Source organism: Coptis chinensis, chromosome 3 (assembly GCF_015680905.1).
Source record: "Coptis chinensis isolate HL-2020 chromosome 3, ASM1568090v1, whole genome shotgun sequence".
In the NCBI taxonomy this organism is placed as follows: domain Eukaryota; kingdom Viridiplantae; phylum Streptophyta; class Magnoliopsida; order Ranunculales; family Ranunculaceae; genus Coptis; species Coptis chinensis.
In genome coordinates, this window is record NC_141458.1 from 35769974 (window position 1) to 35913068 (window position 143095).

The 143095-nt window shown below is 35.7% G+C and overlaps 3 protein-coding genes, 2 long non-coding RNA genes and 1 pseudogene across 6 annotated transcripts; 5 read left to right on the forward strand and 1 right to left on the reverse strand.

Annotated features, from left to right (window-relative positions):
• The first annotated feature begins 18916 nt into the window (after window positions 1–18916).
• LOC147509379 (DExH-box ATP-dependent RNA helicase DExH10-like) lies at window positions 18917–79665 on the forward strand (annotated as a pseudogene). The gene is made up of 17 exons (XR_015218481.1): window positions 18917–18982; window positions 67744–68603; window positions 72896–73210; window positions 73763–73867; window positions 73960–74028; window positions 74288–74454; window positions 74551–74622; window positions 74725–74841; window positions 75143–75364; window positions 75509–75666; window positions 76340–76433; window positions 76872–76978; window positions 78379–78532; window positions 78639–78787; window positions 78875–78966; window positions 79105–79195; window positions 79424–79665. The product of XR_015218481.1 is annotated as a DExH-box ATP-dependent RNA helicase DExH10-like (transcript).
• LOC147509380 (uncharacterized) lies at window positions 63274–65828 on the forward strand. Its single transcript, XR_015216546.1, has 3 exons — window positions 63274–63380; window positions 64419–64795; window positions 65583–65828. It is a non-coding gene; the product is annotated as an uncharacterized LOC147509380 (long non-coding RNA).
• A 5412-nt stretch (window positions 79666–85077) lies between the features above and the next one.
• Window positions 85078–100260, forward strand: LOC147509381 (DExH-box ATP-dependent RNA helicase DExH10-like). The gene is made up of 17 exons (XM_086601699.1): window positions 85078–85305; window positions 85399–86408; window positions 91869–92183; window positions 92744–92848; window positions 92944–93012; window positions 93555–93722; window positions 93819–93890; window positions 93993–94109; window positions 94416–94637; window positions 94782–94940; window positions 96024–96113; window positions 96548–96643; window positions 98922–99075; window positions 99182–99330; window positions 99417–99512; window positions 99645–99737; window positions 99967–100260. The coding sequence occupies exons 2-17, from the start codon at window positions 85416–85418 to the stop codon at window positions 100075–100077; spliced, it is 3009 nt and encodes a 1002-aa protein (XP_086457825.1). The 5' UTR covers window positions 85078–85305; window positions 85399–85415; the 3' UTR covers window positions 100078–100260.
• A 4940-nt stretch (window positions 100261–105200) lies between these two features.
• On the reverse strand, window positions 105201–106772 carry LOC147509382 (putative ribosome biogenesis protein C8F11.04). Its single transcript, XM_086601700.1, has one exon. The coding sequence runs from the start codon at window positions 106723–106725 to the stop codon at window positions 105445–105447; it is 1281 nt and encodes a 426-aa protein (XP_086457826.1). The 5' UTR covers window positions 106726–106772; the 3' UTR covers window positions 105201–105444.
• A 173-nt stretch (window positions 106773–106945) lies between these two features.
• LOC147509383 (uncharacterized) lies at window positions 106946–108945 on the forward strand. Its single transcript, XR_015216547.1, has 2 exons — window positions 106946–107098; window positions 108603–108945. It is a non-coding gene; the product is annotated as an uncharacterized LOC147509383 (long non-coding RNA).
• A 12928-nt stretch (window positions 108946–121873) lies between these two features.
• On the forward strand, window positions 121874–123935 carry LOC147509384 (uncharacterized). The gene is made up of 3 exons (XM_086597793.1): window positions 121874–122278; window positions 123012–123377; window positions 123585–123935. The coding sequence occupies exons 1-3, from the start codon at window positions 121874–121876 to the stop codon at window positions 123933–123935; spliced, it is 1122 nt and encodes a 373-aa protein (XP_086453919.1).
• Window positions 123936–143095: the final 19160 nt, after the last annotated feature.

A 143095-nucleotide genomic window follows, 5' to 3' on the forward strand; every position in this document is an offset into this window, starting at 1 on the left:
CGATGCATTACAAAAGTTGTTGTTGGGTTGGGGGACTGCCTTTCACGTGACTTTGAGTCTTGCCTTTGCTATGTCCGAAGTTCTAGAGGTGCCTGTTAACTTGAGAAAGGATGCCTCTTTAGAGCTCCCCGCCTTGTTAACACCGGGACGTAAGACCAAATTTCCAAAGTTGGTGATCCTTTAGAGGAGAGAAATGTGATGAAACAATATCCGCGGGGAAGGAGGGAGGAATTGTGGCCGAGGATGAGAATGCAGGGGACTACACCTCTTACACAAGTTGCAGTTCACAAGTAGCCAGGGAGGTGGGATGAGCCTTTCCGAGAGATGCTTATTCAATAGCTTATTGGGATGAGCCCTCCGCTGGAAGATGCTAGAGATACATGGGGTAATGGGGAGCCCTAGGGGGCGCATTAACCCGCTGGAGGGATGAGCCCTCCGCCGGATCGAGACGCTAGAGATACATGGGGCAATGAGAGAGTGACCTCGAGGACCCTGGGATGAACCCATTAGAGATGTTAGAGATACATGGGGCAATGAGAGAGAGCCCAACCGGCGACATCCCGGTCGTTGGGGAATGGGATGAGCCTCCATGGTCGGAGATGCTAGAGATACATGGGGTAATGGGAAGCCCTTTATGGATGGGATGAACTCAGCTAGAGATACATGGGGCAATGAGAGAGCCCTATAACCGGTCCTGGGATTCTAAGATGTTAGAGATACATGGGGCAATGACTAGCCCCAACCGCCTATTTGGGATGGGATGAGCCCTCCGCTTCGAGATTAGAGATACATGGGGTAATGGGAGAGCCCTAACCCACAACCGGTCGAGACCGGAGTGGGATGAGCCCTCCGCCGGATCGAGACGCTAGAGATACATGGGGCAAGGAGAAAACATTAACCGGTCGAGACTACTGGAGTGGGATGAGCCCCTCCTCCGTATTAGAGATGTTAGAGATACATGGGGCAATGAGAGAGCCTTAACCGGCTAAAACCCGGTCGAGCTCAAGGAGTGGGATGAGCCCCTTCACGGACGAAAGGCAAAAGCAGGTCAAAGAAGTAGCCTTAGAACTGGTTGAAATGGTCGGAGTTACAAGAGATAAGACATGAGATCGGAATCAAACATCCTCATTTCGCAAAGGCAATGGGGTGATGAGTCTTCCGCGAGCGGAGTTCAAACTGCAATTGGAAGGGGACGAGTCCCTTTTGGCGGACGGGATATTGAGGTCCATGAGTAAAAAGGGATGAGCCCTTTCGGATACAATATTGAAGTTTTTGAAAGGGTCTCGTGCACATAGTAGTAAGTTATGTGGAGGAGAGTTTATGGCGGGACAAACATTGGGTTTGAATTTTGTTTGGATCGGGTGGAGACACTTGTGTGGCATGAGAATGGAGTTTGAAGAGTGAGAGTGAAGGGATTGGATACGCTTAATGAGTTCTATGAATGAGAACCGATAAAAGTGAGACAAGACATACGGTCTAGTAGCCGAAGAACTGGATATGAGATGTCCCGAGGAGAAGAAAATCCGCAGGACAATGTGGATATCTAGAGGTCGAGAAAGAGACAAGGAATGAGGACTTCGGGTCGTCGTCATCGCCGCCATCGAACCCGGAGAAGGGGCAATCAGAGTAGCCATATTCAGGGATGTATCACATAAATAAGTATCCAAAGATACGGCCCGGAATTGTATTGGGCCCGCACCAAACTATGCCCTAGGAGTAACCCTAAAAGAGGGAAGGAGGAAAGAGAAAAGGAGAGGAAAAAGGAAATTATATGAGAGGTGAACTTTGATCCTCGAATTTAACGTGAGGGCAACCTAATTGGTGCAGCCGATCTAAAAGAGAGCGAGAGTACGAGTAAATGAGGAGGTCGCGGTATTGTGGTGCAACAGATTGTATTGTAAAATTTTGAATTTCTGGATGCTCAATATCTAGTCTTCATTCTAAAAAAATGCTCATGAATTCTCATATAGAACAATGTTATATATCATTTCCATTTTCATTTAATCCTCTGATCAATGGAATTAAATCATTTCTCAAATCAGATGTTACATTTATAATTGTTAATGTATATGAAAAGAATCATGTGTAAATGTGTAATACATGCATGCTCTAGTTGACTATCAATGGATATGATTCATGAAGTCATGGCATTGTCTACACTTCTTGTTTATATAATTTCAAAACAAACATTTAGTTTCAATAAAAAAAAAAAAAACATCAACAACAAACAAACATTTAGTCCAGTGGTTACTGGTTAAGTGGCCACTATGCCTTTGCCCAATTACATTTATTACGTCGATACGGTCTACAAATGCTTGAAGTCGGAATTATTTGAAGCAGTCAAGCTACATTCAATTCCCCACGTAATAGAGCAAATGATCACCCCTCTTCGGTTCGCTTTAAGAGTTCAGATACACTCCTAACTCGTTACTGTAAATGTTAAGGCGAGCTTGAGGCCTTGAGGGTCGAGAAATGTACTCTATCATTTTGTTGATACGGGTGGTTTTGGTGTTGCGCACTTGTAATGGTCTAATGTTCAAGGTATAGAGAATGGAAATTTTATAATTATATTAAACAGTTCTGAGGTACCAATTGTGAAATCAACTTTGCCATGCTTAAACTTCAAAAAGGGTTTAATTGGAAAGTAAACTCAGGATGTCCTTAGATTCTCATTTAACAAGTTAACTTGCTGCATTTGTAGTTTTCTCCAAGCAAAAAATGGTTCGAAATAAAACTCTGACCTACTTAAAATGTAAAATCCGCCAGAGAAATCGATGAAATTGGTACTCAGGGAGCTTCTGATTCCATTTACAAGGCTTAAAGTCTTAAAGAGTTGAGGGCATAAGGGGTTCCCAACCTCAGTGCAAGTGACCTTCTTTATCCTCCCTAGTTATAGTTTTTGTTGGGAAATAACGATACCAATCGATCCCCACTACACAGATAACTTGTAATATGAACTCAACTACAATTCCAAACTTATTCTAAATATTTACTACAACCAACCTAATATGCCCAACTCTCTAAACAACAAATAATAATGCAAAGAAGTAAAAGCATACTACAACACAAAGATATACCATGGTTTGGCCAATGGTGTCTACTTCTACAAAAGCTAATCCTTTTATAAAATGGAAAGGAAAATTACAATCACTCCATTCAGTCTCTCACCTTACTAGATCAATCCTATCTATTTACAGGCTTTTTGTCTCTGCAAAGGTTATCTCTCTCAATCTTGATTTCTCTTAAAATTGGGTTTCTTTCTCTCTCTCTTGTGTTGCTTAGTTCGTCCTTTAGGTTATGCTGCAAACTCGCGGTTCTCAGAAATAGAAATTACGACGAAAAAACTAGACTTGGAAGGCGGAGCCCTCGATAGATGGTCATTTCAAAAAAAAAAAAAAAATTTCAGAAAAAAAAAAAAAAGAGACTTGTCTCGAAAAAAGCTGAGAAAAAAAATTATATTATTTTTCTCCAAGGCTCCTTGGGTAAGACTAGTTTCGAGCGTTCGCTTGCTCAAACTTCTTTTTCGCAAACATCACCGGATTCTCTCCTTCTTCCTCATGTGAGGGATAACTCCAACAATCTCCCCTCCCGAACAGTGATGGGGGATACCTCCATGCAATTTCCAAATCAACAAGAGGAGTGTACTACTATTCTGGCAGTAGCACAACAAACATCAAACATCAAACTTACCTTTCGATAAGACTTTGGTTATCATATCCAACCCGTTCTTGTCGGTATGGATCTTCTCAATGCACAAATGCTTGTCTTCGAGTACTTCTCTAATCCAATGATAACGCACATGTATATGTTTAAATCTAGAATGAAAATTCGGATTCTTGCTCAAATGGATGACGCTCTGACTGTCACATAGAACTACAAACTATTTCTGCTTTAGCCCTAGTTCATCGAAGAATCTCTTCATCCATAACATCTCTTTGCAACACTCAGTGGCTGCAATATACTCGGCTTCTGTAGTGGAGAGAACAACACACTTTTGCAACTTAGATTGCCAAGAATCTGCTCCCCCTACAAAAGTAACTAGATAATCGGAGGTGGACTTCATCGAGTCAACATCACCTGCCATGTCTGCATTAGTGTAGCCTTCAAGTAAGGGCTTACTCCCACCGAAACACAAACACGATTTGGAAGTGCCTTTGAGATATCTCAATATCCACTTAACACCTTCCCAATGCTCCTTACCCGGATTTGACAGAAATCGGATTACAACACCAACGGCAAAAGCAATATCCGGTCTTATACACACCATTGTATACATCAAATGCAGATGCATAAAAAGAATCTTTTTTCCATCGACTCTGATTTCATGTTCACCCTTTGGACACATCTCTTTGGTCATGCGGAACTGGTCCCCATCTAGAAATTTCTGAACAAACACACAATGATCAGAAGCAGAGTTCTTGTATCATTGCTTCACCATAAAGGAATCAAACTTTATGTACCATTGTCTCGGTGCTACTTCAACCCATACAAGCTCTTGATCAGTTTGCATACTAGGTGCTCCTTGCCTTTGACCTCAAACCCCTATGGTTGGTCTATGTAGACATCTTCTTCAAGATTTCCATGAAGAAAAGCTGTCTTAACATCTAGCTGCTCAACCTCTAGGTTCATACTTGTGGTCAGACCCAATACCACCCTGATAGAAGTCATCTTAACTACAGGAGAGAAAATTTCATCAAAGTCAATACCTTTCCTTTGACCGAATCCCTGCATAACAAGGCGAGCTTAGTGCCTTGGGTGTGGATTATTCTCATCATGCTTGACTTTGTAGATCCACTTATTCTTGAGAATTTTTCTTCCTTTCAGTTTCTCAACTAACTCATAAGTGTGATTCTTATGCAAAGAATTCATCTCATCATGCATGGCCTTCAACCACTCTCTTTGTTTGTACCTTCAAGAGCCTCTTGATAGTACATATGTTCTCCACCATCAGATAGTAAAACATACGTATGTGGTGGATACCTGGTTGAAGTTTTTCTCTCTGTGTCTGACCTCCTTACCCCATCTGCTTGTGGCTCAAGAGGATGCACTTCTGCTTGCTCAGGTGGTGGTTCATGCACTTCATCTGCATCTTATATATCAATAGGTTATATCCCATCATGAGCAATAAGATCATCATGAGCTTCAAACCCATGGTTCTCTGCATTCTCAATGCCTTCTGCACGTTCCATAGTAGGAACTTGGTGAAAACTTGTAGCTTCTCACCCTCCTCAAAATCTGCTATGGTTTGGTCTTCCAAGAACACAACATCTCGACTTCGGATTACCTTCTTGTTAATCGGATCATAGAGTTTGTAGCCAAACTTCTAATCCCCATAACCCAGAAAAATGCACTGCTTGGCTTTATCATTAAGCTTGGATCTTTCATCCTTGGGAATATGAACAAATGCCCTACACCCAAATACCCTCAAGTATCTATAATCAACATCTCTGCCTGACCATACTTTCTCTGGAAAATCACTATTCATAGGCTTTGACGGTGATGGGTTAATGACATGCACGGCTGTACGTATTGCTTCTACCCAGTAACTTCTATGTAACTTAGAGTGAGACATCATGCATCTCATATGTAGGGGGATTTCCCATCACTGAACAGATGACACGTGTATGGGAAATAACCTAAGACTATAGATGTCCAGAATGAGGCGAGGACTATCGGATCAGTTCTGTGAGTAAGTAATCTCGTGCGTACCACGAGTGTTTAGTGGACATGTGCCAGGCACATGGCTAACCGCCTTCCAACATAACAGTTACCCAGTTGTTAGGAACTGAAATAGACAATTCCTGAACAAAAGGGAACTGAAGATGGCGATCTTTGATGATAAGGAAGGAATCGTGAAGACATATCTTAAGAGTTTCCTTTTAGATATAATCTTCCCATACACGATGGGCCATTATGATCAGCAAAAAAACTTACCACTCAAAAGATATGGTCTAGATTCAGACTTCCATAAGAAGAGGAATCCTATTAGGAAGGTAGAGTCCAAAAATGGAAGGGAACTCACAGGCGGTGAAGATAGCCCTAACCTTAGGACCCTCAAAGCTCTTCCTATATAAACCAGAGGGATATCACTCTTAGGAACTTCGCAAGATAGGGTTTGATTCTTCATAATAAACAAGGAGATACGTAGGCAGCCATCAGACGGTTCAACCCTGAACTCACAATCATCTCATCCCATCTCCATTCATTCAAAGGTTCCAAGATCACAAGGCACAGAGGAAGATTAGGGAAAACTCGAAAAATCCACTACATCTAGTGGTGGCATCTGTGGGGACGAAAATAGGTAAATATTCGTTTCAGTCGATTGATTTAACCTAAAAACTCTTACTATTATGATGGCAGGAGCAAAGAAAACAAAGGGTGACGCTACCACACACAACATCAATGTGAGAGAAGAAGAGCATGAGACACTTGAAGGAGGGGACAACGCTGGTTACCACGACGCGAACAACCCCCTCTAGAGACCCATGACTAACACCGATGCACAAGCAATTCTTGGTGCATGCCCCAAGAATAACACTCAAGAAGAGCGTCAAGATGGTGAGAATGTTGTCATCACCAACCCAGAGTCTGTTTAGGCAAGCCAGGCAGTACAGGCTTTAGAACAGCAAAGGAGAAATCTTGAACGAGAAGTACAACTGCTGAGACATTTGTATCAATCTGACACAGGGAAGGAGCCGCTCATCGATCTTGATGATGACGACCTTCAGTCGTGCAAAGAACCCAAGGCGTGGGGTCCAGCTCGATGCGAGACATTTGAGTCGGAATACAGCAACTCAGATGAGGACTCGGATACAATATCCGAACCAGAGTCAGCCGACCAGGATCGCGATGTTGACCCTCGACACAGAAAAAGAGCTCAGACCAATAAGTATTCTACCAAAGAAGCTGCATGGGAAACTGAGAAGAACGAATGACCTGATCCGTCAGATGTATCAGATGATAGGCAAGGGGAGAAAAATGCAAGACTCCCTTGTTCAATCCGCCATAATGGGGGCAGATAGATCTCCTTTCGCATCACGAGTGATGAGGAAACCATATCCCCGTGGTTACAGGGAAGACATGGTCAAAACTTCAACATGCTTCAGTGTGATCGATGCCAGGTTGTCCTACACCGCCATTCTAGGATGCCATTGGATTCACAAGATCCAAGCTATTCCATCAACCCTACACCAGGTCCTGCGATTTCCCGGTCCCAGAGGCATCATGGAGCTCAGAAGCAACCAACTGGAAGCTCACCGATACAATCAGGTCAGCACAACGACCTCACCCAAGCCTCAGGTCGTTGAAGCCAAAGACGTCCCAAAGAGGCAAGATCCTCAAACATCCAACCCTCTAGCAACTACATCAGACAAGCTCAAAAGAAAACAAGCTCAAATAGAACCAGGAGAAAAAGTCAATTTGGGCACAATTGATGACCTAAAATTTGTCTATGTAGGGGTGATTTAGACCCCAAGCTCAAGGAGAAACTTGTCAAATTTCTATCTCTCAATAAAGATGTTTTTGCTTGGTCGTATATCGATATGCTAGGAATCGACCCCAGGTCGCTACAAGTTAAATGTAAATCCAACTGTCAAGCCTATCAAACAACGACCTAGGAAATTAGCACTCAAGTTTCAAAAGGCCATCAACGAAGAGATAGAAAAGCTCAAAAATGTTGGATTCATCAGAGAAGTTGAGTACCCGACCTGGCTAGCCAACATAGTAGCCATTCCAAAGAAGAATGGTCAGGTACGACTTTGCATAGACTTCACCAACGTCAACAAGCACTGCCCAAAGGACAACTTCCCCCTACTAAGGATCGACATACTGGTAGATCAAACTTGCGGCCACGAGCTTTTGTCATTTATGGACACATACAGTGGGTACAACCAAATACCGCTTGTAGAAGAAGATCAGGAAAAGACGTCCTTCATAACCGAGCAAGGTACATTCTGCTACAACGTCCTACCATTCGGCTTTGAAGAACATAGGTGCAACCTACCAAAGACTGGTCACCAAAATGTTCAAAGACTTGCTAGGAGACACTATGGAAGTCTACATAGACAACATGGTGGTCAAAACCGAAAAGGCGGGTCGATCACATTTCCCACCTACAAGAAGCCTTTGAACGACTTTGCCAAAACAAGATGAAGCTCAACCCTAGCCAAATGTGTATTCGGAGTAGCATTAGGAAAATTCTTAGGTTACCTCGTTTCACAAAGATGCATTGAAGCAAACCTAGAATAGATACGATCTCTCCTTGAAATGCTAGAACCAACTACAAAGCAACAAATCCACAAGTTATCTGGCATGGTTTCAGCCCTCAACAGGTTCATCTCAAGAGCATCTGACAAGTGCATACCATTCCTGCAATACAATTCCGAGCCCCAAGATACAAAGTAATCAACAAACGATTATTCCGCAAATCTGTAGGAGGGACCCACCTAAGGTGCATAACTCCAAGCGAAGGCCAACTCATTTTTTATGAAATCCATAAAGGTGAATGCGGCAACCATGCAGGCGCACGATCTCTGGCACTTAAAACAATAGCCCAAGGATATTATTGGCTAGGCACGCATATAAAGGCAAAAAGGTACATTCTTAAATGCCTCCAATGTCAAACATTTGGTCACAACCACCTAAGTCCAGCTATGGAATTGATCAACATAGCCAGCCCATGGCCTTTCCACATGTGGGGGCTAGACATCATGGGACCGTTCATCCCACAAAAGAAAATAGGTCTCAAATACGTTCTAGCAGCCACATATTAGTTCACCAAATGGGTTGAAGCAATTCCACTAGTCCAAGTCAAGGAAGTCAATGTCATCAACTTCATATGGACCAATATCATCACAAGATTTGGTCTACCTCCACACCTTTGTCATGGACAACGGAACCTAATTTGCGGGAACACAAGTCAAAGATTTTCTACAAAAATGGCGCATCACTCAAGCATTTTCTACAACTAGATATGCACAAAGTAATGGCCAAGCAGAGACCACCAACAAGGCAATCAAAGAAAACCTCCAAAAGAAGTTGGAAAGCAAGAAAAACCAATGGCCAGAGCAGCTCTAGAATATTCTATGGGCATACAGAACAACAGCCAGAGTTAGCACCAATGAATCTCCATTCACACTTTGCTTCGGAGCAGAAGCAGTAATATTATCACAACTCACACTCACAACCACACGTTCTGACATCGTCGAGTCAGGAGACAATGACACTATCTTGGCAAAAAGAAGTTGATCTCCTAGAGGAACATAGAGAAACAGCTGCGATATCCCTAGCTCGGTACCACCAAACAATCCAACGATTTTACAACAAGATGGTCGTCCCAAGATCTTTTCAAGCTGGGGACCTCAAAAATACACTAGCTCCAGCCAAACTCGACCCAACATGGGAAGGCCCCTATATTGTTGACAAAGTCGTTGAAAATAGCGCATACTGGATCAAAACTCAGCTCGGTGATATGCTTCCCTGACCTTGGAATACAACTCTCCTTAAGCGATTTTATCAATAAGTTTTTCTTTTTCGCTCTCCAAATACATTAGTCGATATAAATAAAGTTTCATCAACATTTCAAGTACTGATGTCATTTTTGCATTACATGAGTACAATGCATCTCATTGCGTGCAACCCGACCTACGTCATCACAATGTCAAGTCGTACATGAAAGGCGGAGTCTACAATGACTCAACTACAACCACACAATGGTTAAATTTCAATTAATTCAAACAAGGTCCCCCAAAAGGACCCTAAATCAACTTAACACCAACTCCAGGGTTAAGTATGATTCAACTGTAATTGCCACTCAAAGGCCAATTATCAGACAAATACAATCTAGGGGACCCCTAAAGGGACCCCACGTCAACTTACGACCTCACAAAAAGCTTAAGTTAGACTCAAATATAATGGCTACTCAAAGGTTAATTATATCAATCAAAAGTTCCCCCAAAAGGAACGAATCAGGGCGTACACCTAGGGACAAGACGAAGCCTAGGTACCAACTACGCAAATATATCAGGTCGTACGCAAACACTTTATGACCTGTAACAATCAGACAACCTAGCAAAGTCAAGCAGTTCATCAGTACGACTACGATGCAACACAGGTCACCAAACAACAAATCAAAAACAACAAAGCAATCATAGGCATGCTTCAAGCAAATTCCAACAAGTAATTTAAGTATTGCTACTTACATACAAATTTCGGTCAGATACATGAGGCCCCCAAGTTATCCCAGGAAAATGACCTCAGTATCCCCATCATAAGAATATAAAGTATATCAGTACCAGTATCAACTTTGACAGAAAGAGAATATTGTTCAAACACTTTACCTACATCACAAACAACAATCAAACCAGAAGAAGCTCAAACAACACATGATACTTGATCAACATTCAAAGGATCCAACTCACATCCCTCTTCACCTACCGGGCCACTAACTGGATCAACAACAACTTCATGAACATCCATAGAAACAACAACGAGAGGCACAACTGGAGGGGCAGCTGGAACAACACCTAGGTCGGTCGGCAGGTCAGATCGTCCACTAGCATCTACACCAGTACCTGCAGCAGACACTGTTGCAGCCCCACTTTTAGTTGACATCTTGAGACGCTCACTTATCTAGTACCTTCACGTAGTCATCTACCATAACGTAAACGTCGACACTCTCCACCATGTCCATCAAGTCGTTATACTCAGTTTCAGCTCGTTCAACAACGAACCGCAACTTCTTGCACTCGGCAACCCATTGCTAAACCTCTAGCTTTGCAGAGTCAAGAGAGGGTTGTAAAAGAGCCACTTTCCCACCCAACTCTTGCACTTAAGCCCTCAGCCCTGCAACCTCAGCCCTCTCCAATTGCTACTCGGCCACCATCCTGCTGCAAGTTTGCCTGCTGGCATCCAGCTCCTTCTTGTAATGATTAGAAATAGCAGCCATCTCCTTCATCTTCCTGTACATTGCCAGAACCTAACAAACAAGAGAACAAATATAGATATCAGATTGGATCAAAATCGGCAAAGCCTAAAAGAAGCAAGCTCAGAACGGAAGAACACTCACATAGCACAAAGACCGATCCATCTCCAGCAAGTTAACTTCCAGACTCTTATTATCCAGCTTGCGCCTATCCCCATCAAGCATAATACTCTCTAGCAACGCCCCACCAACCAACTTGGACTTAAAGCTACAATCACCATTCTCCACAAACTTTTTCAGCCAACTAACAGGGTCTTCATACATAACCAGCCTGTCTAGAACAATACTTTCACACTTCTTACTTGGGTCCGTACTTCCTGATCCCTTGCACTGTTCAGCAATAGGCTCAACCTCATCAACTTTCTTCTTTCCACAGGCCTCAACCACCCCATCATCAGCAGCCAATTCAATCAGGTTCATTTTCTTTAGATGAACCCGACCTGAAGATGTACGACCCTCACCAATACTAGGTCGTTCCTCAAACTCAGTTTGGGCCCTCTTATCCCCCTCTGACTCAACCACTTCGGAATGCCTTCTCAGATTAGGCTTCCGGAACGAAGTAGGAGCATCACCTTCCCTACCAGCACTTCCAGCACCCGCATCTCCAGAAGAGAAGCAAGTGGATACAGAACGATCTGCATCACCAGAGGAGAAGTAGTTGGATGCAGAGCGTGCCACATCCCCCAGCTCAGAACGTTGGAACGCCAAACGATTTGCGTCACCTAACTCAGAACGTTGTGATGACAAACAATTTGCGTCATCCAACTTAGAGCGTCTGGATTGCATCACCCCTCCAGCCATCCTCACTGCCCCAAACGGTGTTCACCAGATCCTCCCGCCCGACCTAACCGCCCCAGAACGGCTATCACCAGCACCTCCAGCCCTTTTTCCTCCAGAAACAAGAACTTTCTTTTGGCTCTCCCTCTCCATGGAAGATTCCGAGCTAGAATCAGAGATAACAACCGCAGCTTTGCGAGCCCTCGCCTTTTGCTCCAGCCTCTTACGGTTGATCTTATCTCCTCCGCGCCTCTTAAAATAATGCGCAACCTCCCCAACAACGCTTGTTTCTCCTCCAAGCTCAAACAAGCAAACCTTTCAATAACACTGATAAAAGTGATTTTACGTATTCTAACTATCTATGCGTAAACACAAATAATCAATTTACGTAAATACGTGTTTATATCAATATTCTTACTCTCAATAATGAAGTAATATAAGAGAGTCAGGATTCGTTCCACTCTTAAACCTTCAAGACTTAATTAGAATTCAACTACTCGACACAAAGAACAATGTGAGAGTAATGTGTGATGTGAAATTTCTAATATCATTATATTATCATTTCCCAAGCAAATCAAACAAGACATGGTATAAAAGGTTGAACTTTGCTTGTTCAAATTTAAAAGGAAACTACTCATGTAAGAATTGATTTAAACTAATAGTGACAAATACTAAATCAATGAATTGCAATAGATGTTTAATGGAAAATGAAGCTAGATTATAAAAAACAACTAACTTTATTAATCTAATGAAAAGTAACAATGATTCAATAATCTATATTAAAACAAGGTATGAAAACTAATTAATTAATGGGATAAAACTCAAAGCTAGATCTAGATCTATCTTTTTCTAACCCTAAACTCCATTAACATTAGCTTCCTAACCTAACTATCTACCATTAACAAAGATCTAAGCTTTGGTTTTTATATGTTCAGATCCAAAAATCGTGCATGGGCTTGGATCCATATTTCGGGCCAGAGAATCAGGCCCAAAACCCAATACTTTCAGTCCAAAAAGGCTTCTTCAGCTGCAGTTGACTTCAACAGACTTTTTGTCCACTTTTGCTCCTCTGATTGGGCCAAGGCTTGGATCATTGGAAAGCTCTTTCCGAGCCGGTCGTTTTGACGTAAGGTAGGCCCAATTCCGAGGTCTGAGTCCAAAGATATGGTCTTCGGAAGTTCTGTTGACTTTGTGCCTTTTACGCCCGCGTGGACTTTGACTTTTCATCTTTTGACCGGGCTTTCTGAGAGGCTTTGTCTTCTTGAATCTTGGCCTTTAATCACAGAACTCCTTAGCAACCGACCTTTGCTCCTTTATCTCGCTAAAGTGGCACATTTTGCACATAATGAACTTTGAAGCCCTGAAATGCATAAAACAAATGAATCGATATTAACTCTTACTTATTATTCACATAATTGGTCTAAAAGTACGATTGTTAAGGGGTTAAAACTACAGTTTTGGGCTCTTATCAAACACCGGCCTTAGTTTAGTTGTAAATTAGGGTTCTCTCTCACTATCTCTCCCATTAGCTAGAATAATTTAGTTTCTCTTTAGTTTTAACCTAGTTTATGTTTTATTAGCCTGGCCACCATTAAAACAATTCAAGTCAATTTTCAATACAAGTATTCATTTAAATCATGTCTTCTTCTTATTATTATTTATTCCATAATAGTCTAATAAACCATAGCTAAACCTCCATTAGAGGGGTTTCATTGAAGCTTTGATGAAGACTTGATGTGTTAGTATAGAATAGTTGTTTTAAAGAGTTTCAATTTTAGAAGGTAGTTAATTCACCATGAGAATAGGTTTCAACTTCCTCTCATGCTAATTGTTAGTTGATTAGAGATGTCATGAATAATTAGGGATAAAAATACGTAACATTTATGTTAAACCTTGTGTGAAAACATAAAGATTAGGATTTGCAACAAACTTCACACTAGCATGTTAGGGATCAATCAAGATGGATTTCAAATCTCTCTATTCTTCTCCATATTTTATTCAAGTCATATTTAATTGTTTAGTTAAATTATTATAAGTTAAATTCATATATTCAGTTTCAGTAGTATAAATTCACACCCATAAATATTGTTATCACTATTGTTTCTTTGTGTTTGATTAGTTGAATTCGTTTAAGTATAGAGATTAAGAGTGGAACGATTCCGTACTCTATATATTACATGAATATATATGTGAGAGTATAAAATAAATAATTGATAACGTAAGAATAGGTTAGAGAAATTCTAATTGCGTTTTTACGGATTATCACAGCACACTAAAGACTCTCATGAATGCAAGATTAACTTTCACATAAGCCTTTTTCCATTAATTTTTTTTTTCTTCTAATCAAAATAGCAGCACGACTACAATTCTTATATATTGATATGCCAACAACGCCTTGCAAATTCATATTGATTAACACTATGATCATTTACAATTACAGTCTTTTCTTAGTTCTGCAAGATATAAATTAAAATATACCTGAGAATTCTTCTTTTTAAATTCATCGATAGCCTTCCCAAGATCGGCTGCAGCTTTGACGGAATCACAAAACTTCTTCAACAAAGTAAAGGGCGTCGACAACTGTTTTCAAAACTTTAATACAATCAATTTCAAGAAATTAAAAAAAAAAAAAAAAAAAAAAAAAAAAAAAAAAAAAATCTCAACTTACACATTTTGAAAATTCGATAAAAGCTTGGAGAGCATCATTATTGTCTTTGTCACAAGGGCGGCTCAAAGCAATCGGGGGCCCTAAGCAAAGTTCCAATAAAATTGTTATATCTTATAGATCGATATGATTTGTTTATATTATTTCATATAAATGCAAACGCTTAGGTTATGTAACAAAAAATTTAGAAGATAACAATTATTGTAAAAATTGATCCTAACATTTTCTTTTTTCTTTCTTGAATAGTCTCTCCACAAACTTTTTTTTTAATTGAATTATATTGATAAAAAGAACATAAATACAAAGTAAAGTTGAAACAATACATGAGGAAGAGTGGAAGAATAAAAAAATGTCGTCCTACATCTATAACATCGTAGCAGATCATGGCCAAACAAGAGAGAGAGAGAGAGAGAGAGAGAGAGAGAGAGAGAGAGAATTTTACACCAAATTAAATAATATAGAAAAACCAAATAAGGCAAAAAAATGATAGAGATAAGATTGAAGTGTTGGCTTCAATTTGATAAATTGTCATATGGTGATGCAGAAGTTTAATTAGTTATGGAGACGTGCCTGTTTATTTATTGAAGAAGGCGAAAATGTGAGAGAGAAGGGGTTTAATGCGATTTTCTAATTTCCAATTTTCCAATGTAAAACCGTTTATCTAATGGATTAAAATAAATGAAAAATAAATAGTGAGCTTTTTTTTTCACAATAAAACAATAATAGACTTAGGATTGTAGGTGGGCTAGGATATATTGGGCCCCTTGGACTGCAGGCCCTGAACGGCTGCTTATTTTGCTATAGGGTAGAACCGCCCTGCTTCGTCATTTGGGGGAGCAGTTATGGGTGAAGGAGGAGAGTCGGCGTGAATTGAATTTGAATGGAGTTGAAAATGTAGATGGGAGTGAATGAGGGATTTGGGTTGGTTTGTATTTAATGGGGTTGATTTGGATTTTGGGAGAGAAAGAGAGAAGCATGGTTGCCCTGTTCTTCGCGCGCTCTACTTTTGTATTTCTTCTCGTGGTGACTTTGGATTGGATCGGATAAAAGGCTTTTGGAAAATTTTCCAATCTAATTTTTTTCGGATGGCCCAATTGTTTTTCTGAATTCGGAAAGTTTGGAAAATCGGAAATTGGCAAAATTCAAAAATAAATCTGAAATTTGAAATACATAATTGGATTCTTTTTTAGGATAACCATTTTTTATCCAGTTAATACATTCATTTAGCAATCATTTTGAAATATATTAATTCAGTAAACAACTTAGACCTTTTAACACGATCATTCAACAAATTGATGAACTCATAAGTTGAAACAACATAACGACACCAGCCCAACACTACAACTACCTTAGTTTTGAACTCGACTTACAGTTGAGAACTCGATTAACAACTTTGAACTCGGCTCACATCCAACGTCCTGAACCAATTAATCAGTGGCTCCCAACTTGGACACTATATTTAGAGACCGCGAAATTCAATCAAAACGCGAAACGAACACGATAAGTTTCTCTGATTCCCTTGTTTTTTATTCTATTTTATTACAAACCAATTTAGGTCTTGAGAGCGACTTTCATTCTTGCTAAAAGTCTTCATATTTGATATGTTTTATTGCATGGAACAAATTCTAAAAAATGGGATATACTCTTGAATAATATATACTATCTGACTCAGCTTTTCCAATGAGGTCATGAGTAATCTTTTTGTCTTTTTGACATAACACAATCTATTTTTGACATCACTCAATTTTCAAGCCGAGTTTAACGTTCTAACGGTTATGTGGCCCAAAATTCTATTTTGTAGGTCTCTCTCTCTCTCTCCTTTGTAGTATACTAGTAATTAAAACTTTCAAGATGATACTCAAAGCCTACGCTCTATGAACATAGTCAACTGCTAAGTGCTAGTGACATCAACTTGCCTAATATCTACTAAGACATCATCGAATTGCCCTTTAATACTGGTAATTTTTCTTGCAGCTTGATCTGTTATAGTTTAACAACCTGGACACTCAAGTAGAGCTACATAAATGCAACGACATCGACCACCTTTAATGGCTGAACACTCACTTGGCAATCTAGTGACGAATCCAGAATTCATACTCGAGATTCAAGTCTCTACCAACTTCGATCTACTTGGTCAACCTCAACGTACAACGTACAAGCACTTCAGTTTGTTAAAGACATTCACTTGCTCTCTCTCTCTCTCTCTTTTGTTTAGCATGTCCATGGGCAACTATATTTTAGGGAGTACACTTACCATTTAATCAGTATTGTTTGCTCAGGGCATCTAACAGGTCATACTACGCATATCTATTTTTCTTGTTTATATTTTTTACCAGTGATGTCTTTAACGTTTTGGTATACACAATGTTCGATAACTGAGGGTTTGGCTTTAATCTATATTTTCCGAAAATCAATTTCACAATCCATATCATCAACGCATAACTATAAAATCCAAGTAGGTCCACGACCCAACTCTTAGTATACATGCCGCCCTTCCAACGGCCTCAATAAGCATTCCACCACCAACGATATTTGATAACTGAAATGTAGATTTTTATCAAACCCTCACAAAATCAAGACATAGTGAATATGGATACGTCAATGATGTCTCGGCTAAAACATTTATATTTTTTGTTTACATTCTCCTCATAAATATCTACTAACACTACTATATATATACTTTTGACATCCATGTCAATTAGGAGTGGGCAATGGGCCGGGTTGGGCTAGCCCGGCCCTAAACATTTAAAGCCCTTCAGATATTAAGGTCGGGTTAACCCGACCCTAAAGTTAGCATAGGGTCGGGTCGGGCCGGGTCACAAGTCTAAATCTCAATCCCTGACCCTACCATAAGCCCTCTTTAAAGGCTTTAGGGTCGGGCCTATATATTTTATTCTTTTTACTACATCAATTTTAAAACTCATTTATATTACAAAATTGTACAATGATCTACAAACTCAAAGTCCCACCAATCTAGTAATAATCTTGGATAAGTCCAACAATTTAAAATGCACATCCACAATCTAATGAACTGAAGTACATCGAGAGTTCGGAATTTGTTCTTCCTTGTACTCAAACCTCACTAAAATTATATTTAACATTGAAATACATAGACAAATAATTATATTATCATTTTAAAGGAAGAAGTAATAAATATAAAGAATAAACATAATAGCTTTGGTTAAGGGTCGGGAAGTTGTTAAACTGTTTCCAATATTATAAATTGTTTTCATAATAGGTTCAAACAAATATAATATTACTTTTCTTCTAATTTAAAAGTGATTCAAGCTTTGAATGTGGAAATAAAAATATTGGCTTTTGAACAAGTGATGGAGAAAGGCTTGAGATTACAAATGCCATTTTTCTGACAAAGGTTGTTTTTTGGTTTCTATGTTATGTATTTCACTTTAATGGTGTGGAAGGAAACTTTTAGTTCTAGACTTGGCTTGGATGTGAATAAAAATATAATTTATAAGAAGTAAGTGGGAAAAGAAATTGAGAATAATAAGTTCTAGACTTTGACTTGATGATCAAAGGAATAAAGTCTTATTTTTTATTAGGCTAGTACTCATTGTTCTTCATGGCTATTAAGTTGATAAGTTTTTGTTATATAAGATAAGTTATTGGAAGTACCCTTGGGTGTAAGTGTTAAATTACAAAAGACAATGTTATTTTAATTGAAAATATTTAACAAAGAGTTTGACAATTATGGTATGTGTATTTATAGTGAAAGTGTGAAACAGGGCCGGCTAGGGCTTAATTAGGGCCGGGCTAATGAGGGCTGAATTAGGACTGGACCTATGTTTTAGAACCTTAGCCCTAGCCCTGCCCTAGAAGACATTAGGATCGGGCCGGCCCTGCCCTAAACTATGTGAGGGCTTTATAGGGATTAGGATCGGGTTGGTCAGGACCGGGTTAGGGTCGTTAGGGCCAAATTCCCACCCCTAATGTCAATCCAACAGACTTTTGATCAATGAGCACTAACAACCGGCACCTACGGTCTCCAATAACCGAGGGCTACCTTCTCTATTTCCTCAACAGTTCCACACAACAACTGAGGCCTTGGCTGTTTCATCAAATTACAAACAACCATCTCCTCCAATGACGTCTCACCTAGACTTTTCCAGATTTCTCGTCAGCCCGTCATCTACAAAGACGCCCTAACACGAGAGAGGGCTATATAACGGACCTCTTACTCCAAGTCGATCATAACCAACCTGACTCGGCCAGTTGTCACTCAGGCAGGCATCACTATACTCAGGCACTCGTCACTTAGCAACATCTCGTGACATCATTATCTGTCAGTCTCATCATTGCTACCATTAGCATCAGGTCACAGACGGCGCCACTGTAGGACTCTTACCATCATTACACTCTTGCCATCATTACATCTTGACCTTATTCTTTTTATGGTCATCCCAAACAACCTATCCATACCATATGTTCACTTCTAATCTATAAAAACCACCCTCAATAACTACGTGTGGCTTGACTCCAGTTTGGTAAATTAATCCTAACATGAGCTACTAACTCTCAATTCACTACGGCACTGTTTGGCAGTGTGGACAAGGAGTCACTATCCATGAATAGGTGACGTGGTATACATGTTTTAGTTATCTAGTGTTTGGTTGGAAACAAACTTGAATACCATATATAATCTGGTGGATTGTGCGAACACAAAAGCGGGTATACGAGAATCAAAGGGGATAGGAGAGATACGGCTAATCTTGTTTCCCTAACTAGGAGAGAGAAACTAAAATAAAAAGAAACCGAAAAGATTTTTTGAAACCTTGCTCTAGTCATCTTCTCCAAGACTACCAACCGCTCATCTTTTACAACTCTATCCTCTCTCGTAAACTCTTTTTATTTCGTACCTATACTCTTTCTATTTCTCCATCTTTTCCTCTCTTTCTCTACATTTTGGGTTTCAAAGAAAAATGGTTTTTGCTTACACTAAATCATACATATTTAATTAGAAGTCCTGTTTTATCCGTTATCCATTTCTACAAGTTCAAGATATCAAGTTCAAACCGTGTGCTTGTTTGTTTCGGCCCCGGTTTAATGAATATTGGAATATTTCAAAATTGTGTGCATTATCAAAATCAAATTCGTTACTTTCGTGAGTTTATGTGCGGATCCCGTGAACATATCAACGGACATGCTTTTACTTCAATTTTGCTTGTTATTCAATGAAAGATAAAAAGGGTTCATGCTTAGGTTGAGTTTCTCGGGTAACTCAAATTGTGATAGAAATTGAGTTGTAGTTATCTCATTGTCGATCCACAGCAGATCTCACAACCCCTCGATCCGATTGGTCATATTTCGTTTCCTTGTTATAATCATCGAAGTTGTAGTTGTCGAAAATAAATTTACATGATAACTAGGCATATCTATCCTTGTAGTATTATGAGAAGACATAGCTAAAGAGAGAGTGGCCACTTTTCGCGGTACATTTTAAGGGCAAAACGAGCTAAAGCCATGTTTTTCAGTCTCTCTATCCATTCTCAGCAGAGTAGTTCAGAATTTACTTAAAAGGTTCATAAAGTTATGAGTGAAAATGTGAATTTAAAGAGAGATAGGTTGATTCGGTAGATTTTAGAGTCTTCTAAAACTTCTAGCAGTTAAAAAGAAACATACAACTATACAAGTGTGCTTTATCCTTTTCTTCTTGTCAGATGAGTCTTTGTTGTCCACAAGACAAGTGGGGCAAGCATAATGCCACATCTATAAATCTATTATACTTTAGGTTATGTGTGTTTTTTGTGGTTGGTGAACCAGCCAAGGAAATTAACAGAGAGAATGAGTCAGTAAACGTGGCATGTATGGAGGATCATGCCTGCTGATAAGTATACTATTTTACAAGATCCAATGGTCAACAATACACTATTTTCCTTCTTGATCTATTTATGAATTAGTTCCTTGACTAGGATTTTTTTTTGACTAACTTGCTTACTACTTTAGTTAGTTATTGATTATACTATAACTTATTGGTGGTTCGCTCATTTATCGGCGCATTGCACATTTTGTACTCAAATTGATTTTAGTTTATAGAGTTATGAATATGATAAATATTTCTTTCATTTAGAACAAATGGAAAATGAGATGAAGAATGTTCAAGTCCCTTCAATTTTGGATGTGATGATTATTGTTTTATGTAACTAGATGCAATTTTTTATTTATTTCCAATGTATTCCAATTGAGATTTATTAAGTGTCAGAGTATCATAACTTACAAATGTATGGATACAGGGAAAGTCATGTCAGATTCGGACGAAGAGGATATCATAATAGCAACCGGGGGGCTCTCGCCACATTCGATCTCAAGATTATCTATACCATATAAGTAAAACTTCTTTGTCATGATTCAGCACTTAGTGGTGCAGCATATGTGGAGGAAGTGCTTAATGGTCACGATAAGCGTTGCCAAGAGAACTTTCGCATGGAAAAACATGTCTTCTTGCGGTTATGTGATATTCTATATCTGAAAAGGTCTACTTACCGATTAATCGATGGGGTAAGGCTTGAGGAACAACTAGCAATGTTTATGCTTCTGATTGGTCATAACGAAAGGAATCGAATCATTCAAGAACGTTTTCAACATTCTGGAGAAACAGTTAGTCGCCACTTCAACAATGTTTTGGATGCAATTGTGGCATTATCTGGAGATTTTTTCCAACCTGCTGGGTCCAGTACGCCTCCTAAAATTCTTGAAGATGATAGATTTTATCCATATTTTAAGGTATTATTTATGTACGATTGTTTTATTATTTAAATTGGTCGAGTCTGAATACGGTCTAACAATAGCTCAAAAAAATTTCACTAGGATTGTGTTGGAGCCATTGATGGAACACATATCCCCGCATTGGTTGGTTCAAAGGAGAGAGGTCCTTTTATAAATAGGAAAGGCATTGTTACACAAAATGTTTTGGTGGCATGTTCATTTGACTTGCAGTTTCAGTATGTACTTGCTGGTTGGGAAGGTTCCGCCACAGATTCACGTATTTTGACTTCGGCATTAACAAGAGCAGACAAATTATATGTACCAGAAGGTATATTACACTTATATTTGTTTATCATTGAATCTGGATTTTCTTTCAAAGCTAACAAATAGTTTTTTTGCTTTCCTAATTAATGTAGGTAAATATTATGTTGTGGATGCCGGGTATGCCAATACACCAAGTTTTATTGCTCCATTTCGTGGCACTCGCTATCACTTGAAAGAATATGGTGTCTTGGAACCTACAAATAGCAAAGAATTGTTCAATCTGCGACATTCATCGTTGAGGAATGCTGTCGAGCGTATCATTGGTATCTTAAAGAAGCGTTTTCCTATTTTGACCCTTGCTCCTCCATATCCATTTGAAACACAAGTGAAGATAGTCATAGCATGTTGCATTCTACACAATCACATACGAAGAGAGAAAACGTATGATTTAATTTTTAACTTGGAAGATTTTGAAGGGCAACAAGAATCTGAAGTAGTGCATAACAATGGGGGTGTGGAAAATATTAGTAGAGAAAGAATCAGAAAATGGCAAAGATAGTTTAGAAAATCAATTGCTGATGCAATGTGGAGTGACTATGAAAGTTCAAAATGATGTAGTACTTACGGAGTTTTCTTTTACTTTATTTGTTTAATATATATGAAGAATGTAATAGCGATACTTATTTTGAATGACTTATATCGCCAAGTGCTTTTGTTTGTTTAGATTTATATTTATTTGGACTTTTCTTATCATATGCATTTCATTTCATATTTATTTGAAGTATATACGTAAAATGAAGAAAGAATAACTTACTGCTAATATGTTGTTCATGATAAACAAATTACAGTGTCTACCAAACACAGGACAAGTTAAAATCATGACAGAATAATTGAGGACCAAACAGCTTCCAGATTAATCATCTTTATGTAATACATCTGCAGAATTGGAACACCTAATTAGTGTTAGGCAATACAAAATCTTATGCGGCCAAATAGTGCCTACTATAGTACTATCTCCCAATATAGAGACTAACTAGCTTTTGAACCCGTCCTACGAACGGGTGCCTTTATATTAAATTATTCTACAAAAATATTAACAATTATATATATATACATAATTAGCTATGCATAGTTATGAGGTCGATATGAAAATTATATTAATCATTCATTCAAATTTCTTGCACCACTCTCTATAAAAAAGAAGCACCAAACTTTGATAAAACTCATCAACTTCTTTTTGTTGTTAGGTTTAATAATAGAAATTTGATTGAAGTTTTGTGAAAATGTCAAATGTGGCGAAAATAATATTGAAGCTACTTGAATAGCAAGACATTCCCAATTATAATAAAAAAAATTATGATAAACACTACTTAAAATACAAAACTATATTTGTCGAGATATTTATTCCCCCTACATATAATACAAACATGTTTTAGGGTTATTAGTTCAATGCATTTGCATCAAGCTTCTGATTTTCCATTAATTATTCTTTAAGGTTAGTTCAATGTAGTACGTCCCATCCAGTTTTCAATTTCTCATTAATTATTATTTGAGGTTAGTTCAATACAATAATTGCATCAAGTTTTCGATTTCTAGTTAATTATTATTTGAGGTTAGTTCAGTGCAATTGCATCCACTTTATGATTTCCCATTTGTTATTCATTAAGGTTAATTCAGTACAGTTGCATCTAGTTTTCGATGTTTCGTTAATTAGTCTTTGAGATTAGTTCACTGCATTTGCATCTAGGTTTCAATCTCCTCTTAATTTCTCTTTGAGGTTAGTTCAATATATCTGCATCCAGCTTCTGATTTCCCATTAATTATTTTTCTAGGTTAGTTCGATAGTTTACAATTTCTAGTTATTTATACTTTGAGGTCAGTGTGATACAGTTATATCCGGCTTTCAATTTCCAGTTAACTATTCTTTGAGGTTATTTCAATGCATTTGCATACAATTTTTAATTTCCCATTAGTTAATCTCTTATTTTAGTTTAATGCAGCTGCATCCAATTTCTTATTTTCAGTTAACTATTCTTTGAGGTTAGTTCAATGCAATTGCATCCAATTTTCGTTTTTATGTTAATTGTTCTTTGAGGTTAGTTCAATATTTTTGCATCAAGTTTTTGATCTTCCGTTATTTATTTTTTGAGGTTAGTTCACTGTAATTACACCAAATTTATAATTTCCTGTTAATTATTCATTTAGGTTAGTTCAGTGCAGTTTCATCCATTTTTCAATATTTTGTTAGTTAGTCTTTGAGATCAGTTCATTGCATTTGTATCCAATTTTCGATTTTCCGCTAATAACTCTTTAAGGTTAGTTCAATACATCTACATCTAGTTTCTGATTATTTATATTTTAAGGTTAGTTCGCTGCAATTACATCCGGTTTCTTATTTCCTGTTAAATATTCTTTGAGGTTATTTCAATGCATTTGCATTTAGTTAATGATTTCTCACAAATTATTCTATAAGGTTAGTTCAATACAGTTGCATTTGGTTTTTGATTTTTTGTTAATTATTTTTTGAGTTTAGTTCAATGTATTTATATCCAGTTTTCAGTTTCTCATTAGTTATTATTTGAGGTTTGTTTGATGTATTTGCATACTATTTCCAATTTCCCGTTAAATATTTTTTAAGGATTTGCATCCAATTTCTAATTTCCTGTTAGTTATTCTCTGACGTTAGTTTAATGCAATTGTATCCAGTTTCCGATTTCTGGTTAATTACTTTTTGAGTTTAGTTTATTTCATTTACATAAAGTTTTTAATTTTTCGTTAATTACTCTTTGAGCTCAGTTATGTATTTGAATTCAGTTTCCAATTTTCTTTTAATTATCTAATGTGGTGTGTAATACCAAATTCTACTGATCCATCTGTAGTGTCCTTGCAAACATGACATAAAAAATAAATTATGTTTGATTTATTATGTGGGATCATCGAAGATTATCCAGTTTCCGATTTCTCGTCAATTATTATTTAAATTATATGCATTACTCACTATGTAGAATCTTCAAAGATTATCTACGAATGGGTGTTGTTATATTAATTATTCTTAAAAATATTTGCAAATATGCATAACTATTATATATTAATATTATATTGATCACTCATCCAAATTTCTTATAATGTGAAAACCTCACTCTCTATTAAAAATTAAAAAAAACCCGCCTTTAATAAAACCCTTCAATTCAAAATAATAGAAGTTTGATTGAAGTTTTGTGAGATTGACTAATAAGGCGAAGTTCATATATATTGAAGCTACTTGAATAGTAAGGAGTTCTCAATCATACAGAAAGAAATAAGATAAACACTATTTTAAATGCAAAATTGTACTTATGGAGACATTCCCACAACATATAACTCAACTATGTTTTGAGGTTAGTTCAATGCATTTGCATATAATTTCTGATTTTCTGTTATTTATATTTTGAGGTTAGTTCAATGCAGTTGCATTCGATTTCCGATTTCTCGTTAATTATTTTTTGCGGTTAGTTCAATACATTTGCATCCAATTTCCAATTTCTTGTTAATTATTTCTTTGAGGTCAGTCCAATGCATTTGCATCCAGTTTCTAATTTTCTGTTAATTATTATGTGAGATTAGTTTAATGCATTTGCATCAATTTCCGATTTCCGATTTCCGATTTCTCGTTTATTATTTGATAAAGTTGCATTTGCATCTAGTTTTCGATTTCTCGTTCACTATTGTTTGAAGTTAGTTCAATGAATCTGCATCCAGTTTTCGATTTCCCGTTAATTATTTCTTGAGATTAGTTCAATGTATTTGCATCCAGTTTATTTTTTGAGATTAGTTCAGTGCAGTTGCATCTGGTTTCTGATTTCCCATTAATTAAGATTAGTTCCATGCATTTGTATCATGTTTCCAATTTACAATTAATTTTTCTTTGAGGTTAGTTCAATGGAGTTGCATCCAATTTTTGATTTCCCATTAATTAAATCTTTGAGGGTTAGTTTAATGTATTTTGCATCCAATTTTCGATTTCCCGACAATTATTTTTTTATGTTAGTTCGATGTATTTGCATCTAAATTTTGATTTCCTGTTAATTATTCTTTGAGGTTAGTTTAATAAAGTTGTATCCACATTCTGATTTTCTATTAATTACTTTTTAATATTAGTTTAATGCTTGCATTTGCATCCAGTTTCCGATTTCCCGTTAAATATTATTTGAGGTTAGTTCGATGCATTTACATCCAGTTTTTGGTTCCCCATTAATTGTTCTTTGACGTTAGTTTCATTTAGTATTATATATATTTTTAAATATTTGTCATTATTGTTTTGCCGTTATTTTTTTTTATTTTCTATTATATATTTTGTGATGTTATTTTTTGTATAATTTAATTTTCCACATGTAATTTGTTTTGGTTTGGTATATAATTTATTTAAGTCCAATGTCAACTTTAACTGAATCTCGTTATTCTACCAAATATATAATATTATAGAGTTGAAAAATTATATTATGGAGTTGAAAAATTATAAATTCATAAATTTAATTAGAATATGTCATAATTATTGTGGCCAGAATTGTGATTTTTGGAATCCTTAACTATGAATAAATGTCTAAATCCCACAGTGGATGGCGCATCAAATCGAAAGGGTTTTAGGAAAATCGTTTTCGGTAGAAACTATTGTTTTTAGCAATTTAGTTTTTTGTCTCATATTTTTTTTCCCGTAATTAGCTATATTGTTTAGGAAAAGTTGGAGACTTTGTGAAATTCTAGATAAGATCGTTTTTTCGTATTTAGCTATAGTGTTTAGAAAAAATTAGAGACTCTGTGAAACTCTAAATGGGATTGTTTCCTTATTTATATCATTTTTTTTATATAATTAGTAATATAGTTTAGAAAAAACTGAAGTCTCTCGAAAGTGCTCCAAAAAATAGATTAGTGAGGATATAGCTATAATATATATATATATATATATATATATATATATATATATATATATATATATATATATATATATATATATATATATATATATATATTATATATGTCGTAATTATTGTGGTCGGAATTATGATTTTTGGAATCCTTAACTATGAATAAATATCTAAATCACACAGTGGATGACACATCAAATCGAAAGGGTTTTAAGAAAATCATATTTAGTGGAAACTATTGTTTTTAGCAATTTAGTTTTTTGTCTCATATTTTTTTTTCGTAATTAGCTATATTGTTTAGGAAAAGTTGGAGACTCTGTGAAACTCTAGATGAGATTATTTTTTCGTAATTAGTTATAGTGTTTAGGAAAAGTTAGAGACTCTCTGAAACTTTAGATGAGATTGTTTTCTTATTTATATCATACTTTTTTATAAGTAGTAATAGAGTTTAGAAAAAACTGGAGTCCCTACGAGTGTTCCAAAAAATATATTGGTGAGGATATAACTATAATATATATCTAAGAAATTGGAATATGTCGTAATTATTGTGGTCGTAATTGTGATTTTTTGAATTCTTAACTGAATAAATGTCTAAATCACACAGTAGATGTGGATGACGCATCAAATCGAAAGGGTTTTAGGAAAATCGTTTTCGGTGAAAATTATTGTTTTTAGCAATTTAATTTTTTGTCTCCTATTTTTTTTCGTAATTAGCTATATTGTTTAGAAAAAGTTGGAGAGCGAGTCTATGAAACTCAAGATGGAATTGTTTCCTTATTTATATCATACTTTTTTATATTTAGTAATAGAGAGTCTCTATATAAGGATATAACTATAATATATATCTAAGGATAAAGATAAATATTTGTTTCCTATTTTATCTCCTACTTTTTATACGTGGACACTCCATAAACGCTTCCTCAATTGAAGAGGGTAGAGCTATAATATATGATAAGCACCCAAAACTGTATTATAAAAACCTGTAGAGACATAACATTTCGGTCAATTTTGTGCTTAATAATCATGAAATAATCGCATCTTCGTGTTTTTTGCAGGTTGGAGCAACTAATGTAAAATTATGATAAAGCCGATTTTAAGCACGGAATAGGGAGTATAATGATGTCTTCCGATCAAGCCCATGTGAAGCCCAACAAATCGGGACTAAAGCCCAAAGACTCAAATAGTACGTAATCCAAATAAGCGGGATTACGCCAAGACGTAAGCATCAAACTTCGAAGCTCATATCTCTTGAACCGGGACTCGAATGCGACGAGTGAGCTGCTCCGACGATCAGTCTTGATTAAACTCTGAATATAAGGGAAGTTGTAAAAATGTCAAAAGACCGGACTGCCATGGACATCGTGTGGGGCCCACTAGGGCCCATAAGATTTGATGAGTCATCATGCAAGTCAAGACAAAAGTGCAAATAATTGGTGCAAATTTGACACCTTGCATGAAGTTAATGAGTTGGTTGGATTTAGGTGATGATTATCTAAAAAAATGAAAGGTGTCAAATGGGGGTTAGTTGTGGATAAGTGAAAAATAAATGAGAGGAGAGTGTTTCACGTGGGAGAAGAGAAAAAGGCTTTCTTATGTAAAGGGGGGCTGATTTTGGGAGTTGGCAAGCTTTTACTTCTTTGACTTTTACTTTTCATTTACTTCTATGTCTTTAATTTTGGTTTTGGAGTTCTTAGTTTTTAGAGAAAAGCTTGTAACTTGTTAATGGGGAACTCTCTCTAGTTTTAATAAACTTTTTCTTCTTTTAGGTAAACAGGTGGTAGTTTTCTTGTTTCATTCTCTTTCTTTTTTTCATTTCACTTATCTTCTTGTAGTTTAATTCAATCCTAGGATCATGAGCTAAAACTCTCCCAAGGGGAGGGTTAATGATGCTCATGTGAGGATCATGCTACAAATTTAGGATTCAAAAATCACTACTTAAAAGACTTAGGTTCTATTTTTCATCCTGTCCCAAAATGACAGAGATTGACAATTATCTGATCAATTGTTGTAAAGTAGAACTAGGAGTTGGAATGATATTTCAGAGATGAAATATCATTTCAATTCTACATTCTAGCATGATATGTTTAGAGATAGGTATATTATGTTAGGGATTTGAGATGGTAGTGACCTGTTTCTGAAATAAACTTGTAGCTAGGCCTTGCATGAGTAGGATTAATCCTTCTATCTTTCTCTCTTTCATTTAACTATAAACAAATTTACAAAATTTAGATAACTTGTGTAAAAAAAATCTATCTATCAAATCCTTCTCACTTAGTTCTCCAAGGTGTAGATTTAGGTTTGTGATCATTTAAATTCTTGTCTTAGAAGTTGGAACTAAATCCCTACTCGAACTAGATTGACATTCTAAAAGAAAAACAAGTGAGTAAGGAAATATTGAGTTTTAGCACGTAGTAAGTCAACTTCTAAAAACACCGAAAAGTGCTAAGATCAAATGGCGCCATTTGCCATTCCTAAAACTCCAAGGACTGTGGTTGCAAACTGGAATTGCTCCAAGGGGAAACCCCCACGCCATCCTTTCATATATTTCTTTTTCTTACGTTTTCTTCTTTTTTTTTAAATTTCCGTGATTTTTGCTTTCATCGATAAACATTCGGTTTTGGTTGAACCGACAGTTCCAAATGCTAGGACACGGAAACTAGGCTACAACAATCACTAAGCTTTTCATCGTGAAACATTTGTCCGTTGTGCACGTTTCTTTTATTTGGTGGACTTCGGGAAGCTTTGCGGGTTCCAAATTTTAAATATTTTTGCATGCTTCACATGTATGTAGTTATTATGTTGTAGTTAATGGACTATATTTTTGCGATTAGGTTAGTAATATGCATGAATCATGTGACTACCTTTGTAAAATATATATATGCGTTAATCGGTCATGATTTACATATTAATGTATATATACATAAAAATAGAACTGTTCGCATGATGGTTATATATATATATATATCTAAGTCACATGTTTAGCATATATATTCTCGAGTGAGTGATTATTTGCATGTTAGAATCTATAACTTAGGAGTTATACATAGTAATTAGGATGTGTTTTGGTATTTTGGCCATAACTTTTGGTTCTCTGAATCACGCGCGGTGAGCTCAATTCGAAAGATCTCGACGGGCCAAGATTGTCTCCACCGAAGTTTGCTTTCGGTGGAGGTCATTTTCGAGGTCAAAATCAACTGTTTTCCCTCCAAAAAATCATCATTTTAGAAAATGGTGTTGTTTAATAAGTCGATTTTGTCATGAAAGAGGAGAACATTCCAACGAGGGTTAAAATCTGAGTTGGGTAAGTTGTTTCTAAACCACCCTAAGGGTGAAGCTGCTCTCTATATGACATTTGCAATCTCAATGAGTATTGATTTAAATCGAATTATTATGCAATACAAAAGTCGATTTTAGTCTAGGTAGAATACGCTGTTTTAGTTTACGTTTTCACATTTTAGTATATATATGCGCATTTATAATATTTTCACATGCTACCATATCTAAATAACATTATGAGTAATTCAAATTTGCCTCAGAATCGTAGATATAAGACTACCTTAATATCGATTTACAAATTAGCGCATATATAATTATCGATGTATATTTGCCTCAGACGTATGGAAATAGTTATCGATGATACAACCTTGCCTATTATTATAGCTATAATGTATGAGTAGAGTATCTTCCCATGCTACTCGCATCTAGTATAGTATGAGTAGATCGTATTTGTATGTTTGTATTTTCACCCTTGCATAAATCGTAAAAAAAAAAAAAAAAAAAAAAAAAAAAAAAAAAAAAAAAATAAATAAAAAAAAATAAAAAAAAAAAAAAAAAATAACTTGCATAAAAAAAAAAAAAAAAAAATAAAAAAAAAAAAAAAAAAAAAAAAAAAAAAAAAAAACGACCTTGCATAAATTTTAATTCCATAACTCTTAATCATATTCCAACGGTGTCTAGGAAACTTGACAGATTGAGGTTACTTAATTAGAACCGCGGTTAGCACGGAAAGCCTCCCCTCATATCTCTCTTGTGACCTGGCTGTTGGTTTATGTACACGTATTCCTAGTTTCACTGCTACGTTAGCAGCAAATTAGGCCTACGTTGTTCAACTTTAATGATTGAACATAATTATAAAATTCAAGTAATAATAAATTCCTTCACAATTAGATCTAAGTTTATGCTTGCATGAGATTAAGGTCCGGTTCTATTAAAGAATTTGAACATACTTATCGTAGGAGAAAATACGATAAGCCAAGCGTAAGTTATCACCTCCACAAAGTTCTTCATCTATTAATCAACAAGATTCCTTGTCACATTTTCCGCCATTCATTATGGTCGACGAAAATCCAAAGAACCGGAGAAGCCCCCTTTCGACTTCTATACGCCTCTTTACAGAAGGACCTTCTTCCGTGATCAAACTTGAAGACATTGTCGGTGATTTTCGAATTCGCCAAACGTTTTTAGTTTGTTACCTATGTATCATGGTTTGGATCATGAAAACCGCGTATAATCATCTTCGTGAGGCTACAACAAGTAGCCACAACATTTCACCATCCACCGCCTCTAAGGAACAACTCTTGCTTCGGTTTGTTTCCATTCACTTTAGCGGATAAAGCGTCAATTTGGCTAGCGGGACAACAACCACAATCCATAGACACATGGAATAAACTTGTTCAAGCTTTCATGCTTCAATTTTACACTCGTAAGAAAACTACCGAAATGCTTCGTAAAAATTCAATTCTTTTCGTCAAAATCCTCATGAATCCTTTTACGGAAGCATGGAGTAAACATCGATCTTCTTTTAGAATGTCCTCATCACCAACTAGACAAAGCCGCCCTTGTTCGTTCATTCTTTAATGGACTTTTCGATCATCAAAAGAAACTCTTGATATAATGAACGGCGGTTGCTTCATGGACAAAGGAGCTACCAAGATATACTTTTCTTGACAAACAAGCTTAAAAAAAGGTACACATGGGGTAACACTCGATTCTTCTAGGTCATCTAAGGATAATGTTACAAAAGCTACGCCTATTTTGAGGTAAAACCCGATCCCGAGTTGAAAAAACTGATAGAAACCCTCACTAAAAAAGTAGATGCTCTTGTAGTTCAAGTAAACGATCAACTTCCACAACAGGCCATGAACGTTAACACTTCCCCATGTGCTCTATGTCTTAGTACAGACCATCTTGATGCTTATTGTCCCTTGTTACATGCTACCCCTACCCAGACACCGGAGGAGGCATGTGCATTCAACATTCCTAATGCACCATGGAGACAACATCCTAATTTCGGCCTTTAATAACCGAATAACCAACAAATGGCTCCTCCAGGTTTCGCAAACCCACCTGTTCGACCAATCAACAATTTTATTCCATACCGCCAAGGAAATAATCAGCAATACCAACAAAGTCAAAATCAATTTCAAAGTAATTCAAATGCTAACTATCAAAACAACCGCAGCCTTGTTCCAGCTAATCCAAATTCTGGCTATAATCAACAACTTCTCAAAGAATAATCGTGGAACTAGTAACTGTTGCACAACCAATGCCTCCTCAAGCATCGATAGGACAAGTGAGATGTTCTTCGCTTACATGAACCAACAATCACAAATACTAACGTCTATCCAACAATCAATTCAACAATTAGCGCAAGACAAGAGCCAGAAAGGCGTGTTTCCTGGCCAAGCAGTTCCGAACCCTAAGCCAGCAAACACTGCCTTTGAACTCACCAATATACCTTGTACAAGTACTCCAACCCAAGGTGAGGTGAATGCAATCACTACTCTTCGATCTGGAAAAACCGTTGATAATCAAATCCGTATGCCAGATGATAAAACAAACGATACTCGAGGTTCCAAGGAATCTGTTTCAGATAATGAACCTAAAATGGAAACACCAAGTTCAACAACATCACAATCTAAAACTTTGGGAAACGAACAAGTGGACCCTTATGCCAAATTCCGCCCTAAGGCACCATTTCCTGCCCGTTTGGCAAAGAATAAACCGGATGAAAACTTTGATGAAATTAGGGAAACCTTTAAAAATTTGACAATAAACTTACCTTTTCTCGATGCCCTAAAGCAATTACCAAAACATGCAAAATTTTTGAAAGACATGTGCACCACAAAAAGAAGAACAAATGTGCCTCAACAGGCTTTCCTTACTGAACAGTTTCCTTCCATCACTGAATACAATGGTATAGTAAAATACAAGGACCCCGGTAGACCAACAGTTCCATGCACATTAGGTGATAAATATACGGCTACGGCATTACTAGACCTAGGAGCTAGTGTGAACTTACTTCCTTATTACTTATTCAAACAACTAGGGTCTACATGAGCTTAAACCTACCACGATGACTTTACAATTAGCCGATCGATCCATTAAGCATCCTAAAAGGCATTGTGGAAAATGTCCTTGTAAAAGTCCAAGATTTTTTTTTATCCCGTAGATTTTGTCATTTTGGATACGAAGTTGCCCGTGACTCCATTCCTATCATATTAGGGCGCCCATTCCTCGCAGAATCGCTAATGCGCCATAAACCGTAGGGATGGGTCCATGACCATGTCCTTCGAAATCTTTCGTCGAGGTTAATGTGTTTAAGTTGATGAAACAAATTCCGAGAGAATGATATTGATGGTGAGATTAACATGATTGACACCCTCGCACAAGAATATTTCACAAACTCTTTTCCGAAGATGAAGTACACCAATTCCATTCTTTTGGCGTTTGAATTTGATGTTGATGATTATTCAAAGGAGGTACATGAGTTTTTAGAATCAATACCACAAATTGACTCTACTACCATCCTATCGTTTACTTGGACCTAACATAAATCTGTTTTCTCCGTGGAAGACGACTTTCCTCAAGAATCTTTAATACCCACTCCTCCCACCCCTCGACTTAAAGCCTATTCCTTCCGGACTTAAAATACGCATAATTAGATCCAGATGGTAGTCACCCAATTATCATATCATCACAATTGATCACGATCGATCGGGAATCACGGTTAATTAAGGTCATTCAAGAACACCGCTCGCTATTGGATGGTCTCGATGACATTAAAGGCATTGACCCCTCTTGTGTGCACTCATCGTGATACATCTTGAAGACAATGCCAAGACATCACGTGAACCGCAACGCCGCCTAAATCCAACCATGAAGGATGTAGTACGGGAAGAAATTTTAAGGTTACTTTGATGTAGGTATTATTTACCCCATCTCGATAGTGTTTGGGTAAGTCCAGTCCATGTTGTTCCCAAGAAGTCCGGAATTACAGTTGCCAGCGAAATGATAAAGATGAATGCATATCCGCCGCGATTCCGGTTGAAGTGGCGAATATGCATTGACTATCGAAAAACTTAATGCATCCACCGTGAAAGATCATTTTCCACTCCCATTCATTGATCGATGCTTGAACGGTTAGCTGGTCATGCATTTTATCGTTTTTTTGATGGCTTTTCGTGATATTTTCAAATCGCCATAGATCCCTGCCGACCAAGAAAAACAACGCTCACCGCCCTTTGGTACTTTTGCATATAAACGAATGCCATTTGGCCTTTGCAATGCACCCGTACATTCCAACGCCAGATGCTTCATATCTTGAAATGATATGGTTGAACGCTTTATGGAAGTCTTCATGGACGATTTCTCATTATATGGTAATTCTTTTGATAACCGTTTATCAAATCTTGAAAAGGTTTTAGTACGCGTTGTGAAGAGAAAAATCTCGCTCTTAATTGGGAAAAATGCCATTTTATGGTTACAAAAGGAATAGTACTAGGTCACATTGTTTCAAGGACGGAATCAAGTCGATAAAGCAAAGATTGAAAAAATTGCTTCCTTGCCTATACCAACTTCAGTTCGGGAAATACGTGCATTTTAGGACACGCAGGTTCTATAGGAGATTTATTCAAGATTTTCAAAGGTTGCCCGACCTTTAACAAATCTCCTACTTAAAGATGCCGATTTGATTTCACTTTCGATTGCAAACAAGCTTTTGAGACTTTAAAGTACCGACTACAGCTCGGATAATTCAACCACCGATTGGTCTAAACCTTTTGAATTAATGTGTGACGCGAAAGTGACTACGCTTATTGAGCCGCCTTTAGGGCAACGCCGAGAGAACAAGCCAATTGTCATTTACTATGCTAGTAAAACTCTTAATGACGCCAACGAACTATACCACCACCGAAAAAGAATTTCTAGCAAAGATGGTATATGCCCCGGATAAGTTTCGCCCTTACCTAGTTGGTTCTTCTACAATAGTCTACTAGCGACCATGCGTACACAAGCATCTATTAGCAAAGAAAGATGCCAACAGAGGTTGATCCGATGGATCCTCCTTTGCAAGAGTTTACTCTAGAGATTCGAGATAAAAAGGTTGCGCAGAACGTGGTAGCGCACCATTTATCACGCACTCGTTAATGATGTCAATAATGAACCCGAACCAATGCGCATTCATTTCGGATGAACATTTGTATTCCATTTTTCATCTCCTTGGTATATCGATATAGTAAACTACCTAGTTACCGAGGAGGTCCCTTCATCTTGGACTCGAACGGACCGAAAAGAAGTTCTTATCCATCGCGGAAATTTTATTTTTGGGATGATCCCTACCTCTTTAAATATTGTTCGATTAACCGATACGCCGTTGCATTCCCGACTGGGAACATAATGACGTGTTATCCTTTTGCCATGAACAATCTTGTGGTGGTCATTTCAGTGGTAAGAAAACTGCAGCCAAGGTCCTACAATGTGGATTTTATTGGCCAACGCTGTTTAAAGATGCACATGAGCATTGCAAAGCATGCAACATTTGTCCAGAGCTAGGACGCATTACTCAACGCAATATGATGCCCTTAAATCCAATTTTAATTGTAGAAATTTTTGATGTATGGGGGATCGACTTTATGGGTCCTTTTCCAAATAGTCATGGTTTCCTATACATACTAGTAGCTGTTGACTATGTGTCAAAATGGATTGAAGCGTTGGCATGTCGCGGTGAATGATCATAAAACGGTCGTATTTTTCATAAAGGAACATATTTTCTCTCGATTTGGCGTTCCCAAAGCTATAATTAGTGATGGGGGAAAACACTTCTGTAATAAAATTTTTGAATCATTAGTAAAAAAATATGGAGTTACTCACAAAGTGGCAACTCCGTATCATCCTCAAACCAGTGGCCAAGTAGAAGTCTCTAATAGAGAGATTAAATCAATTTTAGAAAAGACAGTTAATCCATCAAGAAAAGACTGGTCTCTTCGATTATCTGATGCCTTGTGGGCATATAGAACAGCTTTTAAGACACCTATAGGCATGTCCCCTTACCGCCTCGTTTTTGGTAAACCTTGTCATCTTCCAGTTGAACTCGAAAGCATCGCGGCTCTATGGGCTATCAAAAGCCTAAAATTATAATACCGATGCGGCAAAGTAGAAGTTTAAAATTGCAGTTAAATGAGCTTGAAGAGATTCGGAGTGATGCATATGATCTCTCGAAATCTTATAAAGCCAACATGAAAAGAGTGCATGATAAGCACATATTAAGAAAAGAATTCAAAATTGGTCAAAAAGTTTTGTTGTACAACTCGAGATTACACATTTTTCCAGGAAAACTAAAAACTCGATGGTCTGGTCCTTTCACCGTCTCTGCTGTCAACCCTTATGGGGCTATCTCTTTGAAAAATGAAAACGATGACAGCGAATTTCAAGTAAATGGCCAACGCCTTAAACATTATCATGAGTTGCGTTCTCCAGATGTCGAAAAGACTCTTCTCAAAGATCCAGTCTATAAAGACTAAAGATTCATTGGGCATTTCTTTTCCGTGTGTTTAAAACAAGGAAAGTACACCATTAGGGTAGCCGGGCCCTCTTCTATTTTTTTTCTAAAACTCATAGAGTGTGTGGTTGCAAGCCGGAACCTTAGTCCACAAAACTCTATTTTAACCGAGTATAAATGTCTTCTCGTTCATCGAAAGCAAACGTACTTTATGGTAAACAATGGGTACCAAAAATTTCCCCACCTTCCTTCTTTTCCCTTTTCTATTCTCTTCCTCGCGAACTCCAGCTCATCATTTGGTGTAAATCATCCATCCATCTCGAATAGGTAATGGTCGCAAAGATTTACTTTTTGCTCAAAGTTTAATGCGGCGAAGGATGGGGTGGTGTATGAATTGTCAAACACCTTTCTCGTTCGTGTCTTGATTTACTATCCGATATGAGCCGGTATAAGGTATATTATTGTCCGACACCAGCTCAGCCAGGATAAACTTCGCCGTCGTCTCCGCTGTTCCCATTGTGGTGGGATTCGCCTTGAGGATCGGACGTTAAAAGACTCACATTCGCCTTCGACGTTAAAAGACTCACATTCGCCTTGAGGATCGACGTTAAAAGACTCACATTCGCCTTGAGGATCCGGACGTTAAAAGACTCCACATGTATATATCGTGTATTTTATTTTCACCCTTGCATTGTGCACAAAGAGAGTCGCGGATGAACAAAGATCGGATAGTCCCATCGCTCGCGACAGCAATGGATTTCACCGTGCCAACCCCCGCTCAGTTTTCTATGTGACTGTTTCGGGCGGTTTGAGGCTATACCATATGTACTAAGGGTAATATTATTATTAGACCATTGCACATTGGTCGGATGGTACCGGCCCCCGAACCCTAGGCCCCAAAACATAAAGGTTAAGCCACGATTTGGATTGGGTTAAGCCCCTGCGAGCCGACATGAAAGCTTTGCCCCGATTTTATTGTAATGATTTTCTTCTTGTAGTCCGGTGTTGTTGTCACGCGTTCTTTTGTATAATGACACATATATCTTCCCTTGTACATTGCCACGTTCATCTCCACTTGTACATTTTAATATAAAAAAAAAAAAAAAAAAAAAAAAAAAAAAAAAAAACATTCTTCATATTCCAGTGGATGGCATTTTTAATGCCGATCATTTTAGCATTCGATTCGTTTAATTTGGAATTGAAATGAATTGAAATGAATCGAAATTCCGTGTTTGAAATTTTGGGACATAAGGGAAATTTCCGGAATTCATTTGGGCTTGGACCAAAAATTAGAACCGACCCAAATCACGTGTCTGGTCACAAAACCCAAATATTATCTCCATCATAATTATTACAAGGCACATAACGGTCAGATATCCACATAACGGTCAGATATCCACAAACGGTCAGATATCCAAAACGGTCAGATTTTTGCCTATAAATTCCGACACTCCTCATCACCCTTCCCTCACCTCATTCTCTCACTATCCAAAGCTTAATCTTCACATATTATCTTTTCATTCAAAACAATGGATCCGATCGAGCGATTGAAAAGGAGCAACGTGAATGGGTCTGTCACAAAGATTCGCGGATAAAAGATTTGTCATTATTCTACGTCGATCATGCATAACTTCATCCGAATATCTAGATCTATGTAACCTCAATATCTCTTCCCTTTGTCGCTTTGTATATTACTATGGTGTGTTAAATAATTCTCAACCATTTATACGGGTTACGATTAAATGGAGGAGCATCTTTTTAATAAATTGTGTATATTAGTTGTATTTTTACCTTATCATAAACATAAAATAGTTATCAAAACCATAACAAATAAGAAAAATCAATAACGTAATAAAATAAATCAAACTCAACTTATTGTTTTCAGAGAAGATCGCAAGACGCTACACGGTATGCCTAACACTTCTCACGCGACGCAGCTCAATTATTCTATCCATCTTCTATTATTGAGGTATGATCATAAATTTTGAAATTACGTGTAGGTCTAACTGCCTCGCGGAAACTTTCCTTTTTCTCTATCATTTTAAGACCTCATTAATTGTTTTGGACACCGACATGAAAAAGACATACTATGGATACCATAGTTGCGTACATAATTAGGGATACCAACATCACATGTTTCACTTGTAAGTTGAGATCTAGATGCACTTGGCATCCTAATTGCACAGGTTCCTATATTTGCTATAAATCTCTTTCCTTTCAGCCATTCTCATTTCACAATTTTTACACTATCCTTCCATCAATTATCTTTCCAAATGGATCAACCAAGAAAGATAGTACCCGAGAAGAACTACCTGAAAATTTTTGATGATGGCCGATTTTCTCCTTTTTATGACACAGAAATTGTACGTCGAGGATGGATGCCTCTTCTATATAATGCAGAAGCAGCCTATTCCAGAGATTTGGTCTTGATGTTCTACCAATTTAGCGGAACTGAAAATGGAAAATTCTGTTTCCATGCCTATGGACAACGTTTTGAATTAACTAAGGAAGTTATCTCCGACATACTTCAAATTCCAATGAATGACTCGGGGTTCGATCTTTCAGAATCCCCTTTTAATTCCGTCAAAAAGTTACTACGGGCCACCGTATCTCATGGCATAAGTCGGAAATAAAAATCACGTTGTTCTTCAACGCCTTTGAAACAAAATCAACGAAGCCGCGGCTCCACCGGTTGGGACACAATGTGGTGGGTACGCCACACCAATCTGAAGTCACCAAGCCTCAATTACACCTACTTTGGATTATGCAAAATCAAAGAGATGATTTTTGTATAATCCAACACCTCCGAACGCAATCACCGTAAGAACAAAAGGTTAGCACCTCTCGCCTACTTTAGTCACGAAAATTATGATGCGTTGGGGGTTATCCGGCAGATTTCTCCGAAATACCTCTTCAAAGAGCATTTGTTACTATACTTCACAAAGACGCGGTCGGTGGTTCTTGGACGGATACTCGCGGAGATGAAATAGATGGCCAAAACTCAAACTCTGCACATTTCTTTGATGAAAGTGCCATGCAGAACATTTTTAATCCCATGGAAGGTATTCAATTTCTTCATCAAGGAATGAGGGAACTCCACGCACGTCAGGAAATCATCATCAAAAGTCTTATGGATTTCCAAGAACGTCAAGCGATGCATGATGCTGATCAAGAGGCACTATTGGAAACTCACTCTACCATTAGAAAATCACACTCTTTTAATAGAGAATCAAACTACGATCTCTGGCAACCAGGGGAACCTTCAAATCCAGCTTAGCCAACAAATTAATGACCTGAACAGTGTTGTCCACAATATGCATTCCTATCACCATCCTTATCATCATTCTCAACCATAAAAAAAAAGGGGGTTGCGTTATGTTTTTACAAAACTCAACTTTCCCAAAAAAAAGAATTATTATTATTAAGTATTTCATCGTGTGATCCTTTAATTACAATTTTTGTTATCTTTGTATCTTCTTTTGTAAGGAATGCCTACTAGGAATGTCATATTTCAAGTTGTGATAATAACAATTTTAACGTGTTCTTTTAAACTTGATTACAGGAGGTTTTATCTTCTTGCATACTCATTCCTCCATCCAGTCAAAATTCTCTTGGACATATTTCTTCTCATATCTTTCCCCATCACTCCATTCCATCAAACATGGCATCTTCATCAAACGTAGCATCTTCATCAAACAGGACACCTCCGAAACTCATCCCTGAGCAATCATTTCAGGCCATGATGGATTCCAATACTTATGGATTTTATTTCCGTGATTGCATTACTAACATCGGGTGGTCTTCCCTTGTTATTTGCCCTGACCAAACTTATTCTCCAAGTTTGGCGGCCTACTTTTATGCTAATATGGAAGATACACCAGCATTCAACGCTGCTCATGGCTTTTTCTTAGACGGATTCACAATCAAAGTTGGTGGCACAAACCATGTCTTTTCAGAGGCAACACTTGCCCTGACCTTAGATCTTCCATATCACGAGCCGGCAACAACATGGCCATACATTTATCACAACTCTACTCGTTCCTTTTCATGGCCTGCTTTTCGCGCAGCATATGGTGACGGTCTGGAAATTAAAGATGAAGGAACTAAACTTGGCAGATGGCCAGACATCACCATTCCCTTAGCCAGCATGACCATGAACATGGGAAATGCGATGTTGTTTGTCCTTCTTAACATCATGGGAGATTGGCATTTTTCTCGCCAATGATGCCGCATGTGTAGTATTCAACGCGCTTTGCTCGAGGTCATACATTCTTTGATATCTTAAACTGTGTTATCTCCAATTTGAAACGAGCTCAGACTTTTCGGATCGAGATATACTTTTACCCCAGAATCGCTTTGTTAATTATGAAGACACATTTCCCACAGTTTTCAGCTACTTTTCATGATAGGTCAAAGTAGATTCTATGTGCCCAAAAAACAAGATAATTCGCTCATTAAGGTTTAGGCAATGGAAACGCCCCGCACGATATCACTTGAGACATGTTCGTTGTTATCCAAGCGATGATAAGATGATGAAACATTTGAACGAACCGTGAACAAGAATGGGCCACCATTTGGGAATACGTTATCTTTTGGGCCGATACTAAGGAAATGCATTTCAATCGAAGAAGAGGCGGACCTTCACCACATCCCGGATGGTAAACTTGAATAGGAATTGTACATATATCTAGCGTATATAATTGTATATAGTGTGCTCTTGTTTTTCTTTGTTTTTTCAGATAATATATTATGTTACCACAACTTTCGTTCCGGCAATCCAGCTCTAATTTTGTTTCACGGTTATCGGGTAATTCCTTTCTTTATCTATTTCTATTTCGAAGACTAATCATCACTGTTTGGGAGTGATATATATATATATAATGTTAAGCAACTTGTAGTACGTATATAGTTTCTATTTTCTTGTTAGTAAATGTAATTAGTGACAAGGTCTTGTTTCTTTTCAATGATGAAAATTATCTAGAAGTCTCACATTAGCATTGAATGATGATTCGCTTTTAAGAAACTTAAGCTAATACGTGCGACGCTAATAGTTTTACATCTTTTCATGAGTATTCATGTAATCGAGTATCATTGATTGTACATGACGGTAAGTTTCGGAACCCACGGTTAGTCTACTTAAACTATCAATCCTGTGAGAATCTAACCAAAAGCCTCGATATGAGTGATTTGTGAGTAATGACATGAGGAGTAGTTTTTCGAATAGAGAAAATCACACATCGACTTACTTGATCACCATCGAACCTAGCGAGAATTTAGGCATTCTTTGGATCGACATAGCTATAAATTATTACTGTTACAAATTTTACCGCTAGTCACCCAATTGAACCTTTCATCAAACCTTTCACTTTCACCAAAAATTCCTTACCCATATATTAACCCCAAATAAAAGAACCTACCTAAGAGATGAGTATGAGAAATAGGGATCTAAATGTAGAAAAATAAAAAGAAGACTTGTTCCAAATAAAAGTTAGTTACCTGCTTCAAAAATAAAAATAAAAATAAATAAATAAACAGAATCATGTTTCTTAAGCCTTAAAAAAAAAAAAAAAAAAAAAAAAAAAGAGCAAGGTAGGAAAACTCGTGTAGGAGCAGAAAAGAAAACAAGGATTTCTCGAGTGTAAATATCTTGAAGACCTTATTCTCTCATACTTATCATTTTTGATCTTCCACTTCCATTTCTTTCTACACTATCACCTAAGCCCCATAATACCTAATAAAGACCCCTAGCTCAATTAGGAGTAGGATGGTGTGATAATAAGTAGTAGATGTGATTGATCGACCTCGGCTCCCGGACCGTCATCGAAGTATGCGAGGAAAAGTGTGCCCTGCGCATTAATCGGAGTTAACAAAACCCGAGTGGGAAAATTATGAGTTTAATTTGTGTTTCTACACATACATGTGAGAACCCATTTAGGTACACTCTCCAAAGGATCCGTAAATAGCCCCGTTTGTGCAATTCAATGTAAATTCACTGTATGCATGCTCATATGTAGATGTTTTACTTATTGTATGTATATTAACTTGAGTTTTCAAAGAATTAATCCTCGTTCCCCGCTAAAGAGATGTATAGATATCCGAGATTAATTTAGGAAACAAGCTTTTGTTCTTGAAGTCGCCAGTATAAATGAAGTTTGTGAGTATCTTCTCCGAAAACTCTCACGAGGTTATAACTCGTCCACTAGGGAATTCCTAGTGGTTTAAGGCCTTGTTGCATATGGTCAATGCAACCGCGACTCGCTAAATCCGGGACTTAGCTTAGAATGCACAGATTTTGGCAACTTATCTGTTTTAATGTCTCTTCTTTGCTCGAGGACAAGCAAAATGCTGTTTGGGAGTGGTGTGATAAGCACCCAAAACTGTATTATAAAACCGTAGAGACATAACATTTCGGTCAATTTTGTGCTTAATAATCATGAAATAATCGCATCTTCGTTTTTTGCGGGTTTGAGCAACTAATGTAAAAATTATGATAAAGCCAAGATTTAAGCGGAATAGGGAGTATCGCATGTCTTCCGATCAAGCCCATGTGAAGCCCAACAAATCGGGACTAAAGCCCAAAGACTCAAATAGTACGTAATCCGGTCCGAAACGGGATTACGCAAGCACGTGAAGCATCAAACTTCGAAGCTCATATCTCTTGAACCGGGACTAATGCGACGAGTGAGCTGCTCGGACGACGATCAGTCTGACGAACTCTACGAATAGGCGGGAAGTTGTAAAATGTCAAAAGACCGGACTGCCATCGACATCAGACGCGTGGGCCCACTAGGCGGGCCCATAAGATTTGATGAGTCATCATGCAAGTCAAGACAAAAGTGCAAATAATTGGTGCAAATTTGACACCTTGCATGAAGTTAATGAGTTGGTTGGATTTAGGTGATGATTATAAAAAAAATGAAAGGTGTCAAATGGGGGTTAGTTGTGGATAAGTGAAAAATAAATGAGAGGAGAGTGTTTCACGTGGGAGAAGAGAAAAAGGCTTTCTTATGTAAAGGGGGGCTGATTTTGGGAGTTGGCAAGCTTTTACTTCTTTGACTTTTACTTTTCATTTACTTCTATGTCTTTAATTTTGGTTTTGGAGTTCTTAGTTTTAGAGAAAAGCTTGTAACTTGTTAATGGGGAACTCTCTCTAGTTTTAATAAACTTTTCTTCTTTTTAGGTAAACAGTGGTAGTTTTTCTTGTTTCATTCTCTTTCTTTTTTTCATTTCACTTATCTTCTTGTAGTTTAATTCAATCCTAGGATCATGAGCTAAAACTCTCCCAAGGGGAGGGTTAATGATGCTCATGTGAGGATCATGCTACAAATTTAGGATTCAAAAATCACTACTTAAAAGACTTAGGTTCTATTTTTCATCCGGGTCCCAAAATGACAGAGATTGACAATTATCTGATCAATTGTTGTAAAGTAGAACTAGGAGTTGGAATGATATTTCAGAGATGAAATATCATTTCAATTCTACATTCTAGCATGATATGTTTAGAGATAGGTATATTATGTTAGGGATTTGAGATGGTAGTGACCTGTTTCTGAAATAAACTTGTAGCTAGGCCTTGCATGAGTAGGATTAATCCTTCCCTATCTTTCTCTCTCTTTCATTTAACTATAAACAAATTTACAAAATTTAGATAACTTGTGTAAAAAAAATCTATCTATCAAATCCTTCTCACTTAGTTCTCCAAGGTGTAGATTTCAGTTGTGATCATTTAAATTCTTGTCTTAGAAGTTGGAACGAAATCCCTACTCGAACTAGATTGACATTCTAAAAGAAAAACAGTGAGTAAGGAAATATTGAGTTTTAGCACGTAGTAAGTCAACTTCTAAAAACACTGAAAAGTGCTAAGATCAATATATACTAGATTTTGGACCCGGGCATACGCTCGGGATCTATTAAATATTTGTGTGCTTAAAAGGCTTTACAAAATGTCACATACAAATTTTCGAATCAGAATATATTTTTATTGAAAATAAACCAAAATACGTTAATGAGCAGCGATTATGGTGCATAAGTACTTGGGAACTAAGGGATCAAATTGAGATAACATCTTCACTTTGTGGTTTAGGATATTAATCCATAATTTTCAAATATAATTATCTCAAACTTGATCTAGCTTGTATAATAGTTTTCTTAGATTTATGGTAATTTAATGGCAAATTTTCGAATCAGAATAGATTTTTATTAAAAATAAACGAAATACATTAATGAGCAGCGATTATAGTGCATAAGTACTTGGGAACTAAGGGATTGAATTGAGATAGCTTTTTCACTTTGTGGCTTAAGATATTAATCCGTAATTTTCAAATAGAATTATCTTAAACTCGATCTAACTTGTATAATAGTTTTCTTAGATTTATGGTGAGTTAGCGGCAAATTTTCGAATCAGGATATATTTTTATTGAAAATAAGCCGAAATACGTAAATGAGCATCGATTATGGTGTATAAGTATTTGGAAACTAAGGGATCAAATTGAGATAGCCTATTCACTTTGTGGTTTAGGATATTAATCCGTAATTTTCAGATGAAATTATCTTAAACTCGATTTAGCTTGTATAATAGTTTTATTAGATTTATGGTGATTTAGCGGTAAATCATCACCGCTCGGCTTACGTACTAATGTGTACAAATCTCTAAAACAAATTGATTGTTTCCATATCCTCAAAGAATACACTACTCCCACTTGAAAAGATTTATCACATGAACGTGTGTCCTTTAACGGTGTCGTTATATTAAATTATTCTAAAAATTATATTAATTACTCATTTAAATTTCTTGCACCACTTTCTATAAAAATGAAGCATCAAACCTTGATAAAATTCATCGACTTTTTTTTATTGCTAGGTTTAACAATAGAAGTTTTGTGAGAATATCCATTGTGGCGAAGATAATATTGAAGCTACTTGAATAGCAAGACATTCCCAATCACAATAAAAGAATTAAGATAAACACTACTTCAAATGCAAAACTATATTTGTCGAGACATTTATTTCCCCTACATATAATATAAATATGTTTTAGGGTTATTAGTTTAATGCATTTGCATCAAGTTTTTTATTTTCCATTAATTATTCTTTGATGTTAGTTTAATGTAATACGTTGCATCCAGTTTTCAATTTCTCATTAATTATTCTTTGAGGTTAATTCAATGTAGTTGCATCAAGTTTCTGATTTCCCGTTAATTATTATTTGAGGTTAGTTTAGTGCAATTGCATCCACTTTATGATTTTTCGTTAGTTATTCATTAAAGTTAATTCAGTACAGTTGCATCCAGTTTTCAATATTTCGTTAATTAGTATTTAAGATTAGTTCATTGCATTTGCATCCTGGTTCCAATCTCCCGTTAATTACTCTTTAAGGTTAGTTCAATACATCTGCATCCAGTTTACGATTTCCTGTCAATTATTTTTCTAGGTTAGTTCGATAGTTTACAATTTCTATACAGTTTGCATACATGTAAGAGTCTGTTTTTATAAACTCACATTCATTTTGGGTTCCTAATTACTCGTATTTATGTTTTGAGGTCAGTGCGATGCAGTTACATCCAACTTCCAATTTCCAGTGAACTATTTTTTGAGGTTATTTCAATGCATTTGCATCCAATTTCTGATTTCCCATTAGTTAATCTCTTGTTTTAGTTTAATGCAGTTGCATTCAGTTTTTGGTTTTCCGTTAATTATTTTTTGAGGTTAGTTCAATGCAATTTTATCCAATTTTTTATTTTATGTTAATTGTTCTTTGAGGTTAGTTCAATGTATTTACATCAAGTTTTTGATTTCCCGTTAATTATTTTTTGAGGTTAGTTCAATGCAGTTACATCAAATTTATAATTTCTCGTTAATTATTCATTTAGGTTACTTCAATGCAGTTTCATCCATTTTTCAATGTTTCAATAATTAGTTTTTGAGATTAATTAGTTCATTGCATTTGGGTTTCCCATTAATAACCGATTTCCCATTAATAACTCTTTAAGGTTAGTTTAATACATCTGTATCTAGTTTCTGATTATTTATGCTTTGAGGTTAGTTTGATGCCATTATATTTGGTTTCTGATTTCCCGCTAATTATTCTTTGAGATTATTTCAATGCATTTGCATTTAGTTTCCGATTTCCCACCAATTATTCTATGAGGTTTGTTCAATGCAATTGCATTCGGTTTTTGATGTTATGTTAATTATTTTTTGAGTTTAGTTCAATGCATTTGCATCCAGCTTTCGATTTCTCATTAATTATTATATGAGGTTTGTTTGATGTATTTGCATACCGTTTCCGATTTTCCGTTAGTTATCTGACGTTAGTTTAATACAATTGCATCAAGTTTCCGATTTTTAGTTAATTACTTTTTGAGTTTAGTTTATTGCATTTGCATAAAGTTTTCGATTTTCCGTTTATTACTCTTTGAGCTCAGTTATGTATTTGAATCTAGATTCCAATTTCATTTTAATTATTCAATGTGGTGTGTAATACCAACTTCTACTGATCTATCTGTAGTGCACAAACATGATATAAAAAGTAAATTATGCTTGATTTACTATGTGAGATCATCGAAGATTATCCAGTTCCCGATTTCCCATTAATTATTATTTAAACTATGCATGACTCACTATGTGGAATCTTCAAAGATTATCTACGAACGGGTGTTGTTATATTAATTATTCTGAAAAAATATATGCAAATATGCATAACTATTATATATTAATATTATATTGATCACTAAACCAAATTTCTCATAACGTGAAAACCTCATTCTCCATTAAAAAAAAAGAACACACTTTTGATAAATCTTTCAACTTCATTTTATTGTTTATAATTAATAAAATAAGTTTGATTGAAGTTTTCTGAGATTGCCTAATAAGGTGAAATTTATATATATTGAAGCTACTTGAATAGCAAAGAGTTCTCAATCATACGGAAAGAGATAAGATAAACACCATTTTAAATGCAAAACTATACTTATTGAAACATTCCCACAACATATAATCCAACTATGTTTTGAGGTTAGTTCAATGCATTTGCATCCAGTTTATTTTTTGAGATTAATTCAGTGCAGTTGCATCCGGTTTTTGATTTCCTATTAATTATTTTTTAAGATTAGTCCCACGCATTTGTATCATATTTCCAATTTATAATTAATTTTTCTTTGAGGTTAGTTCAATGCAGTTGCATCCAGTTTATGATTTTTCCGTTAATTTAATCTTTGAGGGTTACCTCAATGTATTTGCATCTAGTTTCCGATTTCGACAATTATTTTTTTTATGTTAGTTTGATATATTTGCATCCAAGTTTTGATTTTCCTTTAATTATTATTTGAGGTTAGTTTAATGCAGTCGTATCTATATTCCAATTTTCTATTAATTACTTTTTAAGATTAGTTTAATGCTTGCATTTGCATCCAATTTTCAATTTCTCGTTAAATATTATTTGAGGTTAGTTCGATGCATTTACATCCAGTTTTCGGTTCCCCATTAATTGTTTTTTGACGTTAGTTTCATTCAGTATTATATATTTTTTAAAATATTTATATTTGTCATTATTGCTTTGTCGTTTTTTTTTTTTTTTTTTCATTTTCTATTATATATTTTGTGATGTTATTTTGTGTATAATTGTTTTTAACTATGTTTTGAGGCTATGTTAAGGATATATTTGAAATAAGTTGTTGTTTTATCATAGACACTAAAATTGTATGATTTGTAATAGGGAATTAGTTTATACAAATCACATATTTTTTAGCAATTTTTTTATTTGATTAAATATATAAGAATTGGAGCACTAAAAATGTTTGATTCGTAATAGGAAATTAACTTTTACAAATCACCTATTTTTTAGCAATTTTTTTTTTATTTTATCAATTATATAAAAATTAGAAATACACTCAAACTCTCCAAATATAAGAATTAGAAATATACTCAAACTCTCAAAACTCCAAAGAGGTTCTATGTATGTGGGATTGTACACTATTAAAAAAGATTATCTTTCATATTATAGTGTCATATAGGAGAGAGCAAAAAACTAACTCTCATATTAGACATACGTCCGGGATCTATTAAATATTTTGTGTGCTAAAAAGGCTTTACAAAATGTCTCACACAAATTTTCGAATCAAAATATATTTTTATTAAAAATAAACCGAAATACGTTAATCACCAACGATTATGGTGCATAAGTACTTGAAAACTAATTAAGGGATGGATCAAATTGAGATAGCCTCTTCACTTTGTGGTTTAGGATATTAATCCGTAATTTTTAAATAGAATTATCTTAAACTCGATCTAGCTTGTATAATAGTTTTATTATATTAATGGTGATTTAGCGGCAAATTTTCGAATCAGAATATATTTTTATTAAAAATAAACTGAAATACGTTAATGAACAACGATTATGGTGCATAAGTACTTGGAAACTAAGGGATCAAATTGAGATAGCCTATTCACTTTATGGTTTATGATATTAATCCATAATTTTCAAATAGAATTATATTAAACTTGATCTAACTTGTATAATAGTTTTCTTAGATTTATGGTGATTTAGGAGCAAATTTTTGAATCAAAATATATTTTTATTGAAAATAAACCGAAATACGTTAATAAGCAACGATTATGATGCATAAGTACTTGGAAACTAAGGGATCAAATTGAGATAGCCTATTCACTTTGTGGTTTATAATATTAATCTGTAATTTTTAAATTGAATTATTTTAAATTCGATCTAGCTTGTACAATAGTTTTATTAGATTTATGGTGATTTAGCGGTAAATCATCATCGTTCGGCTTACGTACTAATGTATACAAATCACTAAAACAGATTTATTGTTTCCATATCCTCAAAGAATACACTATTTCCACTTGGAAAGATTTATCATATGAACGTGTCCTACGAACGGGTGTCGTAATTACTCGTAATTACTCATATGATAAGGCTAAAAAAGTAGATATTTATGTTTTTAGGTCAGTGCGATGCAGTTACATCCGACTTTCTGATTTCTAGTTAACCATTTTTTGATGTTATTTCAATGCATTTGCATCAAATTTCTGATTTCCCGTTAGTTAATCTCTGATTTGAGTTTAATGCAGTTGCATCCAGTTTTTGGTTTTCCGTTAATTATTTTTTTAGGTTAATTCAATGCAGTTGCATATAATTTTTGATTTTATGTTAATTGTTCTTTGAGGTTAGTTCAATGCATTTGCATCAAGTTTCTGATTTCCCGTTAATTATTTTTTGAGGTTAGTTCAATGCAGTTACATCAAATTTATAATTTCCCGTTAATTATTCATTTAGGTTAGTTCAATGCAGTTTCATCCATTTTTTAATTATTTCGTTAATTAGTCTTTGAGATTAGTTTATTGCATTTGGATCTAGTTTCCGATTTTCCGTTAATAACTCTTTAAGGTTAGTTCAATACATATGCATCTAGTTTCTGAATATTTATGCTTTGAAGTTATTTCGATATAATTATATCCGGTTTCTGATTTCCCGTTAACTATCCTTTGAGGTTATTTCAATGCATTTGCATTTAGTTTCCAATTTCCCACTAATTATTCTATGAGGTTAGTTCAATGCAGTTGCATTCGGTTTTTGATTTTATGTTAATTATTTTTTGAGTTAAGTTCAATGCATTTGCATCTAGTTTCCGGTTTCCGATTAATTATTATTTGAGGTTTGTTTGATGTATTTGCATACCGTTTTCGATTTTCCGTTAAATATTTTTCAAGGATTTGCATTCAATTTCTAATTTTCCATTAGTTACTCTCTGTCGTTAGTTTAATGCAATTTGCATAAAGTTTATGATTTTCCGTTAATTACTCCTTGAGCTTAGTTATGTATTTGAATCCAGTTTCCGATTTCTTTATAATTATCCAATGTGGTGTGTAATACTAACTTCTACTGATCCATTTGTAATGTCCTTGCAAACATGATATAAAAAGTAAATTATGTTTAATTTACTATGTGGGATCATCGAAGATTATTCAGTTTTCGATTTCTCGTTAATTATTCTTTAAATTATGCATGACTCACTATGTGGAATCTTCAAAGATTATCTACGAACGGGTATTGTTATATTAATTATTCTAAAAAATATTTTCAAATATGCATAATTATTATATATTAATATTATATTGATCACTCAACCAAATTTCTTATAACGTGAAAACCTCACTCTCCATTAAAAAAAAATAACTCACTTTTAATAAAATCCTTCAACTTCATTTTTTTTGTTTAATAATAGAAGTTTGATTGAAGTTTTGTAAGATTGCCTAATAAGGCGAAGTTCATATATATTGAAGTTACTTGAATAGCAAGGAGTTCCTAATCATATGGAAAGAGATAAGATAAACATCATTTTAAATGCAAAACTATACTTATCGAGACATTCCCACAACATATAACCAACCTATGTTTTGAGGTTAGTTTAATGCATTTGCATCTAGTTTCTAATTTTTTGTTATTTATATTTGGAGGTTAGTTCAATGCAGTTGCATCCAATTTCCAATTCCCGTTATTTTTTTTTGAGACCAGTTCAATGGAATTGCATCCAATTTCTGATTTATCGTTAATTATTCTTTTCGGTTAGTTCAATACATTTGCATCCAATTCCCAAGTTCCTATTAATTGTTCTTTGAGGTCAGTTCAATGCATTTGCATCCAGTTTCTGATTTCCCGTTAATTATTTTGTGAGATTAGTTTAATGTATTTGCATCCAGTTTTCGATTTCTCGTGTTTATTATTTGATAAAGTTACATTTGCATCTAGTTTCTGATTTCCCGTTAATTATTGTTTGAGGTTAGTTCAATGAGTTTGCATCCAGTTTCCGATTTCCCGTTAATTATTTCTTGAGGTTTTGCATCCAGTATATTTTTTGAGATTAGTTCAATACAGTTGCATCCGATTTTCGATTTCCCGTTAATTATTTTTTATGATTAGTTCAACGCATTTGCATTATGTTCCCAATTTATCATTAATTTTTTTTTAGGTTAGTTCGATGCAGTTGCATCTATTTTCCGATTTCCCGTTAATTTAATCTTTGAGAGTTAGCTCAATGCATTTGCATCCAGTTTCCGATTTTCCGACAATTATTTTTTTATGTTAGTTTGATGTATTTGTATCCAAGTTTTGATTTTCCGTTAATTATTCTTTGAGGTTAGTTTAATGCAGTTGTATCCATATTCCGATTTTCTATTAATTACTTTTTAAGATTAGTTTAATACTTGCATTTGCATCCAGTTTTCAATTTTCTGTTAAATATTATTTGAGGTTAGTTCGATGCATTTGCATCCAGTTTTCCGTTCCCCATTAATTATTTTTTGACGTTAGTTTCATTAAGTATTATATATATTTTAAAATATTTGTCATTATTGCTTTGTCATTATTTTTTTTTATTTTCTATTATATATTTTGTATAATTGTTTTTAACTATGTTTTGAGGCCATGGTAAGGATATATTCGAAATAAGTTAGTGTTTTATCATAGATATTAAAATTGTATGATTTGTAATAGGGAATTAGTTTCTACAAATCACCTATTTTTTAACAATTTTTTTTTATTTGATCAAATATAAATTAGTTTCTACAAATCACCTATTTTTTAGCAATTTTTTTTTATTTGATCAAATATAAATTATTTTCTACAAATCACATATTTTGTAGCAATTTTTTTTATTTGATCAAATATATAAGAATTCGAACACTAAAAGTGTTTGATTCGTAGTAATAGGAAATTACCTTCTACAAATCACCTATTTTTTTAGTATTTTTTTTATTTGATCAAATATATAATAATTGAAAATACACTCAAACTCTCTAAATATAAGAATTAGAAATACACTCAAACTCTCCAAAGAGATTTCATGTACGTCAGATTGTAGGCTATTATAAAATATTATCTTTCATATTAGAGTCCCACATATGATAAAAAAAAAGGCTAACTCTCATATTAGAGTGCCACATAGGAGAGAGAAAATCCTCCTTTAAAAGTCTCTACTTTAGTATATAGACTAGATTTTGAACCCGGTCATACGCCCGGGATCTATTAAATATTTTGTGTGCTGAAAAGGTTTTACAAAATGCCTCACACAAATTTTCGAATCAGAATATATTTTTATTGAAAATAAACCAAATCGTTAATGCGTGATTATGGTGCAAAAGTCTTTGGGAAACTAAGGGATCAACTTTATATAGCCTCTTCACTTTGTGGTTTAGGATATTAATCTATAATTTTCAAATAGAATTATCTTAAACTCGATCTAGTTTGTATAATAGTTTTCTTAGATTTATAGTGATTTAGCTGCAAATTTTCGAATCAGAATATATTTTTATTGAAAATAAACCGAAATACATTAATGAGTAGCAATTATGGTGCATAAGTACTTGGAAACTAAGGAATCAAATTGAGATAGTCTATTCACTTTGTGGTTTAGGATATTAATCTATAATTTTCAAATAGAATTATCTTAAACTCGATCTAGCTTATATAATAGTTTTCTTATATTTATGGTGATTTACTGGCAAATTTTCGAATCGAATATATTTTTATTGAAAATAAACCAAAATCGTTAATGAGCAGCGATGATTATGGTGTATAAGTACTTGAAAACTAAGGGGTCAAATTGAGATAGCTTCTTCACTTTTGTGGTTTAGGATATTAATCCGTAATTTTCAAATGGAATTATCTTAAACTTCGATCTAGTTTGTTTAATAGTTTTATTAGATTTATGGTAATTTAGCGATGTAAATCATCACCGCTCGGCTTACGTACTAATGTGTACAAATCACTAAAATAGATTGATTGTTTCCATATTCTCAAAGAATACACTACTCCCACTTGAAAATATTTATCACATGAGCGTGTCCTACTGAGCGGATTGTCGTTATATTAAATTATTCTAAAAATATTAGTAACTATGCATAGCTATGAGATATGAAAATTATATTAATTACTAATTTAAATTTCTTACACCACTCTCTATAAAAAGGAAGCATCAAACCTTGATAAAACTCATCGATTTCTTTTTATTGTTAGGCTTAACAATAAAAGTTTGATTGAAGTTTTATGAGAATGCCCAATGATAATATTAAGATAATATTAAAGCTACTTGAATAGCAAGACATTCCCAATCACAATAAATGAATTATGACTAACATTACTTAAAATACAAAACTATATTTGTCGAGACATTTATTCCCTCTACATATAATAAAAATATATTTTAGGGTTATTAATTCAATGCATTTACATCAAGTTTCTGATTTTCCCTTAATTATTTTTTGAGGTTAGTTTAATGTAGTATGTTACATCCGGTTTCAATTTCTCATTAATTATTCTTTGAGGTTAATTCAATGCAGTTGCATCAAGTTTCGATTTTCTATTAATTATTATTTGAGGTTAGTTGATTGCAATTGCATCTACTTTATGATTTCCGTTAGTTATTCATTAAGGTTAATTGATCTGTTGCATCCGACCAATTTTCAATGTTTAGTTAATTAGTATTTGAGATTAGTTCATTTGTATTTATATCTAGGTTCCAATCTCGTTAATTACTCTTTGAGGTTAGTTCAATACATCGCATCCAATTTCTAATTTCCGTTAATTGTTTTTCTAGGTTAGTTCGATAGTTTACAATTTCTATCGGTTTGCATACATGTAAGAGTCTGTTTTTATAAACTCATTTTAGTTTTAGGTTCCTAATTACTCGTAAATACTCATGTGAGAAGGCTAAAAAGCGGACATTTATGCTTTGAGATCGGTAAGCGATCTTTGATTATATCCGACTTCCAATTTCCAGTTAACTATTTTTGAGGTTATTTCAATACATTTGCATCCAATTTATGATTTCCGTTAGTTAATCTCGATTTTAGTTTAATCTGATTTGCATCCAGTTTTTGTTTTTAGAGTTAATTATTCTTTGAGGTTAGTTCAATGTAGTTGCATCTAATTTCTGATTTTATGTTAATTGTTCTTTGAGGTTAGTTCAATACATTTGCATCAAGTTTTCGATTTCCCATTAATTATTTTTTTAGGTTAGTTCAATACAGTTACATCAAATTTATAATTTTCCGTTAATTATTCATTTAGGTTAGTTCAATGCAGTTTCATCTATTTTTTAATGTTTCGTTAATTAGTCTTTGAGATTAGTTCATTGCATTTGGATCCAGTTTTCGATTTTCCGTGAATAACTCTTTAAGGTTAGTTCAATACATATGTATCTAGTTTTTTGATTATTTATGCTTTGAGGTTAGTTCGATGCAATTATATCCGGTTTCTGATTTTCCATTAATTATTCTTTGAGATTATTTCAATGCATTTGCATTTAGTTTCCGATTTCTCACCAATTATTCTATAAGGTTAGTTTAATGCAGTTGCATTCGGTTTTTTATTTTCTTTTAATTATTTTTTGAGTTTAGTTCAATGCATTTGCATCTAGTTTTCGGTTTCCCATTAATTATTATCTGAGGTTAGTTTGATGTATTTGCATACCGTTTCTGATTTCCCGTTAGATATTTTTCAAAGATTTGCATCCAATTTCTAATTTCCCGTTAGTTATTATCTGGCGTTAGTTTAATGCAATCGCATCCAGTTTCCAATTTTTAGTTAATTACTTTTTGTGTTTAGTTTATTGCATTTGCATAAAGTTTCCGATTTCTCGTTAATTACTCTTTGAGCTCAGTTATGTATTTGAATCCAGTTTCCGATTTTCTTTTAATTATCCAATGTGGCGTGTAATACTAACTTCTAATGATCCATCTGTAGTGTCCTTGCAAATATGACATAAAAAGTAAATTATGTTTGATTTACTATGTGGGATCATCGAAGATTATTCAGTTCCCGATTTCCCATTAATTATTCTTTAAATTATGCATGACTCACTATGTGAAATCTTCAAAGCTTATCTACGAATGGGTGATGTTATATTAATTATTCTGAAAAATATTTGCAAATATGCAGAACTATTATATACTAATATTATATTAATCACTCAACCAAATTTCTTATAACGTGAAAACCTCACTTTCTATTAAAAAAAAAGAACTCACCTTTGATAAAACCCTTCAATTTCATTTTGTTATTTAATAAAAGAAGTTTGATTGAAGTTTTGTGAGATTGCCTAATAAGGTGAAGTTCATATATATTGAAGCTACTTGAATAGCAAGGAGTTTCCAATTACACGGAAAGAGATAAGATAAACACCATTTTAAATGCAAAACTATACTTATCGAGGCATTCCCATAACATATAACCCAACTATATTTTGAGATTAGTTCAATGCATTTGCATCCAGTTTATGATTTTCCGTTATATTTTGAGGTTAGTTCAATACAGTTGCATCAGATTTCCAATTCCCGTTATTTATTTTTTGAGATCAATTCAATGCAGTTGCATTCAATTTCTAATTTCTCGTTAATTATTCTTTTCGGTTAGTTCAATACATTTGCATCCAATTTCCAATTTTCTGTTAATTGTTCTTTGAGGTCAATTCAATGCATTTGCATCCAGTTTCTTATTTCCCGTTAATTATTCTGTGAGATTAGTTTAATGCATTTGCATCCAGTTTTTGATTTCTCGTTTATTATTTGATAAAGTTGTATTTTCATCTAGTTTCGATTTCCGTTAATTATTGTTTGAGGCTAATTCAATGAATTTGCATCAGGTTTCGATTTCCGTTAATTATTTCTTGAGGTTAGTCCAATACATTTGCATCTAGTTTATTTTTTGAAATTAGTTCAGTGCAGTTGCATCCGGTTTCCGATTTCCCATTAATTATTTTTTAAGATTAGTTCCACGCATTTGCATCATATTTCTAATTTATAATTAATTTTTATTTGAGGTTAGTTCAATGCAGTTGCATCCAGTTTCCGATTTTCCGTTAATTTAATCTTTGAGGGTTAGTTCAATGTATTTGCATCCAGTTTCTGATTTTCCGACAATTATTTTTTTTATGTTAGTTTGATGTATTTGCATCCAAGTTTTGATTTTCCGTTAATTATTCATTGAGGTTAGTTTAATGTAGTTGTATCTATATTCCAATTTTCTATTAATTACTTTTTAAGATTAATTTAATGCTTGCATTTGCATTCAATTTTCGATTTTCCATTAAATATTATTTGAAGTTAGTTCGATGCATTTCCATCGGTTTTTGATTCCCCATTAATTGTTTTTGGCGTTAGTTTCATTCAAGTATTTTATATTTTTTAAAATATTTGTCATTGTTGTTTTGCCGTTATTATTATTTTTTTCATTTTATATTATATATTTTGTGATGTTAGTTTTTTGTATAATTGTTTTTAACTATGTTTTGAGGCGTGTTAAGGATATATTGAAATAAATTGATTGCTTTATCATAGGTACTTGAAATTATGCGATTTGTAATAGGGAATTAGTTTATACAAATCACCTATTTTTTAGCAATTTTTTTTATTTAATCAAATATAGAAGAATTGAAACACTAAAAGTGTTTGATTCGTAATAGGAAATTACCTTACAAATCACCTATTTTTTAGCAATTTTTTTTTATTTGATCAAATATATAAGAATTGGAAATACACTCAAACTCTTCAAAGATGTTCCATGTACATGGGATTGTAAGCTATTAGAAAAGACTATCTTTCATATTTATCTATATATATATATAAAAGCTCGCGCACATTCTCTCTCCTCACCATATCGCTCCATTTTGCACTTCTATCAATATGATTGGTTCCTAAAAAAAAGGATGGCTAAATAATTAGAAACACCTCCCTAGATTTGTTAATTTCTCCATTGTTTATTTTCAAATTATAATAACCTCCCCAAAATCTAATTTTCTTAAAAAGAGATAAAAAAATGTGAAAGAAAAAGAAACCCCAACTTATCGCCTACGTAGAATTGAAAGGGTTTTTTTTTAATGAATGGAAAATCATCGGGAGAACTCAAAGAATTCACCACAAACAAAAACTATTAAGGGTATATAATTTTCGGTATATAATAAAAGTCCAGGTCTCTCTAGGTTCCAACCGTGAAGAACAGTCAAAACATGACTGCATGAACTGCTAAGAAATGCACACTGTGTTGCATCATTATCATCATCTCAACAATGACCAAACAGGGAAGAGGGTGAATTTTGACTTTAGTAGAAAAATCTGAGAGATTACAAACCACTAGGTATTATTCCAAATGAGAAACAAGGAAATCAAAAATTAAACTGAACCATGGCAATGCAAGGTTATTCCAAGTTCCAAATGAGATCTACATATATATAATAACATTTGACCATAGTTGTAGTAAAGTTACCGCATATTTCCACCAAATTTGTCGTAGGTTCACAGGAGTGAATAGAAGATAATACAAGATTTGAATTGTGCATGGCAAATCCAAGTCCGACCCCAAAAAGAAAACGGTAATTTTGCTTTTGAACTTTATTTTGTTCACTGAAAGCCACTAAAGATCGCCTATTATTGTTTCCAATACCGTGAACTCCGCCTCTCATTTAGCTATTTTTAAGTCGTGAGGAACTCCAACTTCAGTCACTGCCACAAGAAATTTGGAAATAGAACTTAAATTAAAGCACATCATCAACTGAGCATAAGAGCATATAGAAACAAGGATATAGGTAAAATCAAGCTGAAAAGTATTTGGTTTGACACTACTGAATGGGAAATAAGTCGAAATTTGAACTTCACATGACACTGTGTTTGTTGCCAAACATAAAGTTCTACTCATATGTTGCTTCCACAGTTCTACTGGCATTAACTCAGTTACCTTTAGTTTAGGGATGACAAGATTCCTAAAGTACAATTTAGACCACATTGTGATTTAACAGTCACATGAAATGGCGAACCAAATACCTTTGTACAATTATGAAATCCACAGACATTGTCCTAATGAAGTTTGCAAAACAATTCAAATATGCATAAAAACAACTGAACTTAAGAATTGTAGTTACAAGAGGATCAAAAGTTATAAGCCGAATAGTATTTATAAGCACTCAGGGGCTTACATCGGGAAAGGGAAGAGACTCATAATTAAACATGTCAAAAGTAAACTATCATTTGCCAGTCATTTTAAAGATTCATACACATCCTCAGAACACTCTCAGATGGAACAAGATATAAGGGTTATCATATGGATTGAGGTCTCTGGAAGGGACTCTAAAGAGATACCAAATCAAAATGAATCAAGACTAGAAAATTCTTCCCATGACCAGTGGTCCACTGGCAAGACCTTGGTAATTGTTTAGCTGCGGTAAGTCTTCAACACTTTGAAGAGCAGACACTGCTACGAGAAGCTTGCAACCTAGACCCGGCCTGAAATACAACTTAAAGCAGATTATGACTTTGCAATAAAAACATTTATTATATCGTTAACTCCATGTACAACCGTCAGAATTTATTTGATACTAGGGTTTGCCCGTTAATCTCTCTTTCTCAAAATCGATTTTACTTCGTTGTTAGCTTTGTTCTCACCAGTTAAATAAAGTTTGCCGCGTTGGCAATTGATTGACAATATTGCAGCTTTGGAGTTCTTTTGGGGTTTGGGGTATTCTTATTTGCTGCAAATTCTGATCGATTATTTGCTTGAATTTCAGGTAGTAGCAGTCTTACACGTTTATTCTACAATACTAAGTTCATATAGCCTTTAATTAATGATTGATTGTCTGTACACTCTGGAATCAGTAAAATGTACAATATTATACTAATTTTGAAACCAAGGAATATGCAAAGCTATCCTCTAGCATTGCTTGCTGATTCTACTAATTTTTCGTGGGTTTATATATTATTATGCACCTTGAAATAGTTTTTTAAATTGAACCACGTACCTGGATGCAAAACAAGTTTGTTTGCATTAGAAATTAATTTTCTCTATAGGTTATTTAATGATAGTGGACCTTTATTAAATTTACATAGGGTGATGTCAATGATATATGGCGTAACAACTTCAAATGTTGATTTCAAGAGGAGCTTAAATGATTTTGAACCGGAATTTTTAGGAGGTGCTACTTCTTTTCCTGTACATGATTATACATGTTTCCTTAGTTCAGGCCAAATTAATACCCCGACCGAGTTTTTTATATAATGAGATTACTGTATTTCTATTCCATGAACAATAGTAAGCTTCCTTTTACGACTTAATCATTTGATCAGTGCAGACCTCTTTGTTTACTACCTAAAAGTTAGTGGGTTCTGACATTATTTCTTATAATTTGGTTCTTCTGCGTGGACTTGGAATTGGTTAGTTTAAGAACCTGATAAAGTCTAGGAGAACCTCTCCAGCTTGGGACAATTGAATTTGAAGCTTGCTAAGGATTTAACTATGTGTTGCTCTCTGCACCATTGTACTTTGATCATCGATATGCTTTATACACCGATTTGCATTGAGCTTTATGTGTCATATTAAATTGTCAATTTGGCATCATAAGCTTCATCGAATTATTTATCTGTATCCCAGGGCTTAATATAAAGACTCTTTGTGTCTCTGTGTGGCAAAGGACTTTTAGGAGCTCAAGCTTTTAGTTTCTCTTTTACTCAAAAGTCAAAACCCAAATAAATTCCCTTCTCTAATTACCCAAATTACCCGATCATATCAGGTATGACTCCTCTACTTTCTTTAATCTCTTCTTCTTCAGTTCATTTTTACGTGGATAGTCTTTCTCAGTTTCAAGTTGATTACCTTGAACACTACCCTATGTAGCTCCTCATGTTCCAAAAAAACAACATATAATTTTTTATTGGAACTTTTGTGTGTGTTTCATTTTGTTTTTCCTTTGTGGCTATGGGATACAGTTTTCCTAATGATATTTTTCGTGTGAAAACATGCAGGCTTTAGTCCCACCTATTACTCTACATCCATACACTATGGCAATGGTCAAATGTGTTTTGGTAAGCTTTTATGGTTTTTGCACTAATAAATTCTGGCTAATTAATTTTTCTCTGAACAACTAGATGCAATGAAATCGGTATTCTATAAAAATTTGAGAGGTTTTCAGTTTAATTTTCAAGTGTTGATTAAGCTAATTGGAAATGTAGCTTTGTAGAATTGTGGGTATATTGATTTAAAATATATCGTTCATGTTATGGAATACTTGCAGGTTACTTATTGCTTACTATTCATTGGTTTAATAGTATGTTACTGTCATTAACTAATGTGTATCTCTGTTGCATATGTTAAAAAGACAACACGTGTGAAGAAAAGTGAGTGAATGTTATGGTGTGTTGTGTGATCCAAATTACCAAGGAAGGTATGGAAAGTGAGCTGGAAACCACTGCAACAGCCGTGTAGCAGAACCACAGTGAGATCTACTCAACAGATGGTTAAATGAATTGGGTGTAGGGAGTCTTGAACATTGTTGATACTCAAGTTTTTCGTAATTATAAATTAGAGCACCATCTACGAGATTTTCCTTGGTATCTCCATTGCCATATGATTCTCCAGCATGATAAGGTATGATTATATTGATTTAAGAATGATACTTCTATCCTTAAGTGAAGCTGATTTATTAGCATCTTAAAATGGTAGACTACAACTCCCATATCTAATGTTACATGGTATTTGCTTGAGATCATAAAATGTGCTAGCTATACAAATATCAATGGAGAGATTTGGTTTAATATATTATATTGATGGTTTTAAATGAAGATAAATGGCCAGAGAATTGGAATTTTTAATTTGAGGAATAATTATATTGCTTTTTTAAAATCTGAAATATAGATTATATTGATATAACAAAAGGGACATACTTCTCTGTTAATTTACGGTGATATGTATAAGATAAAACTTATATATACGTTAAGTCATACTGAAAGAGTCCTAGAGCATTTTAGTAGACAATAGATATTCCTTTAAATTTACGATATCGATGCCTAAGTTTTTTTGATATTTTCAGGAGATACCTAGAACACAAAGAGATTCAAGGTTCCTCCTCAGATTGTGCTTTTCATTTCATTTGGAAATGTATGGAACCCCTAAACAATATGTAGTCTTCTATATTCAAATGAGTTTCCATGAAATTTTTTAGACGACTTCTCATTTCCTAGGCAAATACAACTATTCCAATCGTTGTCACGTGGATGACACCCCTACTAAATTGGAACTTAGATTCTTTCATGTCAGGTGGGATTCGAGGTTCCTCCTTAGATTGTGTTTTTAATTTCATTTAAAAATGTATGCCACCCCTGTCTGACATTATGTAATATTTTATTTTCAAATGAATTTCCTTGAAAATTTTTAGGCGGATTCTAATTTCCTGACAAATACAACTAATCCAACATTAAAATTATTGTTTCAAGTCACGTGCCCGTGCCACCCAATTATTTTGAATTTAGCCTTATCGTTCTGTTAAAACATATTCTCCTCAGTTTCACAAGTAAATTTATTCTTTAATTTTGAGGCTTATATATCCTCCAATTCTTGGATATATTGTTTGTTGTTGTGGTTGACATTGGTGTTTGACCGAATATATGTATAAATTTTTTCTACTCTCTTGAAATCTGTTTGTGTTCCCTAAAATATTGCAATATTTATGCTTTTGTAAAAGGATGACAAAGTGAAGGATTATCTTTTAGCTACTACAATGCTATCAGGGATTTTGACTAATCATCAATTAAACGTATCTATTATATTTTGCAATTTCTATCGTGGAAGATGCTTGCTTAGTGATGGTGTCGTTCTTCTTTTAGAAGTTGATTATTAATTTATTTGGTTTTAAAATTGTTCATTCATCAAATGGCTAAATAGCTATTATATTTTCATCCAAATAAATTAGCTGGAAGGCTCTCTCATTTGCTTGATGATAGCAGTGTGCTTTCTTTTAGTGGTTTTCATGATTTATATGGTAGATAATTGTCTTTTTTATGGTGAACAAGTTGTTTGTTCTTCTAGGTCATCCTCTACTGAAAATATTATCAACAATAGGGTAGTAGACGTGATTTTTATTTTATTTTTCTATGTAGGCTAGACAAAAGGACAATAATTCAGGCACGTAGACTTCTCTTTCAATTAACGCTATAAATACCGAAAGACTTCTCCCTAATTGTCTCTCCCCGAATCTCTGAATATTTGTAATCTCATTCGAGTCATCTCTTTCTGATGGAGTTATATCTAAAATCAATCTCAGCTCCTCTTTCAATGTTATTAATATGGTAAAAATTTTATGTTCATTTTTTTTCTTCTTATTTAAGGCTTCATATTCTACAAGTTAAAGTTTGGAATCTCCATTCAAATGAAGGCGTAGATGTGTAGTTTGATTTTGATTTTGATTTTTCTTTTTCACTTCTCATGATATTATTTTGTGTGTATTGATTAGGACAAAAAATTGGGATCCTTTTTCTAATATATCAAAATTGTTTTGATGTCAATATACCATGTGTTGCCTTTGTTTGGTTGTAGTGTCTTAGTTTCTTCAAGTCATATCCGGCAGTCAAGAATAACATACTATATGGGAAGTCCACACATGAATTTCATATAAGATTTCCCAAGAAATCTACACGCAGATTCATTCTTCTTTTCTTCATGAGATAACGAGAAATTAAAGTTATACCACTCCATAAACCCATAGTGTCACTAGAAATACTTTCTAAAAATTGGGATCCTTTTTCTTATATATCAACATCGTTTTGATGTCAATTTACTCTGCATTTTTCTGCTTTGATTAGTGCTCATGGTGGCAATGCATGTTTTCTATTGTGTATGATTTTAGTGCTGCAATGCATATTTTTGTTTATATGCTTTTGCATATTTTTATTTATCTGCTTACATGTGCTTTATTATAATGGCAATCAAATGTTTGTCATATATATATGACAATCATGCTGCCTTTTCTAATGCTCGGTTGGTTTGATGAGAGGCACTTTGACAATCTATGAATTCAGTTGTTTGTCCATCTAGAAATACTTGCTGAATTTTACCCACAACACAATTATTAACTGTAATTGTCTCCCTGTTCTTTGTATATCCAATTTTTTGTTTTAAAACTCACACATTTTTGGTGAACTGCATACGTTTTGCATAACTATTTGGAATTGGTGTGCATATGATCCCTTAAAAATTTAGAAGCTCATAATATTCTTTCTATTTTAGTTATGATAATTGCGGCGAGTTCTTGAGGATAGGCAGTATAAACTAACATATTATCTATAAGTTGTCCTATTATTTCTTGATACTTAGAAATTATGGTTTGTGCTTGAATTTCTGCAGTGGACATATTGTACACCATTTTGAATAATAGAAATGGGAATTAGTGGAGGAAGAAGGGACATCTATGAACATGTAGTCTCTTAGATTGTGAAGACCTTAGGGCTCTGCTCAGCTTATTACAGGTATATGAACATGTTGTTAGGATCATCTATGACCTCTTAAAGTTTTGCAAATGGCTCTCTTAGACAGTAAAATACATATAAGTTCATAAAATACATATAAGTTCACTGGGAAAGGGTGATGTTCAATCATCTATGTCTCTAGCATGCATCATTTCCAACACTAGATAACATTAATTCATGCATAAAATCTCATTTTTACTTTATTTTGGCCTACAAATTTTCTTAATATTTGTTTTTGGTACTACCGGCCATGTCATGCCCATTGTTTTTTCTTTATGAAATATTAGTAATTTGGTTTTGATAACATGTCTTTAAGTCTGCCTATATATTTCGTATATTTCTCAGGAAATATCTTCACAACTCAAAAACACTTTGTGCATTGCCATCTTTACATTCCTATTAGGACCATATATAACTTTTGCATTAGGTCGAGATTAATCAAAGGTTGTGTACTCCATAACATGGATTATTTTGGTAATCAATGCTTGCATTGTTTTGAACATTCCGACTAGATGTCTATCAGGAACGGTGCCCAAAGGATGTTAAGATATTTCCCTAGGTAATGTATAAGATGTAGATATTTTTTTTAGTTCTTTTGTATGCTATATGTATAGGCTAGGATTGAATTGGTTTCCATACTACATCAAATTATTTAATAAGTTTGGACAAAAAAAAAAACGAAACAATAAAGTGTAGCAGCTATATAAGAATAGTATAAGGCATAGGTTGTAATTAGGAGAAGTCATGAAAAATTAATACGAAGTTGATTCACGAACAACATCGATCACTTGAGTCCTCACTGATTCGATGTTTGTAAGTTCTTAGACCCTTATCTATAACAAGTTAAGGTAGGTAGGGTCTGTGCCATCTATGCATATAAAAAGGTTTGTTCCTTAATGATATATCTCTTCTGTTTGGTTTATTGCTACACAGTACAACATGATGTCAGTTGAGTTATGTGCAATTTTTTTTGAAATCACTAATGACTGCTAAACAAAAAAAGAAAAGGAATGTAAGAGATATTTTTTGGCTTTTCAGGTTATTTGGAAGAGAATATAAGTATTTCTCGATTGCATACGGCTTATGATTAATTGGTACTGATTACTCTGTATGCCCATTCTTGATGCATAAAATGATGTTAGCAGTAGGATCATTAATGCGTTTTCTTCTCTGTCCGGCCTTCTGTATTAAATACTTAGATGTGGAATTTTGTGGTTGCAGAATGAAAGTAATGGTACCATACACATGTGGAAATTGATGAGTGATCGATATCTCAGTTTTAACTTATATGTAGGTAGAAATATCACCATTAACATATGTTTTCTCATTCATTTATACATACTCTTGGTTGTAGACTAATCTTGGGTTCTTAAGATCTCACACTCCAGAGACTACCGGAGGAGCAAAAAAAGGAGGTAAAGTATCAAACTCAGTTGTATGTGTACCAGTTGTAATTATCAGTAATTGTTTTTGGTTCAACTATATAATTTCATTTCTAATCCCACCTATCTGAACCAAATTATGATTGATCAACTGGCCCTCATTTGTACACAAGAACCAAGTATGCAACAAAGGTTGGATCAATAAAGAGGTCGATTCAGTGTACTTCGTAAACAATTTCAAAAGCCAGGAAAAGTTCTCACTGAGTGGCTATGATTCCAGCTATTAGGATATGCTCCATAATTTCCACTAAGATTCTATACAATTCTCCCCCAAGTTTTTTTTGCTTATCAAATCCACCGTCTTTGTAATTGTTTCAAGAAATCAATCTTCTCTCTCACAATTTTGAAGGTAATGCAATGTGCTCTAATCTCCTATCTTTCCTTTCATCCAAGTCTGCCACTGAATTGAAGAGAATTTTTTGAAAAGCTAATGAAAAGCTTCCTATCCCATTTCTTGATTCAAGAGATCGTAGAATGCATCGGGTGATATTGGCGGGGATACCATAGGGGTAAAAACACTTATACATGGAGGCTTTGTGGGGTTTGACTGCCTCTGTTGGCCTTCTCAGACTACTGGTGTTCTATATTGACATAGGGTGCAATGTAGAGATAACAACATCATCATCATCTACAAAGTACTTTTTTCCCCTTACTTTTCTTTTGTCTGAGGGAGTGGAGCTTCAGAGGAAGCTATGTTATTTGAACTATGTATTGGTTTATAGATGAAGAACTTATTCATAGTATTTCTTTTTTGATGCAGGAGGTTTAAAGGGTATACATAGAGGCAGTGCAATCGTGTAGGCTTGAAACAATAATGGCAAGCACACCTAAATGATTGAGAATATATACTCACGTTGATTGTAGAGATAATAAAGCAACTGATGGTACATATGAGTGATGCACTATTAGGGCAGCGCTAATGAGAATTGTAATTGTAATTGTTAACTCAAATATTTTAGTAGCATAGTATGTATGGAATCCATTAAGTTTTACCGAATACAGATGTATTGTTATTCATGGCCTATAGTGGCAAGGATGTGAATTTGATATTATTTTTTTATGACAATTTTTGTAGAAACATTGCAGAAGGATCAATAGAAGTGGCTATTACATACCTCAAAGCACACAATGGCCTTAATACATACGGAAAATGTCTTAATATCTTGACAAATATAGTTATGCATTTGAAATGGTGTTAGCCACTTTTCGTCTAATCAAAATGCATTCCTACGTAGTTTTTGGACATGTATTTTGGTAGAGGGTTGCAACAATTCATCATTTTGCTTGATTACAAGTTGGTGATTTTTTTCCGAATGTTATCGGTTGACACTTCGGCAATTTTGAAGTTTTAGAATGCCACTTACAAGCGTTTGAGCTTATTCTATCCAATTAATAACTTGCTTAACAAACAATTTAAATGGCAACTACGATTATAGCATTTATCAATTGATGATTATAAAGCTATTGATAGCACAAACTCATCTTACAGAACAATGTACTTTGACATCAAAATTTCACCATGATCACTTTACAATTATAGCATATCTTAGTTTAGTACCTGTTTCACACAGTCCCTACTAGAAGTTGGATTTATGGTAAGTTGGAAGAAATTTATGTACGAGCAAATGGTCGTTTATAGCATTATCGTAGTCAAGTAAAATACAATTTTTTTGAGGTTGTAGGTTGCACTCTTCAAGTTGTTTATGGTATGTTCTTTAGGCACAATTATCATGTCACACTATGATGAAAGAGATGTTTCAGCACCTCGAGTTGGACCCAGGGGGTGGCCTTGCTTGGGAATGATAATGGGGATAGCCTTAATGAGATGGAAACCCCCAAAACTTCTCCATGGGAAAAACCCTCGAAAAATCCTTTGTTCACGTCCATTCTATATAACCATCTTTTGATGATATTGAATATCTCTGTCTTTATTCTTCTCATATGCTAGCTTTGAACACTTGAGACATACACAATAGTTATCTTTTTTATTTTTTTTAAATAAGGAAAAAATGAATGCTTTGATTATCTGACCTAGATTAAAACCGGTTGCGGCTTCTCATTTGTGAAAATATCATTTTAATGTCGGGTTCAAGTATAAGCGGAAGCAAAAAAGAGGTATAATTAATTGCTTTCTTTATCCGGCTTTCTTTATATATCTTTGTTTAATCGATTTTGATGCATAAGCTCTACTAGCTACATGTAATATTTCAACAACATTTTGTTTTGTGCTTAATTTTATTTGACGATATGAGTATTCTGAGGTTAAATACTAAAAAATGAGTATTCTAAGGTTGGTTCTCTTTTGTAATTTTTTGGAATAAGGAAAAAACAAACTTAGATTGAACCTTTAGATTAAAACCAATTGTGGCTTCTCATGCATATATTAAAATCTCATTTTAATATGTCGTTTACAAGTATAAGTAGAAGCAGAGAGGTATAATTAATTGCTTTCTTTAGAGAGAGGTATACTTAATTGCTTTTTTTAGTGGGTCTAAATGTTGCAGTTATTGGGGGTTAGAAGCAAGTGTTATAAGGAAATGCCAGTGGAGCTCTTTCGTGTCAGTCTTCTCCACACTGATGACTAACAACGCAAGTTTTTATTTTTTTTTAATAGATTTTGCTCAGCACTCTATGTTTGTAACTTTGTTTAATAGCCATAACAAATTATTGGCACTAGAAACTTTGATTAATTAATTTATTTAATTTACTGTATGAGTTTCAATATAGTTTGGAAGTAAAAAATTTTATACATAATAATAAAATGAAAAAATTATATAAAAACAGTTCCGTTAAGTTGAGCGGTCTAAAAAAATAGTAAAGTAAATATGGGTGAGAGAAAAAACTAACTCTCATATTAGAGTGCCACATAGGAGAGAGAAAATCCTCCATGAGAGGTCTCTGCTTTAGTATATAGATAGTAGATACTTAGACATTTTCATTCACACGAAGAGCACCATTAACAACCAACAAAACTTTCCCCTTTTCATTAACAGCCAAGTATTAACTTGGTGTAAATTAGACATTTCTACTAACATAAATAATTATCTCAGATAAGCGTTAACTCGTTAATTATTTGAGATAACTAGCTCGAGTTTTAAAATGCGGTGACCAGCCCTAGCTGAGAAGAAGATAAGCGATCGATTTGAACAACTCTTTGAATTCCAATCAATGAACTGAGTTAGTTTTGGAGTTTGGAGTTTGGGTTTTTATTGAGTCAATAATCGAGTTAGAGTTAGAGAAGCTATATATGCTTGTCAAGGAAATGGTGGGAAGATGTGTATGTTGTTTTAGATTCGGTGAATGTGACAAGGTGGATGATTATGAATTAAGAAGGGGGACATGATCCTTATTGGGCACCCCTGAATAAAATTGTCATGCTGCTCCTTTTATTCCTTCCTTAAAACCACTCAATCAAAGAAATACGTCAGTTTTGAGAAGCAGCAGAATACAAACCCAAAACTAACTTGGATGAGCTACTTCATTTTCTAAATGAGGGAAGTCTTGGAAACAACGAGTTGATTACTCCAAGTGTTCTCAAGGCAGTAACATAAGTTGTCGTCCAATGTTCTAACTTCATTACCTACGATGCTGCATGGGAGGATTGTATCTTGTTGTGGATGAGAATGAGCTGTTCAGGGAGGACAATTTTGTGAAGCTACAAGATACTTTTATAAAGAAAAAGCTGGAAAATGATCGTAGGAATGGAAATGGCAGATCAAGTGGAAGGATTGCGAAATCTGGTACTGCTCAGGGGGGATCTTACATATATAAGATTGTGAAGGTATACACTTGCTTCCCATTTTCAACTTTCAATTGCAAACTGTATTTCATTTTGCCTCAATTTTCATATAATCTGCATATATTTTGTCTCTGAGACCGGTTTAAAATGTATAAATATTGTCTACATATTTTGTGAACATATAGGTTTTACGTTAACACGAATTAATAATATGTTCTTTAATAGTTCGCTTGACAACTGGGCCATGTTGTCAGACATATGGAGTTATAATGTACAACTTCGTTATTTATTTACAGATACTTGATGGTATATATCTGAATAAATTTTGGTTGCAAGTCATTTTTGTAGTAATTTATTTGTATTTGAATGGACACACCGTGTCTTAAAAATAATATCCAACGTGTACGTGTCAGATACATATCAACGTGTACGTGTCGGATACAAACACACATATCCGTGTCAATGTAACTAAGATCTATTTGTATTTGAATGGAAATTGTGAGTCCGTGATGTATTAGACTGAAATACCTTCTTAATACTATTATCAGTTTTTTTGGGGAATATGGAGGAAATTGAAGCTATTGTATTTACCTGTTTGACTTTTTCTAACAACTTACCCTCTCGTCTACTAGTTAAAAGAAATGGAAAAGAAAAAAAAAGGTTAATTGTTATGTAAACATAATGGGACTTAACCACATATTACCTGTGGCCCTTGCGTTTTGACTCGATCCTGTCTTATCTTATACTTTGATGGTGTTTGCCAGCCAAACTCCAACCGGCTTCTACGTAAAACAGAAGTGAAAGAGCAAAAATTCATTTTGACAACATGGTTTCTTGAAAGTTAAGTCTTAAGAAGTTAGTTTGGAAAACACAAATCATTAAAAGTAAGAAAGATGAAGGTTCCTGTGATTAGATATATACAACCTCAATCACTCTCGTTGCGCTGAAGGTTCTTCATCCAAGACACCTAAGTCATCAATATCATATAGATTCAACCAAATTTAGTCAACCATATTAATGGCTAAGAGGCGTAAAACTTTCATATCGTTGTGTATAATTTGTAATTGGAACAAATTAGGCCCCATTTTCTTTTATAAAATCACAGAATAACCACCATGTTAACACATCACCCCTGTTCTAAAATTGTTTACCTTCATTGTATATCTAAGTTACATTGATACGGACATGTGCGTCCGTATCCGACATGGATGCAAAGTGTCTGATACGGAGAAATATCAAAAACTGAGGTATAGCACATACAATATGTGTCCATGTCGTGTCCGACACACGTGGATACGTATCCGACACGGATTATTTTTAAGGTATGCCGTGTCCATATAACATAGTTTTATATGGACGACATTACATGGTAAAGAAGTGAAGCCGAATCATCACACAAAACAGTGGAAAAAAGAAAATGAGAAAATCAAAGGGAATAAAGAAAAAAAAAACAATATAAGACCTAGATAATTTTTTTTTTCTTGGCAGATAGAATCTGAGGTATTCCTTATATAAAGAAGGTTAGGAGAAGAAGTGGAAAAGAAGAGGTCTTTTTTTGAAAAAAAAATATTTAGAGAGTTAAGGCAGACCCACACCGGTTACATTGAAGGACCCTAGCCCGAAGGCTTACATTCCCCGAAGGGAACCTAGCCCGAACTCTCGCCGATGCGCCATTTTGAGTAGACCCAACCTTGGAGATTATGGATTCTTGGAGATTATGGTTGGTGAAAGAGATTACAATTGGGAAAGGTTATTAAACATCAAAAAAAAAATCTATCTAGTGGGAATAAACTCTGCACTCTCTTACCCAGTTCTTGCTTCTTTGTGTGGGCTCTTCTCTGGGGAAGAACATTAACAACGGACAATCTGAGAAAGAGATCCCAAATTATGGTGAACCGCTGTGTGATGTGTGCTCAAGAAGAAGAGAGTATCCAGCATCTTTTTTTGGATTGCAGCATGGCTAAGAAAGTGTGGGAATACTTTCCCTCCACTCTCCACATTCTGCTCAATACTTCTCTTGGGTTGAGAAGTATGTTCGTTAAGAAGCCATCGGTGGGTTTATCCCCTACGGGGATGTTGCTAAGTAAAACCATTGCTCATGGTATTACGTGGACCATTTGGCTGGAAAGAAATCAAAGGATTTTTACCCAATAAATTTTGTGATTTAAATAGTATTATTTGTAATTGCAAATATATCATTTGGGGTTGGGTATCTCATCTTCCTAGTGTTAGGAATTTGAGTTTTGAATCCATTGTAATTGATTGGGAAGCTATAGTGCAACTTTGATGTAACTATTATAAGGGTAGTATGAACCTCTCATACTGATATTCTAATACAATATTGTTTTATCGACCAAAAAAAACAGGAAAAAAAGTTGAGATGTATCGGATAATTTTAGCCCGAAGTCGATTTTCCAGAAGCAAAAAGCAAATATTTTTGTCTTCTGTTTTTCTTTTTATTTTGTAGCAATAAAGACATTTAATCTTTTCATACTTTTCTACTTGATGGCCTAATCTAGTAAAAAGGCTACTTTTTCATGTTTTGCCAAACACCCTCTTTATGTAACTCAGTACCTTGGTTACATTTTTGTTGCATGAATGTGAAACTTTCATGACATAGCGTAGTTCCTCGAGTCAAGGCTCATAATAAACATAAGGCTTAGATTACAAGGAGACGACGTCTTCAAAATCGTGTTACACAGGCTTGTGACATTAATATAAAAAAAAAAACACTTGGATGTGGGGGCGCATTCATCCCTGTATTCGCTTCTTGTGATAGATGCGAGGTGGAAAACTAAAAGCTTGAAATTTCCTTAGATTGGGTCAGTAGGATAGCAGGAACTTCAAATGTCTTAGTTGACCTCCTGTAACCCGTAACTTACAAAGAAGGTAAGAGTTGGGGATTGAACAAATGGTTCCAGGTTCGGTAGGATTTGTTTCTCGAGTGCAGGCATCTTCACTTTTGCACTTCGGGAGAATAACTATAGGAACCCATAAGTTGGAGTAAAGGTCATTGCAGGATCTGAATGTTATTTTGTAGTATACTACACTAGAAAGAGGTGAGGTGAGATTGTAATATGTATGGTGGATAGGTGCTTAAGCAAGTGTTTGCATTGAAGCACTTAGGAGTAACAAAGCTGATTTATGTCAAGGATCCTTTCCGAGCAACTAAGCTGGAAAATAATTTGGTAATCTTTCTATCACTAAAAAGAGTGTTTCGTTTTATGTAAACTCATGTTACATATGGAGCTTAATAGTATTATTGACAATTTAGATGTTTCAAACTGAAGATTTACTTTCATAATGTTTGAATGTTGTATAATTTAAAGAATATAACTTTTTATTGAACATGAGAACTGTGTTCCATATAAGAAAGGAGGCAGCATTTACTTGACCTAAGACATCCCAACTAGGTTGACACCTTTCCACAGAGGTAGGGGATGGCTGACTGGCTGTGACTGCGGCGCTACATGCTTATTTAAATGGGGAGCACGCGAAAGTTTTTATTATTTTCTGCCGTCTCCAAATAGGGAGGGAGAATCTCTAGTAACATATCTAGTATTCTACTTGTAAGTGCACTACTCTAGTTCCATAAAATTCCTGAAACATCTATCCGAGTATCCGCACATTCATCATATAAAGAGAATCAAAATTACACAAAGGCCTTGCCTGCCGTACAGATCTTGTCTGTCCATTTTTAGCCTTACAAAAAAAGTGTTAAACTAACCCACTGGATGTAGTAAATTTGCCATACAGCCACCCTAGCTATGCAAGGAAATCACATGGATAGGAACCAATTAGTCCCTGCGAAAGGGACGAGAAAGCTGCACCATGTTAAGAGTAACTGTACCATGTTCGAATCACAATAGGGCATATAAGGAACATGTATAGAATATTGCATAATAAGCGATATCATATGCCCCTCTTTCCCAGTTACACAGGACTTTACCTGTTTATGCAGTATCTCAGTAACAGAAACCAAGAGAAAAACTGAACCTTACAAGAAATGGGGACATTTTCTTCAATTTTAAGGGTATGGTCTGTAGAATATCAAGTTGGAGTTGACAATTTACATTTGTTTTCTGTTGGAGTATGTTGAATTACTTACTGGTTATCTCCTCCATTAAGGTTTTTCCAGTCATGGTTCTCATGTGTGGCAGTTTCTCTTGGGTGCTTGTTGCCTGCCTTTTTCTTTCCCGTTCTTTGGAGACAAAATATACATTCTACGTAATCTTTACCTGTCAACTAGGCCAATATTTCAAAAAAAAAATTATGTCATTGGCTAGTCCAGTTTCTTCTCACAAATATATGGTACATATATGTTGTAATTACAGATGATTATGGAGTGCAAATTTCAACCAGTTATCAGTTTCAGCTTCAGAAGAAGAAAATGTGAGCAACACGCAATGTCTATGTCCAAGCTAGAATTTAATACCGACGAAGAAAAGGAAGTTGTAGAACAGGTTTTCCGAAATGCAATTCTTTGCTTAAATGAAGAGGATAGAAACTTACCTGCTATTGAGTTAATGGTGCCACTTCTACAACTAGGTATAGCAGTTCACCATTCTGGCCTCCTACCAACAATTAAAGAATTAGTGGAGTTTTTTTTCCAGGAGGGCCCCATAAAGGCCCTGTTTGCTACAGAAACGGTAAGATTGCCACATTTTGTTTTTGGGTTTCATTTGTATCTCTGTTTCTTTTCCCGCTAAAGATATAATGGAACATGCTATGCATACTTAACATCTGCGGCTCTATCCTTTGTCTACATGTAGTACCTAAACGTTACATTAGTGTTTTCAATTGGGATTGGTTCAGCATATATCTCTGAATCGGACTCAAGTGTCCAGACTCCTTTCATGACTCCTAGACCCATGCCCAACCAAAGTGTAATTGATCATAAAGATCCATCAATAACAGTTTTACACATTCAATGTGCATTAGATAGAATTGTCTGGTTTTCCAAACCCGAGTTGAATCTCATTTGGGATAAAATCCTAAATTTGAGTCAGATCTACCTTAATGATCCAAATCAACTAACTATAGGTTTAGTATGGTTGTTTGCTGGATCTATCCGAACCCACAAAGCATCCTTAGTGCACATTGTTTCAGTTATGGAAATGCCCTGTTTGCACGTTTAAGGCACATTATTTTAGTTATTTAACTTCACCTGTAACATTTTTCATCGTTCTCACATTTGACAGTTTGCAATGGGTTTGAATATGCCTGCAAAAACTGTTGTTTTTACTTCTGTTAAGAAATGGGATGGCGATAGTCATCATTATATAGGATCCGGTGAATATATCCAGGTACGTGAAAGATTTTACGAATTTATTATGGTACCTGTCCTTTCTAGGTTTCCAGATTTTGACAACTGCTACCATTTTTTTGCTATGAATAGACGAGCGGAAGAGTTGGGCGTCGTGGCAAAGATGAGCAGTGTATTTGCATCATAATGATCAACGAGCAAGTCTATTTTTTGGCTAGCCATCTCACTTGGTGCTGTTTCCTTCAATCAGCATCTCACTTTGTGCTTTTCTGTTTGTTCAAGCTTAGTTTTAAAATTCAAGGTTGTATCAGTTATCTCTTCAGTGAGCTGAGTTCTGGGTGGTGTGTCATCACATTTCAGATCTAAATGCCAAAAATCCATGATAGAATGAACAGTTCTCTTTGTAGCCTTAAGATCCTCTTTAAAAGTTTCCAATTGTGGTTTTTTCTTTCTTATTCAGATGGAGATGAATACACTTAAGGATATGGTTTTGGGTAACCTGCACCTTTAGTCAGTACCTTCAGACTGAGCTACTACTCAATTTTGAACTTGATGAGTCGTGCCAAAGGCCAATTTACTGCTGAGCATGTTATCAAGAATTTATTTCACCAATTCCAGTGTGAGAAGGTATATTTCGGATTACCTTATTGATATTACCAGTTCAGAAGTATTTGCTGCTAGTAGTAAGAATTATAATTACGATTACATGTTTTGGATATGTAGGCTTTACCTGATATTGGGGAAAAGGTTGCTAAGCTAGAGCAGGAAGCTTCTGTGCTTGATGCGTCAGGGGAGGTGATCCACCTCTTTACTTGTTTTCATGATTGCATGTATTTGAGCTTATAATTTACATATATATCCGTCTTTTCATTTACATATTTATTTTAGGATTTATAGGCGGAAGTTGCTGAATACCATAAGATAAGACTTGATATAGCCCAACTTGAGAAGAAGATGCTGTCAGAGATAACCGAACCCGAAAGAATTATCTTTTTTCTTGTTCCTGGTAGGTTGGTAAGTCACAAATGGAATGATGTGTCCACCTTCATCATTTAGTCAGTCCTCAGTTAGTCTTCAGTATAGTTTGTTTTACTCTTAATTGATAAAACTGGTTCTTTAATCATCTCTGATTGCCACGACGTTGCTTGCTATCAAGAACTAATGCTTGTAACTATATTCATGAGTAGATTGTAGAATGTCCGTCTTACATGACTTTAGATCTCAAGATTTTTGGACTGTCAATTTCCAAGTTGATACTTGATGTCAATGTTATATTGTAATGTGATGACTGTCAGAAAATAATTGTCTGTGGTAGGTTAAGATACGTGACGGCGGAACTGATTGGGGATGGGGAGTGGTAGTGAATGTCATGAAAAAGTCCCCCACAGCACTGGGCAATTTGCCATCGGCCTTGTCTTCACGCGGTAGTGGCTATATAGTGGATACTCTGCTTCATTGCTCTCCTGGCTCAACTGAGAATGGTTCGCGCACAAAACCTTGTCCACCACGTCTTGGTGAAAAGGGTGAAATGCACGTGGTGAGTTGACGCTCATGTGAAGCAACAATTTTATCAAGGGTCAGTTCATTAATCCTATGGATAGGATATCGAAAGTGAATGCTTAGCTTGAATCTTTGAATTACGTCTACTGATTGTACATTCTTATCATTTTTTTCACTGTAGGTTCCTGTTCAGTTGCCTTTAATTTGTGCTCTCAGCAATTGTAGAGTATCTGTTCCTTCCGACCTCAGACCAGTGGAAGCATGGCAAAGCATACTGCTGGCGGTACAGTAACTGGTCTCAGGATTTCCTAACGGTTTCCAAAGCTTAATCCAGTAAAGGTATTCGTCTGTTACATTTCGATATTATATCATTCGAGAGATGACATATGAAATGCTTTTCTGTAAGGTTTTGACATATAAAAATGCTTTTCTGGAAACTTTTTTTCGCAAAACTTGTTAATGCTATCTGGTTACCTCAAATTCGCAGAATTGTGGGTTCTTCTAATACATCAAACCAGTGTTTAGAAAGTGCCTTTGGCAGAAAAATGCTTTGAGGCTATAGCCTCATTGCCTCAGTGGCAGAGTAACTGAATAGCCTTAGAACCTAGTTTTTTTGGTTTTTTTTTGCTGTTTCTGTTCCGAAGCTACCGCAATTGTTCAAAGGACAACCAACCTTATTCAAATGGAAAATGGTTACTTTTCAGAAATAAAAACAAAAACTAAGATGTTTTTGGCATTGAGGTTGTGATTGAGGCTTACACTTTAATAAGCCTCTGAGGAGCACTTTAAGCCTCTAAAAGGCCTAGCACCTCGATGCTCTTTTGTGTAAACATTGCATCAAACAAAAGAATCATGTATGATCTTAAATACAGAATCACACATAATTCTCAAATAGTTAAATGTCAGATGCTTAGACGTTGAATATATTGGAGGAATTTTGGTGTTATTTTGAGAATTTCATATTGTATTTAGTCTTATCTGATCTCTTGATGCTTTTGTTCCTGTTCGATAGGATATGGGCATTGAGGATCCAGAGCTTGTTGAGCTGGTTAATCAAATTGAGGAACTTGAGAAGGAATTGTTTGCTCATCCACTACATACGGTTTGTATTTTCAGTCACATATAAACATGTATGTACCCTGTTGCCGCACATAAGCATTACAATCTCAAAGTCTTTTGGTGATCACTACGAATTCAATATAATGTTTAACAAAGTTTGCAAAGCAAGACAGTTACATATTTACATCACTTGTAACCGATTGTGGCAAGGTGCTACAAGGCCCCACTAAAGGACACTCATTCTCAAAATCTTAGCAGCTCTCTTATTTGCACCAAGCAGTGTTCACTGTTCACCAGTATATACACACTAATATATATGTTTCTACGATGCACAAGTGTGTGACATGTTTGTATATATATTTAGGTTACTGCATCAGATGGGTGTATGTATCTTTCTTAGTAGATTACTCCGCATGGTCCCATTGAAAGCATTTTCTTTTACGTTGTGCTAGCTAACAAGATTATTTTTATCGTACAATCTGCAGTCCTCTCAAGACACGGAAGTAGTACGGAACAGATCAAATGTTTCCAAAGAAAAGCAGAGGTGAATCGTGAAATTCAACTGCTCAAATCAAAGATGCGTGATTCTCAGGTAGTTATTTTGTTTGAAAAATTCCAGTTTACAATACTGATTATTCCTTTAATGTTTATGCTTTGTTTGTCTTGTACTGATGATCTTCTACTTCTTTAGTTTTATTCACAGTATTTAAGATAAGATCTCTACCTAAACAGTACAAAGTAGAACTGAAACATGCGCACCGTTATTTGATTTCTGTTTGTTCATCAACATGTTCCCTCTATTTTCTGAATATTCCTATGTATCAGCTCATGAAGTCCTTGTAAGTTTGTCATTTTTTGCCCTGTACTGATTCAATTTGTATATTATGATTCATGGCATTTAAGATAATAACTGTATTTAATAATTGGAAGTAGAACTAAAACATGCGCATTGGTATGGGTTTTTTTTTGGGTAAATCAGTATCTTATTCATTAGGAGAAAAAAAGGTGAGGTAGAGAGAGACACATGAATACAAGAAGAGGGAGCAGAAAATACAAAGAAAGAAAAGAAAAAGGCACTTTGTATCTTAGTTTCTTTGTTCAACTTAATCCTGTTAAAATATCATGTAGCAGTAACTTTCAGTGAACGAGACATCCTCCTACCATAATACAGTACTTACAATACCAGCTATTGCTAGCTGCCTCGAAGGATTCCTTGTAGTGAATCCCTTTGCACTGGGGGAATCTTTTAGGCCGAAGGAGAAGGGTGTCAGTGTCATGATGACGTTATAGCCAGTAGCCACAGATCTATATTGCGTAATTGAGGGCTAATATTTTGTAGAGATATACATCACATAGTGGAGAACACCCTCACAAAAAAATCAGCTCAATTGAATGTGTTTAACCTTGTCAAAAAAATTTATGAAATTAAAAAAATCTAGGTCGTTGGATAACTCATAACATTCTAAACGATTTTTGACGAGGTTGTACATCTTCAAATGAACTCATTTTTTGTGAGAAAGATCTCTATTGTGTGGAGAACACCTCCACCTAAAATCAGCTTCTAATTCATTGTATTTGGTGGTGGAGTAACTTTGGGGTCACTATAAGATAGATGGAGTTCATATAACCATCCCCCTTTTTTAGTATAATATTAGTTCAGCTGCTTTGTTTGTCAGTTAATAACTGATAAAGATAGAGGTCTCTCTTTGTCACATGTGATTCTTTGTTTTAGATATAAATTTAGCATCATGTGAAATGTATGAAGGAAAAAACTGTCAGTCATGTATGAAAAAACTTCTGCTTTAGCTTGTCAAGCATTACTGTCACAGTATCACCTGAGGATTTGTTCATTGATTTTATATATCCTTTACCCATGTGATTTCTGCTTTGTTCTTGTGATTTCACTCTTCTGATGAGATCTTTTACTCTTCCAATAATAATTAAAGTTTTTCTTCTATCTACAAAAAAAGAGTTGTTGTATTCATTGTGCAGCTTCAAAAATTCCGCGATGAACTAAAAAATCGTTCAAGGGTTTTGAAGAAGCTTGGCCATATTGATGCTGATGGTATTGTCCAGTTAAAGGGTCGTGCCGCATGCTTGATAGACACAGGAGACGAACTTCTTGTTATGGAACTGATGTTCAACGGTGAGCTTATGAGTTATGACTCAACAGTTTCTTTTGTTGCTATTTCCTTCTTTCTTCAGGATTAAGTATTCATCTGCTTTGCTAATTTGGGCAAGTGTTTCTTTAGGTATGTTTAACGATCTTGATCCTGACCAAGTTGTAGCTCTAGCAAGTTGCTTCATTCCTGGAGATAGATCAAATGAGCAAATACATTTACGAGCTTAAATTGCAAAACCTCTCCAACAACTTCAAGACTGTGCGAGGAGAATAGCAGAGGTGTGTGGATTTGTAGAACTCCTCATGACTCTTGTTTTGGTAAATTCTCTTAAATCGGACATATCTGATTGGTTCAATATGTTTCAGATACAATGAGAGTGCAAATTAGAGGTGAATGTGGACAAATATGTGGAATCTACCGTTAGACCTTATTTGATGGATGCGATTGTTGGTCAAAGGTTTGTTGTTTGCTTCATATTTGCTAGTCACTGTCTTTCGGAATGTGTCCTTATTTGTTTTTTGACTATGCTAAATTGCTAGCCCATTTCTACTGCTATTGAGAGTTTTCTCAACCATTTCTCTTTAATTTCCCACAGTGCAACTTTTGCAGAGATATTAGAAATGACTGACATATTTGAAGGTAGTTTCATACGACTTGCTAGGAGGTTTGATGAGTTTTTAAATCAGGTAATTTAGTTATTTTTAGATTTTGATCTACTTGTGTAGTATTCGTCTCTTCTCCTTTCAGTTGGCACGTCTCATACTGAGCAATTAATCTCCTGAAACAAAACCATTTGGATCTTTCTTAATAAGACCTGTCCTTCCATATACTGGATGCATTTAGCCGTCCCTTTAATCTTTTTGTCTTTCATCGGTTTTGCTTATTTATTAGACCTTATTATTGGTCTTTCTCAGTTGCGCTCTGCTGCTCATGCTGTGGGGGAGCTTGTTTTGGAGAGCAAGTTTGCTGCAGGTAGCGAAAGCTTGCGGCGTGGTATTATGTTTGCTAACTCCCTGTACACATGACTTTGCGTTGTCTGTGTTTTAACTGTAATGTCTGTTGAAAGCTGTTACGCAACAGTGATGTATATGCTTGAAGCAATGTGGTTTTGCTTGATTAACTGTCGTCTGATAAAATGCTAGATTAGTTCTCGTTTGCCAGTCTGCTTTATATATTTCTTTCGCTTCTTATTTTCTTTCGGTTATCCTATTCCTGAATTTGCAATGAAGCCAAAATGATGTACTGCTTTATATTTATGAAAAAAATGGTCCCCATGTCTGGTGAAATACAACTTTTTGGAGTGAAATGCAGAAAATACTTAGCGGCCCCAGTTTTGAGTGATATACAAAACACCTTAGCTTCCCCAAGTATTAGTGGCATTACTTGGTCCTCAAGCAGTCCAGCCCAACCAGGAGAAAATCTTGGCTTCGTAAGCGGCAAGAAAAGTAGGAGACCAACATACTAAATTTTCTAGCCCACACAGTACACACAACTGCTCCACATTTACGCCTAGTTATAATGTTGCACAACCATTGGAAACCACAATCCTGTTGAAACTCTCTAGCAACTAAATAACTTCACTGCTGGTACATATGGAGACCTTTGTGAGGGTTGTAGTGTTTCTCCAACTTTTTGTTAGAATGCCTTCTCCCACTTGGGCTTCAATGCAGGGTTCCATTGTCACAACAAGTGGAGAACTTCGGCGAACAAAGTACTCCCAGAAGTCCAGAAATAAGGTCACAAGTGTGGAGAAGTAATGTAGAAGAACATACGACAATATTTGAGGATTTCATAGCCAAATCTCTTTTTAATTTCTCAAACATTGGCAACAATGACTTCCTCAACCGATACTTACTTCCCAATGAAAATCCACTGAACAAACCGATTCCACCGAATTTTGATAATTTCCTCGTTAAAGAATATTGCATTTATCTGAACTTTATGCATATCATTACTTACAAAAGAAATACTCTTTTCCTTAATGAATTCAGGTCCTCTTTTGTTGACTGCAGAAGTTATACGATTATGGTGCAAGGAAGTTTCTAGTGACAGGATTAGCACGTCTAGATTGTGTTCCAATTGTTATAGGATTCTATAGTAATACCAATCAATGGTTTGACAAGTACAACGAAATTTCAGTGCAGTTCAGTGTTAATAAGATCAAGTAGAACAACAATTTTCACCTTGAGATTCTGCATGGCAAAGTTTTTGGTTGTTGGAGACGAGCATCCCATGAGTACCGTACCATATACACACTGCATGACTGCAGTGACGAAACAAAACGCAGCAACCTTGAACATAAATTGATAAACACCAGACGAAGCACCAACAGCAGGAGCAGCAGCAATAGCACAAGGTTTTTAACTTTTTTTAATGCCTTCAAAACCACTTCCACAACAACTCCTTCAACATATATCTTTATCTCCTAAAACTACTATATGTGACACTCCTCCTCGATGCTGCTCAATTAAGTTTGAATGTTGTTTTATACAAATAAGTTTAATATATCCTTGCGTAAAATCTTTCCGGAAAACAAGTGTTTGCGTTGGGATGATTGAGGATGAGGAGGAAGAGAATAACGTTGATGGTTTTACAAGTGAGCAAGAAGAAGAAGCATTTGCCATGATTTGACTTTAGTCCAACTAGCCACGTAAGCAATGTAGTCAGAGACGGACTTTATATAGTACGAAGTTGTCGACCCCGTACCCGCGGTAGTTCTGTTACCTTCACACACCCAGTGTGGTGACGTCAGTACGTGTGTGTGTGTGGGTTGCAAGTTTTCAACTATATGTTAAACGAATTCAGGATTCAAGTACGCGTTCTGGGATAGTTTCCAACCTACGTATGTGGCAAATGAAATCTTGGCCAGGCAAGCATACGAAAGTGTTGGTACTTGGTAGTAGTCCTTCATCGCTAGGGTACTCCGAGTGAGAACTAGTAAATAAGCACTCTTGTGCACATTCACTGGTTTTTCATGCTGAGTTCTACCCCCACATGAATCGAATTCTTCAACTCTAGCTACATAGTTTGACTGACAACCGACATCTCATGCAGGGCCGGCCTTATATTTCAATGGGCCAATACAAAGTCTGTAAAATTGGGCAATTGTTTGGGTTTCTAATGCTATAGTTACTAGTGGACTTTTTAGAGTTTCAGGGGACTTTTTCGTTTGGTTTATATTGTGTGGTGGGGGAATTCTTTGGGTTTCTAATACTGTAGTTACTATAGTGGACTTTTTAGAGCTTCAGGGGACCTTTTTGTCCACGTGTTGGCAGCCAGACAACCATGCTAACACTAAATGGTATGCCAAGCAGTCCTGAAAAATTATTCAACAGTCACAGAAGCACACATCCAATTTCATGCCCCTCAAATATATTTTTTTTTATTGTTATATTTTTTTTGTTGATAAGATCACAAATATCTTTTCGTCCTTTATTCATTTTTGTCGCAGTCCTGAAAAATTATTCAACAGTCACAGAAGCACACATCCAATTTCATGCCCCTCAAATATATTTTTTTTTTATTGTTATATTTTTTTTGTTGATAAGATCACAAATATCTTTTCGTCCTTTATTCATTTTTGTCTCATTTTTCCTACTTCGATCATTTCTTGATTCTTTGGGTATAAGCCATCAACACATAGGCCCACACATCAAAATACACCAACATTAATACCACAAAAGCTACATCCCAAGCTAATGAAAATAGTAATACAACAATATAATTATTTCAAAAGTATATGTCATTTGTTCTCATATAATTTGCCACAAACTAAACTATGTGTGTGTAATTCTGTATCAAAATGAAAATGTTTTTAATATGTGATTTTGACCCAAGTTGTGACAATATGCACAAAAGAAATAATAAAATAACTAACTATATGCACAAAAGAAAAAAAAACAAAAAACTAGGTATCTTCCTCTTCCTCATAAGGAAGTCTGGAAACACAAATTCCTAAAACCTAGACATAACACCCACACTAGTGCTGTACCACAACCGACCAAAAGTAAATCATGCACATCAACAACAATTCATTAATAACTATAATTATATATTAGCATATTATAACTACGAGCAAAAACAAGGTTAATTAAGCGCTACCTGGTAGAACCATGTGCAAAGATACCCACTAATAAAGCTATCCACCACCTCAAATTGTAGGGTGACTGACAAATCTTAACTGCTCAAATAGATCACAATTGTGCGTTATATTACATGTTACTTAAATTAACGGGTAGTTTTTGGTTCACAAATGAATTTCCCCACAGTAACTATAAAAATTGATGGAGTTTTTCTTTTTTGATTGATATGTTGTCCTTACGATACCTACATAAAAAACAATTCTTGGGAAATTTGTTAGGATGTTCTAATGTTACACAAACAATTTTAGGTTATTTGTAGATTGTATTGCATTCATTGTATCAATCAATTTATCCGTGAGGGGACTTTACAGATTGAACAATAAGGGGGTGTTTGGATCCTATTTATTTATTGCCAAAAAGTGTTTATTAGTGAAAAAACATTTTTTGAAAAAATAAATGTGTTTGGTTTCTATTTAAAAAAAAAAATAGTTTTTCATCCAAAAAACACTTTTTGATCCCAAAAAGTTGTTTTATGATAATTAGGTAAAACTTGTTTTTCAAGTTAAAAAACTATTTTTCTTTGAAGGAAACACTTTGGGTGCTAAAGGCAAATGAACTCCCCGGATGTTTTAGACTTTAGTGATTTATGCTACGATATGCCAAAATATATCGAGAAACATAGTGCGAAATTTGTTTTCATAAAATAGCTTTTAAGAAAAATCACAACCAAACATGTTTATTGAAAAACTGTTTTTAGAATGAATACTTTTTCATAAAAATGTTTTTTAAGAAAAAATGATTTTTTGAAAAAATGAGAACCAAACACCCACTAACCATATTTTTATTTATTTTTTAAAAGAAGAAGAAAGAGCTAGCTTGAGATCTTTAAAAGAATGAAATTACATAAATAAAGATAAAAGATACCCTAACCACGAGTAGATTAGGTGGGTACATGCCTCATGATATCTTTGAATTGCTAAGCCAAAAAACAAAAAACATTAACCACGATTGGACTAAAAAAGGAGTTTTTTTTTCCTCAATGATAAGCACTAAATGGAAAATAAGAGAGAGTTTAAGATTTTTTAAGAATTGAAATTTTTAAAAGGACAAGTTTGCGAAAAATCATTTACCCAACTTGAGTTGCACTCTTACTTCCCAAGTGAAAGAACATAAACAAAACAGTAGTTTATATTGAAAAATATTGCAAAAAACTAAATGCCAAAGTATAGGCAATATAATCATATATATTATTATATTAAAGTCGTTTATAATAAATATATATATATATTTTTTTCTCAGTGGAGAATCTCTCAATATTATTATAAAAATTATTGTGATTGTTCTTGGTAGAATAATGGGGTTTCCAATTTATTTATATCTAATATTATCATCAATCAATGTATGAGGACTAACATCTATGAGTTTGTTGTTCAAAATCCTTTCAAATATTTTATGAGGGCAGAGGTGAGGTGTTTATATATGGAGATAATATGTGTCCGGCCATATATATATTTTTTCTCTAATGTATCACATTAGTTGGCACTAGGGGTGTAAACCGTGTAATACAGGGCGGCCCGGGTCAACTGCAGGTCAAATAGTGATGGGTCGGGGCGGGCACGGGTATAGGGGATACAAATCCAGTGGTCCCCGACGGGGCAGAGTGGGTTGAAGTGTCATGTTTTAGTACTATCACCCGGCCTGTTGGGTCAACTTACGGGGCGGATTTTTGGGCGGGTCATCTGGGTCGGTGGAAATTATCATTTTAACCCAATTTCACCCAAAAATTAAACTTTTTAATTATGCAAGTAATATATTTCCAATTCACAACATAGAGAAAAAAATATAATCAATAATAAAAAATAAAAAATAAAATATATAAAAAAAGAACTTGAACCCAAAACCATATCTATAAATTTGAAACATTTTTCTTGTGATTTACCATTTGTAAATTGATTATTTTTCATAGCATGATAAAATAAAGATGAGAGCGAGGATCTATGATACAAAACAATAAAATATAAACTAAAATAATTCAAAATTAATACAAGGATGAATGATTCATCTTCTTCAAAATTTGAAAGTTGAATTTGAATTTTTGATATTTGCCCAATGTCAAACTTAAATATTTGAAATTGATGTTGAACTCATAAGTTTGTGTTCATATCTCCTAAATTCCTACAAAAGTTAAAAGAAAATATAAATAAAATACAAAAATATTAGAGTAAGAGTCTTGAAATTGTACGGGTCAATTGGGTTGGGTCAACAGCTTTTGACACAGTACGGGTCGGGTTTGAGCATATAACCTACACCCATAGCCCGACCACGTAAAAACAGTGGTGGGGCAGCGCGGGTCTATTTTCGGGTCTGTGCGGGTTTAGGTGGCAGATAAAGACCGGGTACCCTACCAGATGATGGGTCAACGGTTTTTTTTTTACACTCCTAGTTGGCACCGTTGGATATGAATGAGCACGAGATTCCTAACCACACCTTGGTCCTATAAAGCTTATCATGGTTGGAGTGATTGAACTCCTACTTAAGTCTACTGCTTGCGACACTAGCATCGTATCTTTGAGATTCATTTTGGGCTTGGGTCCATCCGGCCCAATCCAGAAAACTTGATAACTCTTATTATTACCAGCACTCAAAACATTAGGGTTTATCAATCCCACCTCCTTCAAACTTGTGTTGGCAGGTCTCCTTCATTAAACTTTAAGGTACGTCAAAACATTTCATTATTACTTACTCACGTGTTTTTTTTTCTCTCTTAAATTCCGTTATTTACACACACTTATATTTTTTGAGATTAGGCAAAATAAAAATAAAAATGGACGAGTCTGAAAAGACAACACTTGGAAAGAGAAAAGAATTAGAGACAACAGCAACACCTGAAAACCCAAATGAAGAAGAATCCCCAACACCCGAGTCAGCATCGAAAAAGCCCAACTTAACTAGAACATGTGTTCATGAAGTAGCTGTGCCTAATGGTTATTCACCTACTAAAGATGAGTCTATTTATGGTACTCTATCGAGCCCGTTGTTTAATGGTACAATGGCGAAGACGTATGCGTTTAAGTTAGACCCGTTTCAGGAAGTATCCATTGCATGTTTGGAAAGAAATGAGTCGGTTTTGGTGTCGGCTCATACTTCAGCTGGGAAAACTGCGGTTGCAGAGTATGCGATTGCGATGGGTTTTAGAGATAAGCAAAGGGTTTTGTATACTTCGCCGTTGAAAGCTTTGAGTAATCAGAAGTATAGAGAGTTGAGTCAGGAGTTTTCGGATGTTGGGCTGATGACGGGTGATGTTACTATTTCGCCTAATGCGAATGTTTTGGTTATGACTACGGAGATTCTTAGAGGAATGCTTTATAGAGGTTCTGAAGTTTTGAAAGAAGTTGCGTGGGTTATTTTTGACGAAATTCATTATATGAAGGATAGGGAAAGAGGGGTTGTTTGGGAAGAGAGTATTATATTTCTGCCACCGGCGATTAAGATGGTGTTTTTGTCGGCTACAATGTCGAATGCTACTGAATTTGCTGAGTGGATTTGCAATTTGCATAAACAGCCTTGTCATGTAGTCTACACAGATTTCCGTCCAACCCCTTTGCAGCATTATGTGTTTCCTGTGGGTGGAGCAGGATTGTATCTTGTCGTGGATGAGAACGAGCTGTTCAGGGAGGACAACTTTGTGAAGCTACAAGATACTTTTATAAAGAAAAAACTGGAAAATGATCGTAGGAATGGAAATGGCAGATCAAGTGGAAGGATTGCAAAATCTGGTACTGCTCAAGGGGGATCTGACATATATAAGATTGTGAAGGTATACACTTGTTGTCCATTTTCTACTTTCATTTGCAAAGTGTATTTCAGTTTGCCTCAATATGCAAACAGTTTCATATAGTTTTTCTTTGAGACTGACCAAAAATATAAATATAGTCTTTATTGTTTGTGAAATAATAGGTATCTTTACTTTAGGCATCTTGTGAACACAAATTAATAATCTGTTCTTTGATGTTTCACTTGACAACTGGGGCCGGATGTCAGACATATGGAGTGAAAATGTAGAACTTTGTTATTTGTTTACTGATACTTACTAGTATACATCTTAATAATTTTTTGTTGCAAAGTCATTTTTGTAGTAATATATTGGTATTTGAATGGAAACTGTGAGTTCGTGATGTATGCATGCTGAAATCCGTTTGAATACCTGTTTATAACAATCTACCCTCTTGTCTACTAGTTAACAGAAATAGAAAAGCTATGGTATTTTATGTGGGGTATTTGGTTGGAACGGAATAGACGTATTTTTTGAGGGCAAAACTATGGCGATCCAGAAAGTCGTACTAGATATCAAAGGGCTCCTTTGTTATTGGAGTAAAATTTTTGTGGACCTAAGAAACATTCATTTTGAACAATTTGTAGCTAGATGGGAAGATATTATGTATAGAGAGTCTTGAGTAGTGTGGTTGGTTTATTTTTGGGTTGTTTTTGTATTTCCGTTGTAATGGTAGGTTAACTCGACCTACGTTTTCTTTGATTAATACAATTTAACTTTTACCGAGCAAAAAAAAAAGGAAATAGAAAAGAAAAAAAAATGGTCATTTTAACATAATGGGACTTCACCACGTATTACCTGTGGCCCCAGCGTTCTGACTTGATCCTGTCTTATATTATTCTTTGAGGGTGTTTGGAAACCAGAAGCCAACTGGCTTCTAGTTAAGACAGAAGTGAAAGAGAAAAAATGTCAGTTTGGCAACATGGTTACTTAAAAGTTGAAAACTTAAGAATTTAGTTTGGCAAACAGAAAACATTAAAAGTAAAAAAGATGAAGGTTCCTGTGATAAGATGTATACAGCCTCATTCACTCTCGTTGCTTTGAAGGTTCTTCATTCAAGAGACCTAAATCACCAACAGTGTATAGATCCAACCAAATATATTCAACAAGAGACCTAAAGCTTACATATTGTCATGTATAATTTGTGATAGGAACATATTCAGAATGATGATCATGTTAAATCAGAGAAGACCCTGTTCTAAGATTGTTTACTTTAAATTTATTGACAACATTAGATGGTAAAGAAGTGAAGCCGAATCATCACACAAAATTTGGGAAGAAGAAAAATGAGAAAATTAAAGAGGATAAAGAAAAAACCAATCTAAGCCTAGAGAGAATTTGAGGTGTTCTTTAAATATAGAAGGTTAGGAGAAGAAGTGTAGAAGACGGTGTCTTTGCTTTATAGGATTATTGGAGATTATGGTTAGTGAAAGAGATTACAATTGCGAAGAAGTTAATAAACAAAAAAATTCTTTGTCTAGTGGGAATAAACTCTGCACTCTATTATCCAGTGGGAGAACAGTTTATATGTATCCGATAATTTTAGCCCAAAGTCGATTTTCCAGAAGCAAATAACAAATATTTTTGTCTCCATTTTTTTATTATTATTATTTATTTATTACTATTTTCATTTTGTAGCAAAAAAGTCATCTTATATATTCATACTACTGTATTTATTGACTTAATGTAGTAACAAGGTACTATTTTCTGGTATTGCCAAACACCTTCCTTATATAAGTCAGTACCTTGGTTAAGTTTTTGTTGCATGAATGTGATATTTTCATGACATAGCGTAGTTCCTCGAGTGAAGACTCATAATAAACATCTTTTGAGCCTTAGATTACAAGGATATGACGTCTTCAAGTTCCTGTTACATAGGCTTGTGACATAACACAAAACACTTGGATGAGGGGGTGCATCTGTGTTGCATGGGTACAGGTATGAGTATCCAATTTGGACACCGGGATGGACACGGCATGGTCTAAAAAGCAGATATGTGGACACGGCTAATATTTATTTTAATTTTTTTTTTTTTTTTTAGAAAAAACTATTTGGCAATAAGGTTATTGAAAAGATAAGTAAAATTCTGTGGTTACAGGATCTCAATTCTAATATTTTATGTTTGTGTGGGTCATATCATATAAAAGATACATTATCCTACACCTCTTACTGTAGAAGTGTAGGTGTCGTATCTGGGTCATGTGTCCGCGTCAGGCACGCCGACATGTGAGTGTCGGACACGAGACACAACATAAAATATGAAGTACCCATGCAACAGAGGGGTGCATTCATCCCTGTATTCACTTCTTGTAAATGATTGGGGGGGGATGTGGGGACTAAGAAATTCAATGAAAGGTGGCGGAAGAAATTAAATCGTCAGATGTTTGGTTGGGGGGGGGGGGAAGAGCTGGATGGGCTCGAAATACTGAGAAAGTTGGAGTGTGGGAAAGATGATGACGTGGCAAGCAAAGGATTGACGGGGGTGCCCCTCTGGTAGGCCCAAGGGAAGTGCAAATGCCCTTGCCCCATGTTGAGTGAGTATGATTATGGAATCGGAAAGGGGAATGATGATGGAATTTTGTAGGGCACACGTGGAAGCCATGAGGTGTGACAAACTGACAATAAACATGGGCTGGTTGTAATGCAATAAGAGATGGTAGTGCGATCGGACAGGTGGTAGATCTGAAGGAACATAAATAAATGACATAAACATGGGCTGGAATGATTGTGGGGCTGTAGAAGGTGAAGGTAAGGATGTGGAAACTCAGACTCGATGGGGTCCAGGAACAGATCTGAGGTTAGTAAGAAAAGGGTGGTGGATGGGCCAAAGGCTATTTTTTTAATAGATCAATCCCAAAGAAAAAACAAAAGGAAAGAAGGATTGAAGAGCCCAAGAAAAGGAGTCCAAAGAGCAAGGAATGGCCAAGCCTTTAATTAGATAGAGTAAAGCACAAGAGGAGAGGTTAGGGGCTGGACAATGGCTCAGTCATTGATCAATTAGGCGAAAGGGGAAGGGAATAAAAAAGAAAAGAGAAGCCACTGAAAGTCTATAAAGAAGAAGGACAAAGATAGAGGAGCAAGAACAAAGAGCCTTGACAGCAGCAGTGGAGGAGGCTAAAAGGGATCAAGCTGGAGGTAGTGGTCAACAAGAAGATTTGGGGAAAGTCGAGAGATGGAAATCCGGTGCTCAAGAGGTGGGAAGAGTGAGTAAAGGTGAAGTAGTGGGGGTGCAATAGCAGCAGTGTAAAGACTGAGCTTTAAAGAAAGCAGGAGGAGATGATCCAGTTTGAGGGATGATGAGGTCTCAAGGTCAACCAAAGCAAGCAGAAAATAGTGAAGCTTCTTGAGGAGAAGGAGAAGAGTAGGAAGGAGGAAGATATGGTCGAAGATGCCTATTTATAGTCAGAGGACAGCACCTACTTCGATGACCTGGATGATGAAGACAGTGAGGAATACAAACCATGTGTGATTCAGCTGTTCGGAGGAGGGCTTCGGGGTAGAGGATGGGGCTGAAGAAGGATGATAAGAGGATGATGGAAAGGGTGGTAGTTGTAATATTGTTGTATATAGGGGAGGTTTATTTTCTTTAGGATAGGTTTTGTGTTGTTTTTCGTTTCCTTCTTTTGGGTTTTTTAGGGTGGTAGGGCCTGGGCCAACTCAAGCTGCTTATGACTTGTCTTGGTTATTGATGTAACTACATACTGGTAATATCAATATAATGACCTTTTACTGGTAAAAAAAAGATGCAGGGCGGAAAACGAAAAGCTTGATGTTTCCCTAGATTGGATGAGTAGGATAGCAGGAACTTCAAATGTCTTAGTTGGCCTCCCATAACCCCGTCACCTACAAAGAAAGTAAGAGTTAGGGATTGAACAAATGATTCCAGGTCCAGTTGGATTTGTTTCTCGAGTGCAGGCATCTTAACTTTAGCACTTCAGGAGAATAACTAGAGGAACCCATAAGTTGGAGTAAAGGTCATTGCAGGATCATGTTGTTTTGTTATAGGCTATATTAGAAAGAGTTGAGGTGAGATTGTAAGCATGTGTGATGGATAGTTGCTTAAGCAAGTGTTTGCTCCAAAGCGCTTAGCTTAGCCGCTTAGGGACAACTAAACTGATATTTCTCAAGGATGCTTTGGAGGAATTAAGCTGAAAATTAGTTGGGTAATGTACTTATCACTAAAAAAAATCATTCTTTTTATATAAATTCATGTTACATATATACCCTAATAGTATTATTCATGATTTAGATGTTCCAAACTAAAGAGTTGTTTTTCCAATGTGTAACTTTTGTATAGTTTAACGAATATAAATATTTACTGAATGTGAAAAAAAATTCTGTATGAGAGGGGAGACAGCATTTACAAGGCCTAGGACATCACAACTAGGTTGGCACCTTTACAAAGAGGTAGGGGATGGCTGTGACTGTGGCTTTATTTGCTTATTTGAATGGGGAACACACAATAGTTTATATTAATTTCTGCCGTCTTCGAGATGGGAGGGAGGATCTCTAGTAACATATCTAGTAATATACTTGTAAGTGCACTACTCTAGTTACATAAAAATCCTGAAATGTCTATCCGAGTATCCTCCCGTTGCTCATACAAAGAAAATCAAAACTAACAAAGGCCTTGCTGGCATACAGTTCTTGCCTGTCCATTGTGAGCCTTAAAAAAAAAGTAATAAATCAACCCACTGGATGTAGTGAAATTTCCATATAACCTCCCTAGATATGCAAGGAAATCACCTGGATGGGCACAAATTATTCTCTCCCCCTCCTCCCCCCCCCCCCCCGCGGTGAAAGGGACGACAAAGCTGCACTCTGTTAGGAGTAAACTTTTACCATGTACAAATCACAATAGGGCATCTAAGGAGGATGTGTAAAGTATTGCGTGATAAGCGATATTGTATGCCTCTCTTTCCCAGTTCCGCAGTCAAGAATTTACCCAATGTCCCAGTAAGGGAAAACTGAACCTTACAAGGAATGGGGGATTTTCCTTCAATTTCAAGGATATGATATGCAAAATATCGAGTTGGACTTGACACTTTAATTTTTCTTTTGAAATGATGTCGAATCACTTGGCGGTTATCTTATTTTTTTGATTGGCAAGCTTGTTTTTAAACAAGATCAGTAACTCATTGATGTGGCGGGGTTTGAACCCCAGACCTCTGGTATCATCACCCAAAGGTTTTGCCAACTTTGCTAGTTGGCACCTGCAAAAAAAGACTGTTATCTCCTTTGTTAATGCTCTCCAGTCATTGTTCTCATGTGTGGCAGTTTCTCTTGGGTGCTTTATCGCCTGCCTTTTTCTTTCCCGTTCTTTGAAGAGAATATACTTTCTACGTAATATTCACCTGTCAACTAGGACTATATTTTAATTTTTTATGTTGTTGGCTAGTCCATTTTTTCTCACAAATATATGGTACATATATGTTGCAATTTCAGATGATTATGGAGCGGAAATTTCAACCAGTTATCATTTTCAGCTTCAGCAGAAGAGAATGTGAGCAACACGCAATGTCTATGTCCAAGCTTGACTTTAACACCGACGAAGAAAAGGAAGTTGTAGAACAGGTTTTCCGAAATGCAATACTTTGCCTAAATGAAGAGGACAGAAACTTGCCTGCTATTGAGTTAATGTTGCCACTTCTGCAACGAGGTATAGCTGTTCACCATTCTGGCCTTCTACCAATAATTAAAGAATTAGTGGAGCTTCTCTTCCAGGAGGGCCTCGTAAAGGCCCTATTTGCTACAGAAACGGTAAGGTTGCCCCATTTTGTTTTTGGGTTTCATTTGTATCTCTATTTCCTTTTCCCGCTGAAGATAGAATGAAGATGCTATGCATACTTAACATCTGCAAATCTACTAGATGCCTACATGTAGTACCTAAACATGACATTAGTGTTTTCAATTGGGATTGGTTCAGCATATATCTCTAAATCAGACTGAAGTGTCCAGATTCTTTTCATGACTCCTAGACCCATGCCCAACTAAAGTGATTGATAATTAAAATCCATCAATAACAGTTTTACACATTCAATGTGCATTAGATAGAATTGTCTGGTTTTCCAAACCCGAGTTGAATCTCATTTGGGATAAAATCCTAAAGTTTGAGTCAGATCTACCTTAATGATCCAAATCAACTAAGTATAGGTTTAGTATGGCTGGTTGCTGGATTTATCTGAACCCACTAAGGATCCTCAGTGCACATTGTTTCAGTTATGGAAATACCCTGTTTGTACATTTAATACATTTTAGGCACATTCGTTTAATTGTTTAACTTCACCTGTAACATTTTTCATCGTTCTCACATTTGACAGTTTGCAATGGGTTTGAATATGCCTGCAAAAACTGTTGTTTTTACTTCTGTTAAGAAATGGGATGGCGATAGTCATCGTTATATAGGATCCGGTGAATATATCCAGGTACGTGAAAGATTTTACAAATTTATTATAGTACCTGTCCTGCGTTAGGTTTCCAGGTTTTGACCACTGCTACCACTTTTTTTTTCTTTGAATAGATGAGCGGAAGAGCAGGGCGTCGTGGCAAAGATGAGCGTGGTATTTGCATCATAATGATTGATGAGCAGGTCATTTTTTTGGCTAGCCTTCTCACTATCTGCTGTTTCCTTCAATGAGCATCTCACTTTGTACTTTTCTGTTGTGCAAGCTTAGTTTTAAAATTCAAGGTTGTATCAGTTAGCTCTTCAGTGAGCTGAGTTCTGGGTGGTGTATCGTCACATTTCAGATCTAAATGCCAGAAATCCATGATAGAATGAACAGCATCTCATTGTAGCCTTAAAATCTGTTGACATATATGAGCCTCTAATATATTAATAAAATTGACCCTTCACATAAGTTCTAGCTTATAGAGAAATTGACAATTTAACATGGTATCAGAGCCACTGGTTTCTGAGAGGTCTCGGGTTCAACTCCTACTAGGTGAAGATGTCCAGTCCTTCTACCTGTGTATTTCCAGTGTATCCCGCTGAGGGGGAGTGTTGACATATATGAGCCTCTAATATATTAATAAAATTGACCCTTCACAGAAGTTCGAGCTTATGGAGAAATTGGCAATTTAACAAAATCCTCTTTAAAAGTTTCCAATTGTGGTGTTTTTTTTCTTATTCAGATGGAGATGAATACACTTAAGGATATGGTTTTGGGTAAACCTGCACCTTTAGTCAGTACCTTCAGACTGAGCTACTACTCAATTTTGAACTTGATGAGCCGTGCCGAGGGCCAATTTACTGCTGAGCATGTTATCAAGAATTCATTTCACCAGTTCCAGTATGAGAAGGTATATTTCGGAGTACCTTATTGATATTACCAGTGCAGAAGTATTTGCTGCTAGTAGTAAGAATTATAACTACGATTACATGTTTTGGATATGTAGGCTTTACCTGATATTGGGGAAAAGGTTGCAAAGCTAGAGCAGGAGGCTTCTGTGCTTGATGCGTCAGGGGAGGTGTTTGATCTCTTTACTTGTTTTCACGATTGCATATATTTGAGCTTATAAGTTACATATATAGCCTTCTTTTCGTTTAATTATTTATTTTGGGATGTATAGGCAGAAGTTGCTGAATACCATAAGATAAGACTTGATATAGCCCAACTTGAGAAGAAGATGATGTCAGAGATAACCAGACCTGAAAGAATTCTCTATTTTCTTGTTCCTGGTAGGCTGGTAAGTCACAAATGGGATGAGGTGTCCATCATCATCATATAAGTCCGTCCTCAGTTGGTCTTCATTATAGTTTGTTTTACCCTTAATTGATAAAACTGGTTCTTTAATCATTTCTGATTCCCACGACGTTGCTTGTTATCAAGAACTAATGCTTGTACTGTATTCATGAATAATGTAGATTGTAGAATGTCCGTCTTACATGACTTTAGATCTCAAGATTTTTGGACTGTCATTTTCCAAGTTGATACTTGATATCATTGTTATATTGTAATGCGATGACTGTCAGAAAATAATTGTCTGTGGTAGGTTAAGATACGTGACGGCGGAACTGATTGGGGATGGGGAGTGGTAGTGAATGTCATGAAAAAGTCCCCCATAGCACTGGGCAATTTGCCATCGGCCTTGTCTTCACGTGGTAGTGGCTATATAGTGGATACTCTGCTTCATTGCTCTGCTGGCTCAACTGAGAATGGTTCGCGCACAAAACCTTGTCCACCACGTCTTGGTGAAAAGGGTGAAATGCACGTGGTGAGTTGAAGCTCATGTGAAGCAACAATTTTATCAAGGGTCAGTTCATTAATCCTATGGATAGGATATCGAAAGTGAATGCTGAGCTTGAGTCTTTGAATTACGTCTACTGATTGTACATTCTTATCATTTTTTTCACTGTAGGTTCCTGTTCAGTTGCCTTTAATTTGTGCTCTCAGCAAATATAGAGTATCTATTCCTTCCGACCTCAGACCAGTGGAAGCACGGCAAAGCATTCTGCTGGCGGTACAGGAACTGGTTTCAGGATTTCCTAACGGTTTTCCAAAGCTTAATCCTGTAAAGGTATTCGTCTGTTACGTTTTGATATTATATCATTCGAGATATGACATCTAAAATGCTTTTCTGTAAAGTTTTGACATAAAAATGCTATTCTGGAGACTTTTTCGCAAAACTTGTAAATATTATCTGGTTAGCTAATATTCGTAGAATTTTGGGTTCTTCTATTACATCAAACCAGTGTTCAGAAAGCGCCTTTGGCAGAAAAATGCTGCGAGGCTATAGCCTCAATGGCAGAGTATCTGAAGAACCTTAGAACCTAGTTTTTTTTGCTGTTTCTGTTCAGAAGCTCCCGCAATTGTTGTTCAAAGGACAACCAGCCTTATTCAAATGGAAATGGTTACATTTCAAAAATAAAAACAATAACTAAGTTGTTTTTGGCATTGAGGATTGATTGAGGCTTACACATTAATAAGCCTCTGAAAAGCCTAGCTCCTAAAAGGATCTTATGCGTAACCGTTGCATCGAACAAAAGAATTTGGAGGAATAGTTAAATGTATGATCCTAAAATACGGACTCACAAATATTTCTCAAATAGTTAAATGTCCGATGCTTAGACGTTGAATATATTGGAGGAATTTTGGTGTTATTTTGAGAATTTCATATAGGCTGTGTTTGGTTCACTGAAATCTGATTCTAAAAGAAAAAAAATTCTTTGATTTGGTTTTCCATGTAATGATATTCCAAGAATTTGGATTTTGTATGTTTGGTTGGAAATAGGAAAGTTTGTTGTAGTTGAGTGTAGTTTGGGAGTACTGGATCAAGGCTTGTGAAACTTGCGCGAAGTAGGGAATCAAAACCTTTTGAAACCTGCAATCTCTAAAATCTCTCCCTCTCTCTATCTTGTGAGCCTCGACCATCAAAAATAGAAAACAACTTCCTCTCTGTTAAAATGGAGGTTGCTTTCCTCCTTTTAAACACATTTGAAGAATCTGTTTTCTAGTTTTTCATTTTCTATTGTGAACCAAACATTCAAAAGTTTTCAATTTCCTTGAAAACACTTTCTTTTTCTCAATTTTCCTTGAACCAAACACAGCCATAGTATTTAGTCTTACTTGATCTTTTGATGCTTTTGTTCCTGTTTGGTAGGATATGGGCATTGAGGATCCAGAGCTTGTTGAGCTGGTTAATCAAATTGAGGAACTTGAGAAGAAATTGTTTGCTCATCCACTGCATAAGGTTTGTATTTCTGTCACATATAAACATGTCTGTGCCCCGTTTCTGCACATAGGCATTACAATCTCAAAGTCTTTTGGTGATCAACACAAATTCAATATAATGTTTTACAAAGTTTGCAAAACAAGACAGTTACATACTTACGTCACCTGTAACCCATCGTGGCAAGGTGCTACAAGGCCCCACTAAAGGATACCTATTCTCAAAATCTTAGCAGCTCTCTTATTTGCACCAAGCAGTGTTCACCAGCATATATACACTAATATACGTGTTGAAACAATGCACAAGCGTGTGACATGTTTGTATATATATTTAGGTTACTGTGTCAGATGGGTGTATGTATCTTTCTTAGTAGATTACTCCACATGGTCCCATTGAAAGTATTTTCTTTTATGTTGTGCTAGCTAACAAGATTTTTTTTATCGTACACTCGGCAGTCCTCTCAAGACACGCAACAGATCAAATGTTTCCAGAGAAAAGCAGAGGTGAATCATGAAATTCAACTGCTCAAATCAAAGATGCGTGATTCTCAGGTTGTTATTTTGTTTGAAAAATTCCAGTTTACAATACTGATTATTCCTTTTATGTTTATCCTTTGTTTATCCTGTACTGATGATCTTTGACTTCATTAGTATGATTCACGGTATTTAAGATAAGATCTCTACCTAAAAAATACAAAGTAGAACTGAAACATGCACACCGTTATTTGGTTTCTGTTTGTTCATCACATGTTCCCTCTATTTTCTGAATATTCCTATGTATCAGCTCATGAAGTCCTTGTAAGTTTGTCATTTTTTGCCCTGTACTGATTCGACTTGTATATTATGATGATTCACAGCATTTAAGATAAAAACTGTTTTTAATAATAGGAAGCAGAACTGAAAAATGCGCATTGGTATTTTGTTTTTGGGTAAATCTGTATCTTATTCATTAGGAGAGAAAAAGCTGAGTGAGAGACTTATGGGGCGTCTCTTTTTGCCGAATTTCCGATTTTTCCGAAATCCGACCCGAAATTGGTCTGGCTTTGGGTGTAGTTTTCATTTTCCGATTTTCTGATTTTCCAATTTCCGAAAATTCCGAAAAAAAATTGGATCGGATTCGGATATAACTCTAAAAACCGATCCGATCCGAAAGTTTCGATATATAGCCAATCTGAAATTTTCGATATTATTGCCAATTTATTTCGAAAATATATACTTCTCTCACTATCTACTTGATTAGATCTCGACCGTTCATTCATTTTCTAGTTTTTTATTTCCAAAAACAAAACAAAAACATAACCTAGCCGCTACTTCCCCACTTGAATTGGACCACTCCACTGTCATTACACCGTCTGCCATAACAACAATGATATGAAAAAAAATGTCATTGAGTCATACAATGACTTCCAGACCAATCCAAAAACTAAATTCCAATAGATAGAATGTTATGTAAAGCTACTTAGAGTCCAAGACCAGAATCCATTATTCATGCAGACACTTCACGCTTCAATTTCCACACACGAAAAAAGATTGAAACATTACAAATACCCAGACCTCAATAGAATGCAATGCTTGCTGTTGGTGGCTGAATGTTCTTTTTCTCATTTTTTCTTGGATCACTTGTTTGAATGAAAATGGGTTTTCTCAGTAAACAAGTGCGTATTGTTGTTGGTATATTGGTGTTGTGGACATGGTTTTCTCTCCCTACAATGAACATTGGCGTATGATATTCCAAAAATAATTGAAAGTAAAGAGATCTTAGAAAATTTACCAAGTATTCCGAAATTTCCGAGTTATTCCGAAATTTCCAAAAGTTCCGAAATTGGAAATATATTTTGAATCCAAAAAAAAATTGGATCGGATTTGGCTAGCATATTAGGTTCCAAAAAAAATTCGGAAAAATTCCGAAAGAGGTTAATCCGATCCGATCCGAAGTCACCCCTAGAGAGACTCATGAATACAAGAAGAGGGAGCAGAAAATGCAAAGAAAGAAAAGAAAAAGGCACTTAGTAGCTTAATTTCTTTGTTCAACTTAATCCTGTTAAAATGTCATGTAGCTGTAACTTTCAGTGAACGAGACATCCTCATACTATGATAACCATAATACAGTACTTACAATACCAGCTTTTGCTAGCTGCCTCGAAGAATTCCTTGTAGTGAATCCCTTTGCACTGGGGGAATCTTTTAGGCCGAAGGAGAAGGGTGTCAGTGTCATGCTGATGTTGTAGCTAGTAGCCACAGATCTATATTGCGTTAAAATTTCCTATTTTCATTCTGAATGCTTCAAGATGTTGGTCTCTAAGCGTTCTTTTTCATTTTGCAATGTACAAAGCCATCGAGAAGTGGGATGCGAATCTTGAGGCAATCTACAACTGATAGAAAAAGTCATATCGAAGTGGATTCGACTTTCTTACAGATATAAATACCCACCATGTATAAGTTTGAATTTTGAAATCAGTAGATCTCTTCACATTTGTTTTTTTACTATAATATTAGTTCAGCTGCTTTGTTTGTCAGTTAATAACTGATAAAGATAGAGGTCTCTCTGTCACGTATGATTCTTTGTTTTAGATATATATATTTAGCATCATGTAAAATGTAATGAAAAAAGTGTCAGTGTTGTATGAAAAAACTTCTGCTTTAGCTTGTCAAGCATTACTGTCACAGTGTCACCTGAGGATTTGTTCGTTGATTATATATATCCTATACCCATTTGATTTCAGCTTTGTTCTCTTGATTCACTCTTCTGATGAGATCTTTTACTCGTTCAATAATAATTAAAGTTTTTCTTCTGTCTAAAAAAAAAGAGTTGCTGGTATTCATTGTGCAGCTTCAAAAATTCCGTGATGAACTCAAAAATCGTTCAAGGGTTTTGAAGAAGCTTGGCCATATTGATGCTGATGGCGTTGTCCAGTTAAAGGGTCGTGCCGCATGCTTGATAGACACAGGAGATGAACTTCTTGTTACGGAACTGATGTTCAATGGTGAGTTTATGAGTTATGACTCAACAGTTTCTTTTGTTGCGATTTCCTTCTTTCTTCAGGATTAAGTATTCATCTGCTTTGCTAATTTGGGCAAGTGTTTCTTTAGGTACGTTTAACGATCTTGATCCTCACCAAGTTGTAGCTCTAGCAAGTTGCTTCATTCCTGGAGATAGATCAAATGAGCAAATACATTTGAGAACTGAACTTGCAAAACCTCTCCAACAACTTCAAGACAGTGCGAGGAGAATAGCAGAGGTGTGTGGATTTGTAGAACTCCTCATGACTCTTGTTTGGTAAATTCTCTGAAAAGGGATATATCTGATTGGTTCAATATGTTTCAGATACAACGAGAGTGCAAATTAGAGGTGAATGTGGACGAATATGTGGAATCTACCGTTAGACCTTATTTGATGGATGTGATCTACTGTTGGTCAAAGGTTTGCTGTGTGCTCATATTTGCTAGTCACTATCTTTAAAATGTCCTTATTTGTTTTTTGACTATGCTAAATTGCTAGACCATTTCTACTGCTATTGGGAGTTTTCTAAACCATTTCTCTATATTCTCCCAGGGTGCAACTTTTGCAGAGATAATAGAAATGACTGACATATTTGAAGGGAGTATCATACGACTTGCTAGGAGGTTGGATGAATTTTTAAATCAGGTAATTTAATTATTTTTAGATTTTGATCTACTTGTGTAGTATTCGTCTCTTCTACTGTCAGTTGGCATGTCTCATCCTGAGCAATTAATCTCCTGAAACCAAATCATTTGGATCTTTCTTAATCAGACTTGTCCTTCCATATACTGGATGCATTTAGCCGTCCCTTTAATCTTTTTTGTCTTTCATCGGTTTTACTTATCTATTAGACCTGATTACTGATCTTTCTCAGTTGCGCTCTGCTGCTCATGCTGTGGGGGAGCTTGATTTGGAGAGCAAGTTTGCAGCGGGTAGCGAAAGCTTGCGGCGTGGTATTATGTTTGCCAACTCCCTGTACACATGACCTTGCATTGTCCGTGTTTCAACTGTAATGTCTGTTGTAAGCAGTTATGCTGATGTATATTCTTGAAGCAATGTGTTTTTGCTTGATTAGCTGTCTTCTGATAAAATGCTAGATTAGCTCTCGTTTGCCACTCTACCTTATATGTTACCTTTTCTTCTTATTCTCTTTGGGTTATCCCGTATCTGAATTTGCGCCAAAATGATTTGCTGCTTTATATTTATGAAAAAAATGGTCCGGATTTGAAAAAACACTCATATCTGGTGAAAAGTCGCTTGAAAAACAGGAAAACGGGTTAGATGTTGCATTGTAACTGAATTAAATCCACTAATGTGGAGATAATATTTACAGTATTCATCAAAAAAAAAAAAGAGATCGTTTTTACAGAGGGCCGTGGGTTTTGTGTGCCAATGTAAATGTTAGTTGAAACTTCGGTGTTTTCGCCCTTCAGAAATTTCTTCTAGTGCTATTGATCCCATATCGTGAGATGTCTATTTAAAACTTGATTTCATGCTCCAATTTGTGGGAACAACTTGAGGTTTTTTATTCTTAGCTGCATTGCAGATATTTCTAACTAAGATTACAGAACAAGTATGGGCGTTTGGTAACTTCGTATGCTTGACTGTTTGAGTACTGGGTCAACCAAGACATGGGAACTTGGGAAGGTTAAGCACACCACACGGGCACACACGGGACCCATTTTTGAGTGACCTTAGTAAGAGAGCAACTGTACGTGGCCTGTGGGGTGTAAAGGCCGGACATTGCATGTAGGTGTTCTTAGATGGAGAGCTATATCGCCAATATTTTTTTCCAAATGTTTGAACTACAAATGCATGAAGCTTTTGAAAATCCAGCAAGGACGAATACATTCTCAAGAGAAGACGCATGAAACTACAAGTAAACTGCAATAATCTGGGACTAACCACTGCAAGCGTCACAAAGCCGTAACTGGGAAGATGCAAATTTGATGATCTATTTAATTGAGAAGAAGTAATTTTACACTACAAAATCTATTATGTAGTTTGGTTTGTAGTTTGACCACCTCTCACACTACAAAACAAAGGGCGATTTGGTACACGGAGTCCAGCAACTGGATGTCTGGATGGATTAATTCAGAGCACCAATAACGAAGTTTCTGCAACATACATGCAATAATAATAAATAAAAAGAAAACAGTTGAAATTGAATATGTGATCTGATCTTTGAGGTCATCTAAAAGAACTTGAACTTACTTATATGCAAACTTTCTGTTATTGTGAAAAAACCTACACCATTGAGCATTTGAGCAAGGCCAATATTGGACTGACAAGAGACCTTAGGACGTTCTAAGTCTAGGGATTTGGGAAAAATAAAACCACTCCTGCCCTCTCAAGTAAAACGACTTCAATACAATATAGTGGTATAGATATATCAAACGAGGCTCCTAGTGATGAAGTTTCACACTTTCACCTCATAATGTTCCTCAAATCCAACACACCTTAGTAAGTCATAGGTTGAAAGTCCTGACAAAAACTTCTTGATGAATTTAGCAAGTCCTCAGTTCAGAATTAACATAACCATTGTTGATCAAACCTACCAAAGATCAGCACTCGAATAACTTACCACCTAGAAATAATCTCTCTTTCAAGCTAACCCTAAGTTAAGGAAAAGTTTCAAGAAAAATGTGCACGCTGTAATCTGGATCTGTTAATCATTAGTAAACCCTGTAGACTTTTCTACGTAGAGAATTTGGAGTAAGACGAACTGTCTAAAAACCCAAAAGAGCCTAACCTTGAGACCACAAAACTGTTGGAGATCCCCATTCCCTCCTACTATTTTGATTTCTCGCACCTGCTCTCCTCATTCTGGTTTGAAATACAAAAAAATGATACTAAAGGCAATGGCAGAGAGATTAAAACTTACTCTATAATTTCCTTAAGCATCTGCTTAGAACAACTGCCATTTCAAGTCAGAGAGTGAGGACAGAGAAATTAATTTAGGTTTACCTACATTCTAATATTAGGTCCCATTTTTGTCTAAACATCAACCGAAGTATCCAATAGGAACAAAGTTCCTGATGGTGAAGATAAAATTTTCACCTGTGTCAAGTATGGACCATAGAGGGGTGTATTTTAATGACTTTTGGACCCAATACTTCCCTTAACAACATTTTCAACCTCAATTCATCCACATTCCCACAAAACATTTCCCTCCAAGTGGACATTAACAAATATATTGTCCTTCTCCTCCCTCTATTTCTCTTTGCAATTTTTCTTTTTCTTTTCCTCTCACTTTCCTGTTTTTTCTCAACTCTCGCAGTCTATCTCTTCATGTTCTCTGTCTCCTGCACTCTCTCACTATTAAACCAACAGACCTCTTCCTGGTTCCACGACAACACATGTAACAACTCTGATTGCTTGTTAGACGCTGGAAAGACCCTTCCAAAAAAGAGAACTTACAGAAATTCCAGTTCATAACTTTGAGCCAGCCTTCCCTAAGTAAGAAGAATTTCCAGCACATCAAATGTTTATTTACGCCAAGAACAATATTCACCAAAACAATAGGGATATTGGCAACAATGCCAGCCCCATAACAAGCAATTGACAGACTATGATGTGAGCACTAGAATTTAACATCTCCACATATAGGCTGATTTACAGCCACGGCACTGAGACAAGGATTCATATACTCTCCAACTGGGCAAGGGCAATAATGCAAATGGGTGCTGAAATTGTCCTACTTTGCTTTCTTCCAGCATACTCACATTCAGATTATTGTCATCGATCATATCCAGAAATGATGTTCTGAACAATACAAAAGGATAAACTAAATAAAGCAAATACTGAGTTCTAAGTTCTAACAATATTCCTTAAGGACTTGAGGCATGATCACAAACCAGCCTTTTATTTTCTGATATGCAGAGTTTATTAGATACCAGCTATGTAACATTGACACAGCATATTCTCAAAATCAGATTGACTCATAGATATTCGTGTTGCTATGGAATCAAAGACTCGCCTAGGCCAATCGTCTTAGCTCTAGGCTCAACCCAAGTGCCTCCTACCTAATTTCTCCTAGGCCCATTGCCTATCCCCAGGCTAGGCTCACTTCCAGCGCCTAGAATCTGTGTCTTTAATTACGGATCTTCCTCGGAAGATTCTATATAACCAATATCTAGTACTGCAATAACGGATTATCAGTATACTATGATCTAATAAAATCTTCCTGAGGTGTCAGGTATCAAATCATTTAAAGTCCAGGCATTTGCCATTAGGTATTAGCAGAAAGAAGTGATCAATATTTTCAGGCTCCTTGCTAAATATTTTGTCAAGTAATCTGGGCTCCATTAAGTGAAGATTGACAATGTGAAACATATCGAATACCACTTTACTGTAATTCTTTGGAGTTCTACTATGTACTAACAACAGCACACATAACAGTCTGTAAATCACATTCCCCTTTCTTCCAATTAGGAGGAACTAGCTCCTTTGCATCATAATAGATGGGAATTGAATTAAACACACAAGCAAAAGCACAACTAAACATCCAACAGAAAAACAACATGAATATATTAGAGTCTAACATCTTCCAGTCACTCAACAACCATTATTTCGTATCTGACACCTCCAAGACTTCCAATCTTCCTAAAAATAACTACCAAGTGGCATAACCTTCACTTCCACTATTGATTGCTGTGCAAATCTCTTGTTTAAATTCCTGCAATTCTACTTACACAGGCACAGAACAAGTGGGGTCATCTTCCACTGGATCTTCAGATAAGGAGTATAAGCATGTAAATATCATCTTTCATATAACCCAAATACTTTACTGGGCAATTACATTCATCAAAATTCAGAGATTTTTGGCGAACTAGGAATTGGTTTGGGGTAAAGCAAATTAAATCATCGATTCAGTCTATGACGTTAACCAAAAGAAAAAGATGGCCTATTCAAAGAACAGATGAATCTTATAGAGGTTTACCAGACTCTCAACTCTCAAGTGCACATATTTTCAAATTCTCGTTTCCATCTTCATCTTTTGATGGGTAAAAGATATTAAATCGATATAAACATGAGATTAACATCAATACCAAAAGAAACAGGCAAGGACTATTAACAAAGGACCACCTGTCCGATGTACATCGACGTACCCCACCTAAAGAGCATAATTACAGCCTTACAGGTAACTAAGACAAGAAAAGATATTGAACAGAAACGAAAAAGATAGCAAATCCTAAGTAACACCTTGAAATGGAGATTTTTTTCCATCTTGAATTACGCTTAAGCTGATTATCCCATGCTTGTAGAGATCCAAACCTAAATTCTTTCTTTAAGTTTCCACTGTGAACAATGTGTGCCCCAGTTTGTTAGTTATAGACTAGCTAACAAATTTTCCTTTACTTAGAGATACCTATTTCATAAGTTTCTTTCTCTTACTCAAATGCTACTCAAAGCCAGATCTTAAAAATTTATAGCTTAAGACCATTTTCTGTGTTGTGAGCTTTAATCCTCCCATGTAGGACTTTATTAAGATTCGTTTGTCGATGTGCAGCTATCAGTACACAGGTAAATTATGAAATAAATAGAACAATTGATAGGATAAATTACATTACTGTCAGTCAAGCCTTGGGTGGTTGACCCCATGTTTTACAATCAGTTCCCATCTTCAGCTAGGGAAGGAACTGTAAACGTGGAGTTAAACTAGGAGAAGGTCTACCAATCACGATAGCTTAGAAGGAACTATGATGCACCTCAAGAAGGTTCTGCATCTTACCAGGATGTAAACCATGCAGGGCCATTAGAAGAAAGCTACAGACGGAGGTCACTCAGAGTCTTACAGCATCGTCTCCTGTAAATAATACTAGGAAATATCAACATTACCAGAATTCTACTCTAAAGGATTCTCCAGTCTTCCTTGTTAAGACACTATATAACCAAAACCTACTATTGCAATAACGGATCTTCCTCGGAAGATTCTATATAACCAATATCTAGTACTGCAATAACGGATTAGCAGTAAACTAGGATCTAATAAAATCTTCCTGAGGTCTCAGGTATCAAATCATTTCAAGTCCAGGCATTTGCCATTAGGTATTAGCAGAAAGAAGTGATCAATTATACTTCAGTAAAGGTCATTGGAAATGCTAATTGATACCAAAAAAACAAATTTCCTCTTGATTGAAAACATGCATAACTGACTCAATTGTCTTCAAACTTAGCACTCGCTAAAATAAAAATGTAGCACAACACTCTATTAAGTAACAACATAAATAACTTAAAACAAATCAGCAACGGAGTTAAAAAAAATAACCATACTTCATGGATGGGCAATAACATTCCTCTGCGAAACGCTATCTCAAGCAACTGCACCATAAATATACAGCTAGCTTGGTTAGATTCGCTTGCTCTTCGTACTCTTCAATTTAATACCTCCACTATCAGTTTTTCCAACTTTAATCTTCTTTTTCCTTTTCAAGTCACTGGGAACTGATACGTCGCCAACTGCTTCATCATCCATTTCCTGTTCTCCCCCGTTACTATCTGAAGCAACCACATTTTTCTTCTTCTTCTTCGCAGCTTCTCCCTTCTTCAGTTTGGGAGTTTTCTTCAGCTGTTTCTCGTAATTAACCTCCTTAAGAACCAACTCCATTTGTGCGCTCTCCGACTTCTTCCTCTTTTTATCCAAAACTTCAACAAGGGCATTAACATTGATCTCATCATCCTCATCATCACTCAGCACATCATCCAACATTTCGTCAACATTGTTATCCAAATACTGAATTTCATGAATCCTCCCCTTCTTCCCCTTCTTCAACTTCATACTCTTCCTAGACTTCTCCCCTTCCTTCTCCGACTCACCTTGACTATCAACATCCATCTTCTCCTCTCTCTTCTCAACACCCGCAATCTTCATCCCAATATCAGGCACAGTCTGATAAACCGGTAAAGCCAAAGACTCTGATAACTTCAAATGAAGTGACCTAACATTCCCCCACTTCTTCGGAACAATCTCAACAATCCCCTTAACAGCAGCAACCACATTATCAACAATCTCATTCCTCTCCTGCGACACCTTCCCAATTTTAATAACACTACAAGTCCCCGTCCGTAAATAAAACAATGCGGCCTCACACGCCCCCTTAATCTGTTCCTTCCAATTCTTATGCGACAAATCCACAGGTATGGGTATCTTCTTTTTCTTAAAAAACTCCTTCCCTAATTGCCTAGGAAGTAACGGTATTATCCGTTTATCCGCGAAAAACATATCATATGAAGTACATAACTTTCTTTTGGCTTCAAAGGGCTTATAATCAGATTTCAACTTACTAAACTTAAGTACTTTACTAACAGGTATGTTTTCAGCTTGTACCTTTTTTTTAGCAGCTTCAGAAGTAAGTGAAAACTTAGTCTTAGACCTATCATCAATTATAAGACATAACTCCTCGGAAGAATCAAAGGGGTGGAAGGGAGAAGGTAAAGGAATCTTGTAAGGGTTAGTTCTGCCTTTGGATGGGATTTTTTTAAGTGTTAGGATTAAGTAAATGAAGTCATCATGTTCTAGTAATTGAGCTTTTTGATTCTTGGCTTGGGATTTGTTATATTTGAGTAGTGCGTCTACTGCTTTGCCTATTGTTGTGGGATTGAGATCTGATGATGGGTCTTCAAGTGCCATGTTCAAATTTTGGTGGAGAAAATATTAGGGTTTTAGAGAGGTTTAAAGTGGGCGTCAGAGTTAGAAGTTAGAACCCTAAAACGGGCCCAATTTAGTTTCAGAAGTCCAAAGGCCCAATTCGGGACTACTGTTTAAAATATTCTGGTCCCTACTCCTCTTGTAGTACAGAACATAATCATAACGTTTGCATGGATCTCATATTAGAATCTCAAAAAATCTATATGTTTTTGTCTATCTCTGTCTCTCTCTAGATTCGTGCCTTTGAAAAACTGAGAAGCAAAAACCTTTCATTCATTCTCAAGCAGACACAAAGCCCTTCTTAAACCCACTGACAAGCAGACAGAACACACTCTCTTCTCTCTATTACATAGGGGTTTGTTTCTCATTTTCTCTTCCCCTTCTCTTTGCTGACCGTGTTTTGCTCTCCTTTGGTGTTCACATATTTTTTTCTTGTTACTTTGTTTGTTTTTCAGTCTTGGGGTGTGTTTATTTTGGGCTAGTTTTAAGTTTATGTTTGTTAGTAGATATAGATCTTTCTTTGATTTGTTGGAATCTATGCTTTGGGGTACTATTATTGCTCTGTTTTTCATTGAGAGAAAAGAATGGGATAATAAGCTGACTTTCAGTTAGATTATACTAGCCAAGTTACATGATCTTAACTTTTGTACTATGAACTCTTAATATATAAGTAGAAGAAATGTCTTGCGGTTGCTCTATTCGTTAATGTTTAGGACATTTGTTTACTTATTATTGAGCTAGTAATGGAGATTGTTCCCGGAGGTATAGCATAGGGAACTTATAAGTGTAAAATATTTTATTTGTAGCTTAGTGAAATTGCGCTTAGCCTGTCAACGACTCAAAAGTATCTAGGAAAGATTGTCTTTGAGAACCATAGGAAAGTTCATGCTTTTCAATGCATTTTTATTTCCATTTCATGATCATATTCAGAGAGTTACGTTGTAAACTTTATGCTAGCTTTTAAATGGTATAGGTAGGGGTTAATCCAAATTTTGGAGATTTGTGAACTTTTCTCTTAGTTTCGTAACTTGATCCAAAATTATGTGCCTGAGAGATGGAAAAGATGATCTAGTTTATTTGGAGTTTCAAAATTATTTGGCTGTTGATTGAATTGTCAATAAAATCATATGCCATACTATGAAGACTAGCATTCGATTTGTTGATTTTCAATAGTTCACTTTGGCTATCTAAAAGTGTGTAACTGTGGAGACACAAGCATCCGCTTTTTACCATGAGCAGGACTCTTAGGGTTTAGGATTCTTACGAGTTACATGTGTGTTTTAAGATTTGAAAATGTATGTATATTCTAGATGGTAGATGAAACTTCGAATTTCCTTATGACCATTTTGGTAGGCTTTATAAAGTGTCCTGCGCACTTAGGATAGGGTATGTAGGGTGGAGACTATATCCCAATTATTATTAGAAAGTAGAGTACATGTTTTGAGGATCTGGGACATGCTCGTAGTGCCTTGAATATCTGCATCATATCTTACAGTAAAGATCATATAACATTTATTTAGATAAGTCTTTTATGATTTTCATCTTTATGCTCTTCACCTGATTGTACGCAATATTCCTGAAATGTATCTGACCAAACATCTTACAACATCGTGTCTGTAATCCAGCGCGTAAGACATACTAAGCATGCTTCCAAACACAGCCATACAGTTTGTCCCTTTATCACAAAAGGAAAGAAAGGAAAAAGAAAAGAATGATTACCCACCTTTTTACGGATTTTGTGAATCAGTAAACTCTTGTAGGAACTCATTTTCCGTTCTATATAGAATTAGATACGCGTTTACATTGGATTTTATTCGGAGTCTTGTTTTGTTTGCTCACATTATCTATCTTATTGCCAGGTTCGGAGAGGCCAGAAATGCTTATTTTAAGGATTATACGTGGTGGCCGCAGGGTTTTACATGAGAGGATGTTGCTGCAGTTTTAGCACTATTCGAATACATGAACCGGTAACTATACCATGTTTGAAGTAGGGAATGAAGCCATTGGTCCGTTTAGCACCATATATAGACATTGAATCTAGTGGATGAAGCTACTCTGTACTCTTTTTGTGTCATCTAACTTTTTTGCTGCCTTATGCTTCCTGCACCTCCACTATCACGAAATTCCTCCTATAATCCTAAAATTGTTGAAAAGTATGAGAAATGCTAGTAGTGATCTATCTGAACTGTTTCCTTCTCGCAAGTTGGCAATTTTTTTTAGCGTAAGATGGATATGATCAAATTCATTGTGGTGTCCAGTCCAAACGGTACAGTGATATATGTGGTTGAATACACATTCCGTGGTGCCTTTGATTCGATGACTACATTAGATATTACTTCTCTTGTCTGCACTCTGCACACACTGATTCAAATCATTTTTTTTTAAATAATGAGAAAATGTTGTACGAGAGGTGAACCCAGAGGTGTATGATGAACTATGGATTGGTAAATAAAAGATAGCTTTCCTTCGTCTTATATTGCATGTTTGCATCCCAATTCTAGGCATGTATGAACTATCTTTATAGCTCTAGCCATATCTCTGTTGTTCAGCTATAGGCCTGTAGTGTTAGGTTCCAACTTACCAGGTTAGCTCTTGAGGCCTGAAACTGTAAATCAAACCTAAAACAGAAGAAATATGAAATTCTAATATTTTCTCGAGTGAGTGCGTGACTGACTTCCATGTCCCATGTAAGGCAAAAACTAATGTCACGGTCCCTGGGTGGTTTGAATGTCTGATGCAGCGACGGTTTGAAATATTCTTGTTGAATATTCCCACGTAGGCATCACTTTCGGGAGTCATAAGTGTTGGGATATTTGTCCTTTACAAAAGCCAATGAACATTTATTATTTATACATAATGATTAAATACACAAATCTTATTAGAGCATCTCTAGGTGGTGGTAGCATACTCTTCAAATTTGAAGAATGCTACTACAGAATCTGATAGCAAATTCGACCAATCAGGTGGTAAACGAAATTATAAAATTCATTGGGGAAACTATAGCCAAGTCTTAATGTCGTAACGACATTACCATTTGTATGCCCCAAATTCAAAAAAAAACTCACGCGCTATTTAATGTCGCACAAAATTGAAAAAATTAAAAAAAAAAATAACTGGCGACATTAGTAGTGGCGCGGATCCAATACCTTGGCGCTGGTGCTAGTCAAAGTCAAAAAAACTTGGGGCGACATAAAAATGGCGACATTACTAATTCAAGATCCGCATCCAAATTGTCAAATTCGCGAACAAGAATGCGAACAAAGCGGTGTCGACCACGAATCGACCACCTAGAGTTGGAATTCCGAGAAATTCCGACGCATTTCTTCAAATTTGAAGAATGCGACTACGGATACGTCCACCTAGAGATGCTCTTATTATGCATATTGGTGAACTAATATCATACGATGAAACTATAAGTTCTATAAGTAATAGAATTATTACAATCAAGCATATAAAGAGTTATGTGCGGGAGATTTGATTGTATCTATTTATGGTATTTGTTACTAACGGATCCTATATTGTGTTTGGCAGACCCCAAAAACAAAAATAATTATTACAAGTGTGTTATTGGTCCCAAAAAGTTGTTTTGTGTTGGACACCTTCCAAACCAACGTGAATTTCACTGTTTGTTGCAAACTAGCAATATTTTCAGCTCTTCTCTTCTCTTCCACCATTCTAAACCTTAACCCATGAAAACTATATTCTCCTAAACGACATGGTCAAGAGGCCAAAAAACAGAACTTTATATTTTTTCAAAGTTCAAATCCTAAACGACATGGCCACACCGGTAAGTTTTTTTCTAAGTCCAAATTTCAATTGATATGGCCACATCGTTTTGGACTCAGTCCAGACGATGTGACCAGACCGTTTGGTTTGCACAACGAACGACTTAGCCAGGTCGTTTAAGCCTAGGGTGTTCGAATTTTCTCATTCAGCCACTGTGCACATGCATATTCAGCCCTAGTGTTTAATGTTAGTGTTAGGATATAGTTTTCATGGTTTAAGGTTTAGGATGGTGGAAGAGAAAAGAAGAGAAGGGCTAAAAAGGTAGCAAATTTGCAACAAGTGAAATTCACGTTGGTTTGGGAGGTGCCTAACACAAAACAACTTTTTGGGACCAATGACACACTTGTAATAATTATTTTTGTTTTTGGGGTCTGCCCAACACAATATGGGGTCCGGCAGTAACATGACCTCTATTTATTTAGAATGCTCACAGTTAGGGGTGAAGTCGGACGCTTCACTTATAAGAGCATCTCTAGGTGGTAGTATAACCTGTCTTTTTCTTCATATTTGAAGGGAAAGTTCGGAATATCTCGGAATTCCATCTCTAGGTGGTAGTATAACCGGTCACATTATCTGCTTGTTCGCATTCTTACTCGCAAATTTGGCAATTTGGATGCGGATGCGGAGCGACATTGGTAATGTCGCGCGCCATTGCAAATGTCGCCTTTTTTTTTTTTTTTTGACTTTGACCAGCACCACGCATCAGTGGTACTGTCGCGCGCTACTCCTAATGTCGCGTGGGTTGTTTTGGAATTGTACATGGGCAACACTCCAACTGTTGCGCGACAGTGATAATGTCGCGTGGGTTGTTTCAAGATAATTGAATTTGCGACCATCTAGAGTTGGTCGAAATTTGCGACCAGCTTCTTCAAAAAAATTCTTCAAATTTGAAGAGTATACTACTATCACCTAGAGATGCTCTAAGACTGTAATATACATAACTACTATATGATATATGATAGGATGATGATATCTCAATCATTTGAGTATGACTCTAGGTTTGTATATTGGTGTAGTCACATGACTGACACTGAGGGGGATCAAAGTGAGAACATACTATAAATTTGCTGTTAAGGTTAGTGTACAAATCTCACTCTACCAATTAATCCCTAAACTTGAGGAATTGTGAAAATTCATTGTGTCTCAAATTTATTACTTTGAGACGTTAAAAAGTAATGGTCTATTCATAGACTTGATTTGACGTTTTGGGTAATGAATGTAGGACGTCTTGAATCACGAATTTTAATAAAGAATCTACCACTCTACGGAGTTATGTATTAGGAAATTGTGACATAACTAATTGAGCTCAAACCTGGCCGGTATAAGAAATAGTTTATTAATGCTCAATTGATGGTGAATGTCATATTGGGTCAATTAAACATGAGTGTGACAGTGAATAACATATTCCCAATGGTCTAATTGTGAATACAAGTGAAGTGGAGGGACTTAGATATAATTAATAGTAGGAAATGACTTTCTTGAAAGTTCTAGGGGCCTTATTGTAAATATGGATTTGTTAATGGGCACTTTCGATATCAAAGAGATATATATTAAAAGTGTTTTAGTATATCAAGTATGAGTACAAGTCCAGATAAGAGTCCCATACGACATAAGACTTGGAATCCTAAGTGGATCCCACTACACACTTACCTATTATCAAAGTTTTTTTTATATAATAGAATGACTTTTTGGTGAAATGGACCATTAGTGTTTTTAGCAAAAGTACATCTACTATCTATATACTAAAGTAGAGACCTTTAAAGGAGGATTTTCTCTCTCCTATGTGGCACTCTAATATGAGAGTTAGCCTTTTTTCTATCATATGTGACACTCTAATATGAAAGATAGTATTTTTTAATAGCCTACAATCCCATTATTATGGAACATCTTTGGAGAGTTTGAGTGTATTTTTAATTCCTATATTTGGAGAGTTTGGGTGTATTTCCAATTCTTATATATTTGATCAAATAAAAAAAAATTACTAAAAAAAATAGGTAATTTGTAGAAGGTAATTTTCTATTACTACGAATCAAACACTTTTAGTGTTCCAATTCTTATATATTTGATCAAATAAAAAAAATTGCTAAAAAATAGGTGATTTGTAGAAAAAATAGGTGATTTGTATAAACTAATTTTATATTACAAATCATACAATTTTCGTGATCTATGATAAAACACCGACTTATTTCGAATATATCCTTAACATGGCCTCAAAACATAGTTAAAAACAATTATACAAAATATATAATAGAAAATAAAAAAAAATTACAAACAAAGCAATAATGACAAATATTTTTAAAATATATATATCTTGAATGAAACTAACGACAAAAAACAATTAATGGGGAACGGAAAACTGGATGCAAATGCATCGAACTAACCTCAAATAATATTTAACGGGAAATCGAAAACTGAATGCAAATGCAAACATTAAACTAATCTTAAAATGTAATTAATAGAAAATCGGAATACGGATACAACTGTATTAAACTAACCTCAAAGAATAATTAATGGAAAATCAAAACTTGGATACAAATACATCAAAAAATTATTGTCGAAAAATCAGAAACTGGATGCAAATGCATTGAGCTCACCCTCAAAGATTAAATTAACGGAAAATCGGAAACTGGATACAACTGCATTGAACTAACCTCAAAGAAAAATTAATTATAAATTGGGAACATTATGCAAATGCGTGGAACTAATCTTAAAAACTAATTAATGGGAAATCGGAAACCGGATGCAACTGCATTGAACTAATCTCAAAAAATATATTGGATGCAAAACCTCAAGAAATAATTAACGGAAAATCGGAAACTGGATGCAAACTCATTGAACTAACCTCAAACAATAATTAACGAAAAATCGGAAACTAGATGCAAATGCAACTTTATCAAATAATAAATACGAGAAATCAGAAACTAGATGCAAATGTATTAAACTAATATAACATAATAATTAACGGAAAATCAGAAACTGGATGCAAATGCATTGAACTTACCTCAAAGAACAATTAATAGAAAATTGGGAATTTGATGCAAATGTATTGAGCTAACCGAAAAAAATAATTAACGATAAATCAGAAACTGGATGCAACTGCATTGAACTGATCTCCAAAAATAAATAACGGGAATTGAAAATTTGATGCAACTGTATTGAACTAACCTTAAAATATAAATAACGGAAAATCAGAAACTAGATGCAAATGCATTAAACTAACCTCAAAACATAGTTGGGTTATATATTGTGGGAATGTCTCGATAAGTATAGTTTTGCATTTAAAATGATGTTTATCTTATCTCTCAAGTAGCTTCAATATATATGAACTTCGCCTTATTAAGCAATCTCACAAAACTTCAATCAAACTTCTATTATTAAACAAAAAAATGAAGTTGAAGGATTTTATCAAAGGTGAGTTATTTTTTTTTAATGAAGAGTGAGGTTTTCATGTTATAAGAAATTTGGTTGAGTGATCAATATAATATTAATATATAATAGTTATGCATATTTGCAAATATTTTTTAGAATAATTAATATAACAACACCCGTTCGTAGATAATCTTTGAAGATTCCACATAGTGAGTCATGCATAATTTAAATAATAATTAACGAGAAATAGGAAACTGGATAATTTTCGATGATCCCACATAGTAAATTAAGCATAATTTACTTTTTATGTCATGTTTGCAAGGACACTACAAATGGATCAGTAGAAGTTGGTATTACACACCACATTGGATAATTATAAGGAGATCGGAAACTGGATTCAAATACATAACTGAGCTCAAGGAGTAATTAACGGGAAATCATAAACTTTATGCAAATTGCATTAAACTAACGACAGAGAGTAACTAACGGAAAATTAGAAATTGAATGCAAATCCTTGAAAAATATTTAACGGAAAATCGGAAACGGTATGCAAATACATCAAACAAACTTCAAATAATAATTAATGGAAAACTGAAAACTGGATACAAATGCATTGAACTTAACTCAAAAAATAATTAACATAAAATCAAAAATCGAATGCAACTGCATTGAACTAACCTCATAGAATAATTGGTGGGAAATCGAAAACTAATTGCAAATGCATTGAAATAACCTCAAAGAATAGTTAACGGGAAATCAGAAACCAAATATAATTATATCGAACTAACCTCAAAGCATAAATAATCAGAAACTAGATGCAGATGTATTAAACTAACCTTAAAGAGTTATTAACGGGAAATCGGAAACTGGATCCAAATGCAATGAACTAATCTCAAAGACTAATTAATGAAACATTAAAAAATGGATGAAACTACACTGAACTAACCTAAATGAATAATTAACGGAAAATTATAAATTTGATGTAACTGCATTGAACTAACCTCAAAAAATAATTAACAGGAAATCATAAACTTGATACAAATGCATTGAACTAACCTCAAAGAACAATTAACATAAAATCGAAAATTATATGCAACTGCATTGAACTAACCTCAAAGAATAATTAACGGAAAACCAAAAACTGGATGCAATTGCATTAAACTAAAATCAGAGATTAATTAACGGAAAATCAAAAATTGGATGCAAATGCATTGAAATAACATAAAAAAATGGTTAACTAGAAATCGGAAGTCGGATGTAACTGCATCGCACTGATTTCAAAGTATAAATATCCACTTTTTTAGCCTTCTCATATGAGTAATTACAATTAATTAGGAACCCAAAATGAAAGTGAGTTTATACAAACAAACTCTTACATGTATGCAAACTGTATAGAAATTGTAAACTATCGAACTAACCTAGAAAAACAATTAACGAAAAATAAAAAACTGGATGTAAATATATTGAACTAACCTCAAAGAGTAATTAACGGGAGATTGGAACTTGGATGCAAATGCAATGAACTAATCTCAAAGACTAATTAATGAAACATCGAAAACTAGATGCAACTGTACGTACTGAATTAACCTTAATGAATAACTAACGGGAAATCATAAAGTGGATGTAATTGCACTGAACTAACCTCAAATAATAATTAACGGGAAATCGAAAACTTGATGAAACTGCATTGTACTAACCTCAAAGAATAATTAATGAGAAATTAGAAATGGGATGCAACGTACTACATTAAACTAACCTCAAAGAATAATTAATGGAAAATCAGAAACTTGATGCAAATGCATTGAACTAATAACTCGAAAACATATTTGTATTTTATGTATGGGGAATAAATGTCTCGACAAATATAGTTTTGCATTTTAAGTAGTGTTTATTATAATTTTTTTTATTGTGATTGGGAATACCTTGTTATTCAAGTAGCTTCAATATTATCTTCGCCACATTAGGCATTCTCACAAAACTTCAATCAAACTTCTATTATTAAACCTAACAAAAAAAAAAAAAAAGTCGAATAGTTTTATCAAGGTTTGGTGCTTCCTTTTTATAGAGAGTGGTGCAAGAAATTTAAATGAGTAATTAATATAATTTTCATATCTCATAACTATGCATAGTTGCTAATATTTTTTAGAATAATTTAATATAACGACACCCGTTCGTAGGACACGTGCATATGATAAATCTTTTCAAGTGGGAGTAGTGTATTCTTTGAGGATATGGAAACAATCAATCTGTTTTAGTGATTTGTACATATTAGTACGTAAGCCGAACGGTGATGATTTACCGCTAAATCACCATAAATCTAATAAAACTATTATACAAGCTAGATTGAGTTTAAAATAATTCTATTTGAAAATTACAGATTAATATTCTAAACCACAAAGTGAATAGGCTATCTCAATTTGATCCCTTAGTTTCCAAGTACTTATGCACCATAATCATTTGCTCATTAATGTATTTTGAGTTTATTTTCAATAAAAATATATTCGATTCAAAAATTTGCCGCTAAATCACCATAAATCTAAGAAAAACTATTATACAAGCTAGATCGAGTTTAATATAATTCTATTTGAAAATTATGGATTAATATCCTAAACCACAAAGTGAATGGGCTATCTCAATTTGATCAATTAGTTTCCAAGTACTTATACACCATAATCGCTGCTCATTAACGTATTTCGGTTTATTTTTAATAAAAATATATTCTGATTCGAAAATTTGCCGCTAAATCACCATAAATATAATAAAACTATTATATAAGCTAGATCGAGTTTAAGATAATTCTACTTGAAAATTACAGATTAATATCCTAAACCACAAAGTGAAGAGGCTATCTCAATTTGATTCCTTAATTAGTTTTCAAATACTTATGCACCATAATCGTTGGTTATTAACATATTTCAGTTTATTTTCAATAAAAATATATTCTGTTTCGAAAATTTGTGTGAGATATTTTGTAAAGCATTTTCAGCACACAAAATATTTAATAGATCCCGGGCGTATGTCCGGGTCCAAAATCTAGTGTGAATACTATTAGAAGGTTGAAGACTAATTTTTTTTGGTTCAGCTTTGGAAATTTTTTCTTTATTGTCAATCTCTAATTCCATAAAAATATTTTTCTTTTAATTTCTTTTTGATCAATAGACGGTTTGAAATATTCTTGTTGAATATTCCCACCTAGGCATCACTTTCGGGAGTCATAAGTTCAAAGAGTATTGGTGAATTGGTGGAGGCTCAAGGTACAATTTTCTTGCCTGTGAAGTCTAGCCACAAGAATTTTCAAAGTCTAGTCAACAAAGGAAAACTAGAAATGCATTTCCAAATTTATATAGTATACAAAGAAGGGCCAACATTTTTATCTATTTTCTCCAAACCTTTCATGTAAACCTAGCTTGAGGATGATTGTGCAAGTTAATCGTTCTTGTATGTACCATAACTTCCATGTAATTCTCTTGTTGTATATGTACCATAACTACTATCTCTAACGGAAACGGGACTGATCGAATGGCCTTACTTGCAATCAAGGGTAAGATAAGTAAGGATCCGTTTCATGTCACCAATTATTCATGGAATGATTCTCTTTATTTCTGTCAATGGGAAGGTATCACATGCGTGGTCGTAGGCATCAGAGAGTTACATCACTAAATTTGCCGTCCCTGAACTTGGTAGGATCAATATCTCCCCATATAGGAAACCTTAGTTTCCTCAGGAGGATCAATCTCATAAACAACAGCTTCCACGGTGAAATACCCATGGAGCTTGGTCGCTTATTCAGACGACTGCAACAACTTCTTTTGAGTAATAATTCTTTGGATGGAGAAATTCCTTCAAATCTATCATTTTGCTCCAATCTTTCGTCCTTGCGTCTAAATTATAACAATCTTGTTGGCAGGATTCCAAAAGAATTGAACTAAGCTCATTGTCAAAGCTTAAAACCTTGCCGCTTAACTACAACCACCTAGTGGGATCAATTCCATCTTCTCTGGGAAACCTTTCATCTCTCAGGACTCTTTCTCTAGCTTATAACAATTTGGAGGGAAGTATTCCTGATACTCTTGGTGGAATGTCAAGCTTAACATTTCTTAGACTCAGTGACAACAACTTTACTGGAACCGTCCCCCCTTTGCTTTTCAATATCTCATCCATAGTCACTCTCTCTTTAGTGGAAAACCAGCTTAGCGGGAAGATACCTTGAAGTTCCATTGAAGCCATACAAAGAGGTTCCTTCATATGCGACTCATCAAATCCGATACCTGTATATGCTTTCCAAAACAGAATATTGACCGAACTTCCACAATCCACCAATATTTTCTGCATATCATAATCAGATATTCTTAATGTAATTAACAATGCATTATCATGAGGTAACATCACCTTTAACAAATCATCGGGAACAAATATAATAGCTCCAGGTATGTTTGCCGCTACTAATGATGGGTTCACTGATATCGGCTCTATGTTTACTTCTAGCACTTCCTTTACCGTCAATATCTTTCGGATTTTGCCCCTTATAATCTTCTTCTGTGGGATAACTCCTTTGTATATCATATTGATCACTCATAAAGGCTTATCATTTACCATAGCTGTTACTTCTGGCCGAGCATCTGCTCTGAACTCACGAAGCTTCCCATCTCGCATTAACTTGTCCACCTCTCTGAGCAACTGTAAACAATTATTGGTTTCATGATTTTTCACCTTATGGAAATTACAAAAAAGTTTATCTACTATTTCTCTAAGATTGTGAATCGGATGCTGGAAATAAGGTTATTTTCCCACCCTCCTTAAGATATCCTCCACTGTTGTATTAATGGCGATATAATTGCTGGAGTCTAACTCTTCTTTCAGCGATCTTTCAAACCTATTTTTCTGTGATGGTTGGTTTTCCACCTTTGCATAAGAATCTACCGTCTTCCTCTTATCAGACTTATTGTAGTTATCCTTTTTAGTAGTCTTACTTGATTCCGATACATGTAATGCTGACTGATTCGATGCTGCCATAATTCCTTCCTCAACTTACACATCTTTTTCAGTCTTATCATACAACTCTCTCAGAGTTTTGATCTCCTTCTGAAGCATATACTTGTGCATGTCAGAACCTAGAATAAGTCCTGTCTGAAACGCCATTACTGCTGTCATTTCGATTGATCTAAATGCTCCACTAACTGTGCTTCCACCTTGAATCGAGATAAGAAAGTTTTTAAAGATTCCTTCTTTCCTTGCTTAAGCTGGAATAAGACTGACACCTGCTTCGGTTTTACTCGCTGATGACCATAATTTGACAAAAACTTCTCTTTAATCTCCCGATAACATGATATCGACCCTTCCGGTAGAGAACATAACCACTTCAACACTTTCCCCTTCAGGCTTGCAGAGAAAGATTTACATAATAATGAATCTAGATAAGATGTACCTTTGTATATCGAAAACTGATGCTGATATCCGAATAGATGGTCCATCGGATTTGACGTCCCATCATATTGGGTGAACTTCGAAAGTTTGAACTTTGGTGGAATGGGCATCATCTCGATGCTCTGATGTATCGGATTTCTACTGACATCGTCCACCAGTTTCCTTATCGAAGCATAAGTCTTTTCAAGAAGCTGGTTTTGCATCATCTCCTGTATCATCTTTTTAGTGATCGGTTGTGGTATCGGCATTTCAAGTATCGGCGAAGCTTCTGTAGTTCTTTCATGTCTTTCCGATGCTTTTTCTGCAAAATGACTACCTGATTTTGAACTGCATTCCTCTTCCTTGTCTCCCTGAGTCCCTGGTTATCCTTTACAACCACACTCGGACTTCCCTTCTTTATCCCTTGGTTCTCTTTTAACAATATCGCATTTTTCTATTCCACTTCCCTCAACCTTTCCAAAATTTCTTGAATTGAAGTGTCACCTTCCATGTTCTCCTCCTGGTATCACCGACTCACTGAAATTCTTGTATTTCTTGTTTGCGATTGATTATCGTTATCCGCTCGTTTGCTATTTGTTTTCTTCCTTGGAGCCATTATGATTCAATGCTTACTATATTACTCACCTGCCTTCACCCTTCTGTTCCTCAAATGTAGAACAAAACTATGGATTCTAAATCGAAGAAGAAGAAAACTTCCAATTTTTTTGTTCTCGATGCACAGACGGCGCCAATGTGATGTCTAAGAACACCTTTTCTCAAAGGTTCTAAGATCACACAACCTTATCAATGAACATAATTGAATCTATGTTTTATTAATTTGCGATAACAGTTTACAATTTTCCTCTCTCTTTCTCTCTCCTCTTTTTAATGATTTTTCTTACAATGAACTCATGAATCCTTTTCTCTTGCTCCTCCAGTCTTTATATAGTATCTTGATTTAGCTTTGACCCCTTCAATCTCTGACACGTGTCCCTTGTCTTCTTCCTCTTTCTCGCTCATTACCTGCAAATGTTTGAAAACAACTACGAAATATATCGAGAAAAGTTTTGAAATATCAGTTATAATATCTCCAGACACGATATTTGCCCACTACATATACTACCTGTGAATTGGTTATCTCCCATCACCAAGGAAGTTAAGTTGACAAGGTTTAGTATTCCTTCAGGAATACTTTCAGATAACTGATTTCTTCCTAAATTCAGCATCATGAGAGTAGTTGAAAGATTGGATATAGAATTCGGTATCATGGTTAAAATATTGTCACTCAGTCCCAGTACCTGCAGGCCGCTACAGTTGATCAAATTAATGGAAACTCAAGTCATCGGTGCCACCAAGTCTTCCCCCACAGTGGCAAAGTCACATGGTGGTTACATGGGGCCAGGTGAATTTGAGGGCAGAAATCAGTTTGTGGTTATTGCCAATGTGTGTTAATGACGCCATGAACTACTTCCACCCTTTAAGTCAAAGTACAATTACCCAAAGCACACTTTTAACCATATTTTTAGCCATGTTGTTATACATAAGCAACTTTGCACTACTGTCGATTCACAAGCTAGGATTTCAAGTGAAACATGTGTACTGACTCAAAGGTTTTTGGTATATATTATCCCCAATCTAATTTTACCACATTTTTCAATAAAAATGTAATACTTGATGGTTAGGCCATTCAAAAAAAAAATCCTTACTTAGCTATTTTGTGGCTTAATAATAAGCTTTTAGTGCTAATATATCAAGGCATTTTTTTTTCCGGTAAGGTATCCAAGTGATTGCGGAAGTTCGGTCAATATTCTGTTTTGGAAAGCATATACAAGTATCGGATTTGATGAGTCACATCTGAAGGAACCGCAGTTTAATTTGTATGGCTTCAATGGAACTTCAACTAGACCAACTGGAGAAATAAAATTGCCAGTAAGGGCAGGTCCACAAACAATAATGACTAAGTTTATAGTCATCAAGCATCACTCGGATCATAATGCTATATTGGGAAGAAAATGGATACATGCCATGAGAGCGGTTCCCAGTACTTTTTATCAGGTTATCAGATTTCCGACTATTTTTGGACCACATGAGATACGAGGTGATCAGTCATAATCTGAGAAATGCAATTTTGTTACTGTGAAGGGTATGATGAAAGAAAAGAAAATAGATACTGGGGGCGTCTCGAAAGACACCAAATAGCAATTAGCAGAAGATTTATCTCTAAAATCCGGTACCATGAAGCATCAACAGGATTTTAGATTTACGTCATAGCTGAAGACAAAGATGGAAGTAGTTCCAAGCAAAACAATGGAGGAGGTACAAAAAATTAATATCGGTTAGAATGATGAGAGTTGTTTCACTTTTATCGAAAGTGAGTGCAGGGGTCAGACAAGATTTGGTAAAAAGGACAAATAAAGATATATTCGCTTGGTTGATGTCAGATCTTCCGGGTATTGACCCTCTTATATGTTCTCATAAGTTGAATATGCGAGAAGGAGCAGTTCCTGTGCATTAGAAGCACAGGAAGGTTCGGCTTATATACGTAGATGCGATGCAAAATGAAATAAAAAAGATGTTGGAATGTGGAATCATCAAGGAAATCGATAACTCAGAATGGGTGGCAAATATTATTGTTGTCCCAAAAAAGAATATCAAGGTTAGGATCTGTGTGGACTTTACCGATGTTAAGAAAGAGTGTCCGAAAGACTATTATCCAATGCCCAGGATTGATGAATTGGTCGATCGAACAGCGGGTTTTGAGTTGCTGAGTTTTTGCGATGGGCATTCAGGATATTTTCAAGTTGTCATGGCAGTTTTAGATCAGTTAAAAACAGTGTTCATTGTGGAAGGAGGTCTTTACTGTTTTGTTCGAATGTCGTTTGGTCTAAAAAATGTTGGAGCAACGTATCAGCGGTTGGTTGAGAAAATGTTTAGGCATCTGATTAAACATATTGTGGAAGTTTATATCAATGATATGGTAATCAAATCGAAAAAAATAGAAAATCATGTTAAAGACCTCGATACAATGTTTCAGATATTCAAACAGTTTAATATGAAGCTCAACCCGTAGAAGTACACTTTTGGGGTAAGTTCAGGGAAATTTCTGGGGTATATAGTCACAAAAAGAGGTATAGATGTGAATCCATACCAAATTCAAACTATTCAGCAGATGCCTTCTCCAAGTACTAGGAAACAGATACAAAAGTTGACAGGAAGAATTGCATCTTTAAATAGGTTCATATCAAGAACTTCTGGCCGATGCAAACCGTTATTCAAGTTGCTGAAGAAGAATACAAAGTTCATATATGGGAGGAAGAATGTGAAGATGCTTTTTCAGATTTAAAGAAGTATCTCCAAGAAGTACCAACTTTGATAAAGCCAGAGGAAGGTGATACTTTATTTTTATATTTAGTCAGTACCGGATTTTGCTATTAGCTTTGGTATTAGTAAAAGTGGAAAATGTTTGAGCGACCTATTTATTTTCAATCCAAAACCATGCTGGAGGCTGAAACTTGATATTCAATGTTGGAGAAATATGCATTAGCTCTTCTTTATTCCACTCAAAGATTGAAACCTTATTTTCAAGCCCACTTAGTCATTGTCATGACAAATCTTTCGTTAAAATATACTTTAGCCAAAACAGCCAAGTCAGGGAGAATGGCGAAGTGGTCAGTTCTTATAGATGAATTTGGAGTTGAGTATCGGAATAGGGTTTCAGAGAAGAGCCAAGTGTTAGCAGATTTCTAGTAGATTTTCCAGCTGAATATGAAAATTGGGATATTGAAGAAGATAGTGGTTTACAGTTGAAAGAACCTGATGATGTGATGGATGAGGATGATCCATGGGCTGGTACAAATGGGTGGAGACTTTTTGTCGATGGGTCATCAGGTCAAAAGGGATGTGGTATCGGAACAATTCTGATAACACCAGACAATCATAGATTGGAATCAGCAGTTACCTTAGGATTCCACACGTCCAATAACGAAGCAGAATATGAGGCATTTATTACAGGATTGGAAATGGCTACATCGTTAAATGTCAAGGAATTATATGTATTCAGTGATTCTCAGCTAGTGGTAAGCCAAATCAATAGAGGATATTCAGCTAAATGCGATAATATGATTGATTATTTGAACTTCGTTAGAAAGAAGCTTCAGAATTTCAGCAGAATCAAATTTCAGCACCTCGATCGAGGAGAAAACCAACATGCAAATGATTTGGCATATGTCACTGCTATGCTAGAAAATACATAATGATGTATGTTGCAAGTGGGTGTCTAGCAGAATCCAAGTATCGATACAAAGCATCCTGAGATTATGGAGGTAGATACGCTGGGGGCATCATGGTTAAGTAGTTATATTTTATTTTTGTCCAAAGGTGAGTTACCCAAGGATAAAAATGAAGCTAGAAGAGTAAAATCTGGAGCTGAAAGATATCTGCTAATAAAGGATAACTTGTATCGGAAGAATCCTGGGGGAGCGCATTTGAAATGTATATCGGCGACCGATGCTAATCAAATCATTGCAGAGATACATGAAGGGGAGTGCGGAAATCATTCAGCAGGGAGATCCTTGGCCAACAAAATAACAAGACAAGGATATTTCTGGCCACAAATGCGAAAGGATTGCCTTTGATATGCAAAGAAGTGCATTTAGTGTCAAAAACATGATCATGCAATTTATGTTCCAGCAGAGGAGTTGCATTGTGTGTCGAACCCATGGCCATTTGCTTTATAGGGGATGGACATTGTTGGACCTCTAATACCTGGGAGAGGCAAGAAAAGGTTCATGATTGCTGTGACTGATTACTTTACTAAATGGGTAGAGGCTATAGCTTTGCAACATATCAGAGAACATGATATTATTGGTTTTTTGTTTGAAAGAGTGGTATGTCGATATGGTTTACCACATGCCATCATATTGGATAATGGTCCTCAATTCATTGGAAGCAAGGTGAGAGATTTCCTAGAATCATATAGGATCAAACATTTCACATCAGCACCTTATTATGCTCAGGGGAATTGGCAGGCTGAAGCGACAAATAAGACTATTATGGATAATATCAAAAAGAAGTTAAGGGACAATAAAGACTTATGGGTCGATGAGCTAAACAGTGTGGTATGAGCATATAGAACAACTCCGAGAGTTGCTACATGAGATTTGCCATTTACTCTGGCCTATGGGATGGAAGCAGTAACTCCAGCTGAGATGGTAGTATCTACATCCAGAACATTACTTGTGGAAAAAGGGTTGAATGAACAAGGGATGCATGCAGAAATCTTAAACTTAGAGGAAAAATGGGAGCAAACAAGAATTCAGCTTGATTGTTACCACAGACAGCAAAGGAAAACATTCAATAAGAAAGTCAGAGGAAGAAGTTTCCAAGAAGGCGACTTAGTATTGAAAGAAGTCACTCAAGCGACAAAAGAGAAGGGAGCTGGAAAATTATCAGCAAACTGGGAAGGGCCCTATATTGTACATAAGGTGGGAGTAAACGGAGCATATTACTTGAAGAATGCTGATGGCGATGTACTTCCAAAACCTCAGAATGTCAATAATCTGAAGGTATTTTATCAATAATGTACTTTTTCAATTTTATCAAAGTAATGAGCTATGTAGCAAGAATATTCATGATTAATAAAAGTTTTGGATTCATAATACAATGATGTTATAATATTGTGTATGAAAGTCTTGGTATCGACAGAAATGTTGACATTAGGCATATTGTCAAAAGTCCTAGTATCAGAAACAATGACAGATACCAAACATATAAAGTCCTGGTACCGACAAAAATGTTGGTATTAGGCATATCGTCAAAAGTCTTGGTATCATAAACAATGGTAGATACCGGGCACATAAAGTCCTGGTATCGATAGAAATGTTGGTATTAGGCATATTGTCAAAAGTCCATGTATCAGAAACAATGGCAGATACCAGGCACATAAAGTCATGGTATCAGGCATATTTCCAAAAGTCCTGGTATCGATAGACGTGTTGATATCAGGCACATCGTCAAAAGCCCTGTCACCAACATACGTGTTGTTTTCAGGCTTATAAAGTCCTGATATCAGCAGAAATATTGGAATTAGGCATATTGTCAAAAGTCCTAGTATAAAAAATAGTGGTCGATACCAGGCACATAAAGACCTGATATCAGCAGAAATGATGGTATTAGGTATATTGTCAAAAGTCCTGGTATAAAAAACAGTGGCCGATACCATGCACATAAAGACCTGATATCAGCAGAAATGATGGTATTAGGCATATTGTCAAAAATCCTGGTATCAAAAGCAATGGCCGATACCAGGCATATAAAGTCCTAATATCATCAGCAATGGTGCCATTAGGCATATCATCAAGAGTCTTGGTATCAAATGTGATGACTGATACCAGGCATATCGGCAACAAGGATGCGGTGTTAGATACCATATTAATGATAAAGGTGCGTTGTTTAAATTTTTAATTTTTGCAACATTTGCATGTATAATTGTAGTTATTCATAATTAAAAAGGTGCATGTCCCAAGGATAAATTAGAGTGCAATAAGAATGTCAAAATATAAATGATGGTAGTTGATTCTTAACAGTTGTTGTCAAAACATTGATACATAGCATAAACAGCTAACAAACAGAAATGTAAAGTTAGTCTTCATCTTCATCATCATCCTCATCATCATTTTCATCATCACCGATACTCTCTTTTTGTTGAGGGTATCGAAAATTTCATTTAATTTTCTGGTGATACAAGTCTAAGTATCGCCGATACTCTCTTTTTTGTTGAGGGTATAAATTTTTTGTTACCTGGTGATACAAGTCCAAGTATCATTGATATTTTATTTTTTGTTGAGGGTATCGAAAATTTCATTTTCTGGTGATACAAGTCTAAGTATCGCCGATACTCTACTTTTTGTTGAGGGTATCAAAAATTTCGTTTCCTGGTGATATAAGTCCAAGTATCGCCGATATTTTCTTTTTGTTGAGGGTAGCGAAAATTTCATTTTCTAGTGATACAAGTCTAAGTATCGCCGATACTCTCTTTTTTGTTTAGGGTATCGAAAATTTTATTTTCTGGTGATACAAGTCTAAGTATCGCCGATACTCTATTTTTTGTTTAGGGTATCAAAAATTTTATTTTTTGATGATACAAGTTTAAGTATCGCCGATACTCTCTTTTTTGTTGAGGGTATCAAAAATTTTGTTTTCTGGTGATACAAGTCCAAGTATCGCCGATATTTTCTTTTTTGTTGAGGGTATCAAAAATTTCGTTTTCTGGTGATACAAGTCCAAGTATCGCCGATACTCTCTTTTTTGTTGAGGGTATCAAAAATTTCATTTTCTGGTAATATAAGTATAAAAAAAAAAATATTTTGCTAAGTTTGTTATAGTAAGTATAGATGATACTCTCTTTTGGGATGAGGGTATCGAAAATTTTGAATTTTCTGTTTACAATACATACATATGGATGGTATATTGCAAAAATGGTACAGATTCAAGTTCCATAGGCATTAAAGGATATTACAAGCAAAAGTAGTATAAAAATGGTTGAGCAGAGAGAATTGTGGCAAGGATAAAAGAAAATAGTAGCAATATTACAGAGCATTACACAAATGATACAGAAATCAAACAGGAGGGGTGTTAAGCAGATCATCTATGTCATTGAACTCAGTAGTAATACGAGGGGTGGTATTAGCAGTGCAAGTGGTTGTTGTAGTTGCGGCATTAGGAGTAGATAGAGTTGTAGTTGGAAGTTCCTCTGTAGGAGCATTATCGGCAGTAATCCCATGTTCTACAAGAACAGCAGGAGGAACATATGGTCTAAAAGCTTCCAGCCGATCAGCGAGAATGTTTAAAGATGTAACAACATCGTTAAATTCATTATCTGCAGCTTCTAAAGCTTCTTTATACTTTGCTTCTGTGATAGCAGAGTCTTCGGTAATTTTCTTCAGCTGTTCTGCATGTTCTTTCTTCAGAATCTCCGTATGTGCTGCAATCTTCTGTTGTAAAGTCTGTTCAGCATTCTCGGCATTCCGCTTCAAATCGCTTGTCAGTTGGATGTTCTCTCGCTTCAAGCGAGTAACTTCTTGGTTCAGTTTATCATTCTCTAGCTGTTGAGCAGTGAATTCTTTCTTAAAGCGACCAATATCATTGTCTTGCTGATAGTGAGAGTCAAACTGGGCCAAACAAGCTACTTTAGCCTAGAAAAATAACAAAAATCGATAAGTCGATAGAAATTAAAGATGAAACACCATATATCTGACCAAGGAAGGATAATGTGAATACCTTTTCTATGAAATCACAAAAGGTTGTTAAGCACTCTGCAAGAGTTACAACACGCATAACAATCTTATCTTTTGGAAGAACGCGGTTGGAGGATAGGGTCACACCTAAGTCTTCAGGAGGATCATCGGCGAACATTGAGGCAGTTAAGGGAATATAGGTTCCATCACATAGATGAAATACAGGCTTGAAGAGTTCATTGGTATCGGAAGAAGGAATAGATTCAAGTGTTTGTCCCTCAGCAAGTCCACTTTCCCCCCAAGTTTTTCGTTTCTTGGAACTAGAGTGACTATGAGTATCTTGAGATGAAGTACGAGATATGTCTTTAGGAGGAGCAAAATGCTTGTCTTTAGAAGAAGAATTTCGAATATTTGAGGGTGGGGCAGGATGCTATTTCTGTGGAGCTTTGTCCGATGTAGTGTGAGAAGCTTTTTGTTTTCCTTTATCAGGAAATTGGTGACTAACATTTGGGTTCGCTGACAATCGAGGTGCCATATCTGTATACAATAAACGATGTTGATCAAATATATTTTGTAAAATCAGATATTCATAAAAATCAGGAACTTCTTTTTTAATTTTGGGAAAAAGATTTGGAGTCATGGTAAGATTGTTATCTAAATAATTGAAGAAGTTGTTGGGAAGACTAGGAGGTAATTCATGCAAAGCAAAGGAGGACACAAGAAAAGAAGGATCGTCTAAAGGGTTTGTTGGAGAGTGAGTGGAAGTTGGAGACTGACCCATTTTGTGAAGAGCCCAAATCTGAAGAACATAAAGAGGAGCTCGATAATTTTTGATGTCAAGAAGAGTAACAATTAGGCGAGGGTTCCCTTCTTTATCAGCCCCAGTTCTGACATCGATCTCTTCATTAGTTCTTTCTAAGAGTTTGAGCACTCTGTCTGAGTTCCCGCGAGCTTTTTCAAAATGAAGGAGAAGTACTGAAAATATACAGAAAGGCCAGGGTCAGAGGGGGAATTCGATATATATAAATATCAAAGTTAAATCAAAAGGAGGGTATACCTGAAGAATTGAAGACTTGATGTTTCAGAGGAGGTTTCGCCGGAGGATAGACACTTTCCCAATCACCCAAAACAATGATAGGATACTTGGTCTATTCCTTGTCGCTTTTACGATTTTTTAGGATAATACCCTTGATGTTGGATTTGTTGTGTTTTCGAGGGTAAAAATATCCAAGAAGTTTTTCACCGAATTTATAGTGCCTAAGGATATCGGACAATCTGATTCTATCGGCTTCATACTTTTCGGTGGGGAGATGGCTATTGTAATAATTACAGATATACATTAACCTCAAGAAATTCCCCATACCTTGACCAGGGGAAATGTTCAAATAGTTTAGTATTTCGCGATCGAGATTGGACAGAGGAAATCTCAAACCAGTGGCGAGTTGGCCAACAGTTACAATGATCGCTCGTTTGGTGCCACTTTGACATTTGGTAAAGGATCGAGTACCAGCATAGTCTTGCAGATAAAGAGAGGGGGGGAATTTGATAAGCAATCTGAACTAACGCTAGATTGAGTCTTTTGATGAAGAAATGGCTAAGTCCATGTTTCCATGGACTTATATCTTCAACAGTTTTGCACTCAGATTCTGAGGTAGTGGTTTCAAAAGGATGACAAGAAATCTCTTCTACAACATAAGAAAAATCTCAAGAAGTCTGGGGTCGATAGGGCCTCGAGGAAGTAGAGGCAAGATTATGGCTACGAAGTCTATCATCAGAATGGGTCTCTTCACTATTAATGCTATCATCAGAGAGGGTGTCTTCACTCACCATTGGAAGGACTATAAACAAAAATGGGAGGACAAAGGTATTCTTAGTATTGTCAATTTAATATATATAGCATATTATAGATGGTTTTTTGTTTATTTATTATTGGAAATTTTGATATAAAGGTTACCATATCAGAAATTTCAATATACAAGTTTTAACAAGTTGATATATCCGATGGGCAAAATAGTACAAAAAGAAATATCTAAACAAGTCATCTTGAGACAGTAAAGATATAAACTTTGAAACATTATCAAACATAATATAAGTGCTATTTATAATAGTATAAACGCGAGCATAACAAAGTTTATGGCATTCAAATTTCCAGAAGACGTGAAAACCCTAGAGATAAGTATTTTATTTCTTACAAACTGATTATGGTAAAGTATAGTCTAGCAAAACTGACAAGATGCAGGAGATCACAAGCATACCTGGAAGAGTGGGATTTCTTTCTAAGAATTCGAGGGCAAGAATGCAGCACGTACAGTAGAAACGAAGCAAAGAAAATCGCGTTCTGGAGGGGAGGTAGCGTATGGGAGAAGCTTGAAGTTGTGGGAAAGATAAACGGTTCGTTTTAAATTTTTTGTCTGACAATATGGACCAGGTTGATATTTAGGCCCAAACTGATATAACTGCTTCTCGAAAAATTGAAATTTTTTAGCAAAATTTCAAATTTTCGAGAGGGGGCGATGTAGTGGGCAAATATCGTGCCTGGAGATATTATAACTGATATTTCAAAACTCGGGACATTGGAATAAGGATCAATGTCTCGATATATTTCGTAGTTGCTTTTAAACATTTGCAGGTAATTAGCGGGAAAAAGGAAGAAGACAAGGGACACGTGTCAGAGATTGAAGGGGTCAAAGCTAAATCAGGATACTATATAAAGACTGGAGGAGCAAGAGAAAAGGATTCATGAGTTCATTGTAAGAAAAATCATTAAAAGGAGGAGAGAGAAAGAGAGAAAAATTATAAACTGTTATCGCAAATTAATAAAACATAGATTCAATTCATCTTCTTCATTTTGTTCTGTTCATTCATTTTGTGTTCATTGATAAGGTTGTATGATCTTAGAACCTTTGAGAAAAGGTGTTAGACATCACAGTATCCCTGGTGCTATTGGTAAGCTCCAAAAGCTACAAATGTTGGACTTTCAAAACAATCAACTCTCAAAGATCTCTGGTTATAACACCCCGTGTTTTTATTTAATATTTTTCTAATACAATAAATAATAATAATAATAAACATAATAATAAGAGATAAAATAAAATAAAAGGATAAATATTAGAAAGAGATAAGGTAAAGAGGATAAACCCCATTCCCTATTTGAAGGGGTTTTTGAAAAAAATAGTGTTTTACACAGGAGTTTACACGGAGAGTTTTAAACAGGAAGAGAGAGAGTTTTACATAGAGTGGAAAAAGGAGAGAATGACAAAGGTTATTATGATTGTTTTCTGACGATTGTTACGTGGCGTTTTTTCGTTCTCAAGTTTTTATTTCTTCACACCGCTTGTAAACACAACAGAGGTGAGTAGCTTTTATCTTTCACCAACTACTAAAACTATGATTTTTTGTCTATTTAAAATCGACAAATTTATTGTCAAAATATATAAGTTTTATGTTTATTTTTCTCGTTCATTCTGTTTTGTGTCGTAATATTCTGCCTGCTGTTGAAAGCAAGTTATACTGATAAAATGGGTTTGAATACTAATTAATTTTAATTAATTATCCCTATATAGATATAAACTGTTATTGTGAGTATTGTTGATTGTGTTATCGGTTTTATTAGTTTTGGTTGGACTATTTTGTTGGTTGTCGGGTATGGAATACGGTGGTTAGGCTATCGATTGGAGTTTGTGGTGTAGTTGATGGAAGTTGGGAAATAGTGTTAATGGAGAATCAGTGGTTTAACTGTCGGGGTGTATGGGTGAAGGGTGTGTTGATTGAACTGTGTTTGATGAATGGAGATTTGATTGTGTAGTGAGATGTGTGCTATTGAAGTTTGAAAAAAAAAGCTTGAAAAGGTGTTAATGGCGGTTGGGGTCGAGTTTTGGAGGTGAGGGGAATCGGGTATTTGTTGGTATTGGAAGATTTTTCGCAAGGAGCAAAACCATTGGAAGGAGGAAGTGAGGATAGGTGGCCGACAACTCGAGTTGGTGGTGGAAGGGAGCTGCTGTTGAGGACGACGACATGTTTCCTCTGTTGGGCCTTGGGCCAAAAAATTTAAGTTTTGTTTGGGTCAGTTCAATTAGTTGTTTTGGGCCAGAACTTAGTTTTGTTTTTGTTGGGGCCGGTTCTAATTTTGTTTACATGGGTCGGTTTTCTTTTATTTTGTGGGCTGGGTCATTATTGCTATGTGGATCCGGCTAACATTATTTGAATCTTTGGTTGAGTCATGGGCTTGACTAGTTGGGTCTGAGTCTTGACCTTAACCATGACCTTAGCCATGAGCCCATGAGCCATGCACCTTTACCTTAGCCATGACATGAACTATGACCTTAGCTATGAACCATGGCTGACCATGAGTCTGTTGACCATGAAAATGATATGTTGACTATCGACTTTGACTGTTGGCTTTGACTGTTGACCGTTGACTATTGACTGTGGAATGTTGATTTTTTCCAGATTTTCACATATTTTAATTTTATGGACAAATCCAATAATAGAATGTTGTTGAAACTTGTATAAACATGTTTGTAATTATCTAATAAAGATTTGATGTGATTTTATGCAATTATATATATTGGCCTTGATGGACTTTGATTTTGACTATGTGGCTGATAAGAACTACGAAGGCTTGATTCCAATCTTAAAAGATTTGAATACGTAGGCAGTTTTGAGCAAAAGTGCAGCCACTACACTATATTATATATTATATATTAGTTATTAGTTATTGTAATAATTAACTATATGTGTACAATGTTAGTACTTAATTGTGTACGCGATTGTGGTTGTTTAAAATGTATTCACAAGACATTTAACTAATGCGTTATTCCTGATTGAACCTTTTGATATTTATGCTTTATATAATTGATAATGAGGTGAGTCGATTAGTTATTGTGTTTGGAATATTTAATAATGATTTTATTGTTTGAGACGATGTTTGTTTTGTAATGAAAATATTATAATAAATGAGAACTCTTGAGTGTTAAAAATCCAGTATAAAAGTGTCCGGTGAAAATTTAATGTATTGCCCACATCTTTAGATCTCTTCACGCCTCTGTAATGAAAATAAATGTTTATGACTAATGATGTCATGTGAAAAGCCGCCTTAGAGAGGAACTAAGACATTCGCCTTGCGGGTGGGTTGTATTCCTTGAATGTACAGGAATGTAGGTGGGTATTCCTTGAATGTGGCGGGAATGACCCAAGGTATTCATTGAATGTGCCATGAATGACCTGTTAGTGTTATAATAGGTATTCTTTGAATGTGGCGGGAATGACCTAAGGTATTCATTGAATGTGTCATGAATGACTTGTTAGTATTATGATGGATATTCCTTGAATGTAGCAGGAATGACCCAAGGTATTCATTGAATGTGCCATGAATGACCTGATATTTTGTTATGCCCAAAGGAGGCTTTGTGATTATGTGTATGGAAACCCCAGAGATGGCTGTGACTCACAAGTTACGAGTTTACAAGATGAAAGTATGTTTCCTGGAGGCGATATCCCGCTTGGGATATATGTCTTGTAGTGGTACTCGGTGTGAGTGAGACACACAGATATGTGTGATTTGGCAAATGTGTGTAGTGCAAATTGTAAAGTAGGAACTAAAGGTTGGGCTGTGTCTTTGAATAAATGAGTCAACAAAATAATTAATAAGCAAAGTAAAAATATTGATTTTACGTGTGATGGAGTTATTGCATATGATGTATATGATTTTTTATGAGAAATATATATGTAGTTTGTATGAGTTGATACTCACAAGGGATGAATAATGTACTCTTTGGGTGTGATATTTCCCCGTTCTCATAAGTAGACGAGTGTTTTTTAAGTAAAAGTATATGAATTGTGTGATGTTATGGATGTGAAGTGTGACTGTGAATAATATTAGTAAATGATTGTGATTTCTATGTGACTGCGAAATGACTATAACTTGATATGTTATTACGAAAATATTAATGACTTGTGATAGTCTGAGATCTGTGGTTATGCACGCAGAAATTTTATGACGTAATGATATCATATGAATGACTACCCTTGATATATGTATTATGATAAGTGGTATTTGTTTCAGCAAGATTTGCCAAAACACACCAGTTGAGGGTTGGAAGTAATATTTTTTTTGGAGATGGTGATTGGGGAAAGATGAGACTGGACTTCGGTTTTGAAGTTGCCTACGTACCCAAAGATATTGCTTGGGATCAAGTCTCGATTGCGTAGTTCTGGAAAAATGACGAAGGTTGGATTTTATAGGTAGCATTGGTGATAGTTACTTCCTCGTTCTCCAATATTCCAATCGTGGGAAGAAGTTGGAGAACTGGCGGGAGAACTGTCCAATCATGGGATGAAGTTGAGAGGCTGGCGGGCAACCCAATTTCGTGGGATGAAGTTGGAGAACTGGCGGGACATATGTCAGCTCGTGGAATGAAGTTGGAGAACTGGCGGGAGAACTGTCAGCTCGTGGGATGAAGTTGGAGAACTGGCGGGACATCCGCTTTTTCGTGGGATGAAGTGAGAGAACTGGGCGGAGAATCTGTCCCAATCATGGGATGAAGTTCGCTGGCGGGAGAACTGGCCCAATCATGGGATGGGATGAAGTTAGAGGCAACTTGGCGGGACATATATATCGGACATATTCGTGGAATGAAGTTGGAGAATCTGGCGGGAGAAACTGTCATTTCGTGGGATGAAGTCGAGAACTCGGGCTGTCGGTTTCGTGGGATGAAGTTGGAGAACTGGCGGGACATCTGTCAACTCGTGGAATGTAGGCTTTCAGCATGGGCTTTTTCATAGATAAGCTCTGAGCATGGGCTCTGAGCGTGGGCTTGTTTATAGTTGGGCTCTGAGCGTGGAATTGTTTATAGTTAAGCTCTGAGCATGGGTGGCGTGGGTTTGTTTATAGTTGGGCTCTGAGCGTGGGCTTGTTTATAGTTGGGCTCTGAGCGTGGGCTTGTTTATAGTTGGGCTCTGAGCATGGGTTTGTATTGAATTGGGCTTTTATTGGGCCACATTTGTGGGGGCCGGAACATCGCCCTCTCTTTGTGACATGGGCAAAGCCTGTGTGGCAAAGAAGTAATAATTTTTAATGGTACCTGGTAGGTTAGTAAATCGGTAAAAATAAAAATGATGGGAGTTGAAAGCAAATAGAAATTTCTTTCTTGATATAATTTATATAGAGTTTGGTATAAATTTGGATTTTGATATTGTTGAATTTATTGTATAATGGTGAAAATATGTAATGGCAGTTTGGTAAATATACTTAAAATGGTTAAAGATGAAAGGTTATAAACTTATAGCCCATGGGCTTTTTGATAGGTGTTATGGGGATCAAGCTTAAACTAGATATGGGTTGATTTTGAAGGGTTGATAGAATGGGCTTTATCTAGGCTTTTAGAAAGAAGGGTTGTTTCAGATGTCGAGGCTTGGAACCTTAAATACACTAAGGAAGAAATATGTCTTGTATGCAGCCCAAAAGAATATAACTGTCATGATTGCCCGGTAACTTCCAAGACTATAGCATTGGTTGCAAAATCTCCTCAAGCTTCCAAATGCGGGAGAGGGACGACTTCACTCGATCTTTCGAAATTGTCATTATAGTACCATCATTTAGGATGGGCACCATAAATGGTGGAAAGTCAAATTTCCATATAAGAGTTAGCATCATGAAACCAAGCAGCGACAATTCAATTCAATGACAAAATCAAAAGCAAGCAAAATTTAAACTTTCTTCCTAAATATTTCTTGGATCAGCGGCATTCCAGAAAACACACATCATTTTGGCGTAAAACATAATAAGAGAATAATAAGAGAAGGATTGGTATTTATGGGATCAGCAATGCGAGCGATGCGAGCGGCATTATAGGATCGGCAATGCAAGTGGATTTTTGGGATTGGCAATGCGAGCGGCATTTATGGGCTCGGCAATGCGAGCGGCATTTTTGGGATTGGCAATGCGAGCGGCATTTATGGGCTCGACAATGCGGCGGCATTTATAGGCGGCGAATGCGAGCGGCGATTCGACAAAGACATTAAATTTTTTGTCTTTGAACTTGTATTCTTAACAGTGCCTAGAATCCAGATTTTGTTAGGCTGAGAACATTCTATGCTTTTGGGTTGACGAAGGCTTTAAAGCACTCCTTGCTGCTACCACCTTGCTGACTAACAACCTCCACTTTGTCTTGTCCTTTTTGCTTTGTTGTTGCATTTTATCTTTGAAATGCCTACTCAATGGAACTATGCAAGTAGCGGCTCATTGCACATCCTGGAATGCAGCTTAAGAAGTTGCCACATGCGCTTGCAGTGAGAGCATCCTTCTGGGACTCGAACCTTGCAAATGGAGAAGTGACGAACCAGTGTTTCAAAACCTTTGCAATACCCTCAACCTTTGCAAGCAGGGAAGCTGCATGTGATTTGACTACCATTTCATAATTATAGTCAACTCCCATAGAAACTCTTGAACTGGTCTTAATGAAGCAGGCGGGCTCAGTTAGTATGAGTGCTTCAAGCCTCAGTGGATATGTCGTCGGGTTCAAGCAGAAGGTGTCAAGCGCCGGTGTTCATACTCGAGTTGTTAAAATAGAATATATAATAAAGTAGGAGTCGATTTCAGACTGAGCTAGAGAAAGCATCTTACTCTTCACCGAAAGTAGAAGCAGTTCAACTTCGAGTGGAATGAATAGGTTCAGGCGTCAGGACTCAAGTGGGGAAGCTCCATTTCTTTATGCCTATCCTTCCTTGAAAAGTCTGTCCCACGCATCCTTGAAATCTCTTGAAACATAACTGGGAACCAAGAACCTCTTGTGATAATTAGATCTGGAACTGATTTTAGGTGGAAGAGGAGTTTGCTTGGGCCTGTTGTCGTTGCACCCCAGAAAAGTCGAAACTCCCAGTACAGGTCTAACATCGGCATGATTAGGTTCACCCATCCGTAGGTTAGAGCATTCCTCGATGACTCTGCATTCCTTAATTCGACAAATATGATAAGAGAACGGCATTTAACAGGACTGGCAACTCATTCAGCGGCATAGAGCGGTATTCTCAAAGGATCGGCAACCTCAAGCAAAAACCAAAAGGTTTCTACCTATCAACTTTATTGGCACTTCTTCGAGCGGCTATAAATTGATTGACTAACCCATTTTTTTATCAATCGGTGACTTGGTAATTTGGATAAGGTTGAAAATGATTCCCGATCACTTAAGAACCGCTGCCATAAATGTAGTAGGAGGATAAACTGTCGACCCATATGAATTCACCAACGGCAAACACCACACTTGTTGCATTTGATTCTGCCAGAGGCTTTAGAAAAATATCCACCATCGTGGTGTTGGGAACCGTTATTTCATCAAAGATACCAACTCAATCTGCAGAATGTTGTTTTGAGCATAGAGACTGGGGTTTGAAGTTTAAAACTAGCCACTGCCTCGTGAGCTTGAATCAACGACTTGAGCCTCCAGATCTGATCTATGTTTATACCTTGAGGAAAGCGGCGGCAACAAGAATATAGCAGAGAACAACACAGCTAGTCCAAACATCAAAACAAGTATACATCTAAACCAAAGAAATTTTGAACAACAAATAGAAATACCATTCTGACTTGAGTTTGAAAACTGTGATAGTATTTAGTAATGATGAGTAGTGGATTTGAAGAGTTGTTGAATGGAGTTCATATTTTGGAGTAACCATCAGGAAACTATAATTCAAATTGAAGAAGGATCGGACATATCCTTTGAGCGGCAAGATTGTATTATAGACCGACCCAATAAATTTTTTTGTTTGTGAAACAAACCTATTGGTTTACGTTTCTTTATGAGTCCTTGGATATAAAAGAAGCATAAGTCAGCTCTCATCGGTCATAAAACTAATGAGAGAAAAAAAAAAAAAAAAAAAAAAAAAAAAACAAAGTTCTTATATTATAGTTATTTCTCGCTCGCAATTCATGTTTACTATAGCCCCGCAAATTCAACAAGCGGCAAATCAAGCAGTATCAATTCATTTAGCTCAAACCGTATGATGGGAGGTCGGGATGAAGACCGGTAACTTGATAGATCGGCAAATTGGATTTCGAATTGGATAATTGATGATCGGGACTTTTTGTAGAGAAACTAGTGTTTGACAGACTAAACTTTAGGAGATCGTCCAAGTTTCGAAAGGTGATCGGTTAAGGATTGCTAATTGGATAGGATGTAGTTTGTTTGTTTGTTTGTTTGTTTTTTTTTTTTTTTTTTTTTTGTTGAATTAAGGGAAGGAAAATCTATGACCCCCCTTTTATTTTGTAGCTCTGAGTGGTTTCTTGTTCTTTTATTGTATGAATAGGGTCGGCAAAATATTAGTGGGTTACTAATGGGCTAATTATATATCAGGCTTGCTTTCACTGATAGGATCGGCAAAATAAAAAAGAATGTCCCATGGGTGGCAAAATATAGATCGGCAAGGAGTGCTTGGCTAGATCAGTTCATTCAATTGCTATATAGTAGGTCGGCAAACAAGTTACTTGGTTTACCAAAATATTTAGAAATTGGGTATTAGACAATAGTGATTGAGCGGCAAATAATTGGATTGGCAAAGGATAGAGATCGTCAAGTTCAAAAGGATAATTGCTTGCCCTTGACTGATCAATTTGGGACGAAATTTGGGGTGGTAAACAATTTGACTAATCAAGTTCAAAATTTGGGGTGTCGCAGCCCCCAGTGTAATGATAATGTAAAGAAAATGATGTAATGATAACGTAAAGAAATGTGGGGTGTCGCCGCCCCCAGTGTAATGATAACCCCCCAGTGTAATGATAACGTAATAAAATTTGGGGTGTCGCCGCTCCCATAGTGTAATGAAAACATAATGAAATTTGGGGTATTGTCGCCCCCAAAGTGTAATGATAACGTAATGAAATTTGGGGTGTCGCCGCCCCCATAGTTTAATGATAACATAATGAAAATTGGGGTGTCGACGCCCCCATAGTGAAATGATAAAGTAATGAAATTTTGGGGGTAGCCGCCCCCAAGATAATGTAATGAAATTTGGGGGTAGCCGCCCCCAAGATAATGTAATGAAATTTGGGGTATCGCTGCCCCTATAGTGTAATGATAACGTAATGAAATTTGGAGGGTCGCCGCCCCCAAGATAACGTAATGAAATTTGGGGTGTCGCCACTCCCATAGTGTAATGATAACGTAATGAAATCTGGGGTGTCGCCGCCCCCATAGTGTAATGATAACGTAATGAAATCTGGAGTGTCGCCGCCCCCATAGTTTAATGATAACATAATGAAATTTGGGGTGTCGACGCCCCCATAGTGCAATGATAACGTAATGAAATTTTTGGGGTAGCCGCCCCCAAGATAATGTAATGAAATTTGGGGTATCGCTGCCCCTATAGTGTAATGATAACGTAATGAAATTTGGAGGGTCGCCGCCCCCAAGATAACGTAATGAAATTTGGGGTGTTGCTACACCCTAGGGGTGGGAATTTGGCCCTAACGACCCTAACCCGGCCCTGACCGACCCGACCCTAAGCCCTATAAAGCCCTCACAACTAAAGCCCTCACAGAGTTTAGGGCAGGGCCGGCCCGCCCTAATGCCTTCTAGGCGGGGCTAGGGCTAAGATTCTAAAACATAGGCCCGACCCTAACCAAGCCCTAACCGGCCCTGTTTCATACTTTCACTATAAATACACATACCATAATTGTCCAACTCTTTGTTAAATATTTTCAATTAAAATAACATTGTCCTTTGTAATTTATCACTTACACCCAAGGGTACTTCCAATAACTTGTTTTATATAACAAAAACTTGTCAACTTAGCAGCCATGAAGAACAATGAGCACTATAACAAAAAATAAGACTTTATTCCTTTGATCATCAAGTCAAAGTCCATAACTTATTATTCTCAATTTCTTTTCTCACTTATTTCTTATAAATTATATTTTTATTCATATCCAAGCCAAGTCTAAAACTAAAGGTTTCCTTCCACACCATTAAAGCAAAATATAGAGCAGACATTTGTAACATAGAAACCAAAAAACACCCTTTGTCAGAAAAATGACATTTGTAATCTCAAACCTTTCTCCATCACTTGTTTCAAAAGCCAATATTTTCATTTCCATATACAAAGCTTGAATCACTTTTAAATTAGAAGAAAGGTAATATTATATTTGTTTGAATCTATTATAGAAATAATTTATGATATTACAAATAGTTTAACAACTTCCATGACCCTTAACCAAAACTATTATGTTTCTTCTTTATATCTATTACTTCTTCCTTTAAAATGATAATATAATTATTTGTCTATGTATTTCAATGTTAAATGTAATTTTAGTGAGGTTTGAGTACAAAGAAGAACAAATTCCGAACTCTCGATGTACTTCAGTTCATTAGATTGTGGATGTGTATTTTAAATTTTTGGACTTATACAGGATTATTACTAGATTGGTTGGACTTTGAGTTTGTAGATTATTGTACATTTTTGTAATATAAATGAGTTTTAAAACTGATGTAGTAAAAAAAAAATATATATATATATATATAGGCCCGGCCCTAAAACCCGGCCCTAAAGCCCAACCCTAAAGCCCTTAAAGAGGGCTAGGTCGAGTATCGAGGCTTGAGGTTTAGACTTGTGACCGCCCTATGTTGACTTTAGGGCGGGCCGACCCCGCCCTAATATCCGAAAGGCTTTACATGTTTAGGGCGGGATAACCGCCCATTGCCCACCCCTACTACACCCATATAGTGTAATGATAGCGTAATGAAATGCGGGGTGTCGCCCCATAGTGTAATGATAAGCGTAATGAAATCTGGAGTGTCGCCGCCCCATAGTTTAATGATAACATAATGAAATTTGGGGTGTCGGCCCCATAGTGCAATGATAGCGTAATGAAATTTTGGGGGTAGCGCCCAAGATAATGTAATGAAATTTGGGGGGTAGCCGCCCCCAAGATAATGTAATGAAATTTGGGGTATCGCCGCCCCTATAGTGTAATGATAACGTAATGAAATTTGGAGGGTTGCCGCCCCCAAGATAACGTAATGAAATTTGGGGTGTTGTTACACCCATATAGTGTAATGATAACGTAATGAAATCTGGGGTGTCGCCGCCCCCATAGTGTAATGATAACGTAATGAAATCTGGAGTGTCGCCGCCCCTATAGTGTAATGATAACGTAATGAAATTTGGAGTATTGCCGCCCCCAAAGTGTAATGATAACGTAATGAAATTTGGAGTATCGCCGCCCCCAAAGTGTAATGATAATATAATGATTTAATTTAATGGTTAAAATGTATGAATATAATGAAATGTTATGAATGCTAATTTAAATGTATGCATGTATGTATGAATGACAAATGAATTATAAATGTAAAAGATATTTAAGACGCCCCATGTATGAATGGAAGGTCTTTTATTTGATGACAAAGTGATACTTGTTTTTTTTTTTTTTTTTTTTTTTTTTTTTGTAGTGAATCAATATGACTTTGAGGCAGAATGATTGTAAGTATCAGCAATTGGTAAAGCGCTTCTTGTCGTATGGTTGATCCATTCTTCAGGGAGACAACAAATAGAAAGTTATCGACATCATCATATGGACATATCGGCATGTCGATGAGCCCTAAGGTTTGGGTTACTATCAACTTTGTGAGTTCCATTATAAGGTCAAACACTCTTTGTTATATGTCGATCCCTTCTTTAGTGAGGCAACAAATAGAAAGTTATCGACATCATCATATGGACATATCGGCATGTCGATCGGTCTGTCGCGAAGTTCCATTATGAGGTCAAACACTCCTTGTTATATGTTGATCCCTTCTTTAGTGAGGCAACAAATAGAAAGTTATCGACATTATCATATGGACATATCAACATGTCGATCAGCCTAAGGTTTGGGCTACTATATCGGTATCGGCGAGTTCCATGACAAGTCAACCACTCCTTGTTATATGTCGATCCATTCTTCAGTGAGGCAACAACTAGAAGGGTTATCGACCATCATATGGACAGATCAGCATGTTGATAAGCCCTAAGGTTTGGGCTACTATCAACTGTGCGAGTTCCATGACAAGTCAACCAATCCATTCTTCAGTGAGGCAACAAATAGAAGGGTTATTGACCATCATATGGACAGATCAGCATGTTGATGAGCCCTAAGGTTTGGGCTACTATCAACTGTGCGAGTTCCATGACAAGTGAACCAATCCATTCTTCAGTGAGGCAACAAATAGAAGGGTTATTGACCATCATATGGACGGGTCAAGATGCATGTTGATGAGCCAAGGTTTGGGCTACTATCAATGTGGCGAGTTCCATGACAAGTCAACCACTCCTTGTTATATGCCGATCCATTCTTTAGTGAGGCTACAATTAGAATGCTATTGACATCATCATATGGAACAGATCCACGTCGATGAGCCCCTAAGGTTTGGGCTACTATCAACTGCGGCGAGTTCCATGACGAGGTCAACAATCATCCTTGTTGTATACCAATTTCTCGTAGTTATATCTTGATGATCGAGCTAAATATGAATTGATGGCAAACAGATCGAATTGTTGAACTAGTGTCTTGGTCATCAAATTGAATCTTTTGCTTGATGCCCAAATTGAAAGAGCTTTTAGAAATAAAATTCTTGGGCGCCAAAATTGAAAAAAAAATTGATTTTTTTTTTTTTTTTTTTTTTTTTTTTTTTTTAAGTGGAAATTTTATTAATAATGATAACGAGTTTTACAAATAATTAGGACAAGTTATTGCAAACAATCTGCGCCGCATAAAGTCCTTTTTGAATGGCAAATCCTATCCTCCTAAAAACAAACTCGTTAGTGTCATTACATTGCGGTCCATAATCCATCTCTTTCTTTGTTGTGAAGAAACCAAAAGTGTCAAAGAAAGGAATGAAAAAATCTTTGGTTAGCTCTACAAGCATCCTCGTGTTTCTCAATATGGAGCTGCTTCACCCACCTCAAAGACTCCATTCCCAAACCCTACCAATGGAGGCTCCGGTTACATCAACACATGCATGCCTCCCTTTCGGACCAATTTGTAGATCAATCCATGGCGAAGTGTCGATCTCCCCTCATTCGGATCGTGTGAAAATTCACAGGAGCCTCCTTCTTTGTACCCCACCCTCCAAAATGCATCACATAAAATATCTCGACATGATCATGATTATTTGAAACACAGGAAATATCTGAATTGATGGTCCCCAAAAGCATCTAGTCTGCTCTTTTTGCAAAACTAGCCACCATCGAGTACAAAGGAATCATAAGGCGATACGGAGAATAGAACGATCTTGTCCAAGTTCCATTGAATAGCAAGTAGGAAAATGTTGTAAGCATCCAATGATCGACGGCGAAGATAACATAAACTCCCTCTCAAGACCAGCAACAATCTTACCATAGAGCGGCTTCGCCAAAACTTTTTGTGGTTTTGAGGGGCGATAAAACCATAGAGATTTTTTTTTTTTTTTTTTTTTTTTTTTTTTTTTTTTTTTTTTTTTTTCTTGATCATTTGGATAAGCAAAATATTCTCTGAAACATTTGGTCGTTTTTTTTTTTTTTATTTTTTTTTTTTAAGATAGGTAAAATTAGAT

Bases quoted from the DNA above. Each gene is read 5' to 3' on its own strand.
- LOC147509381 (XM_086601699.1), top strand. From the start codon at position 85,416: ATGGACGAGTCTGAAAAGACAACACTTGGAAAGAGAAAAGAATTAGAG. The intron at 93,723-93,818 runs GTATATTTCGGA...TTGGATATGTAG, and splicing joins ACCAGTTCCAGTATGAGAAG to GCTTTACCTGATATTGGGGA. The intron at 96,114-96,547 runs GTTTGTATTTCT...TACACTCGGCAG, and splicing joins TTGCTCATCCACTGCATAAG to TCCTCTCAAGACACGCAACA.
- LOC147509382 (XM_086601700.1), bottom strand. From the start codon at position 106,725: ATGGCACTTGAAGACCCATCATCAGATCTCAATCCCACAACAATAGGC.
- LOC147509384 (XM_086597793.1), top strand. From the start codon at position 121,874: ATGTTGGAATGTGGAATCATCAAGGAAATCGATAACTCAGAATGGGTG. The intron at 122,279-123,011 runs GTAATCAAATCG...GTATCGGAATAG, and splicing joins AAGTTTATATCAATGATATG to GGTTTCAGAGAAGAGCCAAG. The intron at 123,378-123,584 runs GTAAGCCAAATC...GGTGTCTAGCAG, and splicing joins TCAGTGATTCTCAGCTAGTG to AATCCAAGTATCGATACAAA.